At 48.0% G+C, this 121,896-nt stretch overlaps 1 protein-coding gene across 1 annotated transcript; it reads left to right on the forward strand.

Moving 5' to 3' along the window:
- Positions 1-43,443: 43,443 nt before the first annotated feature.
- B3GALT5 (beta-1,3-galactosyltransferase 5) lies at positions 43,444-120,695 on the forward strand. The gene is made up of 3 exons (XM_063956592.1): positions 43,444-43,680; positions 102,710-102,811; positions 116,403-120,695. Exon 3 carries the CDS (start codon positions 116,403-116,405, stop codon positions 117,354-117,356), a length of 954 nt encoding a protein of 317 aa, XP_063812662.1. The 5' UTR covers positions 43,444-43,680; positions 102,710-102,811; the 3' UTR covers positions 117,357-120,695.
- Positions 120,696-121,896: the final 1,201 nt, after the last annotated feature.

Here is a 121,896-nt window from a genome sequence, read left to right on the forward strand (position 1 = left end):
TTTTTTGTGGTCGGCTCTGCGACCACTTCCTTTGTTAGCCGCAACGTAACCTGGCGACCCCTGTCGCCGGGCAACGTCGCACACGCGCACTGCGGCCGCCGCACATGTGCATTCCATACCCATTCGCACCACAGCGATAAACCGCTGTGTGCGAATGGGTCGGAATGACCCCCAATATCTGTACTGGGCAGAAAGGGGTGGGAGTGGGTATGCCAGGGCAACAGATAAACAGCGGGGAGGGAGCACGCGCTCTGCCCTGGCATGCTGAGAAACCCACTGTTAAGTGGGGGGCCACTATGAGTGAGATCTCTCCTCCTCTTACTTTGCCGTGTCCAGCACTTGATCATCGATGGATAGCATAGGGAGAAAGGACTCCCCACCTTCTGTCATGATTTGGGGAGGGGGTTTGCGTGATGCAGCATCTCTGCCTTCAACTGCCCGGCTGCCGCGGCTGCTACTGGGGTGAGCAGATAATTAAAGAGCAGGCAGCAAAATGCTGTTCTGTCCTCCATTAATATGCTATTTTTGGAGATTGAGTAGGGACCCACGGGGCAACCACCCATATCCTCCCCCTCCCCCCCTATAATCCAGCCCTGAGTCCCGGCTCGTTTCTGCTGTCAGTTCTCAAAACTCGGATTTAAAAAACAAACTCAGGTTTTGAATGATATCGCGGAGAGTAATGTCTGGACGCTGAATCGATGTAAAAGGTGAGAGTGCTGTGCAGTGCAGTGGGTGTGCAGTGTCACTGACACTGCACAGCACTCTCACCTTTTACATTGATTCAGCCAGTCAGTCAGTTCTGCCAGCCAGTCACTATTGTTAGCGCCGGTGTCCCAACACGACGCATTACAGGGAAGTAGACACACTAAATAAACTACACCTCACAGCAGCCCTTAGTGCCGAAGCATTGCCGCGCTGAGGGCTGCTGGGAGTTGTAGTTTATTGCCCTGTAATGCGGCGCGTTGGAACACCGGCGCTAACAATAGTGACTGGCTGCTGTGCGAGTCTCCAGGAGAACCACTGCCAAAGGGTGGACAGCAGGAGGAGAAGTATTACCCACCCCTCCCCCCACTCGTAGTACCTCCGGGCCCAATCCGCGCTCCCAGCCCCCTCCACCACCTTCAGCACCACCATCCCAAAATGGCGAACTGAATCTTAACTAGTGATGAGCGGGTTCGGTTCCTCGGAAACCGAACCCCCCCGAACTTCACCCATTTTGCACAGGTCCGAGGCATACTCGGATTCTCCCGTATGGCTCGTTTAACCCGAGCGCGCCCGAACGTCATCATCCCGCTGTCGGATTCTCGCGAGATTCGGATTCTATATAAGGTGCCGCGCGTCGCCGCCATTTTCACTCGTGCATTGGAAATGTTAGGGAGAGGACGTGGCTGGCGTCCTCTCCGTTTATTAATGTTGATGCAAATATTTGTGCTTATTGCTTAATTGTGGGGACTGGGGAGCAGCTGTATTATATAGGAGGAGTAAAGTGCAGAGTTTTGTTGATCAGTGACCACCAGTTTTATCCGTTCTCTGCCTGAAAAACGCTCCATATCTGTGCTCAGTGTGCTGCATATATCTGTGCTCACACTGCTTAATTGTGGGGACTGGGGAGCAGCTGTATTATATAGGAGGAGTACAGTGCAGAGTTTTGCTGACCAGTGATCACCAGTATACGTTGTCTGCCTGAAAAACACTCCATATCTGTGCTCAGTGTGCTGCATATATCTGTGCTCACACTGCTTAATTGTGGGGACTGGGGAGCAGCTGTATTATATAGGAGGAGTACAGTGCAGAGTTTTGCTGATCAGTGACCACCAGTTTTATCCGTTTTCTGCCTGAAAAACGCTCCATATCTGTGCTCAGTGTGCTGCATATATCTGTGCTCACACTGCTTTATTGTGGGGACTGGGGACCAGCAGTATTATATAGGAGGAGTACAGTGCAGAGTTTTGCTGACAGTACGGTACGGAAGGCCACTGCTCGTCAAGTATACTATCCATCTAGATTCTATTCCTGTGGTGAATTTTAATTTTGCAGTTTGCTGACAGTGACCACCAGTATATATAGCAGTACGGTCCGGAAGGCCACTGCTCTACCTACCTCTGTTTCGTCAAATATACTATCTATCTAGATTCTATACCTGTAGTGCATTTTAGTTTTGCAGTTTGCTGACAGTGACCACCAGTATATATAGCAGTACGGTACGGAAGGCCACTGCTCTACCTACCTCTGTGTCGTCAAGTATACTATCAATCTAGATTCTATACCTGTGGTGCATTTTAGTTTTGCAGTTTGCTGACAGTGACCACCAGTATATATAGCAGTACGGTACGGAAGGCCACTGCTCTACCTACCTCTGTGTCGTCAAGTATACTATCCATCTAGATTCTATACCTGTGGTGCATTTTAGTTTTGCAGTTTGCTGACAGTGACCACCTGTATATATAGCAGTACGGTACGGAAGGCCACTGCTCTACCTACCTCTGTGTCGTCAAGTTTACTATCCATCTAGATTCTATACCTGTGGTGCATTTTAGTTTTGCAGTTTGCTGACAGTGACCACCAGTATATATAGCAGTACGGTACGGAAGGCCACTGCTCTACCTACCTCTGTGTCATCAAGTATACTATCCATCTAGATTTTATACCTGTGGTGCATTTTAGTTTTGCAGTTTGCTGACAGTGACCACCAGTATATATAGCAGTACGGTACGGAAGGCCACTGCTCTACCTACCCCTGTGTCGTCAAGTATACTATCCATCTAGATTCTATACCTGTGGTGCATTTTAGTTTTGCAGTTTGCTGACAGTGACCACCAGTATATATATATAGCAGTACGGTACGGAAGGCCACTGCTCTACCTACCTCTGTGTCGTCAAGTATACTATCCATCTAGATTCTATACCTGTGGTGCATTTTAGTTTTGCAGTTTGCTGACAGTGACCACCAGTATATATAGCAGTATGGTACAGAAGGCCACTGCTCTACCTACCTCTGTGTCGTCAAGTATACTATCCATCTAGATTCTATACCTGTGGTGCATTTTAGTTTTGCAGTTTGCTGACAGTGACCACCAGTATATATAGCAGTACGGTACGGAAGGCCACTGCTCTACCTACCTCTGTGTCATCAAGTATACTATCCATCTAGATTCTATACCTGTGGTGCATTTTAGTTTTGCAATTTGCTGACAGTGACCACCAGTATATATAGCAGTACGGTATGGAAGGCCACTGCTCTACCTACCTCTGTGTCATCAAGTATACTATCCATCTAGATTCTATACCTGTGGTGCATTTTAGTTTTGCAGTTTGCTGACAGTGACCACCAGTATATATAGCAGTACGGTACGGAAGGCCACTGCTCTACCTACCTCTGTGTCGTCAAGTATACTATCCATCTAGATTCTATACCTGTGGTGCATTTTAGTTTTGTAGTTTGCTGACAGTGACCACCAGTATATATATATAGCAGTACGGTACGGAAGGCCACTGCTCTACCTACCTCTGTGTCATCAAGTATACTATCCATCTAGATTCTATACCTGTGGTGCATTTTAGTTTTGCAGTTTGCTGACAGTGACCACCAGTATATATAGCAGTACGGTACGGAAGGCCACTGCTCTACCTACCTCTGTGTCGTCAAGTATACTATCCATCTAGATTCTATACCTGTGGTGCATTTTAGTTTTGTAGTTTGCTGACAGTGACCACCAGTATATATATATAGCAGTACGGTACGGAAGGCCACTGCTCTACCTACCTCTGTGTCATCAAGTATACTATCCATCTAGATTCTATACCTGTGGTGCATTTTAGTTTTGCAGTTTGCTGACAGTGACCACCAGTATATATAGCAGTACGGTACGGAAGGCCACTGCTCTACCTACCTCTGTGTCGTCAAGTATACTATCCATCTAGATTCTATACCTGTGGTGCATTTTAGTCTTGCAGTTTGCTGACAGTGACCACCAGTATATATAGCAGTACGGTACGGAAGGCCACTGCTCTACCTACCTCTGTGTCGTCAAGTATACTATCCATCTAGATTCTATACCTGTGGTGCATTTTAGTTTTGCAGTTTGCTGACAGTGACCACCAGTATATATATATAACAGTACGGTACGGAAGGCCACTGCTCTACCTAACTCTGTGTCATCAAGTATACTATCCATCCATACCTGTGGTGCATTTCAGTTGTGCGCAGTATATATAGTAGTAGGCCATTGCTATTGATACTGGCATATAATTCCACACATTAAAAAATGGAGAACAAAAATGTGGAGGGTAAAATAGGGAAAGATCAAGATCCACTTCCACCTCGTGCTGAAGCTGCTGCCACTAGTCATATCCGAGACGATAAAATGCCATCAACGTCGTCTGCCAAGGCCGATGCACAATGTCATAGTAGAGAGCATGTAAAATCCAAAAAACAAAAGTTCAGTAAAATGACCCAAAAATCAAAATTAAAAGCGTCTGAGGAGAAGCGTAAACTTGCCAATACGCCATTTACGACACGGAGTGGCAAGGAACGGCTGAGGCCCTGGCCTATGTTCATGGCTAGTGGTTCAGCTTCACATGAGGATGGAAGCACTCATCCTCTCGCTAGAAAACTGCAGTGCCACTCCTAGATGGGCCAGGTGTTTGTGTCGGCCACTTGTGTCGCTTAGCTTAGTCACACAGCGACCTTGGTGCGCCTCTTTTTTCTTTGCATCATGTGCTGTTTGGGGACTATTTTTTTGAAGTGCCATCCTGTCTGACACTGCAGTGCCACTCCTAGATGGGCCAGGTGTTTGTGTCGGCCACTTGTGTCGCTTAGCTTAGCCATCCAGCGACCTCTGTTCAAATTTTAGGACTAAAAATAATATTGTGAGGTGTTCAGAATAGACTGAAAATGAGTGTAAATTATGGTTATTGAGGTTAATAATACTATGGGATCAAAATGACCCCCAAATTCTATGATTTAAGCTGTTTTTGAGGGGTTTTTGTATAAAAACACCCGAATCCAAAACACACCCGAATCCGACTAAAAATTTTCAGGGAGGTTTTGGCAAAACGCGTCCGAATCCAAAACCAAAACCCGAAAAATTTCCGGTGCACATCACTAATCTCAATACAAGCTGCTACTTACATGGCAGCTTTGTGTAGCAGAGGGGGGGGGGAGGGGGAAGGGGGACTTCGGCTGCAACGCGATCTCTGCAGCCGGGCACCCTCAGTAATAAGGAGCCAGCAGCGGGGAGTGAGCAGGGGCTGCGGCTGCAGGGTAATCTCTGCAGCCGCATACCCCAAGTAACAAGAAGCCGGTGGAGGACCCAGCAATGTCCCAATTGGGATGGCAACGGGGAGTTGTGCAGCAGATAGAAAGGGGGTGTCTGCGGCTGCAGCGCTATTAGGTGCCGGCAGCAGGGGGTGCAAGATGGGCTGCCGCTGCAGTTACTGAAAGCAAGCGGCCAGCCCCAGTTATTATGTGCCAGCAGTGGGGGGGGGGGTCGGGTGTCGGAAGCCGCCGCTGCAGTGACTATGCAGCAGCCGGCCGGCCCCGGTAAATAGGTGCTGGCAGGGGTAGGTGGGATTGCGGGGTCTGCCACTTCTGTTTATAGTGAATATTCTACTATATATATATTTATATATATATATATATATATATATATATACTATGTTTGGATGCTGCGCAAGTGCAGCTTCAAGAACACGGGGGAAAATTATCATCATCCGAAAAACTGTCTTCTCAAAAAGCCCATCACTTCTCTCCCTGGCCTGGAGATACAAGGCTAAGCTGGCACTAATTTGCTTGTATGTGGGCTGGGCTGGCAACAGAAAACTTGAGGCCCGGCACACTAATGTTTCTGGGGCCCTCCTCACTGCCATCCCCCCCACCTCCTGCGCGACCGGCCCAGCGGACACACAGTGGTGCTGCAACTCACTTCCTTTGCTTGCAGTCAGATCATGCCACGTGGTTGCTTTCCGCCCTTTTGCTCTTACTGGCGGCGGCGGCAGGGAGTGGTACAGAAGCCGCACTCTTATTCACTTAGTGCCGGAATCACAGGAGTTGTTGCCTAGTGGCCCATGCACACGGAAGGGCTAAGACCTTAGTTGGCTACCTTCCCACATCTTGCGGGAGACTCCCGTTTCAGCCATAAATCTCCTGCTGCCCTGATTTGTAGGTCAATTCTCCCAGATTCTTCAGATTCTGACAGGGGTGACACTGAGGAGTTTCTTTGCAAGAATAGTGATTTGCTGTAGCTGCTCTGGAGACTCTACTGACGTCTCTCATTATCCCCCCTTGTATGAACCTCTGACACTGACAATAGAGAGAGACAGCAGCACATGATCAGACACAGGATCTTCTTATCTTTGCTGGTGTGCACTGACCCATAGCCTATGCATCTGCTGTTAGGGTAAGAATCTATCTTTACTTACACATTTGTTTAATTAGAGTATCTGGTGTCTGTAGTAATAATAATAATAATAATTGTATTTATATAGCGCTCTTTCTCCAATAGGATGCAAGGCGCTTAACAGATACATAGCATAATATAGTACAGAAAATAGTGAAGTACATTTTCATAAAATACAGAAGCATGAAGATACTAAAAGGGACATTATTGAAATGCTTGAGTAAAAAGTAAAGTCTTGAGTCTACTTTTGAAGGATTCTATAGTTGGGGCCTCTCGCACTGTGCGGGGAAGTGAGTTCCATAGAGTCGGAGCTGCATGACTAAAACCTCGACCCCAGATGAATTACGGGAGATTCTAGGTACTGCTAAAAGTCCTTCATCTACAGATCGCAGTAATCGAGTGGGGCAGTATGGGGTCAGAAGCTGCTTCATGTACCTTGGGCCCTGGTCATGTACTGCTTTGAAACTCAGTAAGCCAATCTTGAAGATGATTCGCCATCGTACAGGCAGCCAGTGAAGGGAGTAGAGGATTGGTGTTATGTGGCTAGAACGGGGCTGGTTGGTTAACAGCCTGGCAGCTGTGTTTTGCACCAGCTGTAAGCGTTGCAATTCTTTTGCTGGGAGACCAAGGTAGAGGGCATTACAGTAGTCTAATCGAGATGATACAAATGCATGTATGACTTTTGGCAGATCATCTGAGGGAATTAGGTGCTTGATTCTGGCTATGTTCCTCAGGTGAAAGAATGAGGATTTGATTGTGGCTGATATCTGATGTTTAAGTGTCAAGCCACCATCCAGGACAACGCCAAGATTCCGCACACGATCAGTGGTCTGTAATTCTGAATCCCCAAGGGTAAGTCCAGTTGGTTGGCTATGCTGCGGTCTTGTCCTTTGATGTTACGGTTGTATCATAAGGACCTCTGTTTTATCCGGGTTCAGTCGCAGCCAACTGGCGCTCATCCACTCCTGTAGCTCAGCTAGACAGCCATTTAGGGTTGCTATTGGGTTATCAGTGCCCGGAGCAAAGGACAAGTACAGTTGTGTATCATCTGCATAGCAGTGGTAGACCAGACCATGGTGCCTGATTATTTCGCCCAACGGGAGCATGTATACTGCAAAAAGCGTGGGGGATAGTAGAGAATCTTGTGGCACACCACATGGCAATGGCACTGATGGTGATGAGTATAATCCAGACGATACTCTCTGTGACCTGCCTGTGAGAAATGATTTGAACCAGCTTAGGACTGTGCCATCCAGACCACAGAAATGTATCAGTCGCTCAATCAGAATCCCATGGTCCACGGTATCAAATGCTGCAGAGAGATCCAGAAGGATTAATATTGAACAGTCACCTCTGTCTCTTGCCGTCAGCAGATAATTTAACACACACACCAGGGCTGTTTCAGTGCTATGTCTTCTCCTGAATCCTGATTGAAATGGATCATAAATATCATGGGTTGTCAGGCGGGTTTCCAGTTGATTTGCAACCACTTTCTCAATAACCTTTCCTAGGAAAGGAAGGTTTGATACCGGTCTGTAGTTGGTCATGCAGTCGGGATCTAAATTAGTTTTTTTAAGAAACTGTCTAGCAATTGCTTCCTTTAGGGGTCCAGGAAAAATGCCTGTCTGCAAAGAGCATTGAAAATTTTTTGCTAAGACAGGACCAATTATATCCAAACAACCTATTAGAAGCTTGGTTGAGGCCGGGTCCAGATCACAGGTGGTGGGACGCAAAATCCGAGCAATTTCAGCAGTGTCCTTTACATTCACTGGGTCAAAGCTGGTCCAGGAAGGCTGGTGGCTTATATTGGCAGGCTTTGTAGTTTGGCACTCATTTGATGGCACTGTGGAGATTCCAGCCCGGATGGTGGATATTTTATCTGCAAAGAAGTTTGCAAACTTGTTGCATCTTGCCTGGGAGAGGGTCTCATCAGTCTGCAGGCATGCTGGCTTGCAAAGCATCTCCACTGTGCGGAAAAGTTGAGCTGGCCTATTGTTAGCTGCCGTAATCTCATTTGACAGGAACTGTGATTTCTTACGAGTGATTGTCGATTGATATTCTACGTTATGCTTTATTAGTTTTATTTTGTCATCCACTAGTTTAGTCTTCCTCCATCGTCTTTCCAGTCTACGCCCCCTTTTCTTGACCTCACTAACACTGTTGTCAAACCATGGAGCTTGACGTTGTGGTTTAGGAGGTCTTAGATGCACAGGGGCGATAATATCAATTGCAGCCATAACATCCCTATTATAACAACGGACTAGGGAACAGGGATTTTCACAGGCATCCAGTATAGCAGAGATCCAGATTTGCTGCAAGAGCCTGGGGAGTCATACCCCTCCTTGGACGATACCTGGACAGCTCCACGGGCAGAGATCTTATTTGAGGGGTTGCAACTGAGAACCAAAGGGAGTGGTGGTCTGACCAGATGACTGGGTTTATTTTTAGGTCAATGACTTCTAATCCAATCTGAAAGACAAGATCGAGAGTGTGACCACTTTTATGTGTGGCAGAAGGAATGACCTGTGTGAAGCCCAGACCATTCATTGTGCACAGGAGGTCTTGGCCAAGGCATGAGAGCTCATCATCCACCCATGCATTGAAATCCCCGGGGATAAGCCATCTTTGATGTTCCAGAACCAGGCCAGCAACAGTGTCTGTAATTTCTTGTAGAAATATCTTTCCATCTCCAGGGGGCCGGTAAATGAGAAGTACTCTGAAACCTAATCCTGTCGAACTCCGGGCAGCAATGCATTCGAATGAGCGAGTAATTTCAATAGGGTGGACCCTAAGTTTAAGTTCTTTTTTGAAGCAGATAGCCACCCCGCCACCCCTGCGGTCCAGTCTTGGGTTGTGGATGACAGAGTAGTTACTTGGGATCGCAGCCTCCAATATAGGTGCTGCATTTTCATCTAGCCAGGTCTCTGTAATACAGGCTAGATCTGCAGATTCAATAAGGTCAGCAATTGTTGCAGTCTTGTTTCTTATAGATCTGGCATTACAAAGGACTGATTTGGTTAATGCTGTAATGGTATGGAAAACAGCACATCCAATAAATATAGGTAGTGCCTACAAGGTACAATCCAATGTTCACAATAAAATAACATTTAATACACCAAAATCATCATGTACTTACATGCTTAGGGATGAATTCACAAAAGGTCAAATTGCATTTGAAATTTATTGCATAAGCATCACATTACTCATGTATATTGTGCTGAGTGAGAAGAAAAGAAATATCACAGTGAATACATATTGCAAACAAGAAACTCTGTATTGAAGGCAGCAATGTTAGTATCAAAACTTCCCAAAATAAATTGTTACTAATGTTATATAGAAATATCTTGACACGCCTATTTGTGGAACTAGACACTCCCTTTGGGCAGAGTATGCTACGCCCCTCGGCGGCACGACGTGCTCTGCGTGGCACATCCTACTGTAATCTCCCTGATTCTGGTTTTCAAAAGTAGGCAAGTATAGCTAAGACAGGATTTTAACTCAGATAAATGCTGGAGGGGCATAGTGGGTGACAGCTCTCCCCTTCAGAGTCACTGGACCCTGCAAACCCCTGTTGTCTATTTCACTGCCTACTGTCTGCATGCATTTCTTAGAGGGGTATATTCTCTCCACAACTAGGACAATGGCCCTCATTCCGAGTTGTTCGCTCGCTGCTTTTAGCAGCATTGCACACGCTAGGCCGCCGCCCTCTGGGAGTGTATCTTAGCTTAGCAGAATAGCGAACGAAAGATTAGCAAAACTGCTACTAAATAATTCCCTGCAGTTTCTGAGTAGCTCCAGACCTACTCCTAGATTGCGATCAGCTCGGTCCGTTTAGTTCCTGGTTTGACGTCACAAACACGCCCTGCGTTTGGCCAGCCACTCCCCTGTTTCTCCAGCCACTCCTGCGTTTTTACCTGGCACGCTTGCGTTTTTTAGCACACTCCCTGAAAACGCCATGTTGCCGCCCAGAAACACCCACTTCCTGTCAATCACACTACAATCACTCGAGCGTTGGAAAAACTTCGCTCAAGCCTGTGTAAATCTACTAAGTTTTGTGTTAAATAACTAAGCACATGCGCGCTGCGTACCATGCGCATGCGCATTTTCTACCTAATCGCTCCGTTGCGAAAAACGGCAACGAGCGAACAACTCAGAATGACCACCAATGTGCGCATATCATGCTCACTTCAGATGTCTTTGCCCCATAATTTATTGCTTACCCGTAAAGTGAAAAAAAGTTGTCCCCACTGCTATGTGCTACTACAAAGATGGTGAGACACTGTACCCTCACAGCTCATTGTGCCCATTCAGTGTGGCTGGGGTCATGCCACTGACCCAGTACTAGCCAGCACACAAGAAGTACCAGCATGAGAAGTGTTTTGGACAAATAACAATTAGGATCATACATTTAGATATGACTGCAGAATATGTATATATACCTATGTGTACTGCTCCTGCGGGTGCCCAGGGATGGGTATAGTGTCATTGGCACTGCAGTTACAGCTTTGTTCTGTGGGCTCGCAGTCAGGTTGCGCTTCCTTCTGCTCTTCCTGCTGTGGCCAGCTATATATTTCTGTGGTTAGAAGTGCAGCGCTAGCCGGCCCGGCCGGTGTGGTCGATATGTAACTCAAATTTAGGTGCTGTGTCCCTGTTTTGTGCAGCTCTGAACCTCTCTAGTAGGTGCGCTCAGCAGTAGAGGAGCTGAGTGCACACCACATACAGGGCAGCGTTGCAGCGGTGGGCGGCGGTGAGAGAGAGCGCCTGTGCGGGTGGTGATGTCAGATGGTGCGCCCACAGTGCATATGCGCTGTGGACAAGGCGCCACTGGCACACACCAAGTTACAGCCCTGGCTTAACCCCCATCCCTAGTGCTAAACTCTAACTCATCCCTCCTTTATCCTAACCCACACCACCCTTTGCTTAACCTTTTTATCCCATAGCTTAACTTTACCCATGAATTTAGCCCTAACTTCCCCATAGTTCCTAACCACAACCCTCCCCTGCCGTAGCGTAACACTAACCATCCAGTCTCATAGCTTAACCCTAGCCTTCCCCTCCCATAGCCTCACCCTAACCTCCAATCATGTAGTCTAACACTACCCCTACTGCCTAGCCCTAACCCTCTACTCCCTTGGTCTAACACTAACCCTCCTCATAGTGCCTAATAAAAACCCTATCCTTCAGTATCATAACCCTAACCCTCACATAGCCTATCCCTAACCCTCCTGCTAGTGCCCAATCCTAACCCTCTACTCCCTTGGTCTAACACTAACCCTCCTCATAGTGCCTAATCTTAATCCTCTCCTCTAGTATCAGAACCCAAACCCTCCAATAGCCTATCCCTAACCCTCCTGCTAGTGCCCAACCCTAACCCTCCCGCTAGTGCCCGACCCTAACCCTCCCGTTAGTGCCCAACCCTAACCCTAGTGCCCAACCCTAACCCTCTACTCCCTTGGTCTAACACTAACCCTCCTCATAGTGCCTAATCATAATCCTCTCCTCTAGTATCAGAACCCAAACCCTCCAATAGCCTATCCCTAACCCTCCTGCTAGTGCCCAACCCTAACCCTCCCGCTAGACTCACATACTTTCTTAACTCACACAATTTATTGGACCCACTTCAGTCAGGCTTTCTTTCCCAACATAAATAGTATATATGTCAATCAAGATAGAGTCAATGGCTTCCTTTGGCGCATGGGAAACAGCTATGTAATGATAATTTTACTTTCCTAAATAGGATTGTTGGTTTAAACTTTTTCTGCGTACCTCCACTCATGCTGTTATAGAGTGAGCTAAACACGTAAAGGTATCTTTATCCTTTCCTACGTGGGATTCAAAGTCTGAGGGTAATCCTATATGTCGTACCCCAACTCACACAGCAATGGAAATCTGGACTCCTATCAAGGTTTCTTTCAGCCGTCGTCTCAAAGTGGTTCCTGAAGTGTCCTTCCCATATAGTGGTCTCGTTTAGCATAGAAAATAAAAGAAGGGGTATCCAATGTGCAGTGTTTCCTTTTATAACATACCATATATAGCAAGCAAATAATAAAGATAAACCACTTCCGTGCCTCAATTCCCCCTGGTTAGCTCCAATGTGTCCAGTATCTTTATCATTCTATGTGCATTAACGATATATGGACCCTTCACCAATTAACCAGAATTGAATCTGCGTACCCCTAACTCACACAGTGAATGTTGGGGTGAATCCTATAACGGTATCTTTTAAATTGTGCACAATGCATCTGATGGGCGTACCCCAACTCACAGGTAAGTATGTAGGCTGAGTCCCATCAAGGTATCTTTTACTCGTTCTTTCCTTCACAACCGATTCCCATGGAGACCTTTTAAGCAAGACCTTTCAAAAGGAAACTCTTGGGCTCCAAAAAATTATCCAAATTTTTTATTCTTCAAAAAATATACATAAAAGTCCCAAACATGCACTCATGTGCAAAAAAATTGTGTGAACCACAGTTTATTTAAGACAACAAGAGTCTCTTAAAAAGTCACAAAAACAATAAAAAAAACAATAAAAAAATTGTTTAAATCAATTAAAAACAAGAATTCATAGGATAATAGTCCGTAAAATGCATCTGTCATAAAAATGGCTACTCACACGGCAGTCTGTCTTAGACAGTCTGTCTCTGTCAGCAGAACATTCTCCTTGGCGTCTCCAGAGTCTGTCACGTCTGTCACATGTGCTCAGTGAGAACCTGCTTTCATCTGTGAAGAGCACAGGGCGCCAGTGGCAAATTTGCCAATCTTGGTGTTCTCTGGCAAACGCCAAACGTCCTGCACGGTGTTGGGCTATAAGCACAACCCCCACCTGTGGACATCGGGCCCTCATACCACCCTCATGGAGTCTGTTTCTGATCGTTTGAGTAGACACATGTACATTTGTGGCTTGCTGGAGGTCATTTTGCAGGGCTCTGGCAGTGCTCCTCCTGTTCCTCCTTGCACAAAGGCGGAGATAGCGGTCCTGCTGCTGGGTTGTTGCCCTCCTACGGCCTCCTCCACATCTCCTGATGTATTGGTCTGTCTCCTGGTAGCGCCTCCATGCTCTGGACACTACGCTGACAGACACAGCAAACCTTCTTGCCACAGCTCGCATTGATGTGCCATCCTGGATGAGCTGCACTACCTGAGCCACTTGTGTGGGTTGTAGACTCTGTCTCATGCTACCACTAGAGTGAAAGCACCGCCAGCTTTCAAAAGTGACCAAAACATCAGCCAGAAAGCATAGGAGCTGAGAAGTGGTCTGTGGTCACCACCTGCAGAACAACTCCTTTATTGTGGGGTGTCTTGCTAATTGCCTATAATTTCCACCTGTTGTCTATTCCATTTGCACAACAGCATGTGAAATTGATTGTCAATCAGTGTTGCTTCCTAAGTGGACAGTTTGATTTCACAGAAGTGTGATTGACTTGGAGTTACATTGTATTGTTTAAGTGTTCCCTTTATTTTTTTGAGCAGTGTATATACACACATACATACACACATATATACAGAGACATACGCACACATATATAGTAGCATACTGCAGTGGCGTGCGGTGAGGTCAGTAGATGGTGAGGCACTGCAGTCATAATGTTCTCCGAGTCCTGCCAATGACCCATAGCGCTGCTATGCTGATGCCCACTACCACCCCCAAGCAGTTACCAGTTTCTGTTGCTGTCCCTGATGCGGCAGCTTGTGCAGGTGAGAGATCTTTTCAGATCCCTCCCCGCTATTTCCCCGCAAGGTCCCTGTCAGGTGGGCAGACTCAGCAGGGGTCACTGTGCCTGCAGACCTGCCTATCTCACGCTGCCAAGCAGACCTAGCAGCAGCGTACTGCATTTACAGCAATCCCTCTCAGCCTGCGGTACTCCCAGTGACTGTACTGATCCCCCCTGCCAGAAAGTCCTTTCATGGATCCATGATCCTCCTCTCCATGGCACTCCCTGCTCACCTGGACCCGTGACCAGCGCTCACCTGGACACCCGGCGATGATGCAGTGTAACGAGAGGATTCAGGTAGGGTGCGGGGACACTGGGGGGTTCCGGTATGAATGGTCGACCATGTTATGGTCGACAGTCATTAGGTCGACCACTATTGGGCGACATTGACATGGTCGACATGGACACATGGTCGACACATGAAAATGGTTACGATTGGAACGGTAATCTGTGCCGAGCGAAGTTTTTTTTACTTTTTTTGGTGTCGTTTTTGTCGTAAATTGACTGGGAACCCCAATTATTGCACCGCGTCCCCTCGCATGGCTCGCTTCGCTCGCCATGCTTCGGGCATGGTGCCTTCGCTCCGCTACCGCTTCGCTCGGCACAGATTACCGTTCCAATTGTAGTCCACATGGATCGTAAAGTATGGAAAAGTTCCCCAAAAGGAAAAAAAGTTCAAAAACTCATGTCGACCTTTTCATGTGTCGACCATTTTCATGTGTCGACCATGTATCCATGTCGACCATGTCAATGTCGACCAATAGTGGTCGACCTAATGACTGTCGACCATAACATGGTCGACCATGTGAACGGATACCCACTGGGGACCTATAAACAAGTAGCAAACAACTCTGTAATCCACTGCTGACAGTGCCGGCAGACACCATCTGACCTGAGCCAGCTGGCTGTGGGGACATTAGGACACACACACAGAGGAAGTGGGAACACGGGGCAGTGCTGTAACTAGACATTTTAGCGCTGTGTGCAAGAAATGGCAGTGGCGCCCTCCACCTTATGCAAAAGAGGGACAGTGCGCGCCGCAGGCGCGCGCAAAAAATATAGGGGCATGGCTTCATGGGGAAGGGGTGTGGCTACAAAATAATACCAATTCATATAACGGTGCACAGTAGTCTCCATTATTCAAATTACGCCGCACAGTAGCGCCACTACACCAGGTAGAGCCCCTTTTACACATTATGGCAGACAGGCCCCCTTTTTACACATTATGGCAGACAGCGTCCCCTTTTAGATAGCGGCCCCTTTTTACACATTACGGCAGACCGCGTCCCCTTTTTACACAGTACGGCACACAGCGTCCCCCTTTTTACACAGTACGGCAGCCAGCGTCCCCCTTTTTACACAGTACGGCAGACAGTGTCCCCTTTTTACACAGTACTGCAGACTGCGTTCCCCATTTTACACATTACGGCAGGCAGCGTCCCCCTTTTTACACATTACGGCAGCCAGCGTCCCCCTTTTTACACATTACGGCAAACTGCGTCCCCCTTTTTACACATTACGGCAGACTGCATCCCCTTTTTTACACATTACGGCAGACAGTGTCCCTTTTTACACATTACAGCAGACAGTGTCCCCTTTTTACACATTACGGCAGACAGTGTCCCCTTTTTACACATTACAGCAGACAGTGTCCCCTTTTTACACAGTATGGCAGACAGAATAGATTGCTAGATACACGGGTAAAGTAGGACGGGGAGCATAGGGGTTGGTGTGTACTGACTGTGTCGGCAGTGGAGACACCGTGAGACATACGGGGAAAGAGAGGACGGGGGAGCTGCGTGCGCTGACAGAGCATGGGCCAATGCAGGATTTCTAAGAGGGGGTTTCCAGATATATGCTATGTAGTTTACTTTTAGAACGTATATATATTTTATAGACAGAGACAGATGAGGTCCCTGCACTTGCCTTTGAAATCCACTTGATAATGCTCAGGTGCCATCCGAGGAATGAATCCGATATAACAAACGAAATGGCGGCACTCCGAGACTGCTTAGTGTGAAGAAATGCTGCTTTATGAATAAAGCTGCATTTCTTTACACTCAGCAGAATAAAGTAGCATTGCTTTACACTCAGCAGTCTCTGAGTGCAGCCATTTCGTTTGTTATATAGCTCTGGTAAAATACACATTGAGAATATACACATGAGCAATTGCTTTGTATAACATTGGTTTCATAGAGTTAACTCACCAAGCCCTGAGCCCTGAACACAGGAGAACTCCCATGTTTCAGCTAGTGATGAGCGGGTTTGGTTTCTCGGAAACCGAACCCCCCCGAACTTCACTCTTTTTACACGGGTCCGAGCAGACTCGGATCCTCCTGCCTTGCTCGGCTAACCCAAGCGCGCCCGAACGTCATCATCCCGCTGTCGGATTCTCGCGAGATTCGGATTCTATATAAGCAGCCGCGCGTCGCCGCCATTTTCACACGTGCATTGAGATTGATAGGGAGAGGACGTGGCTGGCGTCCTCTCTGTTTAGTTATAGAGCCTTAGAGTTAGTTGATCTGATTGATTGCTACTGCTTAGCTTATTGTGGGGAGGATTGGGGAGCAGCTGTTAGGACAGGAGGAGTACAGTGCAGAGTTTTGCTAGTTTTTTTTAATCCGTTCTCTGCCTGAAAAAAACGCTCCATACCATATCTGTGCTCAGTGTGCTGCATAATATATCTGTGCTGAGTGCTCACACTGCTTAATTGTGGGGGAGACTGGGGAGCAGCTATAGCAGGAGTACAGTGTAGAGTTTTGCTGACAATGACCACCAGTATACGTTTGTCTGCCTGAAAAACACTCCTGTGGTGTCTTTTTTTCTTTATACTATAAACGCAGTCTGCTGACAGTGTCCACCAGGTCCATTATACTGTATATAGCAGTACGGTAGGCCACTGCTGTACCTACCTGTGTCATCACTCATCGTCATACATAAAGTATACTAGTAGTATATCCATCCATCTACATTATATACCTGTGGTGTCTTTTTTTTTTTATACTATAAACGCAGTCTGCTGACAGTGTGCACCAGGTCCATTATACTGTGTATAGCAGTACGGTAGGCCACTGCTGTACCTACCTCTGTGTCGTCACTCGTCGTCATACATAAAGTATACTAGTAGTATATCCATCCATCTACATTGTATACCTGTGGTGTCTTTTTTTCTTTATACTATAAACGCAGTCTGCCGACAGTGTCCACCAGGTCCATAATACTGTATATAGCAGTACGGTAGGCCACTGCTGTACCTACCTCTGTGTCGTCACTCATCGTCATACATAAAGTATACTAGTAGTATATCCATCCATCTACATTGTATACCTGTGGTGTCTTTTTTTCTTTATCACTATAAACGCAGTCTGCTGACAGTGTCCACCAGGTCCATAATACTGTATATAGCAGTACGGTAGGCCACTGCTGTACCTACCTCTGTGTCGTCACTCGTCGACATACATAAAGTATACTAGTAGTATATCCATCCATCTACATTGTATACCTGTGGTGTCTTTTTTTCTTTATACTATAAACGCAGTCTGCTGACAGTGTCCACCAGGTCCATAATACTGTATATAGCAGTACGGTAGGCCACTGCTGTACCTACCTCTGTGTCGTCACTCGTCGTCATACATAAAGTATACCAGTAGTATATCCATCCATCTACATTGTATACCTGTGGTGTCTTTTTTTCTTTATACTATAAACGCAGTCTGCTGACAGTGTCCACCAGGTCCATAATACTGTATATAGCAGTACGGTAGGCCACTGCTGTACCTACCTCTGTGTCATCACTCGTCGTCATACATAAAGTATACTAGTAGTATATCCATCCATCTACATTGTATACCTGTGGTGTCTTTTTTTCTTTATACTATAAACACAGTCTGCTGACAGTGTCCACCAGGTCCATTATACTGTATATAGCAGTACGGTAGGCCACTGCTGTACCTACCTCTGTGTCGTCACTCGTCGTCATACATAAAGTATACTAGTAGTATATCCATCCATCTACATTGTATACCTGTGGTGTCTTTTTTTCTTTATACTATAAACGCAGTCTGCTGACAGTGTCCACCAGGTCCATTATACTGTATATAGCAGTACGGTAGGCCACTGCTGTACCTACCTCTGTGTCGTCACTCGTCGTCATACATAAAGTATACTAGTAGTATATCCATCCATCTACATTGTATACCTGTGGTGTCTTTTTTTCTTTATACTATAAACGCAGTCTGCTGACAGTGTCCACCAGGTCCATTATACTGTATATAGCAGTACGGTAGGCCACTACTGTACCTACCTCTGTGTCGTCACTCGTCGTCATACATAAAGTATACTAGTAGTATATCCATCCATCTACATTGTATACCTGTGGTGTCTTTTTTTCTTTATACTATAAACGCAGTCTGCTGACAGTGTCCACCAGGTCCATAATACTGTATATAGCAGTACGGTAGGCCACTGCTGTACCTACCTCTGTGTCGTCACTCGTCGTCATACATAAAGTATACTAGTAGTATATCCATCCATCTACATTGTATACCTGTGGTGTCTTTTTTTCTTTATATTATAAACGCAGTCTTCTGACAGTGTCCACCAGGTCCATAATACTGTATATAGCAGTACGGTAGGCCACTGCTGTACCTACCTCTGTGTCGTCACTCGTCTTCATACATAATGTATACCTGTAGTATATCCATCCATCTACATTGTATAACTGTGGTGTCTTTTTTTCTTTATACTATAAACGCAGTCTGCTGACAGTGTCCACCAGGTCCATTATACTGTATATAGCAGTACGGTAGGCCACTGCTGTACCTACCTCTGTGTCATCACTCGTCGTCATACATAAAGTATACTAGTAGTATATCCATCCATCTACATTGTATACCTGTGGTGTCTTTTTTTCTTTATACTATAAACGCAGTCTGCTGACAGTGTCCACCAGGTCCATAATACTGTATATAGCAGTACGGTAGGCCACTGCTGTACCTACCTCTGTGTCGTCACTCGTCGTCATACATAAAGTATACTAGTAGTATATCCATCCATCTACATTGTATACCTGTGGTGTCTTTTTTTCTTTATATTATAAACGCAGTCTGCTGACAGTGTCCACCAGGTCCATAATACTGTATATAGCAGTACGGTAGGCCACTGCTGTACCTACCTCTGTGTCGTCACTCGTCTTCATACATAAAGTATACCAGTAGTATATCCATCCATCTACATTGTATACCTGTGGTGTCTTTTTTTCTTTATACTATAAACGCAGTCTGCTGACAGTGTCCACCAGGTCCATTATACTGTATATAGCAGTACGGTAGGCCACTGCTGTACCTACCTCTGTGTCGTCACTCGTCGTCATACATAAAGTATACTAGTAGTATATCCATCCATCTACATTGTATACCTGTGGTGTCTTTTTTTCTTTATACTATAAACGCAGTCTGCTGACAGTGTCCACCAGGTCCATTATACTGTATATAGCAGTACGGTAGGCCACTGCTGTACCTACCTCTGTGTCGTCACTCGTCATCATACATAAAGTATACTAGTAGTATATCCATCCATCTACGTTGTATACCTGTGGTGTCTTTTTTTCTTTATACTATAAACGCAGTCTGCTGACAGTGTCCACCAGGTCCATTATACTGTATATAGCAGTATGGTAGGCCACTGCTGTACCTACCTCTGTGTCGTCACTCGTCGTCAAACATAAAGTATACTATTAGTATATCCATCCATCTACATTGTATAACTGTGGTGTCTTTTTTTCTTTATACTATAAACGCAGTCTGCTGACAGTGTCCACCAGGTCCATTATACTGTATATAGCAGTACGGTAGGCCACTGCTGTACCTACCTCTGTGTCGTCACTCGTCGTCATACATAAAGTATACTAGTAGTATATCCATCCATCTACATTGTATACCTGTGGTGTCTTTTAGTTGTGCGCATTAAAATATGGAGAACAAAAATGTGGAGGTTAAAAAAATAGGGAAAGATCAAGATCCACTTCCACCTCGTGCTGAAGCTGCTGCCACTAGTCATGGCCGAGACGATGAAATGCCATCAACGTTGTCTGCCAAGGCCGATGCCCAATGTCATAGTACAGAGCATGTACAATCCAAAACACAAAAGATCAGTAAAAAAAATGACCCAAAAATTTAAATTAAAAGCGTCTGAGGAGAAGCGTAAACTTGCCAATATGCCATTTACGACACGGGGTGGCAAGGAACGGCTGAGGCCCTGGCCTATGTTCATGGCTAGTGGTTCAGCTTCACATGAGGATGGAAGCACTCAGCCTCTCGCTAGAAAAATGAAAAGACTTAAGCTGGCAAAAGCACAGCAAAGAACTGTGCGTTCTTCGAAATCACAAATCCCCAAGGAGAGTCCAATTGTGTCGGTTGCGATGCCTGACCTTCCCAACACTGGACGGGAAGAGCTTGCGCCTTCCACCATTTGCACGCCCCCTGCAAGTGCTGGAAGGAGCACCCGCAGTCCAGTTCCTGATAGTCAAATTGAAGATGTCAGTGTTGAAGTACACCAGGATGAGGAGGATATGGGTGTTGCTGGCGCTGGGGAGGAAATTGACAAGGAGGATTCTGATGGTGAGGTGGTTTGTTTAAGTCAGGCACCCGGGGAGACACCTGTTGTCTGTGGGAGGAATATGGCCATTGACATGCCTGGTTAAATACAAAAAAAAATCAGCTCTTCGGTGTGGAATTATTTCAACACAAATGCGGACAACAGGTGTCAAGCCGTGTGTTGCCTTTGTCAAGCTGTAATAAGTAGGGGTAAGGACGTTAACCACCTCGGAACATCCTCCCTTATACGTCACCTGCAGCGCATTCATCATAAGTCAGTGACAAGTTCAAAAACTTTGGGCGACAGCGGAAGCAGTCCACTGACCAGTAAATCCCTTCCTCTTGTAACCAAGCTCCCGCAAACCACACCACCAACTCCCTCAGTGTCAATTTCCTCCTTACCCAGGAAAGCCAATAGTCCTGCAGGCCAGGTCACTGGCAAGTCTGACGAGTCCTCTCCTGCCTGGGATTCCTCCGATGCATCCTTGAGTGTAACGCCTACTGCTGCTGGCGCTGCTGTTGTTGCTGCTGGGAGTCGATGGTCATCCCAGAGGGGAAGTCAGAAGACCACTTGTACTACTTCCAGTAAGCAATTGACTGTCCAACAGTCCTTTGCGAGGAAGATGAAATATCACAGCAGTCATCCTGCTGCAAAGCGGATAACTGAGGCCTTGGCAGCCTGGGCGGTGAGAAACGTGGTTCCGGTATCCATCGTTACTTCAGAGCCAACTATAGACTTGATTGAGGTACTGTGTCCCCGGTACCAAATACCATCTAGGTTCCATTTCTCTAGGCAGGCGATACCGAGAATGTACACAGATGTCAGAAAAAGAGTCACCAGTGTCCTAAAAAATGCAGTTGTACGCAATGTCCACTTAACCACGGACATGTGGACAAGTGGAGCAGGGCAGACTCAGGACTACATGACTGTGACAGCCCACTGGGTAGATGTATTGCCTCCCGCAGCAAGAACAGCAGCGGCGGCACCAGTAGCAGCATCTCGCAAACGCCAACTCGTTCCTAGGCAGGCTACGCTTTGTATCACCGCTTTCCAGAATACGCACACAGCTGAAAACCTCTTACGGCAACTGAGGAAGATCATCGCAGAATGGCTTACCCCAATTGGACTCTCCTGGGGATTTGTGGCATCGGACAACGCCAGCAATATTGTGCGTGCATTACATCTGGGCAAATTCCAGCACGTCCCATGTTTTGCACATACCTTGAATTTGGTGGTGCAGAATTATTTAAAAAACGACAGGGGCGTGCAAGAGATGCTGTCGGTGGCCAGAAGAATTGCGGGCCACTTTCGGCGTACAGGCACCGCGTACAGAAGACTGGAGCACCACCAAAAACACCTGAACCTGCCCTGCCATCATCTGAAGCAAGAGGTGGTAACGAGGTGGAATTCAACCCTCTATATGCTTCAGAGGATGGAGGAGCAGCAAAAGGCCATTCAAGCCTATACATCTGCCCACGATATAGGCAAAGGAGGTGGAATGCACCTATCTCAAGCGCAGTGGAGAATGATTTCAACGTTGTGCAAGGTTCTGCAACCTTTTGAACTTGCCACACGTGAAGTCAGTTCAGACACTGCCAGCCTGAGTCAGGTCATTCCCCTCATCAGGCTTTTGCAGAAGAAGCTGGAGGCATTGAAGGAGGAGCTAAAACAGAGCGATTCCGCTAGGCATGTGGGACTTGTGGATGGAGCCCTTCATTCGCTAAACCAGGATTCACGGGTGGTCAATCTGTTGAAATCAGAGCACTACATTTTGGCCACCGTGCTCGATCCTAGATTTAAAACCTACGTTGTATCTCTCTTTCCGGCAGACACAAGTCTGCAGAGGTTCAAAGACCTGCTGGTGAGAAAATTGTCAAGTCAAGCGGAACGTGACCCGTCACCATCTCCTCCTTCACATTCTCCCGCAACTGGGGGTGCGAGGAAAAGGCTAAGAATTCCGAGCCCACCCGCTGGAGGTGATGCAGGGCAGTCTGGAGCGAGTGCTGACATCTGGTCCGGACTGAAGGACCTGCCAACGATTACTGACATGTCGTCTACTGTCACTGCATATGATTCTGTCACCATTGAAAGAATGGTGGAGGATTATATGAGTGACCGCATCCAAGTAGGCACGTCAGACAGTCCGTACGTATACTGGCAGGAAAAAGAGGCAATTTGGAGGCCCTTGCAGAAACTGGCTTTATTCTACCTAAGTTGCCCTCCCTCCAGTGTGTACTCCGAAAGAGTGTTTAGTGCCGCCGCTCACCTTGTCAGCAATCGGCGTACGAGGTTACTTCCAGAAAATGTGGAGAAGATGATGTTCATTAAAATGAATTATAATCAATTCCTCCATGGAGACATTCACCAGCAGCAATTGCCTCCAGAAAGTACACGGGGACCTGAGATGGTGGATTCCAGTGGGGACGAATTAATAATCTGTGAGGAGGGGGATGTACACAGTGAAAGGGGTGATGAATCGGACGATGATGAGGTGGACATCTTGCCTCCGTAGAGCCAGTTTGTGCAAGTAGAGATTGATTGCTTCTTTTTTGGTGGGGGCCCAATCCAACCAGTCATTTCAGTCACAGTCGTGTGGCAGACCCTGTCGCTGAAATGATGGGTTCGTTAAAGTGTGCATGTCCTGTTTATACAACATAAGGGTGGGTGGGAGGGCCCAAGGACAATTCCATCTTGCACCTCTTTTTTCTTTCATTTTTCTTTGCGTCATGTGCTGTTTGGGGAGTATTTTTTTGAAGGGCCATCCTGCGTGACACTGCAGTGCCACTCCTAGATGGGCCAGGTGTTTGTGTCGGCCACTTGGGTCGCTTATCTTAGTCACACAGCTACCTCATTGCGCCTCTTTTTTTCTTTGCGTCATGTGCTGTTTGGGGAGTATTTTTTTGAAGGGCCATCCTGCGTGACACTGCAGTGACACTCCTAGATGGGCCAGGTGTTTGTGTCGGCCACTAGGGTCGCTTAGCTTAGTCACACAGCTACCTCATTGCGCCTCTTTTTTTCTTTGCGTCATGTGCTGTTTGGGGAGTATTTTTTTGAAGGGCCATCCTGCGTGACACTGCAGTGCCACTCCTAGATGGGCCAGGTGTTTGTGTCGGCCACTTGGGTCGCTTATCTTAGTCACACAGCTACCTCATTGCGCCTCTTTTTTTCTTTGCGCCATGTGCTGTTTGGGGAGTATTTTTTTGAAGGGCCATCCTGCGTGACACTGCAGTGCCACTCCTAGATGGGCCAGGTGTTTGTGTCGGCCACTAGGGTCGCTTAGCTTAGTCACACAGCTACCTCATTGCGCCTCTTTTTTTCTTTGCGTCATGTGCTGTTTGGGGAGTATTTTTTTGAAGGGCCTTCCTGCGTGACACTGCAGTGCCACTCCTAGATGGGCCAGGTGTTTGTGTCGGCCACTTGGGTCGCTTAGCTTAGTCATCCAGCGACCTCGGTGCAAATTTTAGGACTAAAAATAATATTGTGAGGTGTGAGGTGTTCAGAATAGACTGAAAATGAGTGGAAATTATGGTTATTGAGGTTAATAATACTATGGGATCAAAATGACCCCCAAATTCTATGATTTAAGCTGTTTTTTAGGGTTTTTTGAAAAAAACACCCGAATCCAAAACACACCCGAATCCGACAAAAAAATTTCGGTGAGGTTTTGCCAAAACGCTTTCGAAACCAAACACGGCCGCGGAACCGAACCCAAAACCAAAACACAAAACCCGAAAAATTGCCGGTGCACATCACTAGTTTCAGCCTGTATAGGGGAAGGGAGAAACTCGAGTACAGGGAGAGCGTTTTACTTTCCGTTTCTGCTACCCCTGATAGCAGAAGTCCGTGCATGCAGGGAGAGGAATTGGGGTTCGCTCGCCATGCTTCGGGCATGGTGCCTTCGCTCCGCTACTGCTTCGCTCGGCACAGATTACCGTTCCAATCTAGTCCACATGGATCGTAAAGTATGGAAAAGTTCTCCAAAAGAAAAAAAAGTTCAAAAACTCATGTCGACCTTTTCATGTGTCGACCATTTTCATGTGTCGACCATGTATCCATGTCGACCATGTCAATGTCGACCAATAGTGGTCGACCTAATGACTGTCGACCATAACATGGTCGACCATGTGAACGGATACCCACTGGGGACCTATAAACAAGTAGCAAACAACTCTGTAATCCACTGCTGACAGTGCCGGCAGACACCATCTGACCTGAGCCAGCTGGCTGTGGGGACATTAGGACACACACACAGAGGAAGTGGGAACACGGGGCAGTGCTGTAACTAGACATTTTAGCGCTGTGTGCAAGAAATGGCAGTGGCGCCCTCCACCTTATGCAAAAGAGGGACAGTGCGCGCCGCAGGCGCGCGCAAAAAATATAGGGGCATGGCTTCATGGGGAAGGGGTGTGGCTACAAAATAATACCAATTCATATAACGGTGCACAGTAGTCTCCATTATTCAAATTACGCCGCACAGTAGCGCCACTACACCAGGTAGAGCCCCTTTTACACATTATGGCAGACAGGCCCCCTTTTTACACATTATGGCAGACAGCGTCCCCTTTTAGATAGCGGCCCCTTTTTACACATTACGACAGACCGCGTCCCCTTTTTACACAGTACGGCACACAGCGTCCCCCTTTTTACACAGTACGGCAGCCAGCGTCGCCCTTTTTACACAGTACGGCAGACAGTGTCCCCTTTTTACACAGTACTGCAGACTGCGTTCCCCATTTTACACATTACGGCAGGCAGCGTCCCCCTTTTTACACATTACGGCAGCCAGCGTCCCCCTTTTTACATATTACGGCAAACTGCGTCCCCCTTTTTACACATTACGGCAGACTGCGTCCCCTTTTTTACACATTACGGCAGACAGTGTCCCTTTTTACACATTACAGCAGACAGTGTCCCCTTTTTACACATTACAGCAGACAGTGTCCCCTTTTTACACATTACAGCAGACAGTGTCCCCTTTTTACACAGTACTGCAGACTGCGTTCCCCATTTTACACATTACGGCAGGCAGCGTCCCCCTTTTTACACATTACGGCAGACTGCGTCCCCCTTTTTACACATTACGGCAGACTGCGTCCCCCTTTTTACACATTACAGCAGACTGCGTCCCCTTTTTTACACATTACGGCAGACAGTGTCCCCTTTTTACACATTACAGCAGACAGGGTCCCCTTTTTACGCATTACGGCAGACAGTGTCCCCTTTTTACACATTACAGCAGACAGTGTCCCCTTTTTACACATTACGGCAGACAGTGTCCCCTTTTTCCACATTACAGCAGACAGTGTCCCCTTTTTACACAGTATGGCAGACAGAATAGATTGCTAGATACACGGGTAAAGTAGGACGGGGAGCATAGGGGTTGGTGTGTACTGACTGTGTCGGCAGTGGAGACACCGTGAGACATACAGGGAAAGAGAGGACGGGGGAGCACAGTGGTCTGCGTGCGCTGACAGAGCAGGGGCCAATGCAGGATTTCTAAGAGGGGGTTTCCAGATATATGCTATGTAGTTTTAGAACGTGTTTCAGCCTGTATAGGGGGAGGAAGAAACTCGAGTACAGGGAGAGCGTTTTACTTTCCGTTTCTGCTATCCCTGATAGCAGAAGTCCGTGCATGCAGGGAGAGGAACTTTTCTGCCTGTTGGTATGAGAGCACAGGAGTACCAGGACTCCCCTGCATGCTGTGGCTGACAAAGAGGACATCACTGCTGTGGGGGATACAGTCTCTACAAAGCAAACTGCCACCCGGCTCCCTCTCCCTTCTGCCTGCTCACTGCTCAGTTCTGACAAGCAGCAGCATGACAACTCGCCAGGAGGGAGGGAGGGAGGAGAGAGAGATCTCGATCTCTACCTACAAGACGCTGCCGCTCCTTCTTCCCTCGTCCAGCACTGACAGTGACAGCCGGATGCAGTCACTGTCAGTGCTCTATCTAATGCCCAATCACAGGGACAGGGGCGCTGCGGCACTTACACAGGTGCCGCTCCATGACATTTTTCAATGGTCTTTTCGGCCACTTTCCTTGGCCCCGCCCCCTGCCCAGCCCCTACCACTGCCCGATTAGAATGCACAGTGGGAGGCACCGTTCTCGGTGCCGCACAAGTGCATTTAAACACCCATTTAACATCTAAAAACATTAACATAATATAAAGAAGATTCTTATGACACAGATTATGTGTCATAAGTATCTTCTTTGTATTATTTTAATCAGGAATGATAGGGGAGGCACTGCCTCCCCTGACTGCACGTCCCTGTAATATAGTGTAGTGTAGTGTAGTGTAGTGTAATATAGTGTAGTGTAATATAGTGTAGTGTAGTGTAATATAGTGTAGTGTAGTGTAATATAGTGTAATGTAGTGTAGTGTAATATAGTGTAGTGTAGTGTAATATAGTGTAATGTAGTGTAGTGTAATATAGTGTAGTGTAGTGTAATATAATATAGTGTAGTGTAGTGAAGTGTAATATAGTGTAGTGTAGTGTAATAAAGTGTAGTGTAATATAGTGTAGTGTAATATAGTGTAGTGTAGTGAAGTGTAGTGTAATATAGTGTAGTGTAGTGAAGTGTAATATAGTGTAGTATAGTGTAATATAGTGTAGTGTAGTGTAATATAGTATAATGTAGTTTAGTGAAGTGAAGTGTAGTGTAATATAGTGTAGAGTAGTGTAATAAAGTGTAGTGTAGTGTAGTGTAGTGTAGTGTAATATAGTGTAGTGTAATATAGTGTATTGTAGTGAAGTGTAGTGTAATATAGTGTAGTGTAGTGAAGTGTAGTGTAATATAGTGTAGTGTAGTGTAATATAGTGTAGTGTAGTTTAATATAGTGTAGTGTAGTGAAGTGAAGTGTAGTGTAATATAGTGTAGTGTAATATAGTGTAGTGTAGTTTAATATAGTGTAGTGTAGTGAAGTGAAGTGTAGTGTAATATAGTGTAGTGTAGTGTAATATAGTGTAGTGTAATATAGTGTATTGTAGTGAAGTGTAGTGTAATATAGTGTAGTGTAGTGTAATATAGTGTAGTGTAGTGTAATATAGTGTAGTGTAGTTTAATATAGTGTAGTGTAGTGAAGTGAAGTGTAGTGTAATATAGTGTAGTGTAATATAGTGTAGTGTAGTTTAATATAGTGTAGTGTAGTGTAATATAGTGTAGTGTAGTGTAGTGTAGTGAAGTGTAGTGTAATATAGTGTAGTGTAGTGAAGTGTAGTGTAATATAGTGTAGTGTAGTGTAGTGAAGTGTAGTGTAATATAGTGTAGTGTAATATAGTGTATTGTAGTGAAGTGTAGTGTAATATAGTGTAGTGTAGTGTAATATAGTGTAGTGTAGTTTAATATAGTGTAGTGTAGTGAAGTGTAGTGTAATATAGTGTAGTGTAATATAGTGTAGTGTAGTTTAATATAGTGTAGTGTAGTGAAGTGAAGTGTAGTGTAATATAGTGTAGTGTAGTGAAGTGTAGTGTAATATAGTGTAGTGTCTGTGTAGGCACTTACGTGACAACACGTTCTTGGTGCGCTTTTGACGGCTCCTGTACAGTACACTGTACACTTCACAGACAGAGAGGGGCGGGACTCGGGAGCACAGCAGCACAGATGGGATAAACTGTCTATCGCCGCCGCTGACTATACACAGCGATCAGAGGCAGAGGTTCCAGCTGGTGGAACTTGGGGCTGCGGGCAGCAGGTACAGGGAAGCGGGAGGGCGGCCGTCAGCGGGAGGGATATGCGGCCACAAAGGGGGTGTATGTAGAAGGTGCGCCCACAGGGCAAGTGCGCTGTGGGCAATGCACCTTCTGCACACACCTAGTTACGGCTCTGTATATACTATATATATACACACACACACACACACACACACACACACACACACACACATGCAGCTATAAAATGTTGTCATCACTCTATAATAAATACACAAGTTACTTTTATATATAGCTAGCTGAATATATGACATACAATACAGAGGTACAAACCACAGACACGTATAAAAGGAAATTCGGCACAGACAACTAACACACAGTACACAGGAAATTTGTGACAAGTGAAACAGAGAAAATGGTGCATGAACGTGCAAACACCCTATAGACACATGGGCCAGTATTTACTAAAAATCTGAGTTTGGCCGATTTGTGTTTTTTTTTCTAAGTCCCAATCCGGGAATTCACTAAGCAGAAAACTCGGCATTGCCTGGTCTATTCGTAATGGTTTGATTGGCAAAGTTCTGAAATACGAATGAATAGACCATCGGTCAAACGCGGCTGTTATTTCATAGAATACGGGCATTCACTATTCATTCGTATTTGGGTGTTAGTTTCTGAGTGCTCAAGTGCGGGTCTGTTTTTTTCCGATTCGTTAAAAAAAGCACCAAAAAAATAGACCTGCTTTTTCCAGTCGAGTTTGGATAACCATGCACGGATCAGTGAGATCTGTGCATGGTTATCTAAGGGAAAGTAGAGATGTGCACCGGAAATTTTTCGGGTTTTGGTTTTGGGTTCGGTTCCGTGGCCGTGTTTTGGGTTCGAACGCGTTTTGGCAAAACCTCACCGAATTTTTTTTGTCGGATTCGGTTGTGTTTTGGATTCGGGTGTTTTTATCAAAAAAACCCTAAAAAACAGCTTAAATCATAGAATTTGGGGGTCATTTTGATCCCAAAGTATTATTAACCTCAATAACCATAATTTCCACTCATTTTCAGTCTATTCTGAACACCTCACACCTCACAATATTATTTTTAGTCCTAAAATTTGCACCGAGGTCGCTGGATGACTAAGCTCAGCGACCCAAGTGGCCGACACAAACACCTGGCCCATCTAGGAGTGGCACTGCAGTGTCACGCAGGATGGCCCTTCCAAAAAACACTCCCCAAACAGCACATGACGCAAAGAAAAAAAGAGGCGCAATGAGGTAGCTGTGTGACTAAGCTCAGCGACCCTAGTGGCCGACACAAACACCTGGCCCATCTAGGAGTGGCACTGCAGTGTCACGCAGGATGGCCCTTCCAAAAAACACTCCCCAAACAGCACATGACGCAAAGAAAAAAAGAGGCGCAATGAGGTAGCTGTGTGAGTAAGCTAAGCGACCCTAGTGGCCGACACAAACACCTGGCCCATCTAGGAGTGGCACTGCAGTGTCAGGCCGGATGGCCCTTCCAAAAAATACTCCCCAAACAGCACATGACGCAAAGAAGAAAAAAAAGAGGCGCAATGAGGTAGCTGTGTGACTAAGATAAGTGACCCTAGTGGCCGACACAAACACCTGGCCCATCTAGGAGTGGCACTGCAGTGTCACGCAGGATGGCCCTTCCAAAAAACACTCCCCAAACAGCACATGACGCAAAGTAAAAAAGAGGCGCAATGAGGTAGCTGTGTGAGTAAGCTAAGCGACCCTAGTGGCCGACACAAACACCTGGCCCATCTAGGAGTGGCACTGCAGTGTCAGGCCGGATGGCCCTTCCAAAAAATACTCCCCAAACAGCACATGACGCAAAGAAGAAAAAAAAAAGGCGCAATGAGGTAGCTGTGTGACTAAGATAAGTGACCCTAGTGGCCGACACAAACACCTGGCCCATCTAGGAGTGGCACTGCAGTGTCACGCAGGATGGCCCTTCCAAAAAATACTCCCCAAACAGCACATGACGCAAAGAAGAAAAAAAAGAGGCGCAATGAGGTAGCTGTGTGACTAAGATAAGCGACCCTAGTGGCCGACACAAACACCTGGCCCATCTAGGAGTGGCACTGCAGTGTCACGCAGGATGGCCCTTCCAAAAAACACTCCCCAAACAGCACATGACGCAAAGAAAAATGAAAGAAAAAAGAGGTGCAAGATGGAATTGTCCTTGGGCCCTCCCACCCACCCTTATGTTGTATAAACAGGACATGCACACTTTAACCAACCCATCATTTCAGTGACAGGGTCTGCCACACGACTGTGACTGAAATGACGGGTTGGTTTGGACCCCCACCAAAAAAGAAGCAATTAATCTCTCCTTGCACAAACTGGCATTACAGAGGCAAGATGTCCACCTCATCATCATCCTCCGATTCATCACCGTGTACATCCCCCTCCTCACAGATTATCAATTCGTCCCCACTGGAATCCACCATCACAGCTCCCTGTGTACTTTGTGGAGGCAATTGCTGCTGGTGAATGTCTCCATGGAGGAATTGATTATAATTCATTTTAATGAACATCATCTTCTCCACATTTTCTGGAAGTAACCTCGTACGCCGATTGCTGACAAGGTGAGCGGCGGCACTAAACACTCTTTCGGAGTACACACTTGTGGGAGGGCAACTTAGGTAGAATAAAGCCAGTTTGTGCAAGGGCCTCCAAATTGCCTCTTTTTCCTGCCAGTATACGTACGGACTGTCTGACGTGCCTACTTGGATGCGGTCACTCATATAATCCTCCACCATTCTTTCAATGGTGAGAGAATCATATGCAGTGACAGTAGACGACATGTCCGTAATCGTTGTCAGGTCCTTCAGTCCGGACCAGATGTCAGCATCAGCAGTCGCTCCAGACTGCCCTGCATCACCGCCAGCGGGTGGGCTCGGAATTCGGAGCCTTTTCCTCGCACCCCCAGTTGCGGGAGAATGTGAAGGAGGAGATGTTGACAGGTCGCGTTCCGCTTGACTTGACAATTTTCTCACCAGCAGTTCTTTGAACCCCTGCAGACTTGTGTCTGCCGGAAAGAGAGATACAACGTAGGTTTTAAATCTAGGATCGAGCACGGTGGCCAGTGTTAGCTCCTCCTTCAATGTCTCCAGCTTCTTCTGCAAAAGCCTGATGAGGGGAATGACCTGACTCAGGCTGGCAGTGTCTGAACTGACTTCACGTGTGGCAAGTTCGAAAGGTTGCAGAACCTTGCACAACGTTGAAATCATTCTCCACTGCGCTTGAGACAGGTGCATTCCACCTCCTATATCGTGGTCAGTTGTATAGGCTTGAATGGCCTTTTGCTGCTCCTCCAACCTCTGAAGCATATAGAGGGTTGAATTCCACCTCGTTACCACTTCTTGCTTCAGATGATGGCAGGGCAGGTTCAGGCGTTTTTGGTGTTGCTCCAGTCTTCTGTACATGGTGCCTGTACGCCGAAAGTGTCCCGCAATTCTTCTGGCCACCGACAGCATCTCTTGCACGGCCCTCTCGTTTTTTAAATAATTCTGCACCACCAAATTCAAGGTATGTGCAAAACATGGGACGTGCTGGAATTGCCCATATTTAATGCACACACAATATTGCTGGCGTTGTCCGATGCCACAAATCCACAGGAGAGTCCAATTGGGGTAAGCCATTCTGCGATGATCTTCCTCAGTTGTCGTAAGAGGTTTTCAGCTGTGTGCGTATTCTGGAAAGCGGTGATACAAAGCGTAGCCTGCCTAGGAAAGAGTTGGCGTTTGCGAGATGCTGCTACTGGTGCCGCCGCTGCTGTTCTTGCGGCGGGAGTCAATACATCTACCCAGTGGGCTGTCACAGTCATATAGTCCTGAGTCTGCCCTGCTCCACTTGTCCACATGTCCGTGGTTAAGTGGACATTGGGTACAACTGCATTTTTTAGGACACTGGTGAGTCTTTTTCTGAGGTCTGTGTACATTTTCGGTATCGCCTGCCTAGAGAAATGGAACCTAGATGGTATTTGGTACCGGGGACACAGTACCTCAATCAAGTCTATAGTTGGCTCTGCAGTAATGATGGATACCGGAACCACGTTTCTCACTGCCCAGGATGCCAAGGCCTCAGTTATCCGCTTTGCAGCAGGATGACTGCTGTGATATTTCATCTTCCTCGCAAAGGACTGTTGGACAGTCAATTGCTTGGTGGAAGTAGTAAAAGTGGTCTTACAACTTCCCCTCTGGGATGACCATCGACTCCCAGCAGCAACAACAGCAGCGCCAGCAGCAGTAGGCGTTACACTCAAGGATGCATCGGAGGAATCCCAGGCAGGAGAGGACTCGTCAGAATTGCCAGTGACATGGCCTGCAGGACTATTGGCATTCCTGGGGAAGGAGGAAATTGACACTGAGGGAGTTGGTGGGGTGGTTTGCGTGAGCTTGGTTACAAGAGGAAGGGATTTACTGGTCAGTGGACTGCTTCCGCTGTCGCCCAAAGTTTTTGAACTTGTCACTGACTTATGATGAATGCGCTGCAGGTGACGTATAAGGGAGGATGTTCCGAGGTGGTTAACGTCCTTACCCCTACTTATTACAGCTTGACAAGGGCAACACACGGCTTGACACCTGTTGTCCGCATTTCTGTTGAAATACTTCCACACCGAAGAGCTGATTTTTTTGGTATTTTCACCAGGCATGTCAATGGCCATATTCCTCCCACGGACAACAGGTGTCTCCCCGGGTGCCTGACTTAAACAAACCACCTCACCATCAGAATCCTCCTTATCAATTTCCTCCCCAGCGCCAGCAACACCCATATCCTCCTCATCCTGGTGTACTTCAACACTGACATCTTCAATCTGACTATCAGGAACTGGACTGCGGGTGCTCCTTCCAGCACTTGCAGGGGGCGTGCAAATGGTGGAAGGCGCATGCTCTTCACGTCCAGTGTTGGGAAGGTCAGGCATCGCAACTGACACAATTGGACTCTCCTTGTGGATTTGTGATTTCGAAGAACGCACAGTTCTTTGCTGTGCTTTTGCCAGCTTAAGTCTTTTCATTTTTCTAGCGAGAGGCTGAGTGCTTCCATCCTCATGTGAAGCTGAACCACTAGCCATGAACATAGGCCAGGGCCTCAGCCGTTTCTTGCCACTCCGTGTGGTAAATGGCATATTGGCAAGTTTACGCTTCTCCTCCAACGATTTTATTTTAGATTTTTGAGTCCTTTTTTTACTGATATTTAGTGTTTTGGATTTTACATGCTCTGTACTATGACATTGGGCATCGGCCTTGGCAGACGACGTTGATGGAATTTCATCGTCTCTTCCATGACTAGTGGCAGCAGCTTCAGCACGAGGTGGAAGTGGATCTTGATCTTTCCCTATTTTTGGAACCTCAACATTTTTGTTCTCCATATTTTAATAGGCACAACTAAAAGGCACCTCAGGTAAACAATGGAGATGGATGGATACTAGTATACTTATGGATGACGAGTGACTGACGACACAGAGGTAGCTACAGCCATGGACTACCGTACTGCGTCTGCTAGTATAGAGATGATAATGATATAAAAAAATATATATATCACTACTGCAGGTATATATAATATAATGACGGACCTGCTGGACACTGTCAGCAGACTCCTAAACTACTAGTATGAAGAAGATAGAAAAAAAAAACCCCACCACAGGTAGGTATACAATTATGGACGAGCACTGACGACACAGACGTAGCCACAGCCGTGGACTACCGTACTGCGTCTGCTAGTATAGACTGGATGATAATGATATAAAAAATATATATATATCACTATTGCAGGTATATATAATATAATGACGGACCTGCTGGACACTGTCAGCAGACTCCTAAACTACTAGTATGAAGAAGATAGAAAAAAAAACCCCACCACAGGTAGGTATACAATTATGGATGAGCACTGACGACACAGAGGTAGCCACAGCCGTGGACTACCGTACTGCGTCTGCTAGTATAGAGATGATAATGATATAAAAAATATATATATATCACTACTGCAGGTATATATAATATAATGACGGACCTGCTGGACACTGTCAGCAGACTCCTAAACTACTAGTATGAAGAAGATAGAAAAAAAAAAACCACCACAGGTAGGTATACAATTATGGACGAGCACTGACGACACAGAGGTTGCTACAGCCGTGGACTACCGTACTGCGTCTGCTAGTATAGAGATGATAATGATATAAAAAATATATATATATCACTACTGCAGGTATATATAATATAATGACGGACCTGCTGGACACTGTCAGCAGACTCCTAAACTACTAGTATGAAGAAGATAGAAAAAAAAAACCCCACCACAGGTAGGTATACAATTATGGACGAGCACTGACGACACAGAGGTAGCCACAGCCGTGGACTACCGTACTGCGTCTGCTAGTATAGAGATGATAATGATATAAAAAAATATATATATCACTACTGCAGGTATATATAATATAATGACGGACCTGCTGGACACTGTCAGCAGACTCCTAAACTACTAGTATGAAGAAGATAGAAAAAAAAACCCCACCACAGGTAGGTATACAATTATGGACGAGCACTGATGACACAGAGGTAGCTACAGCCGTGGACTACCGTACTGCGTCTGCTAGTATAGAGATGATAATGATATAAAATATATATATATATCACTACTGCAGGTATATATAATATAATGACGGACCTGCTGGACACTGTCAGCAGACCCCTAAACTACTAGTATGAAGAAGATAGAAAAAAAACCCCACCACAGGTAGGTATACAATTATGGACGAGCACTGACGACACAGAGGTAGCCACAGCCGTGGACTACCGTACTGCGTCTGCTAGTATAGAGATGATAATGATATAAAATATATATATATGTCACTACTGCAGGTATATATAATATAATGATGGACCTGCTGGACACTGTCAGCAGACTCCTAAACTACTAGCATGAAGAAGATAGAAAAAAAAACCCCACCACAGGTAGGTATACAATTATGGACGAGCACTGACGACACAGAGGTAGCTACAGCCGTGGACTACCGTACTGCGTCTGCTAGTATAGAGATGATAATGATATAAAAAATATATATATATCACTACTGCAGGTATATATAATATAATGACGGACCTGCTGGACACTGTCAGCAGACTCCTAAACTACTAGTATGAAGAAGATAGAAAAAAAAACCCCACCACAGGTAGGTATACAATTATGGACGAGCACTGACGACACAGAGGTAGCTACAGCCGTGGACTACCGTACTGCGTCTGCTAGTATAGAGATGATAATGATATAAAAAATATATATATATCACTACTGCAGGTATATATAATATAATGACGGACCTGCTGGACACTGTCAGCAGACTCCTAAACTACTAGTATGAAGAAGATAGAAAAAAAAAACCCACCACAGGTAGGTATACAATTATGGATGAGCACTGACGACACAGAGGTAGCCACAGCCGTGGACTACCGTACTGCGTCTGCTAATATAGAGATGATAATGATATAAAAAATATATATATATCACTACTGCAGGTATATATAATATAATGACGGACCTGCTGGACACTGTCAGCAAACTCCTAAACTACTAGTATGAAGAAGATAGAAAAAAAAACCCCACCACAGGTAGGTATACAATTATGGACGAGCACTGACGACACAGAGGTAGCTACAGCCGTGGACTACCGTACTGCGTCTGCTAGTATAGAGATGATATTGATATAAAAAATATATATATATCACTACTGCAGGTATATATAATATAATGATGGACCTGCTGGACACTGTCAGCAGACTCCTAAACTACTAGTATGAAGAAGATAGAAAAAAAAACCCCACCACAGGTAGGTATACAATTATGGACGAGCACTGACGACACAGAGGTAGCCACAGCCGTGGACTACCGTACTGCGTCTGCTAATATAGAGATGATAAAGATGATAGAGATGAACAAAAAAAATATAACACTACTGCAGGTAAATATTTATATAATATAATGAATGATGGACCTGCTGGACACTGTCAGCAGAATGCGTTTATAGAATAAAAAAAAAAAACACCACAGGAGTGTTTAACTTTTTCAGGCAGACAATATACTGGTGGTCACTGGTCAGTCACACTGGCAGCAAAAGTGTGCACTGTAGTCCTGCTATAACTGCACCCCAGTCTCCCCCACAATTCAGCTGTGTGAGCAGTGAGCACTCAGCACAGTCAGATATACATAGATGATATTATCATGCAGCACACTGAGGCTGAGCACAGATATGGTATGTGACTGTGTATCATTTTTTTTCAGGCAGGGAACGGATTATATTAAATAATAAATAAAACTGGTGGTGGTCAGTCACTAGTAACTAACTATCAGCAAAACTCTGCACTCTGAGTACTCCTAATGCTCCCCAAAATTACTAAGTAATCAACTCAAGTGTCTCTATCTATTCTAACGGAGAGGACGCCAGCCACGTCCTCTCCCTATCAATCTCAATGCACGTGTGAAAATGGCGGCGACGCGCGGCTCCTTATATAGAATCCGAGTCTCGCGATAGAATACGAGCCTCGCGAGAATCCGACAGCGGGATGATGACGTTCGGGCGCGCTCGGGTTAGCCGAGCAAGGTGGGAAGATCCGAGTCTGCCTCGGACCCGTGTAAAAAGGCTGAAGTTCGGGGGGGTTCGGATTCCGAGGAACCGAACCCACTCATCTCTATGGGAAAGGGTCTGTTTAGTGTAAAAACAGGAAAAAAAATTGCGTGGGGTCCCCCCCCACACTCCTAAGCACAACTAGCCTCGGGCTCTTTGAGCCGGTCCTGGTTGAAAAAATATGGGGAAAAAAATTACAGGGGTTCCCCCATATTTAATCAACCAGCACCGGGCTCTGCGCCTGGTCCTGGCTGCACCTGGTCCTGGTTCCAAAAATACGGGGGACAAAAAGCGTAGGGGTCCCCCGTATTTTTGAAACCAGCACCGGGCTCCACTAGCCAGGTACCTAATGCCACAGCCGGGGGACACTTTTATAGTGGTCCCTGCGGCCCTGGCATTACATACCCAACTAGTCACCCCTGGCTGGGGTACCCTGGAGGAGTGGGAACCCCTTAAATCAAGGGGTCCCCCCCTCCAGCTACCCAAGGGACCCCTTTCCCCGACTGCCAGGACCCCCCCTGACTGCTGTCAAAGAGGGTCCCTCTCTGACTAGTGGAGCCCGGTGCTGGTTCAAAAAATACGGGGGACCCCTACGCTTTTTGTCCCCCGTATTTTTTGCACCAGGACCAGGCGCAGAGCCTGGTGCTGGTTGATCAAATATGGGGGAACCCCTGTCAATTTTTTTCTCAGATTTTTTCAACCAGGACCGGCTCAAAGAGCCCAAGGCTAGTTATGCTTAGGAGGGGGGACCCCACGCAATTTTTTTCAGATTTTTAAACACTTTAAAAACCTTTTTAAGGTACACAATGAAGCCCTGCACGGATCTCACAGATCCGGCCGGGATTCCTTGTGTTTTGTCAGGCAGTGTTTTACTCATCACTCCCGTAAACACTGCCTGATATTACGAATCACATCGACATCGGAAAATACCAATTGTGAAAAGTCGGCAGCTTAGTGAATGACCGTATCAGGATTCAAAAAGTTGCAGTAAAATGCACCCGATACCATTCGAGTTCAAACACCCTTCAAAATGGCCAAAACACAAATCTTTGTAAATATACCCCATGGTGAGTAATATTCAGCCCTTATACAGGGATTATAGAAATGCTTCATTTACACAGTACACAGAAGATGCGATGATGCTCTGTCTATTACACATTGTGTTAGAAGACCTGTAACTTGCAAGCTGTGGAACCACAGGCCCCAGCATTCACTCCCAGCCAAAGAGAAATACTTTACTGTCAACTACTGTCCCTTAATACGGTGCACATATTTTAATGAGAGTTGTAGCCATGTATAAAGGGGGTCATTCCGAGTTGTTCGCTCGTTATTTTTTTGTCGCAACGGAGCGATTAGTCGCTATTGCGCATGCGCAATGTCCGCAGTGCGACTGCGCCAAGTAAATTTGCTATGCAGTTAGGAATTTTACTCACGGCGTTACGAGGTTTTTTCTTCTTTCTGGTGATCGTAATGTGATTGACAGGAAGTGGGTGTTTCTGGGCGGAAACTGGCCATTTTATGGGAGTGTGTGAAAAAACGCTACCGTTTCTGGGAAAAACGCGGGAGTGGCTGGAGAAACAGAGGAGTGTCTGGGCGAACGCTGGGTGTGTTTGTGACGTCAAACCAGGAACGACAAGCACTGAACTGATCGCAGATGCCGAGTAAGTCTGGAGCTACTCAGAAACTGCTAAGAAGTGTCTATTCGCAATTCTGCTAATCTTTCGTTCGCAATTTTAATATGCTAAGATTCACTCCCAGTAGGCGGCGGCTTAGCGTGTGCAAAGCTGCTAAAAGCAGCTTGCGAGCGAACAACTCGGAATGACCCCCAAAGTGTGTATATAATGATATGTATTAAATAATATATAATGGTGTATTGTTCATGTATGTGTATGTATAGGGATTTGTTAATTTTTGTGGTAAAAGATGTATAAAATAGTGTAAATACAGGGAGGTAGGAACTGCTGTACATAATATATAGGGACAGACTTCTTTTAGCGGTGCTGAAGGGGTTAAAATACATTACATGGGGCACTGTGGAAGAAGCTAGGGAAGCTTCCAGAGTGTCCCCGCGCTCATAGAGCAAGGATTCACGCGGGCAGAGCGGGAAAACAAGGGGGGCCACGAGAGGCTGAAGGAGCCACGTGCCACTAACAGGGAGAATATAAAAAGCGCTCCCCGTCGGCGGCACGGTAGACTGCTGTTCCCCCTGTGAGTGCGCACACCTGGATCTCCTGCCCCGCTGACAGCTGCATACTGTCACTGCGGTCGGCGGAGTTCAGGTAATGTAGCCGGAGCAGGGCTGGCGGAGGAGCGCTGAAGGGCGGCGGGGCGAGTACTATCGATTGTACTCACCGCTGTGCCAGTGTTGCCGGGGACGCCTGCGGGATCCAGTAGGCCGGAGGGCTCAAAGACCCCAGCGCTGACGAGCGGAGGAGGTCCGGCGTTGGTCCAGGCGGAGGAGTGCTGAGAGAGAGGCTCGCTGCAGCGGCGCCAGCAGGACCTGGGAGGCGGCGAGTTCAGAAGTGTCCCGGCGCTGACGAAGGTAGAGGAGGGCTGGCGCCAGCAGAAGTGACGGTCCATAGCAACCAGAGAAGCTACTCTGGTTGGTAGAGGCGGAGCAGAGGAAGCGTCAGTGTAGCACAGAGGGACCTCAGCCTGTCTATCATTGCATCATTGAGCAGAAGGAGGAGTCGGGGGAGCGCTCAGCAGCAGTACTATTAAAAGTGTGAGTGTAAAATCCTGCACCTCTCCCACACCTAAGCTAAGCACGAGAACACCAGTGCTAGGCAACATTTAGCCACAATTAGAATACGTGAGGGCACATTTGCAAGGCAGCAGTTATCGAGGAATCAGGGGCAGTAATTACTGTGAAAGTATAACAAGCAATATCTCAGAGACTTACGATAACTGTATTATAGCCCTATGTGAGATATCCTAATAGAGCAGTAAAGAGGTTGAATAGTACTGCTAGGCTCATGTATAGTGCATGAAGAGGGATGAGACTGTAACCTTGCTCATATAACTACAAATTCCCTACTGTTTAAGGTGTGTGTGTGTGTGTGTGTGTGTGTGTGTGTGTATATATATATATATATATATATATATATATATAACATTAATGGACCCCCCCAAAAAATAAATAAATAAGTAAATAAAAATACATAATTAAATAAATGGATCCGACGAGACGCCTTCCAGACAGGCATATTCTCAGTGGCACTCCAGGCCTCAAGTAACTAACATCAAAACACTGATTTAACGACGTTTCAGATATTGAATATATCTTTTTTCAAGGCTGATCCTTGAAAAAAGATGTATTACACGAATGATACGTTGGTAAATTAGTCATGTTAGTTACTTGAGGCCTGGAGTGCCATTTAGAATTTGCCTATAGACTGTATATCACATAGAAGGAACCCCCAACACAAATATTTTATATGAATATTAATGAACCCCCTCAAAAAATATATATATACTACATACACACACATATATATAATATGTGTTAGACACGCACGCACACTTAATGCAGCAGCTGCACCTGGAACATGGAGTCCTCCACTGACTCCCTCCTCCTGCTTGATAGTACACTGCATCCACACAGTGCAGTCAACGGCCCGTGGCTCCGGGGGAGGAAGAGCAGCCGTTACCTTTCGGTCGTCTACTATCTGTACAGGGGGCCTCCACTGACCCGCTCCTGCTGTACAGTATGTCAGTGCCGCTCACCAAGCGCCGTCGATTGCCCGCTGCTGCAAGGGGGTGGGGGGAGGAGTAGTGCTGTTTTGTGTATTCCAAAGCAGAGAGCTCTCATGGATAGAGCTCTCTCTGCGGAGCTGTCGGCAGCTACGCTCGCGGCTGCGGGTGGCAGTAACTGTAGAGGAGACAGTTGCCGCTGACTGAAAAAGAAAACTTTGTCTGGGGGGGGGGGGGGGGTTCTGGGTACTCAGAAACCCCCCCTGCGTGCGCTACTGAAGTGTGATACATTTGATGGAAAAGATACTTTTTTCTTTAACAGAGAGGAAAAGAAACATAAGTGACACTATAGAATACAGTGACTAATACAGTTGTGTTTCATGCTGGGCTAGGTGATCCGGTCACACAAAAAAAGTAGAGAAGAGCAAAAGTCGTTATTGCAGGGTAATGCTAAACTGTGGATATGGATTATTACTATTAATTGTCTGAATCTTATGAGCCTTTTTATTAGTGCACTATCACAGTAAGAGTACCCGGGTCACTCTAACACCTAATGGTGTTGCTTAAAGAAGGTAATTTTTTGTATTGCATGCAAAATAACTTGTATAGGTTCTAAAGGGGGGATTAGTGGGACAGGATTGTAAATGTGATTTGTCTTACTATGCTGGTGAAATGTGTTTGCTTTTAACTCTTTAAACACTTTTGTGATGAATAAATACACTTACCCATACTTACCATATGTCATGTGATTTGAAATTTCCATCCGGAGATCCTGGAAACGCAAACAGAAGAACAGGTATAACATTGTAAGAAAAGGTGCACATATATACATTTATGAGACAGACTGATTTACAATTAATATTCATTACTAGCAGAGCCGGCCTTAGGCATAGGCAAACTAGGCAAATGCCTAGGGCATTTGGTATGCTTAGTGGCACCAGCAGCTTCTGCTGATTAAAATGATATGCGGCATGCCTATATTGTATGTGTGACTGCGGCTGTATCTGCATATGAAATACTATATTGCAGTGTATTCCTGGTAATCACTGTAATGTAGCATTTCGTATGCAGATACAGCCACAGTCGCACACTGAATATAGGCATGCTGCATATCAATTTAATCAGCAGAAGCTGCTTGTGCATCCTAGCCACATAGTAATGCAAATAAGATGCATTTTCATAAACAAAAGGCATCTGACGTTAGCAGAGCTGCCAGCTGACTCATGCCAGGCATGTCCTGCAGAACTAGCGGCGATGCTAGGGGGCACCAGCCAAAATCTTGCCTAGGGCATCATATTGGTTAAGGCCGGCTCTGATCAGGGCCGTCTTTTCGTATGGGCTCAATGGGCTCTTGCCCAAGGGCCCCAGGAGTATACGGGCCCTAGGTTGTTAGCTGAGGGTCCCCTCTTTCCAAGGGTACCAGATTTTTGAAAATCGGCCCTGGGGAACCAGAGATATCCGACTTGAAAGCAGTAGTCCCCATCCAAGCCTGTTAATTGCTCTTCCCAGCCAGATATCTCGGGTTCTGTCTGATTTAGAGTTTTTCTGAGTCTATAATCCAAAAGCTGCGACTCTCCCCTTTTGGTGGACACTGGCAGCTTTTCTCTACTATGCCCAGAACCAGAGATATCAGCCTTCCAGCAGCTGGTCCCTGCTCCAGCTCCACACGCCTGGTATGCTGTTTTATATTTTCATTGGTGGATTGCTCTGACTCCTGAATTCTGATCCCCAAGTCCCCAGAACATTCTCAAAGGTGGTACTCTCTAGGTTTTTATCCCATTCAAAGCTAAGAAATATATTTTCAGAAACTTGAGATATCTACAGTCAAGCAAGCTGCCCTCCCACCGGAAAATTATAAATATTAAGCCCACTCCACTATCCACCCCTCCCCTTGTATTAAACACCCCCTACCACCCTAAAAGTCATGTACCAGGGCTTTTTCATTCAGCCCAATGCCCCCTTCTACAGTCTAGCCCCATCTGTGCAGTAAAGGAGTAATTAGCAGAAATTAACTGCTCCAGGTCCTACATGCTGAGCGGAAGATAGAACACCCCCTACCCCCTACCGCCCACGGGACATCAAAGCAGCCACTGATAGCACCACCCACCCCTACGGCTGGAAGATGGGTAGGGGGCCCAGTGCATTGCTGTGCCCAGGGGCCTACACTGCTGAAGAGACGGCCCTGGCTCTGATTACTAGAGAGAGGCTTATCCAGGCAAGCCCAAATAATTAGCTTGGGTGGAGGCACAGATATTGATTAACCATCCCTTAGGGCAGTGGTTTCCAAACTTTTTTGAATCACGGCGCCCTAGAATATCAGAATTTTTGTCACGGCACCCCTAGGCCAAAACTTTCTTATTGAGAAATTTAGAAAGAAATATTACATTAAATAGATTGCGTTTATATGTCATCCTTAGGGTCAGTTGTGTGGTGAGGGACAATATTTGCTTCTGTTTGGCCACATATTTTATGACTGGCAGCCACCAGCACTGGTTTTGCCTATTATACTGACCATGAATAATTTGAATTGGTCCTGGACCACCAACCCAGGGCACCCCTGCAAGTGTCCCGAGGCACCCCAGGGAGCCACGGCACACAGTTTGGGAACCTCTACCTTAGGGAGATAATTAAGAATCTCATATTAGAGTATTAGGGGAGGGGTTACAGAGTGAAGACACAGCCCTGGAAATAAACTAGCAGATGTGGAAATAGGAGGTGGTGCATGTATCTGCTGTACAATGTATGACAGGGATAGTGCTCTGCAGACTCTACCTATTGTCTATACAGCACAAGCTGTGTGTGACAGCCATCTCCTCCCCCTGGCAGAGCCTTCATATACTCCAATACTTTATAGACAGTCCCTTACTTCCCTCCCTTGGTATAGCTGGGTAGAGAATTGTCTGCGGCATTTAGCTGTTTGTTTCTCCCAACACATCATTTCTACTGATTGCAAACGCAGAGGTAGGAGGATAGATGCACAGCAACAGAGCTACAAGGTAGGTAATATTCTGTGCATGCTTCATACATCATGGGCTCAGAGTAATGCAGTATTTGTACTGAGATATACAATGGATAGGCACAATCTATGTGCTGTTACCTCATTATATGTAGATTTACAGATGTTCTTTTGCAAATTCATTTGTAAGAGCCTTAGATTGTCAGATGCAAAGGAAGTGTACCCAGATACACTGTGGACTTATTTTCTGTTCAGGTCACCGTTGGCTGTGCTTGCAGGGTGCGTTATCTGTTTCCGTCCGTCTCTGAATGTGCGGCATTGTTCTGTACATCCCACTTCTCCCTGGAAATGCTTCATTTGTGCTTCTGGAAAGCTTTAGGCTCTAGATGTTGTTGGGGCTGCGTATAGTGGAAGCAGTGTCGCTGTGGATGCTGGAAAAAGAATCCTTAAAATGTAATACCGAAATAATCTTCTTACTTTCGTGTTACTAAGCTTTATGTCTCAACATTTCAGGTTGGTGTCATTTGATGTGGGGAGTAATTTCTAGAAGTGTGAGTTTCAGTGTAGTTTATTATATTATTATTATTATTATATTATTATTACTACAGTTAAGCACTAAGGGGTTCATTCCTAGTTGATCGCACAGTGGCAGTTTATTGCAGCCGTGTGATCAGATAGTTGCCGCCTATGGGGGAGTGTATTTTAGCATAGCAAGTGTGTGATCGTGTGCAGGGGAGCTGTGCAAAAAGTTTTTGTGCAGTTCCTAAATAGCTCTGAACTTACTCAGCCGCTGCGATCACTTCAGCCAGTTCAGGCCCCGGAATTGACGTCAGACACCCGCCCTGCAAACGCTGGGCAGTGACATGCCTGCGCATTGCGGCTGCGGCGCATGCGCAGTTCAGACACGATCGCACCGCTGCGAAAAACTGCAGCTTGCGATCGGGTCAGAATGACCCCCTAAGTGTCAAAGGGCACTGTACCCCAGGATCGTGATCAGAGCAGTGTTCCCAGGATAGTGATCAGAGCAGTGTTCCCAGGATAGTGATCAGAGCAGTGTTCCCAGGATAGTGATCAGAGCAGTGTTCCCAGGATAGTGATCAGAGCAGTGTTCCCCGGGGTAGTGATCAGAGCACTGTTCCCCAGGGTAGTGATCAGAGCACTGTTCCCCGGGGTAGTGATCAGAGCACTGTTCCCCGGAGTAGTGATCAGAGCACTATTTCCCGGGGTAGTGATCAGAGCAGTGTTTCCCAGGGTAGTGAGCGGAGCACTGCTCCCCAGGGTAGTGATCAGAACAGTGTACCCCAGGGTAGTGATCAGAGCACTGTTCCCCGGGGTAGTGATCAGAGCACTGTTCCCCAGGGTAGTGATCATAGCAGTGTTTCCCGGGGTAGTGATCAGAGCACTGTTCCCCAGGGTAGTGATCAGAGCTCTGTTTCCCGGAGTAGTGATCAGAGTATTGTTCCCCAGGGTAGTGATCAGAACAGTGTACCCCAGTGTAGTGATCAGAGCACTGTTCCCCGGGGTAGTGATCAGAGCACTGTTCCCCGGAGTAGTGATCAGAGCACTATTTCCTGGGGTAGTGATCAGAGCAGTGTTCCCCAGGGTAGTGAGCGGAGCACTGCTCCCCAGGGTAGTGATCAGAACAGTGTACCCCAGTGTAGTGATCAGAGCACTGTTCCCCGGGGTAGTGATCAGAGCTCTGTTCCCCAGGGTAGTGATCAGAGCAGTGTTTCCCGGGGTAGTGATCAGAGCACTGTTCCCCAGGGTAGTGATCAGAGCTCTGTTTCCCGGGGTAGTGATCAGAGTATTGTTCCCCAGGGTAGTGATCAGAGCAGTGTGTCCCAGGGTAGCGATTAAAGCACTGATCCCCTGGTAGTGATCAGAGCACTGTTCCCCGGGGTAGTGATCAGAGCACTGTTCCCCGGGGTAGTGATCAGAGCACTGTTCCCTGGGGTAGTGATCAGAGCACTGTTACCTGTGCAGAGCACTGTTCCCCTGGGTACTGATCAGAGCACTGTTCCCTGGGATAGTGATCACAGCTCTTTTTCCTGGGGTGGGGTAGTGATCAAAGCACTGTTCCCGGGGGTAGTGATCAAAGCACTGTTCCCGGGGGTAGTGATCATAGCGCTGTTCCCGGGGGTAGTGATCAGAGTACTGTTCCCCAGGGTAGTGATCAGAGCAGTGTTCCCCAGGATAGTGATCATAGCACTGTTCCCCAGGGTAGTGATCAGTGTTCTCCAGGGTTGTGATCAGAGCACTGTTCTCCAGGGTAGTGATCAGAGCTCTGTTTCCCATGGTAGTGATCAAAGCACTGTTCCCCGGGGTAGTAATCAGAGCTCTGTTCCCAGGGTAGTGATCAGAGCACTGTTCCCCGGGATAGTGATCAGAGTACTGTTCCCTGGGGTAGTGATCAGAGCACTGTTCCCCGGGGTAGTGATCATAGCGCTGTTCCCCAGGGTAGTGATCAGAGCACTGTTCCCTTGGGTAGTGATCAGAGCACTGTTCCCCAGGGTAGTCATCAGTGTTCTCCAGGGTTGTGATCAGAGCACTGTTCCCCGGGGTAGTGATCAGAGCACTGTTCCCCGGGGTAGTGATCAGAGCACTGTTCCCCGGGGTAGTGATCAGAGCTCTGTTCCCCGGGGTAGTGATCAAAGCACTGTTCCCCAGGGTAGTGATCATAGCACTGTTCCCCAGGGTAGTGATCAGAGTACTGTGCTCCGGGGTAGTGATCAGAGCACTGTTAGCCAGGGTAGTGATCAGAGCACTGTGCCCCAGGGTAGTGATCAAAGCACTCTTCCCCGGGGCAGTGATCAGAGCACTGTTCCCTGGGGTAGTGATCAGAGCACTTTTACTCAGGATAGTGATCAGAGCACTGTTCCCCAGGGTAGTGATCAGAGCACTGTTCCCTGGGGTAGTGATCAGAGCACTGTTCCCTCGGGTAGTGATCAGAGCACTGTTCCCTGGGGTAGTGATCAGAGCACTGTTCACTGGGGTAGTGATCAGAGCACTTTTACACGGGATAGTGATCAGAGCACTTTTACTCAGGATAGTGATCAGAGCACTGTTCCCCGAGGTAGTGATCAGAGTACTGTTCCCCAGGGTAGTGATCAGAGCACTGTTCCCTCGGGTAGTGATCAGAGCACTGTTCCCTGGGGTAGTGATCAGAGCACTGTTCACTGAGGTAGTGATCAGAGCACTGTTCCCCCGGGTAGTGATCAGAGCACTGTTCCCCAGGGTAGTGATCAGAGCACTGTTCCCCAGTGTAGTGATCAGAGCACTGTGCCCCAGGGTAGTGATCAGAGCACTGTTCCCTGGGGTAGTGATCAGAGCACTGTTCCCTGGGGTAGTGATCAGAGCACTGTGCCCTAGGTAGTGATCAGAGCACTGTGCCCTAGGGTAGTGATCAGAGCACTGTTCCCCGGGGTAGTGATCAGAGCACTGTTCCCCGAGGTAGTGATCAGAGTACTGTTCCCCAGGGTAGTGATCAGAACACTGTTCCCCAGGGTAGTGATCAGAGCACTGTTCCCTCGGGTAGTGATCAGAGCACTGTTCCCTGGGGTAGTGATCAGAGCACTGTTCCCTAGGGTAGTGATCAGAGCACTGTTCCCTGGGGTAGTGACCAGAGCACTGTGCCCTAGGGTAGTGATCAGAGCACTGTGCCCTAGGGTAGTGATCAAAGCACTGTTCCCCGGGGTAGTGATCAGAGCACTGTTCCCCGGGGTAGTGATCAGAGTACTGTTCTCCGGGGTAGTGATCAGAGCACTGTTATCCAGGGTAGTGATCAGAGCACTGTGCCCCAGGGTAGTGATCAAAGCACTCTTCCCTGGGGTAGTGATCAGAGCACCTTTACCCGGGGTAGTGATCAGAGCACTGTTCCCCGAGGTAGTAATCAGAGTACTGTTTCCCAGGATAGTGATCAGAGTACTGTTCCCCAGGGTAGTGATCAGAGCACTGTTCTCTCGGGTAGTGATCAGAGCACTGTTCCCCAGGGTAGTGATCATAGCAGTGTTTCCCGGGGTAGTGATCAGAGCACTGTTCCCCAGGGTAGTGATCAGAGCTCTGTTTCCCGGGGTAGTGATCAGAGTATTGTTCCCCAGGGTAGTGATCAGAACACTGTTCCCTAGGGTAGTGATCAGAGCACTGTTCCCTGGGGTAGTGATCAGAGCACTGTTCCCTGGGGTAGTGATCAGAGCACTGTTCCCCGGGATAGTGATCAGAGTACTGTTCCCTGGGGTAGTGATCAGAGCACTGTTCCCTCGGGTAGTGATCAGAGCACTGTTCCCTGGGGTAGTGATCAGAGCACTGTTCCCTGGGGTAGTGATCAGAGCACTGTTCCCTGGGGTAGTGATCAGAGCACTGTTCCCTGGGATAGTGATCAGAGTACTGTTCCCTGGGGTAGTGATCAGAGCACTGTTCCCCGGAGTAGTGATCATAGCGCTGTTCCCGGGGGTAATGATCAGAGTACTGTTCCCCAGGGTGGTGATCAGAGCACTGTTCCCTTGGGTAGTGATCAGAGCACTGTTCCCCGGGGTAGTAATCAGAGCACTGTTCCCCGGGGTAGTGATCAGAGCACTGTTCCCCAGTGTAGTGATCAGAGCACTGTGCCCCAGGGTAGTGATCAGAGCACTGTTCCCCAGGGTAATGATCAGAGCACTGTTCCCTCGGGTAGTGATCAGAGCACTGTTCCCCGGGGTAGTGATCAGAGCACTGTTCCCCAGGGTAGTGATCAGAGCACTGTTCCCCAGGGTAATGATCAGAGCACTGTTCCCCAGGGTAGTGATCAGAGCACTGTTCCCCAGGGTAATGATGATCAGAGCACTGTTCCCCAGGGTAGTGATCAGAGCACTGTTCCCCAGGGTAATGATCAGAGCACTGTTCCCCAGGGTAGTGATCAGAGCACTGTTCCCTGGGGTAGTGATCAGAGCACTGTTCCCCAGGGTAGTGATCAGAGCACTGTTCCCCAGGGTAATGATCAGAGCACTGTTCCCCAGGGTAGTGATCAGAGCACTGTTCCCCAGGGTAATGATCAGAGCACTGTTCCCCAGGGTAGTGATCAGAGCACTGTTCCCCAGGGTAATGATCAGAGCACTGTTCCCCAGGGTAGTGATCAGAGCACTGTTCCCCAGGGTAATGATCAGAGCACTGTTCCCTGGGGTAGTGATCAGAGCACTGTTCCCTCGGGTAGTAATCAGAGCACTGTTCCCTGGGGTAGTAATCAGAGCACTGTTCCCTGGGGTAGTAATCAGAGCACTGTTCCCTGGGGTAGTAATCAGAGCACTGTTCCCCAGGGTTGTGATCAGAGCACTGTTCACCGGTTCCGGTATGAATGGTCGACCATGTTATGGTCGACAGTCATTAGGTCGACCACTATTGGTCGACATTTACATGGTCGACATGGACACATGGTCAACATATGAAAATGGTCGACACATTAAAGGTCGACACATGAAAAGGTCGACATGAGTTTTTTTACTTTTTTTGGTGTCGTTTTTTGCGTAAAGTGACTGGGAACCCCAATTAGTGCACAGCGTCCCCTCGCATGGCTCGCTTCGCTCGCCATGCTTCGGGCATGGTGCCTTCGCTCCGCTACCGCTTCGCTCGGCACAGATTACCGTTCCAATCGTAGTCCATGTGGATCGTAAAGTATGGAAAAGTTCCCCAAAAGAAAAAAAAGTAAAAAAACTCATGTCGACCTTTTCATGTGTCGACCATTTTCACGTGTCGACCATGTATCCATGTCGACCATGTCAATGTCGACCAATAGTGGTCGACCTAATGACTGTCGACCATAACATGGTCGACCATGTGAACGGATACCCTGTTCACCGGGGTAGTGACCAGAGCACTGTGCCCCAGGGTAGTGATCAGAGCTCTGTTCCCTGGGGTTGTGATCAGAGCTCTGTTCCCTGGGGTTGTGATCAGAGCTCTGTTCCCCGGGGTAGTGATCAGACCACTGTGCCCTAGGGTAGTGATCAGAGCACTGTGCCCTGGGGTAGTGATCAGAGCACTGTTCCCCGGGATAGTGATCAGAGCACTGTTCCCTGGGGTAGTGATCAGAGCACTGTTCCCTCGGGTAGTGATCAGAGCACTGTGCCCTAGGGTAGTGATCAGAGCACAGTCCGTCTTGTAGTCAGGCAGTCAGGGGCGTTTTAAGAGAGGAGGGGGCCCGTAACAGAGGCTGCATGCGGGTTGCGTCCTCTCTTAATATGCCCCTGACTGCCAGACTACAAGGACAGGAACGGTGGAGGCACCAGTAGCTGGGGCATGCATATTAGAGTAGCGCGGCTGATCTCCAGTGCAGGTTCTGTCCTGGCATCAACTTTGATTTTAAAATCGTGCAAATAATTTGGAGATATGCGGCGAACACAAACATCACTGTACATTTAAAACTACTTTTGCACTTTTTACTAAATAGAGCCCATAGTCTGATATAGTAAAGTTAAACACAGCAACTACCAAAGAAATCATACAGGTGGATATTTAGTATTGGCACCAAATAATTATAGTTTTTTTTTATTGCCGCTAGTCATAGGCAGTCGCAGGGGAGGTTTCTGGTTGCCCGGAAACATATCAAATTATGATTCGCCCATATGTTATAAATTGCACCAGCAGCGACACGAGCTGCAGAGAAGCCTGTCCCTTACACGTGGAAGAAGTGGAGAGATATCCTGCAAATAATATTTGATAAGTAGGCCCCCTATACGGAAGACAAGGAGTGCTTGTGTATTTTACTAGGTGAAAATATGTAATACTGCCAGATATAATAAAAACATTTGTACTTTTCCATTAAAAAAGTTAATAAACTTTAATCATACAGACTCATGGGGGTTAATCTTTCTTTATCTTTGTGGCTGATTGCTTAGCACTGTTTATCATGGCAGTAGAGAATCAACTATTGCCACAGTCTATTGATACAATATCCCCCAAGGGCATCTGGGGGACACTCAGGCTGCTGTGGCAATACAGGCCCAGAGCATACTTGTCTACTCTCCCGGAATGGCCGGGAGGCTTCTGAAAATCGGGTGACCCTCCCGGCCCCCCGGAAAAGCAGGCAAGTCTCCCGATTCCTGCGCTCACCCCTGCCCAGCCGCCCACTTAGTGAGTAAAGTGGGCGGTCCGGGCAGTCGATGACGCGATTCTTGCTGAATCGCGTCATCATAGCCACGCCCCCTACAGTATAATGCCTGTAAGAGTGGCATTATGCAGTGGGGGCGTGGCTTAAGTGACACGATACCTCAGCCACACCCACACCCCGCCTCTGCCACGCCCCCATCCCACCTATGCTCCGCCCCCTCTCCTCATCACTACCCATCCCCACCCCCTGCTGATCCGACCTGGCTGCTCTCTCCCGGAGAGAGCAGCTGACACGTCGGTAAGCATGGCCCAGAGTGATATATGTCAAACTCAAAATCCCAACTGGCCCAATAATCAAGGTCTATTTATTAACATTATTTTTACTAAAAAAGGGTGTTTTCTGTTTTCAAACCCTTTTCACATTATTTTAGTATCACTGAATGTATTAAAGCATACCTCCCAACTGTCCCGATTTTTGCAGGACAGTCACGATTTTTGGGGACTGTCCCGCTGTCCCACCCGCGTGTCACACTGTCCCCCCTGTGATGGGGGGGGGGTACAGTTGGTTGGCACCTGCACTCGCTGCTAAGCAGAGTAGCGGTGAATAGACGCTGTGATCATGCGCAGAGGAGAGGGGGCATGCCCCCTTAATGATGAAAACAGGGGGCGTGGCTTGCGATCGTGGGCCCTCCTGCGAAGCCACACCCCTTTCCATAGGTCACGCCCCTTTTGGGGACCGCTCGCGTGTGTCCCTCTTCATATACTGAGAAAGTTGGGAGGTATGATTAATGGGCATTTGGAGCAGTGTTTGTGAAAAACTGCTCCAAACTCTTTCATTGTCATTTTTTTAGTATCCCACATCATATTTATAAGGGGAAATGCGATGTGGCCCGAATTTACAAAAAATTTGAAAAAACGTGCCCTGTGATATTAACGTCAGCTTAGGCAGGCAAAATCACAGGACAGCTCTGCGATATGCAGCCCTTTGCCCCCTGGCAGAGAAAGCTGAGCGGGGACCCGGCCAGTGTGATCAGCTCTGTGTGTCCGATGGACACACAAGTTGATCACCTTTTTAAAAAAAAAATAAGAATTTACTTACCGATAATTCTATTTCTCGTAGTCCGTAGTGGATGCTGGGGACTCCGTCAGGACCATGGGGTTTAGCGGCTCCGCAGGAGACAGGGCACAATAATAAAAGCTTTAGGATCAGGTGGTGTGCACTGGCTCCTCCCCCTATGACCCTCCTCCAAGCCTCAGTTAGGATACTGTGCCCGGACGAGCGTGCATAATAAGGAAGGATATTGAATCCCGGGTAAGACTCATACCAGCCACACCAATCACACCGTACAACCTGTGATCTGAACCCAGTTAACAGTATGATAACAACGAAGGAGCCTCTGAAAAGATGGCTCACAACAAGAATAACCCGATTTTTGTAACAATAACTATGTACAAGTATTGCAGACAATCCGCACTTGGGATGGGCGCCCAGCATCCACTACGGACTACGAGAAATAGAATTATCGGTAAGTAAATTCTTATTTTCTCTAACGTCCTAAGTGGATGCTGGGGACTCCGTCAGGACCATGGGGATTATACCAAAGCTCCCAAACGGGCGGGAGAGTGCGGATGACTCTGCAGCACCGAATGAGAGAACTCCAGGTCCTCCTCAGTCAGGGTGTGCCCCTGACCAAGTAGCAGCTCGGCAAAGTTGTAAAGCCGAGACCCCTCGGGCAGCCGCCCAAGATGAGCCCACTTCCTTGTGGAATGGGCTTTTACTGATTTTGGCTGTGGCAAGCCTGCCACAGAATGTGCAAGCTGAATTGTACTACAAATCCAGCGAGCAATCGTCTGCTTAGAAGCAGGAACACCCATCTTGTTGGGTGCATACAGGCTAAACAGCGAGTCAGATTTTCTGACTCCAGTCGTCCTGGAAACATATATTTTCAGGGCCCTGACAACGTCAAGTAACTTGGAGTCCTCCAAGTCCCTAGTAGCCGCAGGTACCACAATAGGTTGGTTCATGTGAAAAACAGAAAACACCTTAAGGAGAAATTGAGGACGAGTCCTCAATTCTGCCCTGTCAGAATGAAAAATTAAGTAAGGGCTTTTATATGATAAAGCCGCCCATTCTGACACACGCCTGGCTGAAGCCAGGGCTAATAGAATCTTCACCTTCCATGTGAAATATTTTAATTCCACAGTGGTGAGTGGATCAAACCAATGTGACTTTAGGAAACTCAAAACAACATTGAGATCCCAAGGTGCCACTGGGGGCACAAAAGGAGGCTGTATATGCAGTACCCCTTCTACAAACGTCTGAACTTCAGGCACTGAAGCCAGTTCTTTCTGGAAGAAATTCGACAGGGTCGAAATTTGAACCTTAATGGACCCTAATTTTAGGCCCATAGACAGTCCTGTCTTCAGGAAATGTAGGAAACGACCCAGTTGGAATTCCTCTGTAGGGACCTTCTTGGCCTCACACCACGCAACATATTTTCGCCAAATGCGGTGAAAATGTTTTGCGGTTACATCCTTCCTGGCTTCGACCAGGGTAGGGATGACTTCATCTGGAATGCCCTTTCAGGATCCGGTGTTCAACTGCCATGCCGTCAAACGCAGCCGCGGTAAGTCTTGGAACAGACAAGGCCCCTGCTGGAGCAGGTCCTCTCTTAAAGGTAGAGGCCACGGTTCTTCCGTGAGCATCTCTTGAAGTTCCGGGTACCAAGTCCTTCTTGACCCATCCGGAACCACGAGTATCGTTCTTACTCATCTCCTTCTTATGATTCTCAGTACTTTTGGTATGAGATGCATAGGAGGGAACACATACCCTGACTGGTACACCCACAGTGTTACCAGAGCGTCCACCGCTATTGCCTGAGGGTCCCTTGACCTGGCGCAATATCTGTCTAGTTTTTTGTTCAGGCGGGACGCCATCATGTCCACCTTTGGTTTTTCCCAACGGTTTACAATCATGTGGAAGACTTCCCGCTGAAGTCCCCACTCTCCCGGGTGGAGGTTATGCCTGCTGAGGAAGTCTGCTTCCCAGTTTTCCACTCCCGGAATTAACACTGCTGAGAGTGTTATCACATGATTTTTCGCCCAGCGAAGAATCCTTGCAGTTTCTGCCATTTCCCTTCTGCTTCATGTGCCGCCCTGTCTGTTTACGTGGGCGACTGCCGTGATGTTGTCCCACTGGATCAATACCGGCTGACCTTGAAGCAGAGGTCTTGCTAAGCTTAGAGCCTTGTAAATTGCCCTTAGCTCCAGTATATTTATGTGGAGAGAAGTCTCCAGACTTGATCACACTCCCTGGAAATTTTTTCCTTGTGTGACTGCTCCCCAGCCACTCAGGCTGGCATCCGTGGTCACCAGGACCCAGTCCTGAATGTCGAATCTGCGGCCCTTTCATAGATGAGCACTCTGCAGCCACCGCAGAAGAAAACACCCTTGCCCTTGGAGACAGGGTTATCCGCTGATGCATCTGAAGATGCGATCCGGACCATTTTCCCAGCAGATTCCACTGAAAGGTTCTTGCGTGAAATCTACCGAATGGGATCGCTTTGTAAGAAACCACCATTTTTCACAGGACCCTTGTGCAATGATGCACTGATACTTTTCCTGGTTTTAGGAGGTTCCTGACTAGCTCGGATAACTCCCTGGCCTTCTTCTCCGGGAGAAAACATCCTTTTCTGGACTGTGTCCAGAATCATTCCTAGGAACATTAGACGTGACGTCGGAAAAAGCTGCGATTTTGGAATATTTAGAATCCACTCGTGCTGTCGTAGAACTACTTGAGATAGTGCTACTCCGACCGCCAACTGTTCTCTGGACCTTGCCCTTATCAGGAAAGCGTCCATATTTCTTTTAGGAAGAATCATCATTTCGGCCATTACCATGGTAAAGACCCGGGGTGCCGTGGACAATCCAAACGGCAGCGTCTGAACTGATAGTGACAGTTCTGTACCACGAACCTGAGATACCCTTGGTGAGAAGGGCAAAATTTGGACATGTAGGTAAGCGTCCCTGATATCCAGTGACACCATATCGTCCTGGTTCGCTATCACTGCTCTGAGTGACTCCATCTTGATTTGAACCCTTGTATGTAATTGTTCAAATCTTTTAGATCTCACCGAGCCGTTTGGCTTCAGTACCACAATATAGTGTGGAATAATACCCCTTCCCTTGTTGTAGGAGGGGTACTTTGATTATCACCTGCTGGGAATACAGCCTGTGAATTTTTTCCCAATACTGCCTCCCTGTCGGAGGGAGACGTTGGTAAAGCAGACTTCAGGAACTTGTGAGGGGAAGACGTCTCGAATTTCCAATGTACACCTGGGATACTACGTGTAGGATCCAGGAGTCCACTTGCGAGTGAGCCCACTGCGTGCTGAAACTCTTGAGATGACCCCCCACCGCACCTGAGTCCGCTTGTATGGCCCCAGCGTCATGCTGCGGACTTGGCAGAAGCTGTGGAGGACTTCTGTTCCTGGGAATGGGCTGCCTGCTGCAGTCTTCTTCCCTTTCCTCTAACCCTGGGCAGATATGACTGGCCTTTTGCCCGCCTGCCTTTTTGGGTACGAAAGGACTGAGACTGAAAAGACTGTGTCCTTTTCTGCTGAGATGTGACTTGGGGTAACAAAAGTGGATTTTCCAGCTGTTGCCATGGCCACCAGGTCCGATGGACCGCCCCTTTATACGGCAATACTTCCATGTGCCGTCTGGAATCTGCATCACCTGACCACTGTCGTGTCTATAAACATCGTCTGGCAGATATGGACATCACATCTACTCTTGATGCCAGAATGCAAATATCCCTCTGCGCATCTCGCATATATAGAAATGCATCCTTAAAATGCTCTATAGTCAATAAAATATTGTTCCTGTCAAGGGTATCAATATTTTCAGTCAGGAAATCCGACCAAGCCCCCCCAGCGCTGCACATCCAGGCTGAGGCGATTGCTGGTCGTAGTATAACACCAGTATGTGTGTATATACTTTTTAGGATATTCTTCAGCTTCCTATCAGCTGGCTCCTTGAGGGCGGCCGTATCTGGAGACGGTAACGCCACTTGTTTTTATAAGCGTGTGAGCGCCTTATCCACCCTAAGGTGTGTTTCCCAACTCGCCCTCACTTCTGGCGGGAAAGGGTATACCTCCAATAATTTTCTATCGGAGGAAACCCACGCATCATCACACACTTTAATTTATCTGATTCAGGAAAAACTACAAGTAGATTATTCCCACCCTACATAATACCCTTATTTGTGGTACTTGTAGTATCAGAAATATGTAACACCTCCTTCATTGCCCTTAACATGTAACGTGTGGCCCTAAAGGAAAATACGTTTGTTTCTTCACCGTCGACACTGAAGTCAGTGTCCGTGTCTGTGTCTGTGTCGACCAACTGAGGTAAATGGGCGTTTTTACAAGCCCCTGACGGTGTCTGAGACGCCTGGACAGGTACTAATTTGTTTGCCGGCCGTCTCATGTCGTCAACCGACCTTGCATCGTGTTGACATTATCACGTAATTCCTAAATAAGCCATCCATTCCGGTGTCGACTCCCTAGAGAGTGACATCACCAATACAGGCAATTTGCTCCGCCTCCTCACCAACATCGTCCTCCTACATGTCGACACACACGTACCGACACACAGCACACACACAGGGAATGCTCTGATAGAGGACAGGACCCCACTAGCCCTTTGGGGAGACAGAGGGAGAGTTTGCCAGCACACACCAAAAACGCTATAATTATACAGGGACAACCCCTTATACAAGTGTTTTCCCTTATAGCATTTTCACATATGTAATCATATCGCCAAATAAGTGCCCCCCCTCTCTGTTTTAACCCTGTTTCTGTAGTGCAGTGCAGGGGAGAGCCTGGGAGCCTTCCTCACAGCAGAGCTGAGCAGGAAAATGGCGCCGTGTGCTGAGGAGAATAGGCCCCGCCCCCTAAAACGGCGGGCTCTTCTCCCGGAGTTTGTGAGATCTGGCAGGGGTTAAATACATCCATATAGCCTCAAGGGCTATATGTGATGTATTTTAGCCATAAAAAAGGTATAATACATTGCTGCCCAGGGCGCCCCCCCCAGCGCCCTGCACCCTCAGTGACCGCTGGTATGAAGTGTGCTGACAACAATGGCGCACAGCTGCAGTGCTGTGCGCTACCTTATGAAGACTGAAAGTCTTCTGCCGCCTGTTTCTGGACCTCTGGACCTCTTCAACTTCGGCATCTGCAAGGGGGGTCGGCGGCACGGCTCCGGGACGAACCCCAGGGTGAGACCTGTGTTCCGACTCCCTCTGGAGCTAATGGTGTCCAGTAGCCTAAGAAGCAAATCCATCCTGCACGCAGGTGAGTTTACTTCTCTCCCCTAAGTCCCTCGTAGCAGTGAGCCTGTTGCCAGCAGGACTCACTGAAAATAAAAAACCTAACTTAAACTTTTATTCTAAGCAGCTCAGGAGAGCCACCTAGATTGCACCCTTCTCGGCCGGGCACAAAAATCTAACTGAGGCTTGGAGGAGGGTCATAGGGGGAGGAGCCAGTGCACACCACCTGATCCTAAAGCTTTTATTATTGTGCCCTGTCTCCTGCGGAGCCGCTAAACCCCATGGTCCTGACGGAGTCCCCAGCATCCACTTAGGACGTTAGAGAAAAAGAAATCATACTTACCAGTGCCAGGAGCTGGGGAGCGGTGCTCTGGTGAGCGGTGCCGGGCGCCAGGTTCTCCGTGTGCTGCGCCGTGGCCCCCGTGCAGTAAAGTGACACTGCAAAGCGGCAGCTCACTTTACAGCACCGGGGGTTACAACACAGAATCAGGATCTGGCGCCAGGTAGCCTCCTGGAAGCAGCGGTCACCGGCTCCCGGGACTGTTAAGTGTAAATCCGCAATCCGGGTGGGGGTGGGGGAGGGGGGTGGCTCTCCTGGAGGGAAAGTAGGTATCACTATCTTCTCGCGCATGGGCAGAACGGTGAATGTTGCCCGATCGGAGCTAAGCCAGGCCAACAATAACTCAACCGGCAGTGGCGGTCCGCATTTCATTGTTTTTTTAAAAAGTTTTGTGCGTTTGCCATGTCTGATGTACAGTCTCTGGTTATAAGTCTGCATCCTGTGATAAGGAACAGTCCCTTAATGCTAAACTCCCAAAATAATCATTTCCTAGCAAAACAAATGTCTAGAAACAATAAATCCTGCAGTCTTGGCATCCCCGCACATTTACTGATACTTGGAGATATGACTTTATTATGTGTCCGCCCATAGCCCCTATAGAATGACAGTAAGTTCTTGCAAGCGGGGCCCTCTCTCACTCTGCAGCCTTTACATACAGTATTATGTAATTACATAACCTGTGGATTATAGTTATGTATATTTGTACAGTTGCCTGTTCTTGCCCTATATGATGAGCAGTAACAGGCAAGAGACAGAGATGTATATTACTGTATGTTGATATTGTGGGTCATTCCGAGTTGATCGCTAGCTGCAGTTGTTCGCTGCGTTGCGATTAGTTAAAAAAACGGCTAATCTGCGTATGCGTATGCACCGCAATGCGCAGGCGTGACGTACGGGTACAAAGAGCATCGTGGTTTTGCACAGGTTCTAGCGAAGCTTTCAGTCGCACGGCCGAACGCAGGAAGCTTGACATGACGTGGGCGTTTCTGGGTGGCAACTGACCGTTTTTCAGGGAGTGCTTAGAAAAACGCAGGCGTGGATGGGCGAACGCTGGGCGGGTGTGTGACGTCAAAAGCCGTCCCTCCGTAGTTAGAATCAACGCATACGAAGAGTAACTACAGGGCTGGTCTTGTTTTGCACAAAATTATTTTGCAGGCGCTCTGCTGCACAAGCGTTCACACTTCAGCAAAGCGAAAATACACTCCCCAGTGGGCGGCGACAATGCGTTTGCACGGCTGCTAAAAACTGCTAGCGAGCGATCAACTCGGAATGACCCCCATTGTACGCTGTGGAACCATTTACTGCCACTTAACATGCATATACTGCACAGGTGCCCCAAAGGTCTTGGGGCACAATGAGACGATGGGCAGCACCAGGCAACAACGGGCAGTCTCTGGACACTTGCTAACTTTCCAGGCATCCAGGGGTGCCACCAGGAATTTGGGAGCCTCCCGGCCATCCTGGAAGAGTAGGCATGTATGGTATTAAGTAATGCACCAAATGATGATGATGATGATGATGATGATGATGATGTTGGTCACCTGTACTAGCGAACTGATTGTGATTGGCTGCCTGTGAATGCTCCAACACTCAGTGATGATGATGTCATTGTTTGTGCATTATTTAAGCAAATGTGTTTTAATTTATTATTTTTTTTGTCTTGCACATGAGACGGGTGTTGTTCCTGATGTATGAGAGACGGAGTTGTTTAAGTGTTTATTTATTCTTTGGTTCCCCTAATGAACAGTGAAAGATAAACAGCAAATTGTTATTTTGCCTAAAGGGCCCTACACACTGGCCGATTTTTTGAAAGATATGAACGATCTCGTTCATAAATGAACGAGAACTCGTTCATATCTTTCAGTGTGGAGACTCCTGCGATGAACGATGCGCGGCCCCGCGCTCGTTCATCGCTGGTCTCCCGTCGGCTGTGCATGCAGGCCAATATGGACGATCTCGTCCATATTTGCCTGCACTTCAATGCAGCCGGGTGACGGGGGGAGTGAAGAAGAAACTTCACTCCCCCCGTCACTGCCCCCCCGCCGCCGGGTCGCTCGTCGGCCGTATCCGCCGTCGGGCAGCTCGGCGGCGGGTCGGCCAGTGAGTAGGGCCCTTACGCCATAGGTATGAGACAGCTGTGGTACGACACAAGCTGCAGAACAGGACTGCTGGGATATGCAACGTTAAAGGTACTAGGGACACGGTGTAGAACACAAATCTCATAGTTATATTTTATTTCACTATTATATAGTTTACACAGAACATGGTGGGAGTCTGACAGAGAACACTGAACATGTAGGTGGCATTCAGCTGCTAGAGGGCAAAGTGGTCATCACAGATATGGTTATATGCTCTGTTTAGTGAATGGGTTAAATGCACAGGGGGTGGCACTGAATGGGAATAATGCACAGGGGGTGGCACTGAATGGGATAAATGCACAGGGGGTGGCACTGAATGGGATAAATGCACAGGGGGTGGCACTGAATGGGTTAAATGCACAGGGGGTGGCACTGAACGGGATAAATGCACAGGGGGTGGCACTGAACGGGATAAATACACAAGGGGTGGCACTGAACGGGATAAATGCACAGTGGGTGGCACTGAACTGGATAAATGCACAAGGGCTGGCACTGAATGAGATAAATGCGCAAGGGCTGGCACTGAATGAGATAAATGCGCAAGGGCTGGCACTGAATGAGATAAATGCATAGGGGGTGTCACTGAATGGGATAAATGCATAGGGGGCACTGAATTGGATAAATACAGCGGGGGTGGCACTGAATGGGATAAATGCACAGGGGGTGCCACTGAAGAGGATAAATGCACAAGAGCTGGCACTGAATAGGATAAATGCACAGGGGGTGGCACTGAACGGGATAAATGCACAGTGGGTGGCACTGAATGGGATAAATGCACAAGGGCTGGCACTGAATGGGATAAATGCACAGGGGGTGGCACTGAACGGGATAAATGCACAAGGGGTGGCACTGAACGGGATAAATGCACAGGGGGTGCCACTGAAGAGGATAAATGCACAAGAGCTGGCACTGAATAGGATAAATGCACAGGGGGTGGCACTGAACGGGATAAATGCACAGTGGGTGGCACTGAATGGCATAAATGCACAAGGGCTGGCACTGAATGGGATAAATGCACAGGGGGTGGCACTGAACGGGATAAATGCACAAGGGGTGGCATTGAACGGGATAAATGCACAAGGGCTGGCACTGAATGAGATAAATGCACAGGGGGCACTGAATGGAATAAATGCACAGGGGGTGTCACTGAATGGAATAAATGCACAAGGGGTGGCACTGAATGGGATAAATGCACAGGGGGTGGCACTGAAGGCGATAAATGCACAGGGGGTGCCACTAAAGAGGATAAATGCACAAGAGTGAATGGGTTAAATGCACAGGGGGTGGCACTGAATGGGATAAATGCACAGGGGGTGGCACTGAACGGGATAAATGCACATGGGGTGGCACTGAACGGGATAAATGCACAAGAGGTGGCACTGAACGGGATAAATGCACAAGGGCTGGCACTGAACGGGATAAATACACAAGGGCTGGCACTGAATGAGATAAATGCACAGGGGGTGGCACTGAACGGGATAAATACACAAGAGCTGGCACTGAATGGAATAAATGCACAAGGGGTGGCACTGAATGGGATAAATGCACAAGGGCTGGTACTGAATGAGATAAATGCGCAAGGGCTGGCACTGAATGAGATAAATGCGCAAGGGCTGGCACTGAATGAGATAAATGCGCAAGGGCTGGCACTGAATGAGATAAATGCATAGGGGGTGTCACTGAATGGAATAAATGCACAAGGGCTGGCACTGAATGGGATAAATGCACAGGGGGCACTGAATGAGATAAATGCGCAAGGGCTGGCACTGAATGAGATAAATGCACAAGGGCTGGCACTGAATGAGATAAATGCATAGGGGGTGTCACTGAATGGGATAAATGCACAAGGGCTGGCACTGAATGAGATAAATGCACAAGGGGTGGCACTGAATGGGATAAATGCACAAGGGCTGGCACTGAATGGAATAAATGCACAAGGGGTGGCACTGAATGGAATAAATACACAAGGGCTGGCACTGAATGAGATAAATGCACAAGGGCTTGCACTGAATGAGATAAATGCATAGGGGGTGTCACTGAATGGAATAAATGCACAGGGGGTGCCACTGAAGAGGATAAATGCACAAGAGCTGGCACTGAATAGGATAAATGCACAGGGGGTGGCACTGAACGGGATAAATGCACAGTGGGTGGCACTGAATGGGATAAATGCACAGGGGGTGCCACTGAATGGAATAAATGCACAAGGGCTGGCACTGAATGGGATAAATGCACAGGGGGCACTGAATGAGATAAATGCGCAAGGGCTGGCACTGAATGAGAAAAATGCACAAGGGCTGGCACTGAATGAGATAAATGCATAGGGGGTGTCACTGAATGGAATAAATGCACAGGGGGTGCCACTGAAGAGGATAAATGCACAAGAGCTGGCACTGAATAGGATAAATGCACAGGGGGTGGCACTGAATGGGATAAATGCACAGTGGGTGGCACTGAATGGGATAAATGCACAGGGGGTGCCACTGAAGAGGATAAATGCATAAGAGCTGGCACTGAATGAGATAAATGCATAGGGGGTGTCACTGAATGGAATAAATGCACAAGGGCTGGCACTGAATGGGATAAATGCACAGGGGGCACTGAATGAGATAAATGCGCAAGGGCTGGCACTGAATGAGATAAATGCATAGGGGGTGTCACTGAATGAGATAAATGCATAGGGGGTGTCACTGAATGGGATAAATGCACAAGGGCTGGCACTGAATGGGATAAATGCACAAGGGCTGGCACTGAATGAGATAAATGCATAGGGGGTGTCACTGAATGAGATAAATGCATAGGGGGTGTCACTGAATGGGAAAAATGCACAAGGGCTGGCACTGAATGGGATAAATGCACAAGGGCTGGCACTGAATGGAATAAATGCACAAGGGGTGGCACTGAATGAGATAAATGCACAAGGGCTTGCACTGAATGAGATAAATGCGCAAGGGCTGGCACTGAATGAGATAAATGCATAGGGGGTGTCACTGAATGGAATAAATGCACAAGGGGTGGCACTGAATGGGATGAATGCACAGGGGGCACTGAATTGGATAAATACAGCGGGGGTGGCAATGAATGGGATAAATGCACAGGGGGTGCCACTGAAGAGGATAAATGCACAGGGGGTGGCACTGAATGGGATAAATGCACAGGGGGTGCCACTGAAGAGGATAAATGCACAAGAGCTGGCACTGAATAGGATAAATGCACAGGGGGTGGCACTGAACGGGATAAATGCACAGTGGGTGGCACTGAATGGGATAAATGCACAAGGGCTGGCACTGAATGGGATAAATGCACAGGGGGTGGCACTGAACGGGATAAATGCACAAGGGGTGGCACTGAACGGGATAAATGCACAAGGGCTGGCACTGAATGAGATAAATGCACAGGGGGCACTGAATGGAATAAATGCACAGGGGGTGTCACTGAATGGAATAAATGCACAAGGGGTGGCACTGAATGGGATAAATGCACATGAGGTGGCACTGAAGGCGATAAATGCACAGGGGGTGCCACTAAAGAGGATAAATGCACAAGAGTGAATGGGTTTGAATGCACAGGGGGTGGCACTGAATGGGATAAATGCACAGGGGGTGGCACTGAACAGGATAAATACACAAGGGGTGGCACTGAACGGGATAAATGCACAAGGGGTGGCACTGAACGGGATAAATACACAAGGGCTGGCACTGAATGGGATAAATGCACAGGGGGTGGCACTGAACGGGATAAATACACAAGAGCTGGCACTGAATGGAATAAATGCACAAGGGGTGGCACTGAACGGGATAAATGCACAGTGGGTGGCACTGAACGGGATAAATGCACAAGGGGTGGCACTGAATGGGATAAATGCACAAGGGCTGGCACTGAATGAGATAAATGCGCAAGGGCTGGCACTGAATGAGATAAATGCGCAAGGGCTGGCACTGAATGAGATAAATGCATAGATGGTGTCACTGAATGGGATAAATGCACAGGGGGCACTGAATTGGATAAATACAGCGGGGGTGGCACTGAATGGGATAAATGCACAGGGGGTGCCACTGAAGAGGATAAGTGCACAAGAGCTGGCACTGAATAGGATAAATGCACAGGGGGTGGCACTGAACGGGATAAATGCACAGTGGGTGGCACTGAATGGGATAAATGCACAAGGGCTGGTACTGAATGGGATAAATGCACAGGGGGTGGCACTGAAAGGGATAAATGCACAAGGGGTGGCACTGAACGGGATAAATGCACAAGGGCTGGCACTGAATGAGATAAATGCACAGGGGGCACTGAATGGAATAAATGCACAGGGGGTGTCACTGAATGGAATAAATGCACAAGGGGTGGCACTGAATGGGATAAATGCACAGGGGGCACTGAATTGGATAAATGCACAGGGGGTGGCACTGAAGGCGATAAATGCACAGGGGGTGCCACTAAAGAGGATAAATGCACAAGAGCTGGCACTGAACGGGATAAATGCACAGGGGTTGGCACGGAACGGGATAAATGCACAGGGGTTGGCACGGAACGGGATAAATGCACAGGGGGTGGCACTGAATGGGATAAATGCACAGGGGGTGGCACTGAATGGGATAAATGCACAGGGGGTGGCACTGAATGGGATAAATGCACAGGGGGTGGCACTTAATGGGATAAATGCACAGGGGGTGGCACTGAATGGGATAAATGCACAGGGGGTGGCACTTAATGGGATAAATGCACAAGGGGTGGCACTGAATGGAATAAATGCACAAAGGGTGGCACGGAATGGTATAAATGCACAGTGGGTGGCACTGAACGGGATAAATGCACAGTGGGTGGCACTGAACGGGATAAATGCACAGTGGGTGGCACTGAACGGGATAAATGCACAAGGGGTGCAGAGAGCGTTTCATGGAAATAGAGGGAATAAGAGAGAGAAAGGAGCAAGAGAGATGGTGTCACGGAGAAAGAGAGAAAAAGGGGTGAGAGGGGAAAAGAGAGAGAGAGGGTGTCAGAGGTAGGGAGAGTGTTAGGGAGGGAGGGAGAGCAAAAGAGAGGGGTAGCAAGAGAGAGTGAGAGTGTCAGGGAAAGACAGACAGGGAGAGAGAGAGACACTATCAGGGAGGGAGAGACAGTGCCAGGGAGCGAGAGAGACAGTGCCATGCAGAGAGAGAGGGAGGGGGAGACAGTGCCTGGGAGAGGCATAGACATTGTCAGAGAGAGGGAGAGACAGTGACAGAGAGAGTGTCAGGAAGGGGGTGAGGGAGAGACAGACAGTGTCAGGGAGAGAGAGTGTAGCAAGATAGAAAGCGTCAGGGAGAGGATAGATAGAAAGAGGGGGGAAGAGAGCAGGAGATACAATACCTGCTACAGCAGCGGACTCTGATGGGGGTGTGGCTTCACAGCATTAGGCCCCCACCCCCTAAACCCCCGTGAATTGCGTAACTGCTGCTGGTTCTCTGAGCCTGTGCCAGGTAGGGCCTCCCCACCCCCTGCCTCATCCTCCACATGGCTACAGGCACAGGGGGGTCCCATTCATCCCGTGGCGGGCGGGGGTGAAAGGGGAGCGGCGGGCATCGGAGGCAGCCTGTGACTGGGTACAGGGGGAGCTGTGGTCCCTTGAAGCATCTCTGGCCCCATTGCAGCTGCACCCACGGTAGTTACGCCACTGTATATTACCCTGGCACTTGGCACTACATTGTAAATGCATGTTAGATGCACCAGTTCAGTGATCACAGCGAGGTGGAGTGGCAGGGCTGTCTTTTCATATGGGCTCAATGGACTCTTGCCCAAGGGCCCCAGGAGTAAAAGGGTCCTATGATGATAGCTGAGGGTCCCCTCTTTCCAGGGGTACTAGATTTTTTAAAATCGGACCTGGGGAACCGGAGATATCCGACTTCAAAGCAGTGGTCCCCATCCAAGCCTTTTATTTGCTCTTTCCAGCCAGATATCTCGGGTTCTGTCTGATTTAGAGTTTTTCTGAGGCTATACTCCAAAAGCTGGGACTCTCTTCTTTTGGTGGATACTGGCAGCTTGTCTTTACTATGCTGAGAACCAGAGATATCAGCCTTCCAGCAGATGGTCCCTGCTCCAGCTCCACACGCCTAATATGCAGTTTTATATTTTCATTGGTGAACTTTGATCCCCAAGTCCCCAGTACCTCCTGAAAGTTGGGACTCTCGAGTGTTTTACCCCATTAAAGGCTAAGAAATCTATTTTCAGGAACTTGAGATATCTGCAGTCAAGCAAGCTGCCCTCCCACCAGAAAATGATGAATATTAAGCCCACTCCACTATCCAGTATCCACCCCTCCCCTACGTATTAAACACCCCCTACCACCCTGGAAGTCATGTACCAGGGCCCCTTCATTCAGCCCAATTCCCCTTATAGAGTTTAACCTCATCTGTGCAGTAAAGGAATAATGAGCAGAAATTACTGCTCCAGGTCCTACATGCTGAGGGGAAGATAGAACACCCCCTACCGCCTGCGGGACATCAAAGCTGCCGCTGATAGCAACCCCAACAGTACCTCTACCACTGGAGGATGGGTAGGGGCCCCAGCGCAGTGCTGTGCCCAGGGGCCTACACTGCTGTTAAGATGGCCCTGTGGAGGGGGGAGGAAGTAAGTGAAACGGGGACAATATATCGATATATTGTGTTTCATCGATGTATCAATACATCATATGCCTGTGTCCCGGAATTCTATTTTTGGAATATAGCAACCCTACACCTACAGTTTGCTCATATGATGCCTATTCATTTTGTGGCAAGTTATGAATAAGTCCCCTATATATACTTTATAACAGTAGATTAATGACATTTACATAAAACCACACTTACGTGTTTACCAAAGTCTATTACATCTGGGTGTTCTACTTTTCATACGCATGTCCCATCTGTAAATGTATTACAGTTTGTTGCAGAACCAAAGCACCCAATGCAGAGCTGGATTATGGCCCCATGGGGCCCCCGGCAAGATACCAACTTGGGGCCCCTCACAGTGGCGGAACTAGCTAGCGGTGGGCCCAGGTGCGACAAAATGCTTTGCCCCCCCCCCCCCCAATCCCGTCCAAGTCCACCCCCTCACCCCTGGAGAGGATCTGGTGAGGGCGACTTGCTCAGGGCCAGAGAAATGGATACCTAGCAACAGTGCCGTAACTAGACATTTTAGCGCTGTGTGCAAGAAACGGCATCGGAGCCCCACCCCTGCATGCAAGACAGGGGCAGTGTAGGCGCGCGCAAAAATACATAGTGGCGTGGCTTCGTGGGGAAGGGGTGTGGCCACAAAATAATACCAATTCATAAAACGGTGCACAGTAGTCTCCATTATTCAAATTACGCCGCACAGTAGCACCACTACCACTTCACCAGGTAGACTACTTTTACACATTACGGCGGATAGATTCCTCTTTTTACACATTACAGCAGACAGCGTCCCCTTATTACACATTACGGCAGACAGCGTCCCCCTTTTTACACATAATGGCAGACAGCGTGCCCTTTTTACACATAGCGGCAGACAGCGTGCACTTTTTACACATAACGGCAGACAGCGTCCCCTTTTTACACATAACGGCAGACAGCATGCCCTTGTTACACATAGCGGCAGACAGCTTACACTTTTTACACATAACGGCAGACAGCGTGCCCTTTTTACACATAACGGCAGAGAGCGTGCCCTTGTTACACATAGCGGCAGACAGCGTACACTTTTTACACATAACGGCAGACAGCGTGCCCTCTTTACACATTACGGCAGACAGCGTCCCCTTTTTACACATTACGGCAGACAGCGTGCCCTTGTTACACATTACGGCAGACAGCGTCCCCCTTTTTACACATTACGGCAGGCAGATTCCCCCTTTTTACACATTGCGGCAAAGATTCCCCCTTTTTACACATCACGTTAGGCAGATTACCCCTTTTTACACATTACGTCAGGCAGATTCCCCCCTTTTTACACATTACGTCAGGCAGATTACCCCTTTTCTCTGACGTCCTAAGTGGATGCTGGGGACTCCGTCAGGACCATGGGGGTTAGCGGCTCAAAAGTAAAAGCTTTAGGATTAGGTGGTGTGCACTGGCTCCTCCCCCTATGACCCTCCTCCAAGCCCCAGTTAAGATTTTTGTGCCCGGCCGAGAAGGGTGCAATCTAGGTGGCTCTCCTAAAGAGCTGCTTAGAGTAAAAGTTTGTTAGGTTTTTTATTTTCAGTGAGTCCTGCTGGCAACAGGCTCACTGCTACGAGGGACTTAGGGGAGAGAAGTGAACTCACCTGCGTGCAGGATGGATTGGCTTCTTAGGCTACTGGACACCATTAGCTCCAGAGGGAGTCGGAACACAGGTCTCACCCTGGGGTTCGTCCCGGAGCCGCGCCGCCGACCCCCCTTGCAGATGCCGAAAAGTGAAGAGGTCCAGAAACGGCGGCAGAAGACTCTTCAGTCTTCATAAGGTAGCGCACAGCACTGCAGCTGTGCGCCATTGTTGTCAGCACACTTCATAGCAGCGGTCACTGAGGGTGCAGGGCGCTGGGGGGGGGCGCCCTGGGCAGCAATGATAGTACCTTATTCTGGCTAAAAATACATCACATATAGCCCCTGGGGGCTATATGGATGTATTTAACCCCTGCCAGGTCTCAGAAAAACGGGAGAAGAAGCCCGCCGAAAAGGGGGCGGGGCCTATTCTCCTCAGCACACAGCGCCATTTTCCCTCACAGAAATGCTGGTGGGAAGGCTCCCAGGCTCTCCCCTGCACTGCACTACAGAAACAGGGTTAAAACAGAGAGGGGGGGCACTTATTTGGCGATATGTATATATATATTAAAATGCTATAAGGGAAAAACACTTATATAAAGGTTGTCCCTGTATAATTATAGCGTTTTTGGTGTGTGCTGGCAAACTCTCCCTCTGTCTCCCCAAAGGGCTAGTGGGGTCCTGTCCTCTATCAGAGCATTCCCTGTGTGTGTGCTGTGTGTCGGTACGTGTGTGTCGACATGTAGGAGGACGATGTTGGTGAGGAGGCGGAGCAAATTGCCTGTATTGGTGATGTCACTCTCTAGGGAGTCGACACCGGAATGGATGGCTTATTTAGGAATTACGTGATAATGTCAACACGATGCAAGGTCGGTTGACGACATGAGACGGCCGGCAAACAAATTAGTACCTGTCCAGGCGTCTCAAACACCGTCAGGGGCTGTAAAACGCTCATTTACCTCAGTCGGTCGACACAGACACAGACACGGACACTGACTCCAGTGTCGACGGTGAAGAAACAAACGTATTTTCCTTTAGGGCCACACGTTACATGTTAAGGGCAATGAAGGAGGTGTTACATATTTCTGATACTACAAGTACCACAAGAAGGGTATTATGTGGGGTGTGAAAAACTACCTGTAGTTTTTCCTGAATCAGATAAATTAAATGAAGTGTGTGATGATGCGTGGGTTTCCCCCGATAGAAAATTATTGGCGGTATACCCTTTCCCGCCAGAAGTTAGGGCGCGTTGGGAAACACCCTTTAGGGTGGATAAGGCGCTCACACGCTTATCAAAACAAGTGGCGGTACCGTCTCCAGATAGGGCCGCCCTCAAGGAGCCAGCTGAGAGGCTGGAAAATATCCTAAAAAGGTATATACACACATACTGGTGTTATACTGCGACCAGCGATCGCCTCAGCCTGGATGTGCAGCGCTGGGGTGGCTTGGTCGGATTCCCTGACTGAAAATATTGATACCCTTGACAGGGACAGTATTTTATTGACTATAAAGGATGCATTTCTATATATGCGAGATGCACAGAGGGATATTTGCACTCTGGCATCAAGAGTAAGTGCGATGTCCATATCTGCCAGAAGATGTTTATGGACACGACAGTGGTCAGGTGATGCAGATTCCAAACGGCACATGGAAGTATTGCCGTATAAAGGGGAGGAGTTATTTGGGGTCGGTCCATCGGACCTGGAGGCCTCGGCAACAGCTGGAAAATCCTCCTTTTTTACCCCAAATCACATCTCAGCAGAAAAAGACACCGTCTTTTCAGCCTCAGTCCTTTCGTCCCCATAAGGGCAAGCGGGCAAAAGGCCAGTCATATCTGCCCAGGGATAGAGGAAAGGGAAGAAGACTGCAGCAGGCAGCCCATTCCCAGGAACAGAAGCCCTCCACAGCTTCTGCCAAGTCCTCAGCATGACGCTGGGGCCGTACAAGCGGACTCAAGTGCGGTGGGGTGTCGTCTCAAGAGTTTCAGCGCGTAGTGGGCTCACTCGCAAGTGGACCCCTGGATCCTACAAGTAGTATCCCAGGGGTACAGACTGGAAATTCGAGACGTCTCCCCCTCGCAGGCTCCTGATGTCTGCTTTACCAACGTCTTCCTCCGACAGGGAGGCAGTATTGGAAACAATTCACAAGCTGTATTCCCAGCAGGTGATAATCAAAGTACCCCTCCTACAACAAGGAAAGGGGTATTATTCCACACTATATTGTGGTACTGAAGCCAGACGGCTCGGTGAGACCTATTCTAAATGGGAAATCTTTGAACACTTACATACAAAGGTTCAAATCAAGATGGAGTCACTCAGAGCAGTGATAGCGAACCAGGAAGAAGGGGACTATATGGTGTCCCTGGACATCAAGGATGCTTACCTCCATGTCCCAAATTGCCCTTCTCACCAAGGGTACCTCAGGTTCGTGGTACGGAACTGTCACTATCAGTTTCAGACGCTGCCGTTTGGATTGTCCACGGCACCCCGGGTCTTTACCAAAGTAATGGCCGAAATGATGATTCTTCTTCAAAGAAAAGGCGTCTTAATTATCCCTTACTTGGACGATCTCCTGATAAGGGCAAGGTCCAGAGAACAGTTGGAAGTCGGAGTAGCACTATCTCAAGTAGTTCTACGACAGCACGGGTGGATTCTAAATATCCAAAATCGCAGCCGTTTCCGACGACACGTCTGCTGTTCCTAGGGATGGTTCTGGACACAGTCCAGAAAAAGGTGTTTCTCCCGGAGGAGAAAGCCAGGGAGTTATCCGAGCTAGTCAGGAACCTCCTAAAACCAGGAAAAGTGTCAGTGCATCATTGCACAAGAGTCCTGGGAAAAATGGTGGCTTATTACGAAGCGATTCCATTCGGCAGATTCCACGCAAGAACTTTTCAGTGGGATCTGCTGGACAAATGGTCCGGATCGCATTTTCAGATGCATCAGCGGATAACCCTATCTCCAAGGACAAGGGTGTCTCTCCTGTGGTGGTTACAGAGTGCTCATCTTCTAGAGGGCCGCAGATTCGGCATTCAGGATTGGATGCTGGTGACCACGGAGGCCAGCCTGAGAGGCTGGGGAGCAGTCACACAGGGAAAAAATTTCCAGGGAGTGTGATCAAGTCTGGAGATTTTTCTCCACATAAATATACTGGAGCTAAGGGCAATTTACAATGCTCTAAGCTTAGCAAGACCTCTGCTTCAAGGTCAGCCGGTATTGATCCAGTGGGACAACATCACGGCAGTCGCCCACGTAAACAGACAGGGTGGCACAAGAAGCAGGAGGGCAATGGCAGAAACTGCAGGATTTTTCGCTGGGCGGAAAATCATGTGATAGCACTGTCAGCAGTGTTCATTCCGGGAGTGGACAACTGGGAAGCAGACTTCCTCAGCAGGCACAACCTCCACCCGGGAGAGTGGGGACTTCATCGGGAAGTCTTCCACATGATTGTGAACCGTTGGAAAAGACCAAAGGTGGACATGATGGCGTCCCGCCTGAACAAAAAACTGGACAAGTATTGCGCCAGGTCAAAAGACCCTCAGGCAATAGCTGTGGACGTTCTGGTAACACCGTGGGTGTACCAGTGGGTGTATGTCTTCCCTCCTCTGCTTCTCATACCCAAGGTATTGAGAATTATAAGACGTAGAGGAGTAAGAACTATACTCGTGGCTCCGGATTGGCCAAGAAGGACTTGGTACCCGGAACTTCAAGAGATGCTCACAGAGGACCCTTGGCCTCTGCCGCTCAGACAGGACCTGCTGCAGCAGGGGCCCTGTCTGTTCCAAGACTTACCGCGGCTACGTTTGACGGCATGGCGGTTGAACGCCGGATCCTAAGGGAAAAAGGCATTCCGGAAGAGGTCATTCCTACCCTGGTCAAAGCCAGGAAGGAGGTGACCGCACAACATTATCACCACATGTGGCGGAAATATGTTGCGTGGTGTGAGGCCAGGAAGGCCCCATGAAGAAATTTCAACTCGGTCGTTTCCTGCATTTCCTGCAAACAGGAGTGTCTATGGGCCTCAAATTGGGGTCCATTAAGGTTCAAATTTCGGCCCTGTCGATTTTCTTCCAGAAAGAATTGGCTTCAGTTCCTGAAGTCCAGAAGTTTGTCAAGGGAGTACTGCATATACAACCCCCTTTTGTGCCTCCAGTGGCACTGTGGGATCTCAACGTAGTTCTGGGATTCCTAAAATCACATTGGTTTAAACCGCTCAAATCTGTGGATTTGAAATATCTCACAGGGAAAGTGACCATGCTGTTGGCCCTGGCCTCGGCCAGGCGAGTGTCAGAATTGGCGGCGTTTGTCTCAAAAAAGCCCATATCTGATTGTCCATTCGGACGGGGCAGAGCTGCGGACTCATCCCCAGTTTCTCCCTAAGGTGGTGTCAATGTTTCACCCGAACCAGCTTATTGTGGTACCTGCGGCTACTAGGGACTTGGAGGACTCCAAGTTGCTAGATGTTGTCAGGGCCCTGAAAATATAGTTTCCAGGACGGCTGGAGTCAGGAAAACTGACTTGCTGTTATCCTGTATGCACCCAACAAACTGGGTGCTCTTGCTTCTAAGCAGACGATTGCTAGTTGGATGTGTAGTACAATTCAGCTTGCACATTCTGTGGCAGGCCTGCCACAGCCAAAATATGTAAATGCCCATTCCACAAGGAAGGTGGGCTCATCTTGGGCGGCTGCCCGAGGGGTCTCGGCTTTACAACTTTGCAGAGCTGATACTTGGTCAGGGGCACACCCTGACTGAGGAGGACCTGGAGTTCTCTCATTCGGTGCTGCAGAGTCATCCGCACTCTCCCGCCCGTTTGGGAGCTTTGGTATAATCCCCATGGTCCTTACGGAGTCCCCAGCATCCACTTAGGACGTTAGAGAAAATAAGAATTTACTTACCGATAATTCTATTTCTCGTAGTCCGTAGTGGATGCTGGGCGCCCATCCCAAGTGCGGATTGTCTGCAATACTTGTACATAGTTATTGTTACAAAAATCGGGTTATTATTGTTGTGAGCCATCTTTTCAGAGGCTCCGCTGTTATCATGCTGTTAACTGGGTTCAGATCACAGGTTGTACAGTGTGATTGGTGTGGCTGGTATGAGTCTTACCCGGGATTCAAAATCCTTCCTTATTGTGTACGCTCGTCCGGGCACAGTATCCTAACTGAGGCTTGGAGGAGGGTCATAGGGGGAGGAGCCAGTGCACACCACCTGATCCTAAAGCTTTTACTTTTGTGCCCTGTCTCCTGCGGAGCCGCTAACCCCCATGGTCCTGACGGAGTCCCCAGCATCCACTACGGACTACGAGAAATAGAATTATCGGTAAGTAAATTCTTATTTTTACACATTGTGGCAGGCAGATTACCCCTTTTTACACATTGCGGCAAAGATTCCCCCTTTTTACACATCACTTTAGGCAGATTACCCCTTTTTACACATTACGTCAGGCAGATTCCCCCCTTTTTACACATTACGTCAGGCAGATTCCCCCTTTTTACACATTGCGGCAGGCAGATTCCCCCTTTTTACACATTGTGGCAGGCAGATTACCCCTTTTTACACATTGCGGCAAAGATTCCCCCTTTTTATACATTGCGGCAGGCAGATTAGCCCTTTTTACACATTGTGTCAGGCAGATTAGCCCTTTTTACACATTGCGGCAGGCAGATTCCCCCTTTTTACACATTGCGGCAGGCAGATTAGCCCTTTTTACACATTGCGGCAGGCAGATTCCCCTTTTTACACATGAAAAGACAGACATACAGAATTATACTTACCCTCTCCGCTGGCTAAGGCTCCTCGGTGCAGCATCTGGCAGAGATCCCGGGCAGGAGAGAAGGAGGAGGAGGGAGGTGGAGGAGGAAGCCGCAGCAGCGCTGTGTTATTGGTTGAGGCGCTGCTGCTGCTGTCCCTCTGCTTCACTATAGGCTGTTCTCGGAAGACAGCCTATAGTGAAGCAGAGGGACAGCAGCAGCAGCGCCTCAACCAGTAGCAGAGCGCTGCTGCGGCTCCCTCCTCCACCTCCCTCCTTCTCCTTACCCCCGTGCCCGTGACTGCTGCGCTGCGCTCCTCTCCAACTCCTGTGTCCTGCGGGCGGCTGTGTGCTGCGGGCAGCGGTTGCCCGCAGCACACAGCGGCATGTAATGAGTCAGTTTGACTCATTACATGCTTTGGGCCCCTGGACAGTGGCGGGCCCCAGTGCAACGTACTGGTTGCACTGGCGGTAGTTCCACCTCTGGCCCCTCACCACACACTAGTTTATTTACCCTTCACATGACCTCACCATTATTTCTCATACTAAACTGAATCATATACTACAGGGGAGCTCTGCTGCATGGGTGTGGTGGATCATTGGGTCAACCCTAACTAGGTCGGCAGTCATTAGGTCGACCACTAGTGGTCGACAGTGACTAGATCAACACCTGGAATAGGTCGACGCGGTCATGAGGTCGACATGGAAAAGGATGACCTGGAAAAAGGTCGACATGTTTTTTTGTGTGGTTTTTTTGTTGTTGTATTTTTGGCGTCGTTTTCTTCGTAAAGTGACCGGGAACCCCAATTAGTGCACTGTGTCCCCTTCAGGCAAGGTGCCTCGCTCCACTACTGCTGCGCTTGGCATAGGTTACTACTCCCACTCGTAGTCCACATGGATAGTAAAGTAAGAAGTGTAAAAAATTATAAAAAAGAAAACTCATGTCAACCTTTTCATGTGTCGGCCTTTGCCATGTCAACCTACTGACCATATGGCCCTGGTCGCCCAATAGTTCAATGTAATCCATTACACTAACATGAGGGGGGACACCCAGCACAGGGCAAGTCAGCCCCGCATGCTGGATCCCAACCACCCCCGCACACATGTAAAAGCATTGCATGGCGGTAATGCATATGCATGTTTAGGGTTGCCCTCTGCCTACGCAGCCTAGCTGCTAAGGCAGATGGCAACCCGCCATGTTTCGGGTTGCAGCGGCTGCATGTGACATCACACAGCCACCGTGGCCCACATCTACATTGTCTGGACCGATTCCCCCACAACTCCACAGTGACCCCTCTTAAACACCGCCATACCGCCGCCGCGACATCCCCTCCCGCCCCGTGAACGGCATTCCATGCTTAGACCAGGCAATCCAGCTGCTGTGGGACTACGCTGCCAGTTTTAACTTGACCTACTTGCAAAACTGTTGCAGCATGGTGGGAATGCTGAGGTGTGTAGTACCACAGCAGCTGGAGTCTTACCGAGTTTGATGTGGTTCTCGTAGCATGGGGTAAAGGGCAGTGCAGGTAAATAACTGTAATTTCGCTCCAGTTGGCGATCTTCCAGGGGTCATAGAAGAATGTGCTGAGGTCAGCCATACTGCTGTGACACACTAGAGCAGAGGTTCCCTAGCACGCCCCTCAAGGCACCCCAACAGTCCAGGGTTTAGGTATATCCATGTCTCAGCACAGATGGTTAAATCAAATTGACTGATGTACTAATTTAGTCACCTGTTGCCAAGCATGGATACACTTACAGTCAAGGACTTCGGCGTGCCTTGAGGATAGTGTTTGGGAACCTCTGCACTTGAGGACTGATGTCCACACTAAATTTTCAAGAAATAAAAATAAATGTGAAATCACCCATATTATACTGTACTATTAAAATGCTGTTTAGTGTAGATCTAATGAGCCACACCCGGACTTGTGCAATTTTGGAGTGTTTATGTAAATTTAGGGGGTCATTCCGAGTGGATTGCACGCTGCCAATTTTCGCTGCGCTGCGATCAGGTCACTACTGCGCATGCGTATGCACCGCAATGTGCGGCTGCGTCGTACGGGTACAATGCGGATCATTGCTGAGCGATGGATTTAACAAAGAATCCATACAGCCGATCGCAAGAAGACTGACAGAAAGAAGGCATTTACGGGTGTCAACTGACCGTTTTCTGGGAGTGGTAGGGAAAACGCAGGCGTGTCCGGGCATTTGGAGGGCGGGTGTCTGACGTCAATTCCGGCATCAAAAAGACTGAAGTGATCGCAGCGGCTGAGTAAGTTCAGATCTACTCAGAAACTGCACAAAATGTTTTTGTAGAGCTCGGCTGCACAGGCGTTTGCACACTTGCAAAGCGAAAATACACTCCCCCGTGGGCGGCGACTATGCGTTTGCATGGCTGCTAAAAACAGCTAGCGTGCGATCAACTCGGAATTAGGGCCATAGTGTGGATCCTGCATTGTGTAAGAATTTAGTAAGAATCTGGATCAGTAGCGGATCTTGCTACGGGCAAGCAGGATTTTTGCCCAGGGCGCCGCTTTCCAGAGGGTGACGCCGCCGTCCAGAGGGTGCCGCTGTCGTGACAAGATCCGCTACTGGTTCCAGCCAGTGCTGTTTAGATGCCTGGTGCGGTGTGCGATGAAGTCATCGCGCACCGCACTACATTGTGGGAGCGGCACATAGACTCCAGAGGTCATAATTGACCTCTAGTGTCTATGCGTTGCTATGGGAGAGACGTCATGACGTCTCTCCCACAGATCCATGGAGCGGCGCCGGCGGCCGGAGACGGAGGGCCGCAGCGCTCGGGAAGCAGGAGCGGGGATGGTAAGTATTTTTTTATTTATTTATTTTTTGTAAACGGTGCAACTATGGGGCACAACTCTACAGGGGACACAGTACCGGGGGTAATAATACTGGGGGCACAACTCTACAGGGGGCACAGTACTGGGGGTAATAATACTGGGGGCACAACTCTACAGGGGGCTCAGTAAAGGGTCAATACTACTGTGGGCACAGCTACAGAGGGCATAACTGACCACGCCCCTTCTCCATGAAGCCACGCCCCAATTTTTTCGCCCGGGATGCCGCAAGGTCTAGATCCAGCCCTGACCTGGATATTACAACCCCTTTTATTTTATATAGTATCTTCATGAAGAAATGCTTTGCTGCTGCATTACTGCTGTATACTATAGATGTATTATTTATGTATTGAAGTTATAAGAATGCATTAGGTGCTATGAACCAGGTAAATAATCTGTAATTAAACTGTAACATTTTAATCAATATGTGGAAAGCAGAAGAAGTTAAAATAAACCTAGCACCTCCATGTGGTACTGTACATCGTTTTAATGAATGAGCGTCTTTGTATTGTCTGTTGTTTATGAGTAATCTGACGCAGTTAGGTAATGGATGACATTGGCTTCTACGTTTACTGAGCTGTTACTGTATCTCACCATTTCTACTGGATATTTTTTCCTTGTGGTTAATATCTGGTAAACACTTAATCATACCTTCCTTGGTTACTGTTCCGCTCGCCAGAAATAACCTTCACTCAGTAATTCTCAAGGGTTTTTTCTCTACATTAATTATAAACTTACACAAGTACAGTATATGTTGATGTGATCTAGCAGCAGCAGTAATGTGTCCATAGGGATCACAGCTTCTGATTAATATCCCGGTAATTACCACCTTTTTTATCTGCATTGCACCGTTATTCACGTTCCTCCATTATTATTATTATTACGGGGCGTATCTATTATTGCACAATTGGTACTCAAACTATGGGCCCGATTCAGACCTGTTGTGCGAAATCGCACAGCGGCCGATTATCCAATGATTGTGCAGGCACCGCAATGCGCAGGCGCCTCGCCGAACAGTGACAGGATGGTGCGAAATTTCCATCGCAGGGTAATTGACAGGAAGTGGACGTTTGTGGGTGGTAACTGCCCGTTTTCTGGGAGTGTCAGGGAAAACGCAGGCGGTCCCCAGCGTTTTCAGGGAGGGCGTGTGACGTCAGCTCCGGCCCCGATCAGCCTGTTCTCATCGCACTGTAGGAGAAAGTCCTGGGTTGCGCACAGACTGCACAGACTGGAAAAATCATTATATGGTGAGTGAGTTGCGAATGTATTTGCAGATTCCCGCTGTTTTCGCACGGCGTACGCATGCATTCGCACACTTGCACGGGGCGGGTGTTCAGTCTCTATGGTCGGCGGCTATCTGATCGCAGACCTCTGCAAAAACGCACAGCTCTGATCAGGTCTGAATCAGGCCCTATGTTGGATGGAAACAAATAATTACATTTTTATGATAGATAGATAGATAGACAGACAGACAGACAGACAGACAGACAGCAAATCAGTGCAAAGCACTTTCATAGGAATAATCCTAATACAAAGTGATGCAGACATTTTTTTTTAAATAACACTTGAAAGTAAATACTGGATGGACGTGATGACGCAGGTCCTATTGTTCTGCACTCTCGTTACATCAAGCACTCATTCAGTGCTCGTTAACTGAACTTTCTTAATAGGCTTCAACTGACCCTCTCTGTCGTGCCAGTTTTGCCGCTTCACCAAACTGGGGTGACACATTTCAGAAACCCTGGCAGAGAGATCCAAGGGCGGTGCAGAGCTGGACAGAGCAATGCGCTCCGGAAACAGGAAAGGATGTTTACAATAGGATTCCAGCAGAAATGCCGAGATAATTACACCGAATGCCTGAGGTAAACAAACAGCTATTATTGGAAAGAACAGTTATTCCACAGTTACAGTGTAATCTAATTAGGAAGACTAGACCTGTACCACACATTAGGGAATAAGGGGCCTATTCCTTATCAGGGGCCAATATGCGGTGTTGGGTACTAAAATAATGGAGCAATTCAATATTTCTCCAATGCAGAGTTGGCTGCTCTGAACAGCTGCTGTTAAGGCAGACGGGCTCAGGGGGCACATGCCCCAGATCCCCCCTCCCTCATGGATCCTCAGACCCAGGGTCCTATGGATTGCCTCAGTGGTCACTGGATCAGTGCCGCGCCTCCCCTGCTTACACTGATAATTGATCAGTTGTACAAGCTCCACCCCCTCCCACACGGCCTGGGCAGACTAGGGCCTAGGCACATACGGTAAGGGCCACCTCCAGCAACTGCAGGTGTTTTTGTATTGGCTGGCCCAACAGTAACGGCCGCCCCCACCTGCCTACATTTTTTATTTTTGACTGGTTATAACTAAGCCCTTATTTGATGAAAGCCAATTTAATACAATAAAGAAAAAGTCACCAACTATGACATTTTATTATTTTTAATTATGCATACATACTTTATATATACAAGTGGGACAGCTTACAGGGGCGGCATGTGCATGTCTTACCCGTTTACACACCATTCAAGATGGCATACGGTACAGTACAGCAAAAATATTTTGCAGTTACTTGTACTTTATGGGTTGATAGTACCAACACATGCATCCAACAAGTGCCGCCCCCAACAAGTGCCGCCCCTAGACACGTGCCTAATGGGAAATTCGCCACTGCCCATGTCTGTATATCATCTACTTCACAGGTTCTTAAACTCGGTCCTCAGTCAGGACCCCACACGGTCCATGTTTTGCAGGTAGCTGCTCTACTTGATATTTGTAGGTGCAGGTTCTTGGGTGCAAATGGACCTCTCCCTCCACGTCCCATAATGCTCGATTGTGTAAATGTCAGGCGAATGTGGTGGCCACACCATTGGTTTGAACTCTCCAGAATGCTCCTCGAACCAATTCTGGACAACTTGGGTCTGATGATATGGTGCGTTATCCTGAATGAATATTCCATTGTTGTGGGGTTACATGAAGTCCATGAGAGCTGCAAATGGTCATAAATGTAGTGGGACCAACGGACCCAACCCATGCCACATGAACACACCTCACACCAGTGGCATCACAAGGAGGGTGCAAGTCGCTCTTGGGTGTCACCATTTCAGGGGGTGACACCAAAATGCCGACCCCTCCGCAGTGAAGGAGCCGGTTGTGCTGGAGGTATCCGGTCTTTAGGTTGACCACACTTAGGTCGACAGTCATTAGGTTGACCACTATTGGTCGACGTGTACTAGGTCAACATGGAAAAAGGTCGACATGAGTCTTTAAGAAAAATCTTTTTTTTTTTTACTTTTTCATTACTTTATGGTCCACGTAGCCTACAATTGGGAATGGTAACCTGACTGGGAATAGTAACCTGTGCCGAGCGCAAAGGTAGCAGAGCGAGGCACCTTGCCCGAAGCTCGCTTGCCGCGAGCCATGCGAGGGGACACGGTGCACTAATTGGGGTTCACTTCACTCTACGAAGAAAACTACACCATTTAAAAAAAAAACCTCATGTCGACCTTTTTCTATGTTGACCTTGTTCATGCCGACCTAATGACTGTGTCGACCTATTTCATAGGTCGACCTAGTCACTGTCGGCCTAATGACTGTCGTTCTAAGTGTGGTTGACCCTATGATCAACACCCATGATGGAAGAGTCTCCAGGGGCAGCCCCGCAGCCCCCTCATCGGGGATTTTCCCTAAGCCATGCCCCTTTAGTGATGTCAGAGGGGCTCCCATGAGGCCATACCCCTTTATGTGAAGCCACACACCCTTTTCAGTCTCTTGGCCGCACCTGGTGGCACCAACCCCGGTGCCACCACAGTCTTATACCATTATGTAACCACCACCAGCCTGCATGGTGCCTTGTTGCTCATGGGGTCTGAGCCACTCTGCAACACACGCCTCTACAAACCCCTTGTGGCTCCTTATAAATATAGTATAATAAAAATCCCATTGCAGGGACAGAGACACCTGTGCAATGTGTAAAGAAGAGCAATAATCACAAAAACATACAGGTCCCTTCTGTATCGGGGGTTGTGGCCATTCTGTGCATGAGCAAGCATCAGGACATGCATGTGCGGTGGTCATTGCTGGGGAGGGATCTGAAGGAACCCTCTGCCTGTAATTTTGCAAAATAGTAGGCTACTATAGGATAACGCCATCTGGTGGTGGCATTATCCTATCGGGGACAATCTTGGTAAATTTGACATCTTAAAATCACAGCCCCTAGAAACCTATGGTACTGCGGCTGCTGTCGGAAGTAAAGGAAGTGAACCCTTACTGATTTCTGGAATCACCTGAAAATTTTTGTTTTTTGTCTTTCCTGTTGGCTAGTGTATAATCATGCCGTATAATATACACCACGATCTCTCCAGAGCTACAACGTGCAGGTGAATGCAAGATTGCCTACACCATTAACGAGTCAGAAACTGTACTGACCATCACTTATTCTCTGCCATTCATTCTGTGGTCCAAGTCTGCTTTTTGCACACACTGTGCTTTGGTTATAGTTTATGCTCAGCGTGTATTCAGCCACATTCTACTCAGCAATCTATTTAGGCAAACGATCAGCATGTGAATAGGGTTTGTGCCATTCAGAACATCAATGAAGCGGGAAAGAGAGGCTGCTTTGACTTATAATTAGTTCAGCAACCTGTTTATAATCTGCATATATCTAAGTTACCAGAACCACTTTATAGCAAGATATACTGGTATCAATTTCTTTAACCCTCCGTCAGGCGCACCTCTGGGACTCCCGGGTTCAGGCGTAGTGCGCCTGACAAGCGCCTGTTAGAAAATCATCACTAGCACCTAATTAACTCAATTGTAACGCTCTTAGGTGGTCATTCCGAGTTGATCGCTAGCTGCTTTCATTCGCTGTGCAGCGATGAGGCTTAAAAACAGCACTTCTGCGCAATGCGCGACGTACTATTACAACGAACGTTGTAGTTTCACACAAGGTCTAGCGCAGCTTTTCAGTCGCACTGCCGGCCGCAGAGTAATTGACATGAAGTGGGCGTTTCTGGGTGTCAACTGACCGTTTTCAGGGAGTGTTCGTAAAAACACAGGCGTGCCAGGAAAAACGCAGGCGTGGCTGGGCGAACGCAGGGCGGGTTTGTGACGTCAAAACAGGAACTGGACAATCTGAAGTCATCGCAAGCGCTGAGTAGGTATTGAGCTACTCTAAAACTGCACACAAAAAACTTTGTAGCAGCTCTGCGAACCTTTCGTTCGCACTTCTGCTAAGCTAAAATACACTCCCAGTTAGAGGCGGCATAGCGTTTGCACGGCTGCTAAAAACTGCTAGCGAGCGAACAACTCGGAATGACCACCTTAAAGTGATCAGTGACCTTCATTAGGACGTACAAAGAGAGAAATCGTAGGTTTTACGGGCCATTTCAGCAGAAAAGCTGAAGCAAAAAAGAGAAAACACAAGTTTAGGCGCAGTGTGCCTGAGATGCCACCCTGGATAAACCTATATTTTCTGCTAAATATCCACAACCTTTGTAATTTTCATTCATAAAATGAGCAAAATAAACAATAGATGAAAATAAAAGGAAAAACGAACCTTCAAAAGTGGGAGGAGTTTGGGTGCAGCGTGCCTGAGAGGCCAGGAGGGGTCACTACTGCGCTCCACGTAAATATAAAGCTGCCCAATATTTGTGGAACCATCCCTGACATTGGCCACCCTGCATGCATGGTCAGCAGGACCGCGTATGTGCATTAGTCCCGCTGTCACACCAGCCACATCGCAGACATGGGTTCGTTTCGGTTGCTCAATAATACATTCCACTGATATAATCGCAGGGTGTAGTGTATAAGATCTAGCGTTATTAGATTGACATTTAATAGGTCGACACCATATGGTCGACAGGCATTATGTCAAAAGGTCGACAGGGTCAAAAAGTCAACAGGTAAAAGGCAGCCAGTTCTAAAGGTCGACGGGTACGAAATGTCGACATGGAAATAGTTGACACAAAAAACAACAACGTTTCTCCGGGCAGCGAGAGAATGAATGACCCGGCGTTACAGTGAGAAAGCAATCTTTGTAGCAGTTCCTCGTGGTCTCCTCGCTATCTGTGTTGACAGGACACACAGTGAATAACACAGAGGTTAGTAGAACTTAATGCTTTAACAATGACCTTGCAATTCTCTTCTGTCCCCTTTAAAACACAACATGAGAACACACTTATGTGCACGTGCATTAAGCTTTGGAATGCATATATAAATGAAAGCCCTATTTGCCAGAGGAAAAGCAGCACATACAGGTACAGCAGAATGTATTGCTGTGAACGCAGATTATCCGGTTAATTCAGAATTTTATAGTGGATTGCTAGCTGCAATATAATCTGCTCCATACAGATGATGGTTGATGGAAGCTTCATGAGTGTAGCCAGAGCTTTGTGGGCCCCATAGAAATATTTTTAAGGGGCCCCTGTGTCAGTGCTTCTAGAGCGACACCTCTCCACAGCAGTTATTAATTTTATGCCCCATAATAGTGCCCTAGTTCATTTTCTGAACCATAGTAGTGCCCTAGGGGGTAATTCAGGTTTGTTAGCAAACCAAAAAGCACAATAATGGACAAAACCATGTTGCATGTCAGGTGGGGCAGATGTAACATGTGCAGAGAACATGTGCCTGAATAAGACCCCTAGTTCACATTACTCATATTGTAGGGCTGTCAGTACACATTATGCAATACAGTACCCCCAATTCACATTATGATATCACAGTGCTGCCCCAGTTCATATTATGCCACACTATAGTGCTACCACTTCATATTGTATCACATTACAGTGCCCCACTTCATATTATGTAATATTATAATTAGTGATGAGCGGGTTCGGATCCTCGGGATCCGAACCCGCCCGAACTTCACCTTTTTTTTCACGGGTCCGAGCGACTCGGATCCTCCCGCCTTGCTCGGTTAACCCGAGCGCGCCCGAACGTCATCATCCCACTGTCGGATTCTCGCGAGATTCGGATTCTATATAAGGAGCCGCGCGTCGCCACCATTTTCACACGTGCATTGAGATTGATAGGGGGAGGACGTGGCTGGCGTCCTCTCCGTTATAGTAGAAAAAGACTGAGTATAAAGACTGAGTGACTTACTTATAATTGTGGGGAGGATTGGGGACGGGGAGCAGCTGTTAGTACAGTGCAGGGTTTTGATTATACCACCAGTGAGTTTAATCCTTTGTTTGTTTCTCTGCCTGAAAAAAACGCTCCACCATATCTGTGCTCACTCAGTGTGCTGCACTGCTGCATGATATATCTGTGCTGAGTGCACTGCTCACACTGCCTAATTGTGGGGACTGGGGAGCAGTTATAGCAGGAGTACAGTGCACAGTTTTGCTGACAGTGACCACCAGTCCAGTATACGTTTGTCTGCCTGAAAAACACTCTTGTCTGTGGTGGCTTTTTTTTTCTTCATACTAGTTTAGCAGTCTGCTGACAGTGTCCACCAGGTCCGTTATATATTTATTATACAGTATATTATATTTATTTTATATATATCTAGCAGTACGGTAGGCCACGGCTGTACCTACCTCTGTGTCGTCAGTGCACTCGTCGTCCATAAGTAATATAATACTATACTATCCATCCATCTACATTGTATACCTGTGGTGGCTTTTTTTTTCTTCATACTAGTTTAGCAGTCTGCTGACAGTGTCCACCAGGTCCGTTATTATATTATACAGTATATTATATATATATATAAGCAGTACGGTAGGCCACGGCTGTACCTACCTCTGTGTCGTCAGTGCACTCGTCGTCCATAAGTAATATAATACTATACTATCCATCCATCTACATTGTATACCTGTGGTGGCTTTTTTTTTCTTCATACTAGTTTAGCAGTCTGCTGACAGTGTCCACCAGGTCCGTTATACAGTATATTAAATATATAAGCAGTACGGTAGGCCACGGCTGTACCTACCCCTGTGTCGTCAGTGCACTCGTCGTCCATAAGTAATATAATACTATACTATCCATCCATCTACATTGTATACCTGTGGTGGCTTTTAGTTGTGCGCATTAAAATATGGAGAACAAAAATGTGGAGGTTAAAAAAATAGGGAAAGATCAAGATCCACTTCCACCTCGTGCTGAAGCTGCTGCCACTAGTCATGGCCGAGACGATGAAATGCCATCAACGTCGTCTGCCAAGGCCGATGCCCAATGTCATAGTACAGAGCATGTAAAATCCAAAACACAAAAGATCAGTAAAATGACCCAAAAATCAAAATTAAAAGCGTCTGAGGAGAAGCGTAAACTTGCCAATATGCCATTTACGACACGGAGTGGCAAGGAACGGCTGAGGCCCTGGCCTATGTTCATGGCTAGTGGTTCAGCTTCACATGAGGATGGAAGCACTCATCCTCTCGCTAGAAAAAAGAAAATACTTAAGCTGGCAAAAGCACAGCAAAGAACTGTGCGTTCTTCGAAATCACAAATCCCCAAGGAGAGTCCAATTGTGTCGGTTGCGATGCCTGACCTTCCCAACACTGGACGGGAAGAGCTTGCGCCCTCCACCATTTGCATGCCCTCTGCAAGTGCGCCTCTTTTTTTCTTTGCGTCATGTGCTGTTTGGGTAGTATTTTTTTGAAGGGCCATCCTGCCTGACACTGCAGTGCCACTCCTAGATGGGCCAGGTGTTTGTGTCGGCCACTTGGGTAGCTGAGCTTAGTCACACAGCTACCTCATTGCGCCTCTTTTTTTCTTTGCGTCATGTGCTGTTTGGGGAGTATTTTTTTGAAGGGCCATCCTGCGTGACACTGCAGTGCCACTCCTAGATGGGCCAGGTGTTTGTGTCGGCCACTTGGGTCGCTTAGCTTAGTCACACAGCTACCTCATTGCGCCTCTTTTTTTCTTTGCGTCATGTGCTGTTTGGGGAGTATTTTTTTGAAGGGCCATCCTGCCTGACACTGCAGTGCCACTCCTAGATGGGCCAGGTGTTTGTGTCGGCCACTAGGGTCGCTTAGCTTAGTCACACAGCTACCTCATTGCGCCTCTTTTTTCTTTGCGTCATGTGCTGTTTTGGGAGTATTTTTTTGAAGGGCCATCCTGCCTGACACTGCAGTGCCACTCCTAGATGGGCCAGGTGTTTGTGTCGGCCACTTGGGTCGCTTAGCTTAGTCACACAGCTACCTCATTGCGCCTCTTTTTTTCTTTGCGTCATGTGCTGTTTGGGGAGTATTTTTTTGAAGGGCCATCCTGCGTGACACTGCAGTGCCACTCCTAGATGGGCCAGGTGTTTGTGTCGGCCACTTGGGTCGCTTAGCTTAGTCACACAGCTACCTCATTGCGCCTCTTTTTTTCTTTGCGTCATGTGCTGTTTGGGGAGTATTTTTTTGAAGGGCCATCCTACCTGACACTGCAGTACCACTCCTAGATGGGCCAGGTGTTTGTGTCGGCCACTAGGGCTTAGCTTAGTCACACAGCTACCTCATTGCGCCTCTTTTTTTCTTTGCGTCATGTGCTGTTTGGGGAGTATTTTTTTGAAGGGCCATCCTGCGTGACACTACAGTGCCACTCCTAGATGGGCCAGGTGTTTGTGTCGGCCACTTGGGTCGCTTAGCTTAGTCACACAGCTACCTTATTGCGCCTCTTTTTTTCTTTGCGTCATGTGCTGTTTGGGGAGTATTTTTTTGAAGGGCCATCCTGCGTGACACTGCAGTGCCACTCCTAGATGGGCCAGGTGTTTGTGTCGGCCACTAGGGTCGCTTAGCTTAGCCATCCAGCGACCTCGGTGCAAATTTTAGGACTAAAAATAATATTGTGAGGTGTGAGGTGTTCAGAATAGACTGGAAATGAGTGTAAATTATGGTTATTGAGGTTAATAATACTATGGGATCAAAATGACCCCCAAATTCTATGATTTAAGCTGTTTTTTAGGGTTTTTTGAAAAAAACACCCGAATCCAAAACACAACCGAATCCGACAAAAAAAATTCGGTGAGGTTTTGCCAAAACGCGTTCGAACCCAAAACACGGCCGCGGAACCGAACCCAAAACCAAAACACAAAACCCGAAAAATTTCCGGTGCACATCACTAATTATAATGCATTCCAGTTCATTATATACCAAATTATAATAATCAGGTCCGGGAGCATAACTAGATATGTTGAAGGCCACAAGGCTAATGTTTGTAATTGTCTCTATGTACCATCCAGTGGTGAAAAAATAAGATTTTACTTACCGGTAAATCTATTTCTCGTAGTCCGTAGTGGATGCTGGGGACTCCGTAAGGACCATGGGGAATAGACGGGCTCCGCAGGAGACATGGGCACTTTAAGAAAGAATTTAGATTCTGGTGTGCTCTGGCTCCTCCCTCTATGTCCCTCCTCCAGACCTCAGTTAGAGAAACTGTGCCCGGAAGAGCTGACAGTACAAGGAAAGGATTTTGGGAATCATGGGTAAGACTCATACCAGCCACACCAATCACACCGTATAACTTGTGATAACTTTACCCAGTTAACAGTATGAACAATCACAGAGCATCAGATAAACCCTGATGCAACTATAACATAACCCTTATTTAAGCAATAACTATATACAAGCATTGCAGAAGAAGTCCGCACTTGGGACGGGCGCCCAGCATCCACTACGGACTACGAGAAATAGATTTACCGGTAAGTAAAATCTTATTTTCTCTAACGTCCTAGTGGATGCTGGGTACTCCGTAAGGACCATGGGGATTATACCAAAGCTCCCAAACGGGCGGGAGAGTGTGGATGACTCTGCAGCACCGAATGAGCAAACACAAGGACCTCCTCAGCCAGGGTATCAAACTTGTAGAACTTTGCAAAGGTGTTTGAACCTGACCAAGTAGCCGCTCGGCAAAGCTGTAATGCCGAGACCCCTCGGGCAGCCGCCCAAGAAGAGCCCACCTTCCTTGTGGAATGGGCCTTAACTGATTTAGGCAGCGGCAACCCAGCCGCAGAATGAGCCTGCTGAATCGTGTTACAGATCCAGCGAGCAATAGTTTGCTTTGAAGCAGGCGCCCCAAGCTTGTTGGAAGCATACAGGATAAACAAAGATTCTGCTTTCCTGACCTTAGCCGTTCTGGCTACATAAACCTTCAAAGCCCTGACCACATCCAGTGACTCGGAATCCCCCAAGTCAGTAGTAGCCACAGGCACCACAATAGGTTGGTTTATATGAAAGGATGAAACCACTTTCGGCAGAAATTGTGGGCGGGTCCGCAATTCTGCTCTATCCGCATGGAAAACCAGATAAGGGCTTTTATGTGACAAAGCCGCCAATTCTGACACACGCCTAGCCGAAGCCAAGGCTAATAGCATGACCACCTTCCACGTGAGATATTTTACTTCCACCGTTCTGAGTGGTTCAAACCAGTGTGATTTCAGGAAACTCAACACCACGTTAAGATCCCAAGGTGCCACTGGAGGCACAAAAGGGGGCTAAATATGCAGCACTCCCTTTACAAACGTCTGAACTTCAGGCAGAGAAGCCAGTTCTTTTTGAAAGAAAATGGATAAGGCCGAAATCTGAACCTTAATGGAACCCAATTGAAGGCCCAAAGTCACTCCCGACTGTAGGAAGTGAAGGAAACAGCCCAGCTGGAATTCCTCCGTAGGGGCATTCCTGGCCTCACACCAAGCCACATATTTTCGCCATATACGGTGATAATGTTGAGCCGTCACATCCTTCCTAGCCTCTATCAGCGTAGGAATGACCTCATCCGGAATGCCTTTTTCTGCTAGGATCCAGCGTTCAACCGCCATGCCGTCAAACGCAGCCGCGGTAAGTCTTGGAACAGACAGGGCCCCTGTTGCACACGTCCTGTCTTAGAGGCAGAGGCCACGGGTCCTCTGTGAGCATTTCTTGCAGATCTGGATACCAAGTCCTTCTTGGCCAATCCGGAACAATGAGTATTGTTCTCACTCCTCTTTTTCTTATGATTCTCAGCACCTTGGGTATGAGAGGAAGAGGAGGAAATACATAGACCACCTGGAACACCCACGGTGTCACCAGTGCATCCACAGCTATCGCCTGAGGGTCTCTTGACCTGGCGCAATATCTCTGCAGCTTTTTGTTGAGGCGGGATGCCATCATGTCCACCTGTGGCAGTTCCCACCGACTTGCAATCTGCGTGAAGACTTCCTGATGAAGTCCCCACTCTCCCGGGTGGAGGTCGTGCCTGCTGAGGAAGTCTGCTTTCCAGTTGTCCACTCCCGGAATGAACACTGCTGACAGTGCGCTTACGTGATTCTCCGCCCAGCGAAGAATTCTGGTGGCTTCTACCATCGCCACCCTGCTCCTTGTGCCGCCTTGGCGGTTTACATGAGCCACTGCGGTGATGTTGTCTGACTGAATCAGAACCGGTTGGTCGCGAAGCAGGGACTCCGCTTGACGTAGGGCGTTGTATATGGCCCTTAGTTCCAGGATGTTGATGTGAAGGCAAGTCTAATGACTTGACCACAGCCCTTGGAAATTTCTTCCCTGTGTGACTGCCCCCCACCCTCGGAGGCTTGCATCCGTGGTCACCAAGACCCAGTCCTGAATGCCGAATCTGCGACCTTCGAGAAGGTGAGCACTCTGCAGCCACCACAGGAGAGACACCCTGGCCCTGGGGGATAGGGTGATTAACCGATGCATCTGAAGATGTGATCCGGACCACTTGTCCAGTAAGTCCCATTGGAAGGTCCTCGCATGGAACCTGCCGAAGGGAATGGCCTGGTATGATGCCACCATCCTTCCCAGGACTCGAGTGCAGTGATGTACTGACACCTGTTTTGGTTTTAATAGATACCTGACCAGTGTCATGAGCTCCTGAGCTCTCTCTATCGGGAGATAAACCCTTTTCTGGTCTGTGTCTAGGATCATGCCTAGGAGAGGCAGATGAGCTGTTGGAACCAACTGCGACTTTGGAATATATAGAATCCAGCCGTGTTGCCGTTACACTTCCAGAGAAAGTGATACGCTGTTCAGCAACTGCTCTCTTGATCTCGCTTTTATGAGGAGATCGTCCAAGTACGGGATAATAGTGACACCTTGCTTCCACAGGAGCACCATCATTTCCGCCATAACCTTGGTAAATATTCTCGGGGCCGTGGAGAGACCAAACGGCAACGTCTGAAATTGGTAATGACAATCCCGTACCGCAATTCTGAGGTACACCTGATGAGGTGGATAAATGGGGACATGAAGGTATGCATCCTTTATGTCCAGAGTCACCATAAAATCTCCCCCTTTCAAGCTTGCAATGACCGCTCTTAGCGATTCCATCTTGAACTTGAACCTTTTCAGGTATATGTTCAGGGATTTTAAATTCAATATGGGTCTGACCGAACCGTCCGGTTTCGGGACTACAACATGGTCGAATAATAACCCCCTCCTTGTTGAAGGAGGGGAACCTTGACCACCACCTGTTGAAGATACAATTTGTGAATTGCAGTTAACACTGTTTCCCTCTCGTGGGGGGAAGCCGGCAGGGCCGTCGGTGAGGGGGCATCTCCTCAAAGTCCAGCTTGTATCCCTGTGACACAATATCTATTGCCCAGGGATCTAACAGGGAGTGAACCCACTTGTGGCTGAACTTACGAAGGCGTGCCCCCACCGGGCCTAGCTCCGCCTGTGGAGCCCCAGCGACATGCGGTGGATTTTGTAGAGGCCGGGGAGGACTTCTGTTCCTGGGAACTAGCTGTGTTGTGCAGCTTCTTTCCTCTGCCCCTGCCTCTTGCAAGAAAGGACGCACCTCGGACTTTCTTGTTTCTTTGTTCGAAAGGCTGCATTTGATAATGTCGTGCTTTCCTAGGCTGTGCAAGAATATAAGGCAAAATATCAGAATTACCAGCTGTAGCTTCTCCACACAATCCTTAGCCTTCCATATGCCTCTTAAGTCGGCATCATCTGTCCATTGCATATTCTACAGGACACGTCAAGCAGAAATTGACATAGCTTTGACTCTAGGACCCAGTAGACTCATGTCTCTTTGGGCATGTTTTTTATATATATATCTCTTAAGACAGCATCTTTAATATATATCTCTCTCTCTATCTCTCTCTCTCTCTCTCTCTCTCTCTCTCTATATATATATATATATATATATATACATATATATATATACATACTAGGGTCTCAATCTCTGCTGATAAGGTACCTGTCCACGCTGCCACAGCGCTATAAACCCTTGCCGACACAATCGCCGGTCTGAGTAGTGTACCAGAATGTGCACGCTATCTGCAGGATCCCTGAGGATAGCTGTTACGTCAGGGCTACCTTTTGGGCCAACGTGACACCCTAGGGGAAGATTCCCATCGTATCCTGGCCCTAGTAGGGAAAGGATACTCCCTGAGAATTCTTTGTGGGAAACTGCAGTCTCTTGTCTGGAGATTCCCACTCTTTTTCATCATGAGAGGAGGGAAATTTACCTCAGCTTTCTTCCCCTTAAACATGTGTACCCTTGTGTCAGGGACAGATGAGTCATTAGTGATATGCAAATCATCTTTTATTACAATAATCATATATTGAATACTTTTCTGCCATTTTGGCTGTAACTTTGCATTATCGTAGTCAACACTGGAGTCAACCTCCGTGTCGATATCAGTGTTTATTATTTTGGATAGTGATCATTGAGAGACTCTGAAGGTCTCTGCGACATAGGGACAGACTTGGGTAGATTCCCTGTCTGTTCTCTAATCTTTTGTGCAATAAATTCACCTTAGCACTTAATTACACATATCCAAACAGGTGTCGGCGTTGTCGACGGAGACACCCTCTCACACACATATTTGCTCCATCTCCTCCTTAGGGAAGCCTTTTACCTCAGGCATGTTGACACACACGTACCGACACACCACACACTCAGGGAATGCTCATCTGAAGACAATTCCCCAATAAGGCCCCTTGGAGAGACAGAGAGAGAGTATGCCAGCACACTCCCAGCGCTATTAACCCAGGAATAACACAGTAACTTAATGTTAACCCAGTAGCTGCTGTTTATATTGATTTTTGCACCTAATTATGTGCCCCCCCTCTCTTTTTACCCTCTTCTACCGTGTAACTGCAGGGGAGAGGCTGGGGAGCTTCCTCTCAGCGGTGCTGTGGAGAAAAAACATGGCGCTGGTGAGTGCTGAGGAAGAAGCCCCGCCCCCTCGACGGCGGGCTTCTGTCCCGCTTTCATGTACAATTTTTGGCGGGGGCTCATACATATATACAGTGCCCAACTGTATATATGCAAACTTTTGCCAAAGAGGTCTCTAATTGCTGCCCAGGGCGCCCCCCCCCTGCGCCCTGCACCCTTACAGTGACCGGAGTATGTGGGTGTAGTGTGGGAGCAATGGCGCACAGCTGCAGTGCTGTGCGCTACCTCAGTGAAGACTGGAGTCTTCTGCCGCCGATTTCGAAGTCTTCTTGCTTCTTTCACCCGGCTTCTGTCTTCCGGCTCTGCGAGGGGGACGGCGGCGCGGCTCCGGGATCGGACGACGAGGGTGAGATCCTGTGTACGCTCCCTCTGAAGCTAATGGTGTCCAGTAGCCTAAGAAGCAGGACCTATCTGCAGAGAGTAGGGCTGCTTCTCTCCCTTGAGTCCCACGATGCAGGGAGTCTGTTGCCAGCAGAGCTCCCTGAAAATAAAAAAACCTAACAAAATACTTTCTCATAGCAAGCTCAGGAGAGCTCACTAAACAGCACCCAGCTCGTCCGGGCACAGATTCAAACTGAGGTCTGGAGGAGGGACATAGAGGGAGGAGCCAGAGCACACCAGAATCTAAATTCTTTCTTAAAGTGCCCATGTCTCCTGCAGAGCCCGTCTATTCCCCATGGTCCTTACGGAGTCCCCAGCATCCACTAGGACGTTAGAGAAATATACATTACACATGTAACTGTGACAGATAAGGTGGCCCCTCTCAGCTCTAGGCCCCATAGCAGCTGCTCTCCCTGCACCTATGGTAACTACACCCTGTATATAACACATGTAACTGTGACAGGGAAGGTGGCCCCTCTCAGCTCTGGGCCCCATAGCAGCTGCACTCCCTGCACCTATGGTAGCTACACCCTTGTATATAACACATGTAACTGTGACAGGGAAGGTGGTCCCTCTCAGCTCTGGGCCCCATAGCAGCTGCACTCCCTGCACCTATGGTAGCTACACCCTGTATATAACACATGTAACTGTGACAGGGAAGGTGGCCCCTCTCAGCTCTAGGCCCCATAGCAGCTGCACTCCCTGCACCTATGGTAGCTACACCCTTGTATATAACACATGTAACTGTGACAGGGAAGGTGGCCCCTCTCAGCTCTGGGCTCCATAGCAGCTGCACTCCCTGCACCTATGGTAGCTACACCCTGTATGTGGGTTCACTACGGCTGGCCGGCGGTCGGGCTCCCGGCGACCAGCATTCCGGCGCCGGGAGCCTGACCGCCGGCTTACCGACAGTGTGGCGAGCGCAAATGAGCCCCTTGCGGGCTCGCTGCGCTCGCCACGCTACGGGCACGGTGGCGCGCTACGCGCGCCACACTATTTTATTCTCCCTCTAAGGGGGTCGTGGACCCCCACGAGGGAAAATAAGTGTCGGTATGCCGGCTGTCGGGCTCCCAGCGCCGGGAGCCCGACTGCCGGCATACAGAAGACCACCCCTGTATGTAACACATGTAACTGTGCCAGGGACGGTGGCCCCTCTCCGCTCTGGGCCCCATAGCAGCTGCACTCCCTGCACCTATGATAGCTACACCCTGTATGTAACCAGAGCCGACCCTAGGCATAGGCAAACTAGGCAAATGCCTAGGGCATTTAGTATGCTTAGGGGCACCAGCAGCTTCTGCTGATTAAAATGATATGCGGCATGCCTATATTCTGTGGAAATCACTGTAATGTAGCATTTCATATGCAGATACAGCTGCAGTCGCACACAGAATATAGGCATGCTGCATATCATTTTAATCAGCAAAAGCTGCTTGTGCATCCTAGCCACATAGTAATGCAAATAAGATGCATTTTCATAAACAAAAGGCACCCCAACATTAGCAGAGCTGCCAGCTGACTCATGCCTGGCATGTCCTGCAGAACTAGCGGCGGTGCTAGGGGGCACCAGCCAAAATCTTGCCTAGGGCATCATATTGGTTAGGGCCGGCTCTGTATGTAACACATGTAACTGTGACAGGGAAGGTGGGCCCTTCTCAGCTCTAGGACCCATAGCAGCTGCTCTCCCTGCACCTATGGTAGCTACGCCATTGACTGGTAGCATTAGACACTTCTTTGCAGATGACTGAGCACAGTTCTCATGTATATAGTACTGGAATATAAACATTTACTGCTCTGTGTCTATATTATACACTGCATATGTCTTGCATTACATAAACACTGATTCTTGTTTCCATTATGAGAAATCCTCACATTTACCTCTTATGTACCCCTTACTGTGGAAGATCAACATCCCCCGGCCACAAAAAGTTTGATGACAGCGACGTTACATGGAACTAACATTATTAGTCTATGAAATGACCACTATACCTGGAACAAGATGACAATCTTATTATAACATGAATGGGTCTATTCAGAAAACAGCCCCAAAAAATACTTAAGTATTTTCTATTACAGTTCACGGTAGCGATAGAAAATATTCTTTGGGGCTATTTGTCAAAATAAGAACTCACCAGGGCTGGCGGTGCACACGGACCCTCCGGGACGGGGCTGCCAGGTCGGCACAGAGTGGGGCGTGATGCGGCACAATGCCAAGATTACCGGCATTGTGAGGTAGGAGGTAACATCGGACCCCCTGGACCGTCCACTCGTGGACAACTGCAGGGGTAGGGGGTGTTGGCAGCTTCTGAGGGGTGCGCAGGGGGATGGGGGGGGTGTGTGTGTAGGATGTTGGCATCTGATCGGGAGACTTAACTACGCTGCCGGGCGGCCTGGAGCGCCGCCTGATTTTTTTATAACATCCCGGCCGTTCTGGCATGTATGCAGTATTATTCACAGTGGCACACAATCTGAATTTGCTGTACAGGAAGACATGTCCAGGCTCCTTTGCTGCAATCCTTCTTGTCATATAACCGTGCCTGTTCTCATGGGAAAGCATTCACAACTGCAGGATAATGCTATTCCCAAATGTTATTCTTGTACTCCCAGTCATCCTCACGTCACAAGTTACAGTATGTTTGTGTTGCAAGTTCCCACCATTATTCCGCAGAATGGTGACAGAGACTCACAACACAGACATCAAACAGACCAAGCACTTCAGCCATAAAAGTACCCTATACTGTCATGGCTGACATGCCTGGTATGTTAAACTTTGCATGTCCCGCTAATCTCCAGCATAAAGGGTCCTGCGTGTCTTGTATAACCTACAACATAAAGATCCATTGACAACGGCACATTACTGCATCCTAAGCTTTGGCCACCTGTATCTTTTAATAAATTGCTGCCTTATTATCTAGCTTTGGGCTGCTCCTTTCTGTGTTTCATTTTCTTCCAATGGGCAATGCAATTTATTTGTACTGTATTATTAAAATCTGCTGGACTTTTCACAACTGTCTGCCTGATTCTAAGTAGTTCCCAGCAGTGATATTTTACACTTGTGCATGCATCTAAGTCGCATCACGCATGTGTCCTGATTATGTTTGTATAAAGTCGCAGATATCTAGATGCGCTGTTGCAGAAATGTTAGGGGCGTTCCTGGACGGTAACTGGGAGTGGCTAGATAGTTGCAAGGAGATGGGAGTGTCGCAGCTGTGTCGCTGAAAGAAGTTGCAAGTTTCGTTGGTGCGACAGATGGTGGTGTCTAAAGATGCAGCAGATGGTAATGCAGTGCTGGTCGATGCTGTGAGTGGACATCTTCGCTGGCTCCACCCCCTTTATTAAATGCCATTTAGCTGTCTGGGACTGTTGTGCCGCTATGTTATATTGGTATCCATTGCCACGTCCTGATAATAATAATAAAACACCACCTTCTTGTGATTATTGTACGTTATGTGTAGACCTTCCAGTGCCTTTAAATGCAAAAATAAAGTGAAACACCTACAGGTATGGGTACTGGATGTAAACAATAGTTTCCAGTGTCAGACATTTGCATTTGTATCATAGCACATGCAAAATGCATCTAGAATCTATCAGTGGGGATGAAATCCTAAACTGTCCTCACTCCCATATATGGTATGCCTTGGGTCCATGCATGGCTTATCTCCCATAGTGTAACGTTCGTAGTGCGTCCAACATGGCTGCCTCACCTGGTACGCTCGTGGATGGGATGAGAAATACAAGGACCTGGCGGGTATGCCTACTCCTAGTGTTAGGACGCTGCAACTACCCATTTTGTGTCATCTCTGCTTGGCGTAACCTATTCTGCCTAAGGTAATCCAACGTAGTGCACTCAAGATGGCTGCCTCACCTGGTTCCTTTCGTGGGTGGAATATATTTCCCATGGAGGTTATTGCCCAAAATATCTGCAACAACCCTGCATTATGCTTACTGTGCTCTCTAGGTTTTTGTTGATTTTCATTATTTCTGTGTGGTTCTCTACTTGCTGCAATATCAATTACTTTTTGATGTCTGTAAAGCACCTTTGTGTTGTGCTGGAGAAAATAGCTATATTAATAAAATTATTATTAGTATTATTATTTATTTATTTATTTTTTTATTAACAGTTTCTTATATAGCGCAGCAAATTCCGTTGCGCTTTACAATTGGATATAACAATTATATAATAAAACTGGGTGATAACAAACAGTCATAGAGGTAGGAGGGCCCTGCTCGCAAGCTTACAATCTATAGGGAAATAGGCATTGATACACAAGGATAGGTGCTATCTATTACATAGTTGTTCGCCAGATTGCAAAGGTTCTAGGTGGGCTGTATGATATGGTTATACAGCAATGATGAACCGGGGTCGAGAGGAAGGGAAAATGAAGAATGAGAAGACATGTGAGGATATGTGTGGACCAGTGCCGTAACTAGACATTTTAGCGCTGTGTGCAAGAAACAGCCTCAGCGCCCCCCAGCGCCCCCCCCCCCCCCCCCCCACCATATTTAAAATAGGGCCAGTGTGTGCTGTAGGTGTGCGCCCAAACTATAGGGGTGTGGCTTTATGTGTTAGGGGCGTGGCAACAAAATAATACCAATTCATATTACCCTGCACAGTGGTCTCCATTAATCAAATGATGCCACTTATACACATTACGCCAGGTAGAGCCCCATTTTACACATTACTCCAGGTAGAGCCCCTTTTCCACGTTATGGCAGGCAGAGCTCCCTTTTACATGTTACAGCAGGCAGAGCTCCCTTTTACACATTACAGGCGGTTCTCTGTCCTCAATAATTATGTACCGTGGGCCGAGAACACTCGGCACACACCTCGCTATGGCCTGAACAAAAATCATGAGAACTTGGAGGTAGGCAATGTCTGCTCCCCAGCTATGGTGGCATCACAAGTCCAAGCATGCTCTATCATGTAATGTCTGTCAGGACATGATGGGACTTGTGGCTCCACAGCATCAGGACCCAGGCACTTCTCTCCTCTCACCTTTCTAAGGGCTGGCATGAAGAGTCCCTACCACTTGCTGCTGTTCTGCTCACCCAGTTGTAGTTGTGTGACTGCTGCATGATCCTGATCTCATGGGACACTGTCAATCCATTGCCCGGAGACCAGACCGCTCACTGACAAGCACAGGCTTGGGCAGAGGGTCTGCTTACACGCAGTCCAGGAGCTCGCAGGCCGCTCACTGCCACTGTGTGTGGTTGTAGATCTAGAGATTTTCAGCCGGCATGTCCCCTGGGAGTACAGGTCTTCTACAGGAGTGCAGAAGATAGTCACTGTAACCTCCAGGCAGGAGGGGGAGGACATGACTGCCGGGTTGCCGTTGTATGCACTGCATTGTAACTCTGGCAGGAGTGGGTGCGAGGTGAGGGGAGGATCGGGCACTACAGCAACCCGCAGCTCACTTTAACCTACGGTGGTGGTGGCGGCGGCGGAGGGGATTGGGCAGTATTGCCGCGGCTCATTATAACCTCTGGTGGAGGGGGGGGCAAGTGGTTTGGCTGTACTGTAAGATCATGTTTCCGAGGGTAGGGGCAGGGCTTTACTGTCTGCGGCTGCACTTTAACTACCGCAGGCTCACATTGCATTGCGGAACTACGGGTGTTACCAGTGGTACTGCGCCCACAGTGCATGTGCGCTGTGTGCCAGGCACCGCTGGCACACACCTGGTTACGGCCCTGGTGTGGACTGTGCAGAGTGGATGCAATTTGATAGGAAAGTTTATGAAAGTTATGTGGGCGGTTCTGGAATTTGATATGCTTGCCTATTATTATTATTATTATTATTACCTGAGCTTATAGGCCTCTGATTGGTCAGCTGGTGAATAATTGGCTGTGACAAACTTTAACTGACAGTTGTTAATATTCTCAATGGAGTCTTCTTGCTACTATTGTTTGAGTTATAATTTTTATTTCTATATTACTGTTCTAATTCACTTGCGGCACAGGCACTAAATAACAACATATACCCACGGTCACATATACCTTTATATATAAAGCTATGTTATTAATGTTAGGACATTGTATTGATTTTTTGGCTCTGGGATGCGTCATCGGCCGCCACTGTTGTGTCCTTGCAGTTTACTATAGATTCAATTCTATTTGTATTACTGTAATTAGATTTGGTATTTTAATACATCCTTCTCTACTGAATTATTCAGTTGCTGGCAAGGATGGCAGTTTAAAGTACTATTTATAAAAAAATATATATTTCGTATATATCTAATTATAGTCGCTCTTGAAAAACATTCTTACCAAATGCGTCTGATATACAGTAGATTGTGAACAGTGGGCAAGTTCAAAGTACGGAAACTTTTTATCTTTTGAGAATAACTGCATTTCCCTGCAAGACTCTATACACAATGAACTGCGTAGAAACAATATTAAGATATTCTTTGGCATTCCAACACTGGGGAAGATTATTCAAAGCTTGGAGAGAGTACCAACCAATCAGCCCCTATCTGCCATTTTTTCAAACACAGCCTGTACAATAACAGAAGCTGATTGGTTGGTACTTTATCTCTCTCCGCGGGAGTATTTTTGTAAATGAAATACAGAAATTTACTATGCTTCCCTGTTTTGGGGGATTGTGTTTTCTGATGGTGTATGCAATCGTATTTTACAGGAGTGTTAGGCGAGAATCACCAAACACTCCCATAAATGGCTGGTTTTGAGTCCTGTCTGTTTTATTCAAATGCGCCCGTATTCCAGTCCGTGTTTGCAAAATGTACATACAGTACACAGTTGTTACTGAAGTGATACAGTATGTCATTTCTTATGAAAATTACAACCTTTAAATGTTACCAAAGAAAGGTTTACGTGACAATTTTTTATGATTCATGACTAGAAAACCCATTTAGATATTTTCATTTTTAAGTATCCATGGGAAAGGTATATGGGTATTTATTTGATTATATGGGTAACTCAAATAAAAAAAAAAAAAAAACAAGTCATAACACCTTCACATTTAACCCCCCCCCCCAAAACCTGTGTATATACAGTTTATTAAGTAAAAACTAAAATGAGCATGTCTGGTTATGGTATCCAAAATTATTGGGAACTTTTTTTTTATTGTTGTTTTTTAAATAATAAGTATATTGTTTATGCTTAATGGGGGTTTTTGTTACAAAAGAAATTTTCTATTGTAAGCAATGAAATCATCACGGGTGATTTAGCAGACACGCTGCTGGTGAGGTGGGTCCATTTGAAACATCTATTTTGGGGGCGAGTTTGGACAATTCCCAGGTGTGTTTGCAAACACGAATCTTGGTAAATTTCCGCGTTCTGTTGTTTTCTATCAAAAGTACTTTTAGAGTTTGGTCGATGGTGTATTTGATCGTATTTGTGATTACACCAGTGTTATGAAATTCTATTTGAGCCAACTCCCCTGAGTTTTGTCTTTGGTAAATGTCCGTGATTGAAAAATAGACCAGACACTCCCATGTTTGCAAATTTGGACGGAGCTCAGTAAATTTACCCCTTAGTCTGTCACACTCCAAGGTTTTAACTACAAAAAAGTTTGCCTACTAGATATAATGAAAGGTGTGTCAAAAACGCCTTTACAGAGCGTTTTCGACACACCTTGGTAAAGGTGGTAAAAAAGCATTGTTACATCCTAAACCAACCAAAGGTTCCCAAACCTGGTCCTCAAGATACCTAAAGGTCCAGGTTTTAAGGATAACCAAGCTTGGGCAGAGATGACTTAGGGGCCAATTTATCAAGCCTTGGAGAGTGATAATAGCACGGTGATAAAGTACCAGCCAATCAGCTCCTAACTGTCATGTTACAGGCTGGGTTTGTAAAATGACAGTTAGGAGCTGATTGATTGGCACTTTATCACCGTGATATTTATCACTCTCCAAAGGCTTGATAAATCTGGGCATTAATTCGTACCTCAATCAGTTTGATATGACCATCTGTGCTCAGACATGGGTATTCTTAAAACCTGAACTGTTCTGGTATTGAGGACTGAGTTTGGGAACCTCCGTCCTAAACATTGGTTTGGAAACACCAATGGTGTCTGATGTTTTTACTTTTTACTTGAAGTAAACTACAGTAGCTAATTAACAACACGCAACGCAAGAGATTTAAACATGATACCTCCTGTACCATATTCACACGGGATCAGTATGAAATACCTAAATCAAAATTCAGACGGTCAAAATACCAACAACAATTGACCTATGGTCAAAACGCCGACAGGGTAAAAATACAGACATTTAAAATGTCGACAGGTCAAAACGTCGACACATCTTTTTCATAATTTTGCGTGTATGTCGACATAGGTCGACGTGGGCACCGTATAAGTGTACAGTGTCCCCTCGCATGGCTCGCTGCACTTGGTACACTATTATATTCCTCCTCCAGGTCCACTGGGATGGTAAAGTATGAACAAGTCGGTTTCGATGAAAAAATCATGAAAAACTCATGTCGACTTTTTGAACTGTCGACATTTTAAATGCCAGTATTTTGAACTTGTCTGTATTTTAAGTGTCTGTATTTTGACCGTCGGTATTTTGATTGTAGGTAAATTGACTGCATCCCATTCATACATTACCTTGTGAGCTATCATTGGTTTTTGTACACTTCATCACTCAGTTACATCCCCTGTCTTTAAAAACACACAGTGCTCAGCATACCATACTCAAATACACGCTGCACTGCAGGTGGGGCGGATGTAACATGTGTAGAGAGATTTCGATTTGAATGGGTCATGTCCAAATCTAAATTGCAGGATAAAAACAAAGCTGTCCAGCATGTGTGGGCTACATGCAAAAGCAGCCAGTATTTATCCTGCATGCAAAACCAATAAATGTACTCCCCCCCCCTCCATCCCCCCTGGTATTGCAGCATGGTTTGCCCAGACGTACAGTTATTTGCTCTTTCTTGCTTTACTCTGACCTCAGTATTACCCCTTTTACATTGCACATATAACCCGATATCGACACGGCATATTGCCAGGTCGACACGGGTCACTGGGCCTAATCCAGACCTGTGCTAAATTTAGCACATCTACGATCAAGCACACTGACATGCGGAGGGACGCCCAGCACAGGATTAGTCCGCCCCACATGTCAGGCCCAACCCCCCCGCACCAGTACAAACGCATTGCACAGCAGCGATGCTTTCATGCTGCAAGAGTAGCTCCCTGCCAGTGCAGCTCCTGTGCACTGGCAGGCGCTACTCGTCGCTGTGAGGGTCGCAGCGGCTGCGTGTGACGTCACTCAGCCGCCGCGGCCCGCCCCCCCCCCCAACGGTCCGGGCACACCTGCGGTGCCCGGACCACGCTTCCTAAATGGAAGCCCACCGCCGCCGGTCTGCCCCCTCCCGCCCAGCAACCGCCTCTGCCTGTCAATCAGGCAGAGGCGATCACGGGGCTAAGACAGCCGTCGGCTGTCTGGCATGTGCCGGCGCACTGCGGCGTCGGCGCATGCGCAGTTCAGACCTGAGCGCTGCTGTTCAAAAACACACAGCAGCGATCAGGTCTGAATTAACCCCTCTGTGCGATGTGAAAGGGTCAGTCCTGAATTCCTGGGCCGGCTGACCCGGTAATTCAACCCGGGTAATAAGAAGGTTTATTCCCGGGTAATTACCAGGTCAGGCGCACTGTGAATGAGGGGAGGGGAGAAAGGGGGTGTGGTTCATCAAATCGACAGTGTCTAGGTCGACAATGTTTAGGTCGACCACTATAGGTCGACAGTCACTAGGTCGACATGGATGGAAGGTCGACAGGGTTTCTAGGTCGACATGTGCTAGGTCGACAGGTCTAAAGGTCGACATGATGATTTTTTTTTTTCGGTGTCGTTTTCTTCGTAGAGTGACCGGGATCCCAAATTAGTGCACCGCGTCCCATCGCATGGCTCGCTTTGCTCGCCATGCTTCGGGCATGGTGCCTTTGCTCCGCTACCGCTTCGCTCGGCACACTTTATCGTTCCAATCGTAGTCCACGTGGATCGTTAAGTATGAAAAAATTCAAAAAAAGAAAAAAAATGTGAAAAACTCATGTCGACCTTTAGACCTGTCGACCTAGCACATGTCGACCTAGAAACCCTGTCGACCTTCCATCCATGTCGACCTAGTGACTGTCGACCTATAGTGGTCGACCTAAACATTGTCGACCTAGACACTGTCGATCTTCAGACCGGATCCCGGAGAAATGATCATATTGAAAGCACAATGGAGAAGAAACCACAGATATGAAATGTATGGAAATGACACACTGTAGGAGAGGTCAGTGTCTGTCCTTTGCTATTCAGTAGTTAATTCTTCCCAGTCTGGCAAATCAGGAAGATCTGAGCTGGACTGGCGAGTGTGTGAATACGGGGGTGTATCGGTGGGTCGGGTGTGTGATGCGATTTGTGTTCAGGCCAATGCCATGTAAACAGCATGGCATCATTTGGACTTTTGCATTGTGCTTTGCTTTTCATCAGAACTTGGTTTCCGTGGTATCCGGATGGTAGATCGACATGGATTAGGTTGACACAGGGAAAAGGTTGACACATTAAAATGGTCATCACGGGTCGGGTCGACATATGAAATGGTCAACATGAATTATTTTTAACTTTTTCATACTTTACCATCCAACTGGGCTATGATTGGGAATAGTATCCTTGCCCGCAGCAAGGGGACGCAGTGCGCTAATGGGGGTTTCTGGTCATGATATGCAAAAAAACGACACCAAAAAAAGAGTAAAAATGTCATGTCAACCTTTTCATGTGTCGACCTGTCCCGTGACCTATTGACTGGCGACCTAATCCGCGTCGACCCATTGGTCCATAACCGTTTCCGTTTGCAGGAGCTTTCATTTTCTGTACGCTTTCTCTTCATTTGCCTCTGAGTTCCTAACTCATGATTTCATTATTTCTAGGGATAAGATGAATACTAGCTGCCAAGAAATGAAGTTTTCACATTTAAGATCTATAGAGACAGACAAATCTTCCTTCTGACTTTACCCTGTGAGGATTACCAGGTAGGAAATGTATTATTACTGTAAAAAAACAAATCAGATGATACATATCAGTGTTAAGCTTTGGGGAATTATTATTATCATTTATTTATATAGTGTCAGCATATTCCGTTGTGCTTTATTGGGTACATAGTCATAAAAGGTGAGAGGGCCCTGCTCGCAAGCTTACACTCTATAGGGAAATAGGCATTTGATACATGAGATTAAGGGGCTGATATATCATTAAATATTTGCGGGATAATTTGTCTTTATTTTTTTTTTTTTAAATGTTTTGGGGGAGTAGGGGGATCCGGTCTCTAGGTCGACAGTAACTAGGTTGACAGAGTCTCTAGGTCAACAGGGTCTCTAGGTCGACATGTTCTAGGTCGACAGATCAAAAGGTTGACATGAGTTTTTCACAATTTTTTTCCTTTTTTTTGAACTTTTTCATACTTAACGATCCCTGCGGACTACAATTGTGAATAGTAACCTGTGCCGAGTGCAGCAGGACCGGAGCGAGGCACCTTGCCCTTCGCTCGCCATGCGAGGGGACATGGTGCACTAATTGGGGTTCCCGGTCACTGTACGGAGAAAACGAGACAAAAAAGAACCCTAAAAATTTAATGTTGACCTGTCGACCTAGAGACCCTGTCGACCAATAGTGGTCGACCTAGACACTGTTGACTTAGTTACTGTCGACCTTCCATACCACACCCATCCACAGATGTACTACAGCGGGATCTCAGCAAACATCTCTAAGACCTGCCACGGTCCCTTTATTTTCATCAGCAAATGCAGCTCCAATGTTTCTATGGAAACACTATGCTGTGCTGCCGGATTTCCCCTCATTCCAGGGCTTGGCCATGATAGGAAACTCCATCTCCAGGTGGCATTACCCTATAGCAGCCTATGGGCTACTATTTCACAAACGTTTATGGAAGAGATCTTCTGAATGCCTCTCTGTCAGCTCCCGGTGACACTTTTGCACCATGGACCTGAACCAGGAAGCAGTGAGATAGCCTTATGTCATCACACTACTTCCAGCTCTTCGCCAGGACTAGCTGTTATCTGAGCCGGCCGCCTGGCAGGAGCAGAAAATAAAATTTGCGTGAAAATATTAATTTTCACGTTGTGAATTTACTAAAAAAAAAAATATTTTGCACATCCACATTAATATTATAATCCTTTATTTATATGGCGCCACAAGGGATCCGCAGCGCCAAATTACAGAGTACATAAACAAATGAGCAAAACAAGAAAACAGCAGTTACAGTACAAGACAATATAGGACAGGTATGGAAAACCCGGGGTTAGGTTCCATCAAAGGGAGTATGGAGTATCAGATAGTGTAAGTAAGAGAAGGAAACGCACATGAGAGGAGAAGGCCCTGCCTTTGCAAGCTTATAATATAAAAGGTGAAGGGCTGACAACCCGGGGTGACACAGAAGGGGTAGACAGGGAGCGTGGACAAGAGGGTTGAAATGTGGACTGTGATAACATGCCTGATAGCACTGCATATAAAAAGTAAGTAGTGATCCAGTCAGCAGCAAATCTCATCATTGCTGAGACATAATTAAAGTGATTACTATTATCATCTTTTAATTATATGATGACACAAACACTTGTCAAGATACAATAAGTACACATATAGAAGGTGAATAATATAGACAGTTACAGACAGGTGTGTTGGAAATGATATGTGTGCAGGTGTTAATATTACAGAGTTATATAAGCCATACCTCCCAACATTGGGGGTCATTCCGAGTTGTTCGCTCGTTATTTTTTTCTCGCAACGGAGCGATTAGTCGCTAATGCGCATGCGCAATGTCCGCAGTGCGACTGCGCCAAGTAAATTTGCTATGCAGTTAGGTATTTTACTCACGGCATTACGAGGTTTTTTCTTCGTTCTGGTGATCGTAATGTGATTGACAGGAAGTGGGTGCTTCTGGGCGGAAACTGGCCGTTTTATGGGTGTGTGTAAAAAAACGCTACCGTTTCTGGGAAAAATGCGGGAGTGGCTGGAGAAACGGAGGAGTGTCTGGCCGAACGCTGGGAGTGTTTGTGACGTCAAACCAGGAACGAAACTGACTGAACTGATCGCAGTTGCCGAGTAAGTGTGGAGCTACTCAGAAACTGCTAAGAAATTTCTATTCGCAATTTTGCTAATCTTTCGTTCGCAATTTTGATAAGCTAAGATACACTCCCAGAGGGCGGCGGCTTAGCGTGTGCAATGCTGCTAAAAGCAGCTTGCGAGCGAACAACTCGGAATGAGGGCCATTGTTCTTTAGTGAAGCGGGACACTCGCGCGGCGAAGCCGCTCGCGTTCCCGAAAAGGGGGTGTGGCCTATAAAAGGGGCGTGGCTTCGCATAAGGACCCGCGATCGCGAGCCACGCCCCCGTTTTCGTCACTGAGGGGGCATGCCCAGCGCTCTGTGAGCCGCTGGCATGCTCCCTCTCCCTCTGACTCCACTGAATAGACGCTGTGCGCATGCGCACAGCGTCTATTCACCGCTGCTCTGCTAAGCAGAGCAGCGATTGACAGAGCCTCCCAACTGACCCCCCACTGCGGGACACTGTGGCCCGCGGGTGGGACAGTCCCCAAAAAACGGGACTGTCCCGCGAAAATCGGGACAGTTGGGAGGTATGTATAAGCACACACCGGCTGAAACAATGAACAGCCCAGTTACGTAACCAGTGCTGTTGGGCTATTCGACTTTAAAAAAAGTCGAATTGAGATGCGGGAGCAGAGACAGGGGAGAGGAGGAGACGGGGAGAGCTGCGGTCAGACGGGGGAGAGCAGCGACTACAGCAGCATAGCCGGAGGATGTGTCACAGCCGCCGCTCACGGCAGCGTCCATCCTGCTCCAACAAGCGAGGTTTCGCTTGCTGGAGCCGGGTAGACGCTGCTGTGAGCGGCGGCTGTGATATCCTCCAGCTACGGTGCTGTAGCGCTGCTCTCCCCCGTCTGTCTGCGGCTCTCCCCCGTCTCCTCCTCTCCCCGTCTATGCTCCCGCATCTCAATTCGACTTTTTTTAAAGTCGAATTGAGATGGTCGAAAAGGGGGCCAAAACTTTTTCAACACAAGCACGCGGATTGGCAGCTATTCCGCCGATCCACGTGCATTTTGACAAGTCGAATTCATCGACTTGTCGAATAATTTGGGGTTATACTGAATAGGTCAGAACCCCTTCCAACCTAAAAAAGTCGAAAAACTGCCGTCTTTTCGACAGACGGCAGCTTTCGACTTCAATTGAATATACCCCATAGTGCACATGCTAGTGTTAATTTTTTTGTTTAGAGCTAATTAACCTACCAGTATATTTTTGAATTGTGGTAGGAAACTGGAGTACCTGGCGGAAACCCACGCAAGTATGGGGAGAATATACAAACTCCACACAGGGCCATGGTGGGAATTAAACCCATGACCTCAGTGCTGCTAAGCAGTAATGCTAACCATTACACCAGGGATGGGGAACCTTCGGCCCTCCAGCTATTGTTGAACTACACATACCAGCATGCCTTGCAACAGTTTTGCTATTTGGCCATGCAAAAACTGTTGCAGGGCATGCTGGGATGAGTAGTTCAACAACAGCTGGAAGGCCGATTGTTTCCCACCCCTGCATTACACCATCCCTGCTGCCGGATATGATATGATTACTACACAGGTTCTCAAACTCGGTCCTCAGGACCCCACACAGTGCATGTTTTGCAGGTCTCCTCACAGGATCACAAGTGAAATAATTAGCTCCACCTGTGGACCTTTTAAAATGTGTCAGTGAGTAATTAATACACCTGTGCACCTGCTCAGTAACCTGCAAAACATGCACTGTGTGGGGTCCTGAGGACCGAGTTTGAGAACCACTGGATTACTAAAATAATGTGAATATAATATTATTAATATATATTTAGCAAATTCTCCTCCAATTGCCCATTAGTACATTTAGAAAAAATGTGTAAATGGTATGAAAAAAACAGTTTCCACATTATTTTAATAAAAATAATATTGATAAATGTACCACAATCGCAATTTGCGTTGTTTGTGTCCCACAAACTGCAATTACATAATATATGCCTGAACGGGAGTGTTAATCATGAATGTGCCTGGCCAGCTGTAATCTTTATATCCTAGTGTCCAATAATGGGTCTCGGCTGAAGTTAAGACGAGTCCTGCCGTATGGGTTTAGCAGTGTCTGTCTGTGCTTTTCATGCACTGGCTATTGGGTGGTGCACATCCCTGTGCTTTCTTCTCTCCTGAGTGGAGTCCGGTTCCTGGCTGTTTGGAGATACGCTGATTACTGCCGTTGCTCCAAATGGGTTGTTTTGGTATTGCTGTGGTTAGAGGCACTTGTTAGACCTCAGGGTGGATCACAGGCTGGCAGATTTCTCCTTCCTGGTGGGTGTTTTGTGGTTTGGAGCTGAGAGTTCCTCCTACATGTTTCACCTGTTCCACAGGAATGTCTTTAAACATCCTAGTGACATTTGGTGGACCCGTTCATTCCAAGTAAAGCATTCGTTACCTCTAATCCCAATAAATAAAGACACGGAGACTTGAATTTGGCAGAAAAATTGCTAGCTATTTATTTGACCCTAACCATAGCAAACCTGTAAATGAAAACTTTGTTAAGATGCCGATACAGCCGGCATATGGTGGCAGCAAAAAGAACGGCTCTACTAACCTAAATTAACCGTAAAATACTAAAAATTCGAAACCATCCTAATTTTACTACAACTATCAAAAACCGGTAATAGGTGACAACTCAACCCCCACAGTGACTACCCACCGCTCCTGGGTGCCCTGCCGCTGCCTTCCCGGACGGGTGGTCAAGCGGCCAATAAGTCGATGGAGGTGAGTGCACCTAAACCAAATCAAACTGTAAATCACTACAGCTTACCATACAACCACCAACTGCCGTTCTTTTCCGCCAACAGCGAAAGACTCCTTCCCAGAGTCTTCGCACCGCCACCATAACCTCACCCTAACTCCAGCAACCCTAGGAACAGATCCTCCAGGAAAAAACATCATCCCCTCATTGGATAGATGCACACCATCAGGCCGAAAAAGGTGACTTTGTCTCTGAACTGAATCCTAGGGTGGCGAACCACTTGGCCTCCGTGGAACAACCCACTTCGCCACCGCCCCATTCACCTTCTGCCTGGCCTCCTCAATTTCGCGACCGTCCGCCACACCTTGCCAACTCAACCTTGGCACCATCAAGGAGAACACCAATATACAATTGGTCCATTCACCTCCTGCCTGGCCTCCTCAATTTCGCGACCGTCCGCCACACCTTGCCAACTCAACCTTGGCACCATCAAGGAGAACACCAATATACAATTGGTCCACTGCTGCGGCCAAACTTGCCAGATCCTGTATCATGGCCCACCGCATCTCCAAAGACGTCCTCTTCCCCAGGTCGTTGCCACCTAAATGGACAACCAACACCCTAGGGCTACATGCTTGCTGGCCTGACTCACTAGTCTACTTCTCCACTCCGTCCACATCATCCCTTGCCAACCAAGCCAACGAACTTCTCGAGCCCTAGGAAACATCTGTGCCCCCTGCGAGGCCAAAACTAGGCGGCCCAATACACATAAGAGTGGCCAACCACCCAAATAGGCAAGTCATCTTCCAACCAACCTGAAGAGGAGGAAAAAAGGGGGTAAAAGTGGATACTAATCATCTGTACCATCGTTTAATCTACTGCATTAACCTGAAGGATCTGCCAAAAAGAAAAATTTTGCTGTCGTATATTGCAGCAGTCTCGGCCTAGCCGATCTGCACGAGCAATCAGCCAATTTGAAGCATAACATGAACACACAAATGGGAAAGATGAAAATAACCAAAAAAGGGGGGGGGGGGAAGGGGGGGGGGAAGGGGTAAAACATGTAATAACTCAGCTGGAGGTGAAAGCATAAAGACCTGCTGAGGGACTCTGATTAGAACAGATTAGCCGAATTGTGGATTAGAATTCAGTCCGTCAAGTCAGGCAAAAAATTGCAAAATAACTCCAGACCCCCGCTGCCGGCTCATGCCAGCAACGGCGAGTAGCTAATCCCTGAGTAGGATAAAAAGGGGAAGACAAACAAACGCACAACACCATAACGTACTGAACTGTAACAACATGATTAAACGACTGGAATTGAAACAAAAGTACGCGCGAGCTAACATCTCATGCAACGGGGCGCATATACCGTCTGTAACTTGACGACTTCCATCGCCCCACTGCCTGGCTCTCAGCCATGGAAAATCCCGCCGCCGCAGCCGACGTCGCAGCCCCTATGCGGAAGGAATGCCTCCCGAACGCAGCGGGTGGAAGGCCCAAGCTCGCAAGACAGCGACCCAGAATCCCATGAAATAGATACTTCGTCACCGGCAGCCCGTCATAGTGCAGCGGCCATGACCCCCGACCGTCGGGCCGTACTGCCTCATATTGCACTGCCAACCTCACTGGGCAAATGCTCTCCTCAAGAGCCGGAACCAAGGTGACCCATTGACCTCACCCCACTTGGTCCGTCTTAGAGCGCCGCAATCTGCAAAGCCAGGACTTCTCACCCACCACCACGTCCCCGACCAGCATGCGCGAATCTGCTCGCTTAGAAGGCGCTACCAGTTCCGAAACCCTAAAAGCCCCGTGGTAAGCCATTGAGCACGCCAAACTGAAAACAACAGCGATTCAAACATGGACGACGCGACACCTCTAACCGCCCTGATGACATCCAGCAACAAGGCCGCATCAATGGGCCTCCTCCTGTCAGGCGGCGTCGGCGCGACTCGCGCCCATCCTTTCATCGCCTTCAACAGAATCCCGCTCTTAGCCACGTCGGGGACGCCCTTTATTTTGCTGAAAAACGAAATCCGGGCCAAGTACCGGGATACCACCGCTCTGGACCTACCCGAAACATACAGCTGCCAAATAAAAGAAAGCATCATCCGATGCCCGCTCTTACCTTGCTGAATTCGTCCTTAAACAAACTCCTCCCACTCGCTCCAAGCTTGCGGCTTAAGCGTGGCTGGCGCGACTGACCGCAACGCAAGACCCTACAATCCGTCCCGATCACCTCCCAACATAACCGGGAAAATGAACACCATGTTCGTCGGCCTCCGGTGCCAACAAACAAAAACGTTCCCACTGCCCTCGTGACAGAGCGTCGGCAATTCCGTTCTCCAGCCCCGGCACATGTTGCGCGCGGAACCACACGTTCCGACGTAGGCCTGTCTACAGCAACTGTCCCAGCACCCGCAGAATGACAGCGACTTCGCCCCCTTGTTATTTATCGCATGCGCCAACGCCCAGATTGTCACATCTAAACAAGATGCTGCGAGGAGCCAGCCGTTCGCCCCAAACCTCCAGCGCCCCCATAATGGGGAAAAAAACTCCAGAAGCAAAAGGTCCCTGGTTACGCCTTTGCGATGCCGTCCACGAAGCCGCGCACCAAGATCCCTCCCGATAGCATCCGTATCCAGAGGCCCCAGCCACGTCGGTGAACAACTGCAACCTAGCGCTGACCACCGTTGGAGCCTGCCATATACACACCCCGTTGAAATCCTCCAGGAATGAGGCCCATATTGCTCCATCCCCTTTAATCTCGGAGGATCATCGCCCGAAATGATGTGGTCTGGCACACCCCGCAGTCGCCCTTTCCAGCTTCCGGCAGTGTGACCTTACGCGACCCTTCGAACCGGCCAATAGCTTCGCGGAGCTTCACCACCTTGTCCCGAGGCAGCCGACCCGATCCTGCCGCTGTGTCGAAATCGATCCCCAAAAGGACAAACAGGAGGACGGTCCCTCAGTTTTCTCCTCGTCCACTGAAACGCCGAAGTGGAAAAACAGGGCTCAGATGCTGACCAGCAAGTCGCCGCACTGTGCTGAATGTGCCGGCCCCGCACACAGGAAGTCATTGAGGTAATGGGCGACCCCATGACCCCTTGGCGAAGACTCCACGAACCAGTGTAGAAACGTGCTAAACCGTTCGAAAAACGAGCATGAAACGGAACACCCCCTCGGCAAACCTTTGCAGATGAAATACTCCGCTCCGATCCGAAACCCCATAAAACGGAATGAGTCCGGATGTAACGGCAGCAACCGAAAAGCGGACTCAACCTCAATCTTAGCCATGAGTGCCCCAGTCCCGTAACTGCGGACCAGCGCCAATGCCTTGTCAAACGACTGATAAACCACCGATATCATGATCCGGCGGCCTCACGTCATTGACCGACGTCCCCGATGGGTAAGAAAGATGTTGAATAAGCCGCAAAGCGCCCGGAGTCTTCTTCGGAACCACCCCCACTGGAGAGATGACCTCCGTATCCACTTTCTCCCTCAGCACGAACAGCAAGGCTCGGGCAGACTGAAGGTTCCGCTGGGCCCGAACCGACACCTCGTTCGCAACAGGCACGCGAAAACAAAACTAAAACCGGAAAACAGAAATTTTGCATCCGCCCTATTTGGATACCAATTTAACCCCTTGCCCATCGTCTCTAAATCAATTGGCGTTGGAGCTCTGTGGAGCGCTCCCGCCCGCGGCCTGCCTGAGATAAGTTTGCTTACCCTGGGTACCTTGACGACTGCCTTTGAAGCAGGAGGAGGCTGGGTGGGATCCGCCGCATTGCGAGCCCAAGCGTCGAAAACGACACTGCTCGCCGAAGGAACAGGCCGCGTTGTTAAACGCGAAACATTTTCCTTTTGTGTCGGCTCGCCCCCCTGTACGAACGGCCGACCTACCTGGTTTGGCCGATCCGCCGTCCGCGCCGGACCCCTGGGCGGACGACCCTGCGCGGTGGTGCCCGGCCGCCCCCGGCTTCCGGGGCTCCTCCGCCTGCTGCGAAGCCCGAGTGACTTTGAGCCAGACCTAGACGTCCTTGAACCCAAAGTCCATGACCCGCTAACCATCCTGCTTCTACCTACGCCACTCCGATCCCGAAGATGTGCGCTGCAAGTCATGTATGAGAAGCATGTACCGAATCACGTTCCTGTGCTCGTCCGGCCTATCTTCCAGGTAGCACGCCGCGAAGACCCAAAAACCGGCCAGCCAGCTATCGAAGTACGGAAGGCCTCGGCCCCGATGTCCCACTTTGCAGCCGCCGACCTATACTCCTTCTTCGCTTCCTTCGTACAGACGAACACATGCACGAAGTCCCACTGCAAATCTTCCTACGGCAGCTATCCCGCAGGCCCCGCATCACTGCAGTGTAGTCGCAGCGAACAAACCCGTGCAAATCGTTGCGTTTCTTGGCCCTGCGAGCTTCCTCCCTAATCCGCTTACGCCTCTTCGAGCTCCCAGCTGCCCCGCCGCCCTCTTGGCGAATTTAGTCGCCTGATTCCTCGCCCTAGTCGCGCTACTGACTTCGGACGCCTGCGACGACAGAGCAGAGGAAAAGGAGGAAGAGGAAAAGCTGCGAGAACTGGGACTCGTGGATGAGCCCGCTACCGACTGTAACACCTCACCTGATCCCGTCGACTGCACCGACACGGAATCCTCCGGCGTGGCAGAACCGACGTCTTCTTACTCGTACTCCACCATCTCCACTTCGCCGCGATCCCCTGCAGGAGAGAAAAGGGGCGAAAGACACAGGAAACAACTGCGGCGCATGCCGAGCAACTCGTGAGGGGGTTGTCCCCGCAGCGCGTCCCTGCCCGTCCTGTTCCGGACAGTGCTCCAGGTCTGCGGCGGCCTCTCCGAGCTCCCTGCAGGCGTGGCAATTCGCCGTGCCGCTGAAGCTGACCGCCTTCCGGACCCGCCTTCCATCGCGGCCGCGTCGGAGCTTGCCGCTACCCCCGGTGATGTAGCCGCAGCCAGCGGCCGTAATGCCGCGCCCACCTTGGCCAGAGCCAACTCCAGAGTTCCGGAGGGGCCCTGACTGCCCCGAACCACGGCGCCGGCTCCCAGGTACCCCCAGCCGGGGCCCGCGCGCGCCTACCCGCATGACGCCCGACGGCGTCATCCGGGGGCCGACGTCTGCCGACCCGTCCACCTTGGCGGGGAAAAAAGGGGGGGGCGCCCGTCTCTACCGAGGGACTGGCCGTCGGCGCCAACGCTGCTGTCGCTCTCCGAACCTACACTCGCCCCCTCCTCCTGCAGATCGGAGCCAACTCCGCCCGCTAGGAGGGACCTGCGGCGAGGCCGGTTAGCGCCCGCAGCAGCCCTGCGGCCCCCCACCCCTTCTCTGCCCCCCCTCCTCCCCCGCAAGCCACTGGCATCGGGCTCCAGGGGAGCGAGTTGGGGAGACAGAGAGATGTGCGGCGCCGCTGCGCGCGCACGCGCGCAAACGGCGCCGCCTGCCGTGAGCACGGGCTCGCGCGCACATCGTGCGCGCGCCCCGACTCCTGGTGCCTCTAACCCCCCGTGTTCCCCCTGGCCGTCCCTTCCTGCAGAGCCCTGCTTATATTACTCTGAGTCCTACCTCTCCTCCCCCCCCGCCCCCCCGCCGGACTCCGGCTGCAGGGGAGCAAGCTGGGGAGACCGGGAGGCTGGCGACGCCGCTGCGCGCCCCCGTGCGCGAACGGCGACGACGGAAGCGAGCGTGGGTGCGCGCGCACCTCGTGCGCGCGTCCCACTGCTTCCCGGCCGGCCGCATCCCCCTGCAGATCCGCCGCGCGAGGCCCCGTGACAGACCTCGCGCGGCTGGCAGCCGACTCCCTTCTGGCCCCTCCACCTTGTCAGTGACCAGGGAGCTGATTAAGAGCCCCGTGCGGCTCCACGGACGGGCGCCCACAGCGGCGCGCCCGCGGTCGCCCGCCTCCCACTAATCACCCGCAGCGCTCGGAGGTGGGGGCAGCCGCCCTTCCACCTCCGGGCGGCCGGGACGCACTGCTGGCCCACCCTGCCGCTCAAGTCCCTCCGGCAAAGCCGGCCTGGAACCCAGCGACAAAGCTGACCCGGGCCGCCGCACCGCGGCCCTGCTCGAGCCCGTGGAGGCCTAGTTGAATTGTAGAGGGGGAATGCAGAGGAGGGTGTTAAAATAAAGGTAATGAGCCCCAGGGGAAACACAGTAAAAGTTGGGAAGCCTGCTATGCAGCACTCACCCACTCAAGGCAATTTCACCAACAAGAGAGAGACAAAATGTCTATCCTTCCCTATATATACTAACCCTCCCCTTTTCCCAAAGGGCTGTACTTTCCTTCCAGCTAGGTCCACCCCTCACAAGATGTTTAACTCATTCCTTTCCTATGCTGTCAATTCTCTCTCCTTCTGTCGTCTGTAGGTGGCAAGATTTTTTTGTCCAGTGATTTAAAAATAGTCCATTTGTAGGTCTGCGTCTTCTTCATAAACACTATTTTCTTGATCTAGTTTTTTGTTTCTTACTGTTTTGCTTAAAGTTCCCAGTTTTTCTAGTAGTACTGTTTTTGTTTCCGCACTTTCTTTCTTAGCTTCTTGTATTTCTTTTTGATAACTCATAGAGGCAATTTCTTCATACAGTAGTTGTGATTTTGAGTACTTGTTCTTTTTTTTTTGCTCTCTGTGGGTATCACATCATCTTCCTGCATGCTATGGGGGGTTTTCAATTAAAGTCGGAACTACCATCCTTGTCAGAAAGGCGTCAGTTTCCGACTTTTTTTAGGTCGGATACGGTTCCGACCTATTCAATTGGGCTGCTGTTTTTCCGACAGGTCGGCAATTCCGACTTGTCAGAAAACACGTGGATCGGCAGATTAGCTGCAGATTCACGTGTTTTGTTGGATTCGCGGCAAAATTCACAGGTTTTAGCCCTGTTTTCGACAAAGTCAATCCGACTTTAAAAAAAGTCTGACTTTTAAAAAGTCGGATTGACATTGTCGAGAACGGCCAAATCCTGTCGGATTTGGCCGCTAATTGAATACTGAAATGTCGATTCCTTTCCATCGGAAAGGATCCGATATCAATTGAATACCCCCCATGTCTCCATATTCTTTAAACTCCCCATCACCTGATGAATGCTCCCTTCTCACAGTATTATGTAAACCATTAACCATAACCATAATGAAATAAATACTGAGACTTGCATAAGGGGAAACAAAGCTTAACAAAATTTAAGCTAATTAAACTATTTAAAATATAACTGAACTACAGTAGCTAATGGAAGAATAAAGAAAAACAGACAAAGTATGGTAGGACAGAAAGAACGTCCCCACTATGCAAGATCACCAATGGCACACACACACAACAATCTTCTAAATGGGAGGCCAACTGTCAGCCCATTACCACGCTCAAGGCATCCACCTCCCACCCCAATGACACAGCATGAGGCCCACCTGGACTGGTAGTGCCGCTGACCCCAGTAGGCTATAATCAGCCTAAGTCATGTACTGGAGGGGAGAGCACCTCAAGCTCCAAAGACTGCAACCGTTCTTTCCCGCAACAACCAGAGCAGAAACCAAGCAACTCAAACATGAGAGGGAGGGCAGGTAACATCCGAACAGGATATTTTCAGAACATGGATGCATCCAGCAATTCAGAAAATGGCCTGAAATCCTACCCCCCTCCCCCTTCCTCCATTCTATAGGCTAACTATTCTCTCCCCACCCCACAACACTACCGCATTCAAAAATAGAACCCTTTCCTGCCTGGATGTAGACACTTACAGGCTTGGGTGTTTAATAAGTCCACCAATTGCAGAATTTTGTAAAAATGACAGGGGCGTGCTGGAGATGCTGTCAGTGGACTGAATAATTGCGGGCCACTTTCGACATTCAGCCCCTACATGCCACTACTATATGGGCCAGGTGGTTGTGTCGCTTAGCTTAGTCATACAGCAACCTCGGTGCACTTCTTTTTCTTCTTTGCATTATGTGCTGTTCGGGGACTAGATTTTTTTGTAAAGTGCCATCCTGTCTGACACTGCAGTGCCACTCCTAGATGGGCCAGGTGTTTGTGCCGCACACTTGTGTCGCTTAGCTTAGTCATACAGCCACCTCGGTGCAGCCTTTTGGCCAAAAACAATAGTGTGAGGTGTAAGGGGTTCAGAATAGACTGGAAATTAGTGAAAATGAATGTTTATAAGGTTAATAATACCGTAGGAGCAAAATTACCCCCAAATACTGTGATTTTAGCTTTTTTGTGTTTTTTAAAAAAATCATCCAGAACCAAAACCAAAACACGAAAGGATGGTTTGGCAAAACCAAGCCAAAACCAAAACACGAGCAGGGAATTAGAACCAAAACACAAAACACGAAAAGAAAAGTGCCAGCCGCACATCTCTAGTTTTTATACATTTTCCCGTGTGCTATTACATTATATTTTATAGCTAATGTTATAAATAGTATAGCATATTATACAATGTCATGTATGTTGGGGAAAGTGGGTTGTTAGTAAGATGTGAATTCTGTAAAAGACTGTAGGGGAGATGTCTCAAGCTTTGGGGAGAGATAAAGTAGAAGTTGCCCAAAGGGACCTATCCATTTCTGGTATTTATCTACAGTAGCACAGTATTTGAAACGGCAGAAGCTTATGGCTGATTTTGGGTAACTACTCCACTTTATCTCTCATTAAGGCTTGATGCATACCTCCCGATAAGTACTAACAGCTTCTTAAAAGTTTTTTTGTGCTGGCCACATATATCATTTATAGAAATTGCACATTATTATTTTATATATTACAGTCTGAAAAAATTGCCTGACGTCTGTTTTTTCTTTTTCAGATGGCTCGGAGGAAGCTTATCTTTCTTGCCACGCTGGTTTTTTCTTCTCTGGGCATGTTTTTCCTCGCTCTCTACAGTTTAAATCTGTGCAACTATTGTTTCAGCAAGGATTACCGTTATGTTCCTTATCATTTTAACAATAATAGGAAAATGTTCCAGAAGGTACCTGACGTGAACTGCAGACAATCTCCTCCATTCTTGGTGCTCCTGGTGACCACCACCCATGATCAAAACATTGTACGAATGGCCATTCGGGAAACATGGGGGAAGGAAAGATGGATCAAAGGTAAGCAAGTGGTTACGTATTTCCTTCTGGGTGCAAGTGCCAAGCAAAATGGGAACGAGGAGAACATGTTGATTAAGGAAAGCATTGCCTACAAAGACATTATTCAAAGAAATTTCATAGACTCCTATTACAATTTGACCCTTAAAACTCTAATGGGCATCGACTGGATTACTCACTATTGCCCCCAGGCCAACTACGTTATGAAGACGGACACGGACATGTTTGTCAACACGTTTTATCTTGTTGAGCTGCTTTTGCTGAAAAATCAGACGACCAATCTCTTCACGGGAATCCTAAAGCCTAATGATAGTCCTATACGGAGCATATTTAGCAAGTGGTATATAAGTAAGCAAGAGTATGAGGGGGAGAAATACCCCCCGTTTTGTTCCGGTACAGGCTACGTTTTCTCCGTGGATGTTGCCCTGAAGATCTACAATACTTCAACAAGTGTACAGTTCTTCAAGCTTGAGGATGTTTATATTGGCATGTGTCTGGACAGATTAAAGATTCGCTTGCAAGAACTTCACAGCAAGCCGACATTTTTTGCCTCAAAACCTCCATTTTCAGTCTGTAAGTACCGGCACATTGTGACGTCACATGGAGTGCAACCCAAGGAAATTCTGCTGTACTGGGAGACTCTGAAGACATCACGTAATGAACAGTGTTGAGTAACAAATTAATCACAGTCCCAAGTGGAGTGTTATTTCTCAGCAGACCATCTGCAGTAGACAAGACAAAACCTCTTATGTGGCCGTATTGTGCCTTTACTCCAGGACTCTTGCTTCATTGCAGCGATGTCACCTTATTGTGTAACCCACGAGGAGGCGAATTTGGCAACTACAATACAAGTTAGGCGAGTGTCAGAAAATGGAACAAAACTTTCGGAAACTTTTCAAAACTTTATATGTCGGGTAGTGGCAGTTTCTGAGTTACAGTACTGTAAAGTCCACACTTTTTATACATTGACTTTTGTAAAAAAAAATTTTTTAAAGCACAACGTACATTACCTGTGCCTCAGCTCTGTCAGGCTGGAGCTGACAGGGAAATTTTGGAGCATACTGTTCCACTGAAATTTTTTGGTTCGTTTGCTAACATCATTTACAACATAGGGGGTAATTCCAAGTTGATCGCAGCAGGAATTTTTTTAGCAGTTGGCCAAAACCATGTGTACTGCAGGGGGAAGGGGGGCAGATATAACATGTGCAGAGAGAGTTAGATTTGGGTGTGGTGAGTTCAATCTGCAATCTAAATTGCAGTGTAAAAATAAAGCAGCCAGTATTTACCCTGCACAGAAACAAAATAACCCACCCAAATCTAACTCTCTCTGCAAATGTTATATCTGCCCCCCCTGCAGTGCACATGGTTTTGCCCAACTGCTAAAAAATTTCCTGCTGCGATCAACTTGGAATTACCCCCATAATTATATACTTGAAGTCACTTTAGCTTGAAAGGAACAGGCACATTACCAATGTATACCTCTCAACCGTTCTGATTTAAGCGGGGCAGTCCCTATACGAAGGCTCTATCCCACTGTCATGAACAGGACTGCATTGCCCTGATCTGTCCAGGGCCGTCTTAACAGCAGTGTAGGCCCCTGGGCCCCGCGATGCACTGGGCCCCCTATCCATCCTCCAGAGGTAGGGATTTGGAGTGCTATCAGCGGCGGTAGGGGGTGTGCTATCTTCCGCTCACATGTAGGACCTGGAGCAGTAATTTCTGCTAATTACTCCTTTACTGCACAGATGGGGCTAAACTGTAGAAGGGGCCATTGGGCTGAATGAAGAAGGCCTGGTACATGACTTCCAGGGTGGTAGGCGGTGTTTAATACGTAGGGGAGGGTGGATAGTGGAGTGGGCTTAATATTCATAATTTTCCGGTGGGAGGGCAGCTTGCTTGACTGCAGATATCTCAAGTTCCTGAACATAGATTTCTTAGCTTTGAATTGGATAAAAATCAAGAGAGTCCCACCTTTCAGAAGGTACTGAGGACTTAGGTATCAGAGCTCAGGAGCCAGAGCAATTCACCAACGAAAATATAAAACTGCATATTAGGCGTGTGGAGCCGGAGCAGGGACCAGCTGCTTGAAGGCTGATATCTCTGGTTCTGGGCATAGTAGAGACAAGCTGTCAGTGTCCACCAAAAGGGGAGAATCACAGCTTTTGGAGTATACCATCAGAAAAACTCTAAGTCAGACAGAACCTGAGATATCTGGCTGAATATCTCTGGTTCCCCATGGCCGTTTTTCAAAAATCTGGTACCCCTGGAAAGAGGGAACCCTCAGCTATCAGCATAGGTCCCTTATACTCCTGGGGCCCTTGGGCAAGAGCCCATTGAGCCCATACGAAAAGACGGCCCTGGATCTGTCACTGCATGCTGCTCAGAAAGGGGGGTAGGAAACGGACAAGAGAAGAATAATTGCAGACCCACCCATCATTCATGTGGCCATGACCCAATTAGCTTACCCTCTCATGCCAATGGTAAACCTGTGGCATATTAAGCCACACCCTGATCCATCCATTCCACTCCCATTATTTTTAGGCCACACCTTTCTCAAGAGACCATACCTCTTTTAGATAAATATTAGGACTCTGTTGGGAGATATTAATGTTATACATTAAGATACAATCCACAGAATTAGAAGAGTCAGAGTGGTTACTAAAATGTTAATGTAATGCTATAGAATAATAAGTACAAAGACGGACAATCCTACAGACCAATTAATCCTGTATATAGTATGGCACATTATGGGGTCAATTCAGTTGGCTGAAACCCGGCTTGCGGCACAAGTAAGTGCCTCCATATGCAGCACATACTGTATGGCATTCCCTATCTCACAGAATATTGGGGGCAATTCAGAGTTGATCGTAGATGTGCTAAATTTAGCACATGTACGATCAGTTTCTCAGACATGTGGGGACACCCAGCATAGGGCTAGTCCACCCCGCATGTCAGGCCTGACCCCTCCTTCCCCCGCACAGGTACGAAAGCATCGCACGGCGGCAATGCTTTTATACCTGGAGAGTAGCTCCCCACCAATGCAGCTCCTGCGCTCTGGCAGGGAGCTACCCACCGCATCCCAGATCGCTGCCGCGATCCAGTCTGAATTACCCCCATTGCCTGCAGCCCCATCGGTCTGCGTACAAAGAATCTTCAAATCCATGGTGACATGGGGGCGAGATGAGGTGCCGTTGCCGCAACACGTTGGCCATCTCGCCCCAAATTAAATCGACCCCTTTGAGTTCTTTATTACATTCTAGGAACTATCTTGCAATAAACCCTAAATAATGAATGTGTTGAATTAAAAGACAGATTTTACAGAATGCCTCATACAGTTCATGCGATTACACGCTACATTATAGTGATTATTGCATTATGTATGCAGAGATTACAATAACATTATTAACCAATCCATGGCCCTCATTCCGAGTTGTTCGCTCGCAAGGCGAATGTAGCAGAGTTACACACGCTAAGCCGCCGCCTACTGGGAGTGAATCTTAGCTTCTTAAAATTGCGACCGACGTACGCGCAATATTGCGATTACAAACGAGTTAGCAGTTTCAGAGTAGCTCCAGACTTACTCTGCCTGTGCGATCATTTCAGTGCTTGTCGTTCCTGGTTGACGTCACAAACACACCCAGCGTTCGCCCAGGCACTCCCACCGTTTCCCCGGCCACTCCTGCGTTTTTTCCGGAAACGGTAGCGTTTTCAGCCACACGCCCCTGAAACGCCGTGTATCCGCCCAGTAACACCCATTTCCTGTCAATCACATTACGATCGCCGGAGCGAAGAAAAAGCCGTGAGTAAAAATACTTTCTTCATAGTAAAGTTACTTGGCGCAGTCGCAGTGCGAACATTGCGCATGCGTACTAAGCGGATTTTCACTGCGATGCGATGAAAAATACCGAGCGAACAACTCGGAATGAGGGCCCATGTTCTATGTGTGTATCAGATATTGTTCTGTAACCAATGTTGCAACAATAAAATGCCAAATACTGTAGATTCTTTTACTGCGTCTCCTATGAATTGGAATCACTGTGCGTCCATGTACACCTACTGAGCCGTGCGCAGCGCCAGCAGCACTTACAGATGCATTGGAGCGCTGGCTTATGTATCCCTCCCCTCCAGCTGATAGCCTGCACTGAAATCCTTAGCGTATGAGATACCGATGGACGGGATGGCGGCGGTCAGAATACCGACAGTGGCATCCTGACCATCAGAATACCGACAGTGGCATCCTGACCATCAGAATACCGACAGCCCCCAAAAAGTACCCTAACCCTCTCCTGCCCCTACCCTAACCCTCCCTTGTGGGTGCCTAACCCTAACCCTCCCCACTTGGTGTCTAACCCTAACTCTCCCTTCCCCGCTGCCTAAACCTAACCCTCCCCGCTTGGTGCCTAACCCTAACCATCCCCCGGTGGTGCCTAACCCTTGCCTTCCCTTCCCTGCTGCCTAACCCTAACCCTCCCTTGTGAGTGCCTAAGCCTAACCCTCCCCATTGGTACCTAACCCTTACCCTCACCGGTGGTGCCTAACCCTTGCCTTCCCTTCCCTGCTGCCTAACCCTAACCCTCCCTTGTGGGTGCCTAACCCTAACCCTCCCAGTTGGTGCCTAACCCTTACCCTTCCTTCCCTGCTGCCTAAACCTAACCCTCCCTGATTGGTGCCTAACCCTTACCCTCCCTTCCCTGCTGCCTAAATCTAACCCTCCCTAATTGGTACCTAACCCTTACCCTCCCTTCCCAGCTGCCTAAACCCAACCCTCCCTGATTTGTGCCTAACCCTAACCTCCCCTTGTAAGTGCCTAACCCTAACCCTCCCTTGTGGGTGCCTAACCCTAACCCTCCCAGTTGGTGCCTAACCCTTACCCTTCCTTCCCTGCTGCCTAAACCTAACCCTCCCTGATTGGTGCCTAACCCTTACCCTCCCTTCCCTGCTGCCTAAACCTAACCCTCCCTAATTGGTGCCTAACCCTTACCCTCCCTTCCCAGCTGCCTAAACCCAACCCTCCCTGATTGGTGCCTAGCCCTTACCCTCCCTTCCCTGCTGCCTAAACCTAACCCTCCCTGATTGGTGCCTAGCCCTTACCCTCCCTTCCCAGCTGCCTAAACCCAACCCTCCCTGATTGGTGCCTAACCCTAACCTCCCCTTGTAAGTGCCTAACTCTAACCCTCCCTTGTCCCTTGTGAAATGCCACTGCTAGAATAC

The sequence above is a fragment of the Pseudophryne corroboree genome, chromosome 2 (assembly GCF_028390025.1).
Source record: "Pseudophryne corroboree isolate aPseCor3 chromosome 2, aPseCor3.hap2, whole genome shotgun sequence".
In the NCBI taxonomy this organism is placed as follows: domain Eukaryota; kingdom Metazoa; phylum Chordata; class Amphibia; order Anura; family Myobatrachidae; genus Pseudophryne; species Pseudophryne corroboree.

Excerpts from the sequence above, each read along its gene's own strand:
- B3GALT5 (XM_063956592.1), top strand. The coding sequence starts at position 116,403 with ATGGCTCGGAGGAAGCTTATCTTTCTTGCCACGCTGGTTTTTTCTTCT.